Source organism: Neofelis nebulosa, chromosome 8 (assembly GCF_028018385.1).
Source record: "Neofelis nebulosa isolate mNeoNeb1 chromosome 8, mNeoNeb1.pri, whole genome shotgun sequence".
Classification (NCBI taxonomy): Eukaryota; Metazoa; Chordata; class Mammalia; order Carnivora; family Felidae; genus Neofelis; species Neofelis nebulosa.
Window position 1 is genome coordinate 126,226,076 of NC_080789.1, and position 126,207 is coordinate 126,352,282.

The 126,207-nt window shown below is 41.4% G+C and overlaps 1 protein-coding gene across 5 annotated transcripts; it reads right to left on the reverse strand.

Moving 5' to 3' along the window:
• Positions 1-32,795: 32,795 nt before the first annotated feature.
• On the reverse strand, positions 32,796-119,770 carry SLC39A12 (solute carrier family 39 member 12). Of its 5 annotated transcripts, none has more exons than XM_058681781.1 (13): positions 119,458-119,770; positions 117,988-118,334; positions 109,938-110,219; positions 105,863-106,070; positions 93,834-94,006; positions 87,882-88,053; positions 82,237-82,409; positions 79,223-79,375; positions 77,020-77,130; positions 73,363-73,429; positions 69,149-69,244; positions 66,928-67,115; positions 32,796-33,385 (listed from the first exon to the last, which is right to left on the reverse strand). In XM_058681781.1, the coding sequence occupies exons 2-13, from the start codon at positions 118,246-118,248 to the stop codon at positions 33,257-33,259; spliced, it is 2,013 nt and encodes a 670-aa protein (XP_058537764.1). In that variant the 5' UTR covers positions 118,249-118,334; positions 119,458-119,770; the 3' UTR covers positions 32,796-33,256. The 5 variants fall into 5 exon arrangements, with proteins under 5 accessions (XP_058537764.1, XP_058537761.1, XP_058537763.1 ...); XM_058681778.1 differs by having other exon boundaries at positions 69,149-69,307; XM_058681780.1 differs by having other exon boundaries at positions 69,149-69,307; positions 117,988-118,551.
• Positions 119,771-126,207: the final 6,437 nt, after the last annotated feature.

Here is a 126,207-nt window from a genome sequence, read left to right on the forward strand (position 1 = left end):
TGGCTCAGTCAGTAGAGCATGCGACTCTGGATCTCGAGATTGTGAGTTCGAGCCCCACATTGGGTGTAGAGATTACTTAAAAATAAAATCTTAAAAAAAAACAACAACGTAATAATCAAAGAAGGAACTGGTAAGACATGAAGGCTATTTCAGAGAGATTAAAGAGAGCGCCCCAGTGTCACAGTCATAAAGCATCTGATTTCGGCTCAGGTCATGATCTCACGGTTTGTGGGTTTGAGTCCCACATGGGGTGAACAGGAGCCTCGCTTGGGATGGGCCCCGCTTCTCTCACTCTCTCTGCCCCTCCTGGGATTCTCTCTCTCTCTCTCTCTCTCTCTCTCAGCCCTTTGCTCACTTGTGCCCTCTCTCTTTCTCTCAAAACAAAAAGAGAGAGAGAAAGAAAGAAAGAGACTGAAGAACAGAGAGATACAGAATCAATTACGAATGCTGAAATAAATTTGTTAACAGAGGTAAGATGTGTAAATATCTAATGGAAAATCAGATGTAAAGCTTGAAATTATCTTTTATACCAGCGGGAAATGAACTGTTTCTCTAGTGGAACAATATTCATTTGCATCATTGCGGACAAGAATCATTTGTACGGCTATCAGTTTTCCATAAGCTAACTTCTTCCCTTACATAGACGTACAATTGCCTAGATAATAAGTCAAAGCTTATACATCGCTACAGAATCAGATAATCTCCAAAGGGACTGCCAACTCTTTGTTGAAAGGACACTTGGCAAGCTCTTTCACCCACTTCAAAGTCTTGGACAATCTCTCCTGACATCCTTTTGGAATTTAATTATCTTCCCTATTCCTCTTTCTTTCTCATTATTATTTCTTTCCTTCTTTTCTCCTCAGGTATATACTGATCACTTACTGTGTTCTAGAGCAGCACTGAAGAACAGAACTCTCCATGATAACGGAATTACTTTCTGTCCATGCTCTCAAGTATGCCAGCCACTAACCACACATGGCTATTGAACAGTTGCAATGTGGCTAGTAGGACTAATACATTTTAATTTGGCTTAAACTTGACTAATTTAAATCTAGATAGCCACACGTGGCCTGGGTCCTTTAAGGGAAGGCACAATTGCAGCTACTGTGTGGGATTCATCAGCGTGTAAGGTATTGTACCCCCGATTCCCACCCTTTTTCCCTATAAGCTTGTGTGTTCATAGAGAAGTTCAGGCAGTAGGAAAACCACCCTTTTGGAAGGCAGCAGGTAAGCACGATGGTGGTGTGTGAATGCAGAGGGGAGACTACTTCTAGCTGGGTAGATCAGCAAACACTTGAGACAGTGTTGGATAAAACTTGCCAAGATGCTAGAGAAAGACATTCCAGAAAAGGGAAGAGCATGGCACAAATACCGAGGTAAGTAGGTGCAATGGGTGTATTTAGGGATGCAGGAGTTACCCTGGTAGGCCAGGGCACAGAGCTCAAGTAGGCAAGCGGTGAGAGCTGAAGTTTTCTAGAAACGAAAAGGCCTTAAAAACAGACTACGAAGTCCTTTTGAAAATCACTGATGAGCTTAGGAGTTTGTCCTGTAAAAGTTATGGGAAGTCACTGAATGCCCTACACGGAGGACGACGTGACCAGATATTTACTTTTTTTTTAAGAATCTCCATAAAGGCACCACGGAAGACAGACTGGAAGGCAGGAGCCAGCAGTGTTTAGGATACCCATCGGAAGGCTGTCAAAACCATTGACGTGAGAGGTGATGGGGTCTGCGCTAACATCATGGTAACCAATAACATCGGGGGCATTCATTCGACACGGCTATAGCCCAAGATTTAGTTTAGTTTTTGATAGAATATGTATATATGCATGTATGTGTATATATGTGTATGTGTATATATGTGTATGTGTATACAGCTCTGTAGGCATATATACATATGTACGTGTATACAGGTACATACGTGTATACAGGTACGTATTTGTATACAGGTACGTAGGTGTATATAGTTACGTATGTGTATATGTATACACACACACACTTTCCAGGCAAAATGACTGTTAGGGGTGAACTTAAACATGGCAACTCTGACAAGAGGAAAAACTATTTTCATTTCTGCACCCAGCTCTGTGAATCTCTATGTGATTTAGGAACAGGCCTTCAATGACTTATACAGGGTCAACCTTGGACAAAATTGTAAAAGGTTTTAGAAGCATTCAGCCCCCCACTTTCCTTATTTAGCCTGCATAGCTAACATGTATTTATTGATCACTTATTATGTACCTGGACCTTCATTAGGATCTTAAATTATTAATTTCCTATGTCCGCTATAACAAAGTACACCAGTTTAGTGGCTTGAAATACCACACATGTATTACCCCCCACTTCTGAAGGTTAGAAATGTGACATTCTCACAGGGATACAATCAGGATGTCAGCAAGACTATGTTTCTTGCTGGAGGCTCTCGGGTAGGATCCGTTTCCTTGCCTTTTCCAGCTTCTGGAGGCTGTCTGTGTTCCTTGGCTCAGGGTCACTTCCTCTACTTAAAAGACAGTAATGGTGGGTCAAGTTCTTTACAGCCCTTTGACCTTCTCTTCTGTCTCCCTCTCCCACTTTTAAGAGTCCTTCTGATGACACTTGGACCCACACAGATAATTCAGGATAAATCCCTAGGTTGAGTCCATTGATGCATACCCTTAATTCCACTTGTAACCTTAATTCCCCTTTGCCATTTTCCCATCCCAAGTTCCTTAACTATAATCAACCACGAAGTCCCTTCTGACATATAAGGTAACATATTCACAGATTCCTGGGATTAGCATGGACATCTGGAAGGGGGTAATATTCTACCTACCACAAATACATTATTTCATCCAATTCCCACCACATAATTACTATGATTATTTCCATTTTAAGGGGGCTTAGGACTCTAGCACTAGGTTGTAGATAATGAAACTAAAACTTAGGGAAGTTGAATTCAATGACCCAGTGGGATATTTTGAGCTTGAGGCTCTCACCGCACTTCAGGGGCATAGACAGTTATCTACTTTGCTTACTGTAGGGAGAGCCTGGATCCCAGGCAAGGCTTTGAGGACAGGAGGGACAGGATTCGGAGAGTGTTGTTATCTCAGAGTCAAGTCAGATGGCGCCTCACTGCCTTTCTTGTCCTGGGAGCCATCCACTTGAGGGATCAAAAGACAAATGGGCCACGTACATTCAAAATTAGCTCTCCCTAAATAAAACATTAAGTTTATTTTTTAAATGAGAGAAAAGCTAAAATGTTACTATAAATTGTATACCAAATACGTGCACGGAGATCACATGTGGTCATTTCAGAAATCCAGAAATATCAGGCACATTCGGTGGAAGCTAGTCTTTGAAAAGATACGGTCTGGTTTTAAAGCTAAAAAAATGTGTAATTCTATGGTCCCTTTGTTCGTTCTCTCGCCCCGGTCTCCTTCATCAGCTAAAAGTGCAACAAATCCAGCTGCGGGTCTCCTAGGCAGGGCTGGATTTCTTTGTTTGAAGCTGGTTATACACTTGTGTTCAGCCTGTGCAAATTCACGGAGCCGTGCACTTATGATTTGTGTCCTTTCAGGACGTACGCAACGCTAATAAATTTAAGAAGACACTAATACCAGAGAGTGAGTGCAAGGGGATGGTCTCAATGGAGGAAGCAGGACTGCTGGGTGGCCGAGGGCAATTTACCCTGGAGTTTATGCTCCAAGGCCCTCCCCGCTCTGGGTTCCCATGAGCATGAGACATGCTGCTAAGGAGCAGCTGGGTGTTCTAGGTGGAGAAGGGAAGCCAGACTCCCATGAGATATCACCTCCAGAAAAAAAGGAAAGAAGGAACAGATTTCTGAGGATTCAGTGATTCCTTTTCTTTTTTAAAATACATATGCACTTTTTGATTTTAAAAAGCAAACAAAAACGAACAGAGTACTCACTCTCGTAGAGGTCATAGTGCCATGGAAAAGCATGCTGCACGGGGGAGCAGGAAAGACCACACCCAAATCCGTGGCAAGCAGGAAAGACAAATGCTTCAAACTGCTGCTGTATTGACTCCCAAACAGTCAAGTTTCAAAACGTGTGGTCTGGTGCATCTTAATGTCTTTTGAATCCCTGCCTTCATGGAACTTACTTGCTGAAGTGGGGGTGGAGACAGACTGACCAAAAACAAAGCAAGTGCAACATAGAGTAATTGACAGGGGACAAGTGCTATGGAAAAAAAAAAAATAAACCAGGGAACAGGAAAGGGAGGGCCATGGCGGTGGTGATGAAGATAAGGCGTGATTTTTAAAGAAGGTAAAGAAGGACGTCCTCGTGGAAATATGGCATTTAAGCAGATACCTGAAAAATCAGCATCCTGTGGGCATCTGTGGACACGCATCAATGTAAGGGGAGCAGTAAGTGCAAAGGCCCAGAGGTGGGAGGCTACAAGGAGTCAGTGTGGTTGGGGCAGAGCTGAGTGCGGGGTGAGCAGTGAGCAGCAGGAAAAGTGTTCACAGCGGGGGGGTGGTGGGGGGGGTGGGGGGGGTGCAGACCTGGCAGGTGTCTTGAGCCACAGCAGGGAGTCTGGCTTTTACTCTGAGTGGATTTGAGGAGGAATTGATCACAGGAGTGATATAATCTGAGTTAGACTATAACTGGATCATTCTGAAACTATACTAAGACAATCTGAGGGTTGTTGTAGAAGCAGGGAAAAGAGCTCGGAGCCTAAGCAATGATCCAGGTAAAGACAGGAACGCTGATGGAAGGAAGAGAGGAAGATAAGGAGAAAAGGGATCCGACTTTGTTTATCCTTAAAGTCAGACCAATATGACTTCCCGACAGACTGGATGTAGGTTAAGGGAGAAGAAGAGTCAAGAATGATTCTAAACTTTTTGGACTGAACAATGAAAACATACAGCAGCCTCTCACAGTCATGGGAAAACTTGGGAAGTTTGGGAAAGTCCATGGGAAGGACTCAAAGAAAGCGAAAATACAGACCACAGAATGGAAGAGAATATTTACAACTTATATCTAATAATGGTCTAGGTCCCAGAATATATAAAGAACACTTATAACTCATCAATAAAAAGACAAGTAACACAGTTAAAAATGGACAAAGGATTTGAATGGATATTTTTGCAGGGAAATTGTACAAATGGCCAACAAGTACATGAAAAGATGCTCAACATCATTAGTCATCAGAAACATAGTAATCAGGGGGCGCCTGGGGAGCTCAGTCAGTTAAGCGTCTGACTTGTCATTTCAGCTCGGGTCATGATCTCATGCTTTGAGGGATTGAGCCTGTGTGGGACTCTGCTGACAGTGCGGAGCCTGCTTGGGGTTCTCTCTCTCCCACTCTCTCTGCTCCTTCCCTGCTCATACACACACACTCTCTTTCCCTCTCTCTCAAAATAAATAAATAAGCATTAAAAATTTAAAAAAGAAAGAAACATGGAAATCAAAACCAAATGAGGCAAATCTCATACTTAGTAGAATGGCTGTATTCCAAAAGATTGACAGTAAAACAAGCATGTGGAGAAATCGGAATCCCCATACATTGCTGGTGGGAATGGAAAACTGTGCAGTCACTTTGGAAAACAGTTTGGGAGTCCCTCAAAAACTTAAATGTAAAGTTGCCATATGGCCACCAATTTGACTCTTGGTATATACCCAAGAGACCTGAGAACTATGTTCACTCAAAAACAGGTACACGAATGTTCATAGCAGCATGATTTATGATAGTAAAAAATAAGAACAAATATCCATTAACTGATGAATGGATAAACAAAATGTGGTATATCCACACAGTGGAATATTATTCAACAATAAAAATATTCAATACTACTGATACATACTAACAGACAAAACTTGAAAATGTTCTGCAAAGTGAGAGAAGCTAGTCACGAAAGATCATGTATTGTATTGTATGATTCCATTTAATTAATTTATTTTTGAGAGAGAGAGAGAGAGAGAGAGAGAAAACAAGTGGGGGAGGGGCAGAGAGAGAGGAAGAGAGAGAATCCCAAGCAGCCTCCGTAACGTCAGCATGGAGACTGACATGGGATCGAACTCATGAACCGTGAGATCGTGACCTGAGCTGAAATCAAAAGCCAGATGCTTAACCAACCGAGCCACCCAGGTGCTCCAGTATGATTCCATTTAAGTAAAATGTTCAGAATAGGTAAATCCACAGAGATCGAAAGTAGGTTAGAAGTTGCCAGGGGCTTGGGGAAGGCAAATGGGGAGTCATCACTAGTGGGTATAAAGTTTCTTTTTAGGGGCACCTGGGCAGCTCAGTCGGCTGAGCATCCGACTTCAGCTCAGGTCATGATCTCACAGCTTGTGAGTTGGAGCCCCATGTCAGGCTCTGTGCTGACAGCTCGGAGCCCAGAGCCTGCTTCGGATTCTGGGTCTCCCTCTCTCTTGGCCCCTCTCCCATTAGTACTCGTGCTCTGTCTTTCTCTCTCTCAAAAATAAATAAACACCAAAAAAATATATATTTTTTTAAGTTTCTTTTTAGGGTAAGAAAAAGGTTCTGATCAGAGTATAGAGATGGTTACAATCACACTAAAAACCATGGGATTATACACCATTAAAGGGAACATTTTACGATAGGGTGAATTATATCTCAAATTAAAAAAAAAAAGAATGAACGTTTTTGACAGTTATTCTTAAAAGAATATCTATGAGCAGGACATGTATCAATTATTCAGACTTAGCATAATAACAGTAATAAAACCAGTACAGTCTGGCATCAAAGTAGACTAATAAAACAGAAACTAAAAGTCAGAGGCAGGTCCATGTGTATAGGGAAATTTAATATATAGTCAACTGGTACCACAAATCAATGGAGAAAGAATAAATTGTTGTATAGCTATGGTTAGCAAAGCGGACCTACTATCAGAAGCAAATAAATCTGAATTACTAGCTAACACCAGACAGATGGAGTCCACATGGATTAAAGACCTGAAGTTATTGGAAAATGGGATGTTTCTTGTGACTTTCGATGGGGAAACCTCTTTTTTTTTAAATTTATTTATTCTTTGAGAGAAAGAGAGCGAGCGAGAGAGTCAGTGGGGGAGGGGCAGAGGGAGAAGGAGACAGAGGATCCCAGGCAAGCTCTGTGCTGACAGTGTGGTGCCCCATGCGGGGCTTGAACCCACAAACTGTGAGATCATGACCTGAGCCAAAGTCGGATGCTCAACTGACTGAGCCACCCAGGCGCCCCACAATGGGGAGAATTCTTCAAATGAATCTTCAAACAATAAATCTCAAACTTAATGAGTTCGATTACACTGAAGTTAAAAATGTCTGTTTAGCAAAGCACATCGTGGACAAAATTAAGACAGGTACAGAATGGAAAAATGATCTGCAATGGTTAAAATCAACAAAAGGTTAATATCTGAGCAAACAAGAGATATTCTCATATCAACAAGGAAAAAGTAACAATTCCAATATAAAGTCAACAAAGGATACTACAAGGCGATTTATAGCGGAGGAAAGTCACATGACTAAGGAGCATAAGAAACAATGATGTGATAGTGAACCGAGACAGGACACATCCCCTAATAAACAGGCAAAATTAGAAAGATGGAAAATGACAACTGTTGACAGGGATGTAGGGATATCTGAATCCTCATGCACTGCTGGAGGAAATGGAGACTGATGTTGTCAGCTGTCAGACTGATGTTGTCCTGTTCGGGGTATACGTTCAAAGAAATCCTCACGCGGATCCGTAGGGAGAAGAATTTGAGTATAATTATTGCAACATTCATATTGGTTTTGGTATCGGGAAGCTATAGACAGTCTTGCAATGTACCACTTGAGAGAGGGGATAAATAAAATATATATACTTTCTAAAATTCACCCACCCCTATGTGTGCACACGTACATGCGTGCCAGATATAAATGCTCAATGGCCTTAAGAATAACTAAATCTTTATTTCTGCAAATCTGATTTGCCTGGGCCTGTTCCTAATTCTAACCACAGAGAACCTCATGTTTTTCTTGGGTCTCAGCTCACCTACTCACACAGAGCTTACCATCCCAGGTTGGAATAACACGACTTCTAAAACCCACACTCTCTTAACCCTCAGGCCGAAAGAACGATGCTTTTGCATTTTTTCCATGTTCTGAATTCCCAGTGCAGGCACAAACTGGTTCTTCTGCTTATCCTGTGAGCCCTGAAGCTACACTTGATCCATCTCTGTTTTCCTGCCAAGAGACTAGATCTTCTTTTAAAACTAAACCTAAGCAGGAGCTCTGGGTCCACTGTCAGATTCAGACCTCTTGCCAGCTCTTGACCTTGATCAGGAAATGAGCTTGTGGAGTTGTCTTAGACCTTGAATTTGCCCTAGTACAATGAAGGATTACTAGCACCTGGGCACATTCTTCCATACCTTGCCGTAGGGGCTCCCCTGTTCGTAGGTCCTGGCCACCCCCATCTGCCTTTCATTCACACTGGAAGTGTAGACCATGCCCAATGCAGTAGGCTGAATAACGGTCCCTGAGTTGAGTCCTCTTCCTATTCCTGGGACCTGTGAATCTTGCCTTGTAGGGCAAAAGGGACTTGGCAGATGTGATTAATTTCAAGAGCTTTAGAAGAGGGAGATTTTCCGGGATTACCCAAAGGGCCCAATGCAATCACAGCAATCCTTAAAAGAGGGATGATGAAGGAGTTAGAGTAAGAGGAGAAGGTGACCCAAAATGGAAAGAGACTGGAGTGACTGGCTTTGATCATCAGGAAGGGGCCACAAGCCAAGGAACAGAGGTGGCCACCAGAAGCTGAAAGTACAGAGAACATCAGGAACCCTCGTGCTGGCACTTTGACTTTAACCCAGTGACACTGATTCGGGAGTTCTGAGCTCCGGAACTTTGAGAGAATAAACTTGCGTTAATTTAAGCCATTACATTTGTAGTGACTTGTTACGACAGAAATAGGAAATCATTACACACCAGAAACACTCTCAACGTGTTATACTGAACACCTCCTAATCCTACAACTGAGGGCTCTTTTCCTTTTCCTCTTCCTTCTGAGCCCTCTTGGGAGGCTGCCAGATGTAGCAGCAGCAAAAATACGGGTTTTAAGGGGGAAAAATCCAGATCTGGTTCTAAGTAGTGTTTCCAAGCAAGAATTCTTTCTTGTCCTTTCTCAAAAAATTTGTACGTGTTTCTATATCCTGGGGAAGATCAGCTGAGAAATTGGGGAAAGGAGAAAATATAATTCTCCAGCAAAAACGAAAGCTTAGCCATCAACATAGAAGGGGAATATTTATGATCTAACCAGCCAGTCTTACTTGTAGCTGTTGCTATACATGCGTGCTTCTGACTTTACCTGCTGCTAAGAGTGAGTCATTCTGGCCCATAAAATAACTATTAGTAGGTTTATACACATCGTATGCTTTATTTAAGTCCTATAGATGATGTTCTAGGAAACAACAACTTTAGAAGCAAATAAATCCTTAAATTGGCAATTTCTACACATGAATTTTATCGTTATGTTCACCTTTTTGGGAGATCCAAATATTACATTATTTGAATACTAGCCAGTGCTGTTTTCTGGCATTTCCCAACATTTGAACATTTGCTGTGGTTTAGAGATACTACTCAACTTAATATTTCTTACTCATCAAACACAAAATTTTAGATACCCAGACTAGTGAGTGAAGTGCATAAAGAATGCTGGAAGTATTTTAAGCATAACTTATAGTTTGGGGAAATTCCTGAGAAATCAGATAAATTATTATATCTCATTCTTGAACCCCCCACATTAGTATCTATTAGGAATTTGGATGCCCCAGTTCAAATTCCCACTCTATCATTCTACTAGTGGCACAATCTTGGGAAAATTACTATTTTAAGCTTCAGTGTTTTCATCAATCAAAAGGAGATAATAATACCACATAGGTTTGCTGCAAGGATTAAATAAGATTATATATGGGAGGTGCCAGAGACATAATAAGTCTTCAAAAAAGTTCAAAAACAACATGGGGTAAATTTTTGTAAGGTTGGATTTGGCTATGGATACTGAGATAGACAACAACAACAACAACAACAACAACAAACAAGCAGCTAAAGGTAATGTAGAGGGGCATCTGGGTGGCTGTCAGTTAAGTGTCTGACCCTTGGTATTGGCTCAGATCATGATCTTGCGGTGGTGAGAATGAGCCCCGTGTCAGGCTTGGTGCAGAGCCTGCTTAAGATTCTCTCTCTCTCTCTCTCTCTCTCTCTCTGCCTCTCCCCCTGCTTCTTCTCTCTGTTTGTCTGTCTGTCTCTCTCTCTCAAAAAAAAAATAGAACTTAAAAAAGATTTTAAAGGTGAAGTCGATTCGTTGGACATCAGCAAAATTAAAAACTTGCGTGCATCCACGCATATTATCAAGAAAGTGAGAAGATGACCAACAGAATGGGAGAAAATGTTTCCAAAATATGTATCTGGTATATACGTGATCATATTTCCAGAATATATGAAGAGATCCTAAGTCTCAACAACAAAGACACAAACTTGACTTCAAAAAGGCAAAGGACTTGAGTAGATACTTCTACGGTGAAGATACCCAAATAACCCATAAGTACACGAAAGGGTGCTGAGCGCCCTTAGTCATTAGGGACATACAAAGGAAGAGCACAATGAGATACCATTTGGCACCCTCTAAGATGGTAATAAGAATAATAATAACAATAATAATGGAAAATAGTAAGTGTTGGGGAGGATGTGAAGAAATTGAAACCCTCACATTGCTGGTGGGAATGTAAAAGGATACAATTGCTGTGGACAACAGTTTGGTGGCTCTTCAAACAAACGGTAAACACAGAATTGCCAAATAATCCAGCAATTCCGCTCCTACAGGTATACCCGAAACAAGTGAAAGTAGGGACTTGAGCAGACACTTGTATGATAATATTCATTGCAGCATTATGGACAATTGGTAACATGTGGAAGCAATCCAAGTGTCCACCAGGGGGTGAGTGGATAAACACAGAACAGTATATGCATACAATAGAATATTATTCAGTCATTAAAAGAAATAGATGAAGGGGATGAACAAGATACAAGAGATTAAGAGTACACTTATCTTTTTTAAAAATATTTAGTTATTTAAATTGTTTTTTAATGTTTGAGAAAGAGAGACAGGAAGAAAGAGAGAGAGAGAGAGAGAGAGAGAGAGAGAGAGAATGAGCAGGGTAGGGGCAGAGAGAGAAGGAGACATAGAATCTGAAGCAAGCTCCAGGCTCTGAGCCTTACATGGGTCTTGAACCCACGAATCACGAGATCATGACCTGAGCCAAAGTCGGATGCCCAACCAACTGAGTCACCCAGGGGCTCCAATGTTTATTTATTTTTTGAGAGACGGAGGGAGGGGCAGAGAGAGAGAGAGAGAGAGAGAGAGAGAGAGATAGAGAGAGAGAGAGGATCCCAAGCAGGCTCTGCACTGACAGTGCAGAGCCCAATGTGGAGCTCAAACTCACAAACTGTGAGATCATGACCTGAGCCAAAGTCAGAGGCTTAATTGACTGAGCCACCCAGGTGCCCGAGAATACACTTAACTTGATGAACACTGAGTAATGTATAGAATCGGTGAATCCCTAAAACTAATAATACACCGCGTGTTAATTATATTTAAATTTAAAAAAAAGATAGTGAAGTTCTGACACCTGCTACAACATGGATGAATCTTAAAAACATCATGCTGAATGAAATAAGCCAGACATAAAATGACAAATGCTGCATAATTACATGAAATACCTAGAATAGGCCAATTCAAAGAGACGTAAAGTAGACTCGGGTCTACCCAGGCTGTCGCGGGCATGGGGAGTTACTGCTTGATGGCCACAGAGTGTCTGGTGGGGCGGTGGACCAAGTGGGACATGTAAGTGAGGCCAGTAGCACATCCTGGGAATGCCATTACGCCTCCGCACTGTACCTCTAAAAATGATTAAAATGCTAATTTTATATGAAATTTGTTTTACCCTCACCCCCACCCCATTCCCATTCTAATGGGGCTTCCTCATGAGATTGTGCTTGAGGAAAGGTTTCAGTGGCTGGGAGAATGAGAAGCCACTTTCCCACTGGGTGCTGTCTCTGGGGTACTAACGTGTCCCTTGTCTTCTAAAAATTTTTTAAGTAGGCTCCACACCCAGCACGGAGCCCAATGTGGGGCTCAAACCCAAGACCCTGAGATCAAGACCTGAGATGAGATCAAGAGTCAGATGCTCAACTGACCGAGCCACTCAAGCACCCCCGAGTGTCCCCCGTCTTAACAGACATTTTATTCCTTTGCCAGATAGTCTCCTTCATTGTCTGATTTTTCTCATAACTAAAGACCTGTAAAAAGAGAGATGCCTGGGTGGCTCGGTTGGTTAAGTGTCCAACTTCAGCTCAGAGCATGATCTCGCGGTTTGTGAGTTTGAGCCCTGCGTCGGGCTCTGTGCTGACAGCTCAGGGCCTGGAGCCTGCTTTGGATTCTGTGTCTCCCTCTCCCTCTGCCCCTCCCCTGCTCACGCTCGCTCTCGCTCTTTCTCTCTCAACAATAAACATAAAAAAAAAAAAAAAATTAAACACTGTATGAGGCAAGAACATGACTCTGTCTGACCTGAAGTATGGCAGTTAAGCTCGGTGAAGTAAGAAGATGCCAGAAAGTAAAGAGGCTACCACTCTCTTAGTCTCTCCATGTTCACAAATTACTCAGGACACCCTGGTTAGGGGCAGGAGTGGTAGGGAGTGGGGTGGTTTTGAGGTGGGCCTCACCAGGCAAAGACCACAAGCCCCAAACGCAGAGCGAAGCGAGGTGACGTGTGGCCCCCCTGAAAGTTGACTGTCCTGTTGGCTTCTCCTGACACCGGACCCACTGCGCCAAGAGACCCTGAGCCAGCATATCTGTCACCATAAAACACTACCACGAGGCAAGGCCTACTGCAGAGTTAACCTTATCTGAGAGGCATTATGCGATCAAGGAAGATTTGGCAAGCTTCACGCGCTCTGCTCCGCAGAAAAGGCTGAAGTGCTGATTTTCGCTTCTCCAGCTCATTTCCACTCAGCTAAATGAAGGAACAGCAAACACAGCGTCAGTGCGATGACTGGAAGGACACAAACCAGACACAGGCTTGCTAAGTTAAGTACATTCAAAGAAGAAATATTTATATTTTACATTTTAAATAGTCCCCGAGGGAAGCGCGGTATGGTTTTCATCTCGCTTGTGTTTAAGAACTTACCGTCCTTAAAAAAAAGCAAAGCAGGCCCCGCGAGCTACGGATTGAAATGACAGTGATTTTCTTATCGTACAGATCAAAATAACAGGCTTAGAATCCAAAGGAGGCTTTCTGTGGAAATGCATGAAATATGGGCTACACAGAAGAAAAGGTAAAAATGATTGTATTAACAATGAGCGAACGTTCCGACCGTCACACCACTGGCTGCCCGGACACAGGCCCCTAGGAGGTAATGTGTCCCAAACTTCTCCTGTATGATTATGTAACACAAATGCACATTTTTAGGAGTGTGTCTTCTGAGATTTGGGGCAAAGAATATAGAGATTTGTGCAAAAGGGGACTTAGGAACATTCTAGAAAAACTCAGGGAAGAGGGCATGTAGATTTCTGATCTGGGTTGCCCTGCGAGATACAGTGTGGATGGAAAAGGTGTGGTCTCTTGAGGGAATGGAGACTTTTCAAGGTCCCTATGTGAGCGGAAAGAGCAAAGGCAGCTCAACCAGTTTACGGAAGGTAACCCTCAGTTCGGTCATGGGGTACAAACGTCTACTCTGTGGGAAATGATAGTACCACTTGCTGTGACACTTCAGGGTGACGAATGAAGGAATTAGCTTGCTAGGCTTTGGGTCCCAGCTTCACCTCTTACTAGCCAGGTGACTTGGGCGGAGTCACAGTCTCTGGGAGTCAACATCTCTATCTGATAAATGAGGAAAATAATAGTATTTATCTTCTTAACTTTGATAAACTCTTAGAGCACTTACTCTACACCAGTTCCTGGGCTAACTGCTTACTCGTATTTACTCCTTGATTCTCATCATGAATTTTAGGTAGTAAAGGTGGTTGTAAGGATTAAATGAGATAATACAAGCAATTAGTTATAAAACAGTGCCCAAGATATAGAAAGTGCTTGGCGAATGTCGCTAATGTTAATATCATTATTGCTTTTGAATGAACTCAGTTTAGTCTGCAGCCATTTTCTTATATCTGGGCTGATAAAAAAATATTATTAACAAAAGCAACAATATAATGGCAGCTATCATATATGGACCGCTTATTATATTCTAGGGACTATGTTATGTTTCTTCCATATACCATATCAACCTTGCAAGGCAGAAAGTGTTACATCTGCCTCACATGGGAACTAAGGTTCAAAGCGGTTAAGGAATTTGTTCAAGTTACCACCACAAACAAGTGTCAGAGGCAGGCGTTGGAGCCCATGCTCTTTCAATATGCCAGGCTATGGAAGCCAGAACTAATAAACAAATTTCATTATTACTGAACAGACGACATGAAGAAGCAAATTCATTTGAAAGGTTGAATGATACCCATATGTGGCTATATATGTTCTCTAAACAACAGTGGACTCATGTAAGAATAACTTCCTCCAAGAAGTAGATCCCCTCCCCCCCACCCCACCACAGTGCCTGGTACACATGGGTACATCACAAATGAAGGTGGTGGTCCCAGGGCTGGCAGGGGCATGGGGGTTAGCTGTTCCCTTTATGTGATATGATGTAGACGTAGAATGATTCCCCCAAACCTCTCATGCTTTCAGTTATAGAGTTACATAAATAGTATCATTAGTCCTTCCGCAAGGAAAGCTCTGGCTGAAGAAAGAGACAACGAAGGTCCCAGAAAGAAGACCATACCAGAACATACACTCAAAATAGACAGGCAGCGTGGATGAGAGACGATGAGTCAGGAGAGCTGGGCTCTGGGCTCAGCCCTGCAACTCACCAAGTGCAGCACCCTGGCCAGGGTCAGGGTGATGCCCCAATCTCCATTTCCTGGATTCCCAAATCTTCTGATGAGCCAACAGTAGAGTGAGACTTGGGGGTGATGTTGAAATTCAGACACACTGGTCTAATTCTGAGATGCAGTGATCCAGCCATCAACCTGATCAGAGCCTCAAACCCCAGCCCGTCTGACTCTGGATCCTTTAATGCTAATTGGAAAGAAAACGCCTGGAATTAGGATGGAGGCTGTGGTACCCCTTCCAACATTGTGCCTGGACAGCTTTCTCTCGTTCTTCCAGCTCCTTTCCCCCCAAAGCCGAGTCAGTTTCTCCAAACCTCTTTCTGTAGCTCTCTTTCCCTTGCTGCCAACACTTTGTTTCCCCCAAACATACTTCTGATCACACCACATTATACTAGCCTCCTGGTATTTTAAGTTCTACCTTTGTAAAATAACAGATTGAGCTGGAAGCTATCAAAGTTTCCTTGTAGGCCAAGCATTCTCGGATTCTGTACGTGGAGTTGTATATAATCACATTTCATGTCTATTTCAGAGAGCTCTGTTTAACTTTTTTTTTTTTTAAACGTTTTTTATTTATTTTTGGGACAGAGAGAGACAGAGCATGAACGGGGGAGGGGCAGAGAGAGAGGGAGACACAGAATCGGAAACAGGCTCCAGGCTCCGAGCCATCAGCCCAGAGCCTGACGCGGGGCTCGAACTCACGGACCGCGAGATCGTGACCTGGCTGAAGTCGGACGCTTAACCGACTGCGCCACCCAGGCGCCCCTCTGTTTAACTTTTAAGGCTTTGACATCAGATCAACAATAGCCCTGATGTAGGATGTAATTAGACAATCAGACAAATATTATTAAATGAGCTCAAATGTGAGTGTGTCTCCTCTTTAAATAAATTGTCCAGAATGAAATAATCTACTGTTTGTATAGATATTTACTGTTTGCAGACACTCTCAACTGCACTGTCTCATGTGCTTCTTACGTGAACCCTAAAAGATAGGTGTGAACCCCTCACCATACCTAAACCGTGATCTTGTCACGTCTCACCTATCTTTTTCCGTGTTAGTCATGAAGGAAACTCTGAACAGTGGCACACCAACAGTTGAGTTCTGCAGCTAGATGTAGCCTGGGCGGTTGGCAAAAGAATCTCTCAGTGGCTCACTAGCGTTACCTTTCCTGAAAACCAAGGTGTCTTTGTCTGTTTGGGCTGCTAAAATAAAATATTTGCAACTGGGTAGCCCATCAATACCAGAATTTTATTTCTCACAGTTCTGGAAGCTCGGAAATCCTAGATCAAGTTATAGGAGGATTTAGTGTCTGGTGAAGGCCCGCTTCCCGGTCAACAGATAGTTGTCTTCTTACTCTGTACTGCCATGGTGGAGGTGAGGTGAGCTCTCTGGGGTCCTTTTTTAAGGACACTAATTCCATTCCTGAGGGCTCCACCCTCATGACCTAATCACCTCCCAAAGGCCACACCTACAAATACCATCCTTGGGGGTTAGAATTTCAACATATGAATTTGGGGGGGGGGCAGGGGGGACACACACAGCATTTAGTCCATAGCACAAGGCTAACCATTTTATCCATCTAGTGACACTATAAGAATAATAACGAGGGGCGCCTGGGTGGCTCAGTCGGTTAAGCGTCCGACTTCGGCTCAGGTCATGATCTCGCGGTCCGTGAGTTCGAGCCCTGCGTCGGGCTCTGGGCTGATGGCTTGGAGCCTGGAGCCTGCTTCCGATTCTGTGTCTCCCTCTCTTTCTGCCCCTCCCCCGTTCATGCTCTGTCTCTCTCTGTCTCAAAAATAAATAAATGTTAAAAAAAAAATTAAAAAAAAAAGAATAATAACGAAAAGACTTTCTAAGTAATTTACAAAAACCCAAGGCTAATACTTGTACAACTATAGGTAAGTACTTTGAATATCTTACTTGTGATCCCGTCCAAAAGATTAGGCTGGGGTTTCATTAGACTGGTCTCTTCTACTCAACAGGTTTCCGATATGAAGGGTGATTTATAAATTTTATGCCAGGAGAGAAATTTAAGAGGTGATACTAATCTCTTGATAATCGAAGCTTCCTCAAAGTCTTGCATTAAAACAACACTGAACACAGAATTATATGCCATTAAAACACACACGCACAAGAAAAACTCATACGAAGTAATTCTTTGGAGCCTAAAGATTTGCAGATCTCCACCAAGGATTAACAGTGGTCACCATAAATAGCTGTTTAAAACAAAGTGAAGCCATATTTCTAGACACACCTCAGCTAACTTAGGAATCTATAAGGTAACCAGATAATCAGCTTGTGAGAAGCAAATGGGGATGGTTCCTTCCTTTCACTGCCATTTAGGCAAATTAGATCTGTTTCTTATTTGTGAAGACAAAGCAATATGGCATCTCTGTGAGGTTTTCTGTTGTTTTTCAAATAGACTTTGAAAACATTAAAAAAAGAAACAACTGTGAAATATTGGTTGAATTTTCAATTCAGTTGCCAAAGCACTTTAATTGATTTATGTGCTTATTCACCAAAGAGTTACTAAATGCCTTCTAAGGGCCAAGTAAAGATCACGGCTCTGTAGATATAAAGATGATCAAAGTGTAGTATCTGTCCTCAAGAAGATCGCTGTCTGGTGGGAAGGAGCACTGTCTAAACAGTGATATATAATATGAGTCATGGGTACCGTGATAGAGATTCAATGGAAGGAGAAAAGATGGTGATAGGATCCCACTGGATTTGGGGAGACTTAGGCGGAAAAACAAGGGAAGAGCTTCTCAAGGAAGTCATGCCCAAGGCTTGCCAGATAGAGGGAACCACCTTGCAAACACATGGAGGTGAGACACAGCAACAGTACAAGGAAAATACACAAGCAGTCTGATTTGGTTGGAATGTAAAACACAAACAAAGAGGGAATGCAAATGCAACGGGAGAAGTCAAAACAGAACAAATCACACATTTATTAAGTTATTCTGTGTTAAGTAACTTGGACGTTTTCCTGAAGGCAATAGGGAGAAACAAAATATTTCAAATAGGGGAATGACGTCCTCTGATTTGTTTTTTAGACGGTTCATTTTAACAAATTTTTAAATGCTAGGTTCTAAGAGTATAAACATGAGTGAGAGAGAGCGTTTTACCCTGGAAGAACTAAAAGTCTGGCGGAAAACACAGACAAGGAAAGTGTCGACTTCAACATTTTTGCTGAGGGCTATGACAGTAACTGGATATTTGAAAAGACAACACACAGGTAGAGTTGGCAAAGCTAAAAGAGCTCCAGAAACAGATGGGAAAGTGCTTCTCTTCCTGGAGTTGTATGTAGTATGAAGTTTGAGTCTTTGCAACACAAATAGGTTGTCGGCCTCCATTCCCTCCAACAAAATGCCTCTGAACGGCTGTCAGCTCCCAGTCTTGGGTGGGGGGCGCTTAGAGGTCACCTAGCTCCATATCTCCTAATAACAGCCTTGCCCAACTGGGGAATCACCTCATGCCCAAGCAGCTTGTTCCATTGCTGGAGGTAGACGTGTCAAAAAGGGGATTCCTGCAGAGCACATCACTTCTAGTGACGCCTTTTGAGCTCTTGTCATTCTTGTCTGAGGCAATGTGTGTGATGGGAAAGACCCAAGGCCATGGGATCACAGTGGCTCTGCATTTAGGTGCTGTGTCCTCGTTAAGCTACTTAAACTTTCTGCCTCAAGTCCCTCATCTCCAAAATGGTCTCATACGGAACTTAAATGACAAGAGAAGCATTACAGGAAAGGCGGTAAGTGCCTTGTATAAAGAAATTCAATTAAGTCATAGCTATCACCATTATTATTAAAGCATAATTCTCGATATGTCCTCTTTCCTCACTTCATTTTTTTTTTAAAGAAAGCAAAACTTCCTTCCATGAACTCTCTCCGAATGTTGGTTTCAGTGCTGTACTTGTTACCTGGCTTCATCACACATAATACTATCATAGAATACTATCTCTCTTGGACACAAAAAAGATTTAGGCAATTTTGGACATCTATTCCCACCTATTCTTGTATTGTGACTGTTGATCCGGGTGACTTAGCATCCACAAGAGCATCTATATTTTCCAGGTTGGCCTGATAGCCTGGTATTTCCCTCTGCATTTTTAAAAAGGGAAATGCATTTAAAATTCCAAATGAGACCAGTTTTTTAATGCATAATAAACGCATTACGTGACCTTGTACATCTAACATTTTGCAATTGTTTGCTATATTCCCCAAATCGCAAGATAAAGAAACAGCTTCTGGTTCAAGATGGCGATGTAGAAGGATCTGGAACTTATCTCTTCCCACAGATAAATCTATAGATACTAAGGAGTAATTTCCTCTGGGGGGGCCCCCCACATGATCTGAGGTGATATGAGCTTCCATATCAGGTGCAAGAGAAAAAACCCACATCGAGGTGGGATGGAGAGGGTGAGACACAATTTGACCATAAAACCTCACCCCCAGCGTGACAACCCACAATCGAGAGGGAACTCAAAATCCTGAGCTTTTTCCTGAAGCTTTATTTCCTGAAGAATAAAGCATTTGAAGCCCACATCCCGCATCCCAACTTTAAGACCTCTACCTGAGAGATGAGCCCCCCAAAACATCTATTTTTGAAAGTCAACACGGTTTGCCCCCCCTAGACCCACCAGGCTACAGTGAGCTAAGAAACAGTTCTTAAATCGCTTACACAGAGCCTCATCCATGCCAGGGCCCAGCGCAGAGTGCTGGATGAAAAGTGCCCAGACTTTTCGTCAAAGAGACCTCTTTGCTTTTTTTTTTAAAAGCCCCAGCCTGAGAGACAGGCATCCAATTTAACACACAGCTAGGGGCCTAGTGAAATACTCTTCAAAGACAGAGGCTGGCAGGCACCGCCTTAGTATTCTCCCTGTCTCACTCTAGCACCAGTGTCTCCCAGAAAGGAGCTTCTATATTTATCTGGCGCCCTGACTTTTGCAGCTGCTGCCCAGGGCAAACCTCTAGATTGCCTGGCTCTGGTGCCCAGTGAGTCTTATGCCGGTAGGTCCCACAGGACGGTCGCAAACAGAGAAAGACTTCTTAACCAGCTCCAGTGCACGGAGCACAGCAGAGAGGCGACAGGCTGAGGCAACCGGTCTTGCTGTGTAAGTTGTCTTGAATTAGGTTGTCTTTAGAGCTGTGGTCAGAGGGGCAGCCATCTAACTTAACACACGTACACACATAAGGGTTGACAGGAATCTTCTTCAGAGACCTTGGAGGCTGGGTGTCATCTTTGTGTTCTCCCTCTGCTGCGTTCCGGAACACTGGGATATCCCGGAGAGAAGCTTGTGTACAAATCTGGAGCTCCAGTTTTTACATCTGGCAGCCCCGCTTTTGTGTCTGCCACCCAGAGGACAGACCCTTCAATGGCCTAACTGTGATCGGGGCGCCTGGGTGGCACAGTTGGCTAAGCGTCCAACTTTGGCTTAGGTCATGATCTCCCAGTCTGTGAGTTCGAGCCCCGCATTGGGGCTGCTTTGGATTCTGTCTCCCTCTGTCTCTGCCCCTCCCCTGCTCACACTCTGTCTCTCTCTCTCTCAAAAATAAATAAACATTAAAAAATTTTTTTTAAATAGCCTAACTGTGATGGCCAGCGTGGCTTGTGTTCAAGGTTCAATGGGATGGCGACCAAAAAAAAAAAAAAAAAAACAAAACGGTTCTCATATCGGGGCTCAGTGCCGAGGGAGCAGAAACACCTGCCTTCCACTCTTCCTTTGAAAGATGTAAACTCACACATTTAAAAAGTTACTACCTGAGGATCTAGCTTCTAATCAGCCTGAATCTAGGTGTTGATTGACATCCTTCCCTTTGGGACAGTGACAGATGACGGCACACCCTCAACTGCTAGAAGTCGCTGAAGTGCAAAGAAGGCTCCTTGGACAATCACAAAAGTTTGAGAGACAACCAAGAGCTACAGCAGGACTGAACAACCTATTTCATCTCTCGCACAAGTCCACTCCTTCAAGACTGGGAGAGAGGACTGTTTCATCGAATGCATAGAAACCAACATGGCAAGTCAAGGAAAAATGAAGAAATAGAGGAATATGTTCCAAATGAAAGAATGAAATAAAACCTCAGAAAAAGGCCTTAAGGCAACAGAGATAAGTGATCTACCTGAAAAAGGGTGAAAAATCACGGCCATAAATATGCTCGCTGAGCTCAGGAGAAGAGTAGATTAACAAACTGAGAATTTCAACAAAAAATGTACCTATAAGAAAGTACCAAATAGAAGTCACAGAGCTGAAGAATATAGTACTTGAACTGAAAGATACACTAAAGTTTCAACAGCACATTGGATGAAACAGAAGAAAGGATCAGTGAACTCAAGATACAGGACAACGGACTAATCCAATCAAAGCATCAGAAAGAAAAAAGAATGAACACAGCTGAACAGACTTATAGGACACCATCAAACAAACCAACACACCAGCATCTGCATTATAGGGGTTCAAGAAGGAGAAGGGTAAAATGGACAATTTATTTGAAGAGATAGTGGCTGAAAATTTCCCTAAAGTGGGGAGGGACACATAAATACAGATTCAGGAATTCCAGAGAAACCAAAAGAAACCCATGTGAAGACACATTATAATTAAAGTGTCAAATTCAAAGACAAGGAGAAGATCTTCCAAGCAGCAAGGGAAAAATAAGTTTTTGTGTACAAGGGAATCCCTACCATATTATCAGCAGATTTTTCCAGCAGAAATTTTGTAAGTCAGAAGGGAGTGACATGATATATTCAAAGTGCTGAAAGAAAAAAAATTGACAAGCATATTCTATCCGGCAAAATAGTTATTCAGAATTGAAGGACAGATAAAGAGTTGTAGACAAATAAAAACTAAAGAAACTTGTCACCACCTGACAGGCCTTATAAAATCTGTTCAAGGGACTTCTTTAAGCTGAAACAAAATGGTGCTAAGTAGTGAAAGGAAAACATGTGAAAGTATAAATTTCTCTGTTAAAGGTAAATATATAGTAAAATTAGAATAATCTAATGTAAAGGTGATGGATTAATCATTTGTAAAGGCATATGAAGGTCAAAGACAAACGTAGTAAAAATGACTAAAACTGCAATAATTTGTTAATGGATGCATGAGATAAAAAGAGGTAAGCTCTGTCTCTCTCTGTCCCAAAAATAAATAAAAAACGTTGAAAAAAAAAATTAAAAAAAAAAAAAAAAAAAGAGGTAAGTTGTGATATCAAAAATAAAATGTGGGGGAGGGGTATCTGAGTGGCTCATCAGTTAAGTGCCAGCTTCGGCTCAGGTCATGATCTCGTGGTTCATGTATTTGAGCCCCGCGTCAGGCTCTGTGCTGACAGCTCAGAGCCTGGAGCCTGTTTCGGATTCTGTGTCTCCCTCTCTCTCCCTCTCTCTTTGCTCCTCCTCCACTCATGCTTGCTCTGTCTCTCTCTCTCTCTGTCTCTCAAAAATACAATATTTAAAAAATTTAAAAAAACTAACATGTGGGGAGGGGATGTAAAAATGTAGAGGTTCAGATACATTCACACTTAAGTTATTAGCAACATAAAACATATTGTTATAAATGTAAGGGTTTCTTTTTTTAATGTAAGCCTCATAGTAATAGAAAGTAAAAACCTATAGTAGCTACAAAAAAGAGAAAGAATAAGAAATCCAAGATACCTACAGAAAATCATCAGGTCTCAAAGAGAAGAAGAGAAGAAAGAAAAAAAGGAATTACAAAACAGCCAGAAAAGAATTAAGAAAATGGAAATAAGTACATACTTACAATATTTATTCATTCATTCATTCATTCATTCATTCATTCATTTAAAGAGTGGGAAGGCCAGACAGAGAAGGAGAGAGACAGAGAGAGAATCCCAATGCAGAGCAGAACTCATGAACTGTGAGATCATGACCTGAGGTGAAACCAAGAGTTGGATGCTTAACTCACTGAGCTACTCAGACACCCCAAAAATTATTTTAAATGTAAATGGACTAAATGCTCCAATCAAATGACAGAGGACGGCTGAATGAGCAAAAACAAGAACTCCCATTTATATGTTGCGAACAAGAGACTCACTTCAGAAGGAAGGACACACACAGACTGAAAGTGAAGTAATGGAAAAAGAGATTCTGTGCAGATGGAAACCAAAAGAAAACTGGGATAGCTATACTTAGAACAGATAAAACAGACTTTAAGGACTGTGACAAGAGACAAAGAAGGTCATTTTATAATGAAAAAGGGGTCAGTCCAACAAGAGGACATAACATTATAAATATTTACGCACACAACATAGCAGCTCGTAATTATAAAAAGCAAGTATTAATAGACCTGAATAGGGAAATATATAGTAACACAATATATTGTGTTGTGGAAAAAGATTGGTGCATTTTTATACACTATAACAAACTATCAGAAAGACAAACTAAGAAAATAATCCATTTACAATTGCATTAAAAAGAATAAAATACTTGGGAATAAATGTAACTAAGGGAGTGAAAGGCCTGTACACTGAAAACTATAAGACACTGAGGAAAGAAACTGAAGACACAAATAAGTTGAAAGATATTCCATGTTCATGGATTGAAAGAATTAATATTATTAAAATGTCCATGTTACTCAAAGCAATCCTCAGGTTCAGTGATTTCCCCATGAAAATTCCCAATGGCACTTTTCACAGAAATAGAGCAAATAATCCTAAAATTTTTATGAAACCACAAAGACCCCAAATAGCCAAAGCCATTATGAGGAAGAGGAACGAAGCTGGAGGCATCATGCTCCTTGATTTCAAACTGTATTATAAAGCTAGAGTAATCAAAACAGTATAGTGCTGGCAGACTTAAACATGAGACAGCAACTATCAAAATCCTAGAGGAGAACACAGGCAACAACCTCTCTGACCTTGGCTGTAGCAACTTCTTACTAGACACGTCTCAAGAGGCAAGGGAAACGAAAGCAAAAATGAACTATTGGTATTTCATCAAGATAAAAAGCTTTGGTACAGTGAAAGAAACAATCAACAAAACTAAAATGCATCTTATGAAATGGGAGAAGATATTTGCAAACAACATATCAGATAAAGGGCTAGTATCCAAAATCCATAGGGAACTTATCACACTCAACACCCAAAAAACAAATAATCCAGTGAAGAAATGGGCAGAAGACATGAACAGGCATTTCTCCAAAGAAGACATATAGCTGCCTGATGGACATATGAAAAAATGCTCAACATCACTCATCAGGGAAATAAAAATCAAAACCACACTGAGATATTGTGACACCTCACACCTGTCAGAATGGCTAAAATTAACAACTCAGGAAACAACAGATATTGGAGAGGATGTAGAGACAGGAGAACCCTCTTACCTAACTGTTGGTCAAAATGCAAACTGGTGCAGTTACTCTGGAAAACAGTATGGAGGTTCCCCCAAAAAGTGAAAAATAGAACTACCCTCTGATCCAGCAATGGCACCACTAGGTTAATTATCCAAAGGATACAAAAATGCTGATTCAAAAGGGCACATGCACCCCAAAGTCTATAGCAGCACTATCAACAATAGCCAAATTATGAAAAGAGCCCAAATATTCATCAACTGATGAATGGATAAAAAAGATGTGATGTATGTATGTACACACACACACACACACACACACACACACACTGCAATATTACTCAGCCATCAAAAAGAATGAAATCTTTCCATTTGCTACGATGTGGGTGGAGCTAGAATGTATTATGCTAAGCGAAATAAAACAGTCAGAGAAAGACAAATACCATATGATTTCACTCATATGTGGAATTTAAGAAACAAAACAGGGGCACCTGGGTGACTCAGTCGGTTGAGTGTCCAACTTCGGCTCAGGTCATGATCTTGCGGTCTGTGAGTTCAAGCCCTGCATCAGGCTCTGTGCTGACGGCTCAGAGCCTGGAGCCTGCTTCAGATTCTCTGTCTCCCTCTCTCTCTGCCCCTTCCCCGCTCATGCTCTGTCTCTCTCTCTCTCAGTCAAAACTAAATAAAACATTAAAAAATTAAAAAAAAAAAAGAAAACAGATGAACATAGGGGAAGGGAAGGAAAAATAAAATAAGACAAAAACAGAGGGAGGCAAACCATAATAGACTCTTCTTTAAACATTTTTTAAGGCTTATTTATTTTTAACAGAGAGACCGAGTATCAGTAGGGGAGGGGTAGAGAGAGAGAGGGAGACAAAGAATCTGAAGCAGGCTCCAGGCTCTGAGCTGTCAGCACAGAGCCCGAGGCGGGGCTCGAACCCACAAACCGTGAAATCATGACCTGAGCTGCAGTCGGTTGCTCAACCGACTGAGCCACCCAGGTGCCCCTACAAGAGACTCTTAAATACAGAGAACAAACTGAAGATTGCAGAAGGGGAAGTGGTGGGGGGGCAGAATGGACTAAATGGGTGATGGGCATTAAGGAGGGCACTTGCTGGGATGGGCACTGGGTGTTATATGTAAGTGACAAATCACTAAATTCTACTCCTGAAATCATTACACTATACATTAACTAACTTGAATTTAGCTAAAATCTTGGAAGAAAAAGAAGCAGTATAGTACTGGCATAAAAACAGATACATAGATCAGAAGAACAAAACAGAAGGCCAGAAATACACCCGTACATGTATGATCAATTAACTTATGACACAGAAGACAAGAATACACAATGGGGAAAAGAGTCTCTTCAATCAATAAGGTTGAGAAGAGTGGATGGCTACATGTAGGAGAATGAAACCAGACCACTGTCTTATACCATACACAAAAATCAACTTCAAATGGATTAACGACTTGAACTTAAGACCCGAAATCATCAAACCCTTAGATGAAAACATAGGTGGTAAGCTCCTTGACACCAGTCTTGGTGATACCTTTTAGATTAGACACCCAAAGCACAGGTAAAAAAGCTCTGCACGGCGACGGAAACCATCGGCAAAACGAAAAAGGAGCCTCCCAAATGGGAGAAGACACTTGCAAATTAGATATCTGATTTAACACCCCAAATATATTGAGAATTCATACAACTCAATGGCAAAACAAACGAACAAACAAAATCCACAAGAAGTCCAATTAAATAGTGGGCAGAAGACCTGAATAGACATTGTTCCAAATAAGACATCCAAATGGCCAATATGTATATGAAAAGGCGCTCAGGATCATTCACAGTCAAGGAAATACAAATCGAAACTACAATGACCTATCATTTGCGTTACAATGGCTGGTATCAGAAAGACAAAAAAATAACAAGTGTTGGTGAGGATGTGGAGAAGAAAGAAACCTCGGGCACTGTTGGTGGGAATGCAAATTGGTGCAGTCACTATGGGAGAGTATGGAGGCTTAAAAAATTAAACATAGAACTATTATGATGCAGCAATTCCACTAAACACTAACTCAAAAAGATATCTCCACCCCGATTTTGTTATAGCATTATTTATAATAGTCAAGATCTGGAAACTAAGTGTCCATCGGTGGATGAAAGGATAAAGAAAATCTAAGACTTGTACTTTTACATATATATGGTAATATATATACTTTACCACCATTATATATATATATATATATATGTATACACACACACACGCACACACATATATATATATATGTGTGTGCGTGTGTGTGTGTATGTGTGTGTGTGATGGAATATTATACAGCCATAAATAGGAGGAAATCCTGCCATTTGTGACAACATGGATGGATCTTAAAGACATTAAGCTAAGGGAAATAAGTCAGACGGAAAAACGTAAATACTGTATGATCTCACAGATAACTGGAATCTTGAAAAAAACAAAACAAAACAAAACCCAAACCAAACATATAGACCCAGAGAACAGATTGGTGGTTGCCAGAAGCAGGGGATGGGGGTGGGAGAAATGCAGGGAGGTAGTCAAAAGATACAAACTTCTGGTTATAAAATAAATAAGTCATGGGATGTAAAGCACAGCATGGTGACAGTAGTCAACAATACTGTGTTGTGTAGGGGTGCCTGGGTGGCTCAGTTAACTGTCCAACTTTGGCTGACTCAGGTCATGATCTCACAGTTCGTGAGTTCGAGCCCCCCATTGGGTTCTGTGCTGACAGCTCAGAGCCTGGAGCCTGCTTCAGATTCTGTGTCTTCCTCTCTCTGTCTCTCTCTCTCTCTCTCTCTCAAAAATAAATAAAAACATTAAAAAAAATTTAAATACTGTGTTGTGTATTTGAAAGTTTTTGAGAATAGATCTTAAAAGTTCTCATCACAAGAAAAGAAATGTGTTACTCTTTGTGGTGACAAATGTTAACTAGATTTATTGTGGTAAACATTTCACAATACATACAAACATCGAGACATGATATTGCATATCTGAAATATAATGTTGTTATATTCAGTTATATCTCAATTAAAAAAACAAACAACTTGCTTAGACTCCAAATCCTCACGGATTTCAACATGACTTGGGTAGTAAAAGCAACCTCAAAGGACTGAGATATTGATTGGGCAGGACCAGGGGTGAATGGAGATATTTGTTAAGATGGCTGGACTACAGTCAGAGATCTAAATTAAGTCCTACGTCAACACCTTCACAGGGATGAGAATTCAAGTGATCATTCAGACTCTCCAAACTTCAGTTTCCCCTCTACAGACGCTGTGTGATATAGGGATTAAGATCACTGATTCTGGAGCCAGCCTGCCTTAGCTCTCTAACGTTGGGCAAGTTTAACTGACCTCTCTGGGCCTCAGTTTCTTCATCTGTAAAAGGGCGCGTGAAAATAGTATTAGGCCTACATTCTCAGGCTCCTTAAGAGAATTAAATGACTCTCATAAAGCACTTGTCATAGCATCTGGCACACCGTAAATGCTATAAAAATGTTCGCTATTATGACACTACGCTAAGATCAGAGTTAAGTGTCTGACTGGGGTTCCAGCACTAGCCTTATGCGATGCAGGAGGCTGAGTATTGTTATTTAAGGGAATTACTTGTTACTTAAGGGAATTACTTGTTATTTAAGTAATAAATAACTTGTTATTTAAGGGAATTACTGAGACCATGAGACAACCTAACCCAGAAAATACAAGTCCTAGGTACTTGCCAAAATTTGGAGGGAATGGGAATCGGTGGGAGCCCAGGTGGGTTATGGCTGGACCAAGCATCCCTCTCTGTGGGCGGGGGAAGAGCAAGATCATTGTTTAGAAATTTTTTAAAGTTTAGTTATTTATTTTGCAAGAGACAGAGATAGTACGAGTGGGGGCGGGACAGCGAGAGAGGGAGCGAGAGAGAAGTGCGGAGCTCAAACTCGCAAAACCTTGAGATCATGACCTGAACCTAAACCAAGAGTCAGATGCTCAACTGACTGAGCCAAACCAGCCTCCCTGAGGAAGACCTTTTCGATGTTGTTCAGTATGACTAGGGAGGTGGAGGGAGTTAGTTATATGATGAAAGGAAAGCTTCTGACAAACAAAAGTCTTTGCGAAAAGGGTTAAGGGGTGTGTGCATTGGGGGTGGGGTGTCACGGAATGTGCAGGGGGAAGGTCCACGGGACAAATATCTGCCGCTGAGATTTGGACATGGAGGCAGGGGCAGGGCGGGGTGGGTACAGTCAGTTGAGCAAACGCATTTCATAGGTAGGCCCTTCAAAGAAGCAATGGGTGTGGGGTAAGATCACTCTGGATTTGGGAAAGCCTCGTTAGCTTCTCAAACTCCCTACAATTTCTGTTGGGTTTTGAGAGTTGCCTCCGGAAGTAAAAGTGTGAGCATGTGGGGCTCATCGCGCCACAGTGAGGGGAGCTACGGCCTAGGGGGAGGTGCAGAGCCTGGGTGAGGTAGAGTGCCACCATCCACGGTGACCTCGGGGCCCAGCGCGGGCTGTGTGTGCTGCCAGTCAGGGGGCATCTGGCTGTTTAGACAGGCCAGGCCTCCAGCAGGCAGAGGCTCCGCTCACCCTGATGGGGCTGGACTCTTTTCAGACCTGGTTTCGGTTCCCTCAGCAGGTGCATGGTAACAGGGGCAATTGGTGGAACTACTTTTTGTCTCCCCGAGTTGAAATCAAGTTGCGACAATAGCCGTGGCCTCAGGTTTCTCTCCGTCAGGCTCCATCATTGAACCTCCACAGCCTTAGAAGTGTGAGTGGAGTAGAACGTAATAGGTTTTCATTTATTATGAGAGAGAAAGAGAAGGGGGGGGGGCGGCGGGGCTCACACTGAGGGCAATCATGATGGTTGAAGGCTTCCCAGGGAGATGGGCAGAGTAGGGTCCACCAGAGGGGACCCCCATCTCTCTGGCTCCAGAAGTGAGTAAAGGTGAAAGGCAGCTTTGAAGGACCGGTGGGGGCTGGCTTGGAGGTGTCACAAGAGGATTACATAAAAAGCCTTGCTCTCCACTCTCCACCAAGACAAAACATTTCCTTGACCCAAAGCACAGCCCTGGGAGGTAAACCACAGAACCGACGACCAAGCGGGTACCGATGATGAATTCCTCTTTATGGATCCATTTCCATTCTGCAGGCACTGAGCTAAGGGCCTCATGAGCAGTAAGAGTCTCCTAAGGACCTCACCACAATCCTAGGAGTGAGGTTCCCTTTTTAGCCTTATTTTACATGAGAAGAAAATAGCTGTTTAAACAAGTTGCAAGACTATTGAGTGGCAGCATTGGTCTCTGAACCAAGATTCCAGTTTCAAAAAAGCCTGATTTTTTTAATGATCACACAAAACCCCCCATCTGATTAATCCCGTGTACCCTAGCGATTAGCAGCCAAATGGTAGGACCCTTCCCCTCAGCTCTGAAGGAGAAAGGAAGTGTAAACATGCAGCGTCCTGACGGGTACGTCTTTCAGCAAGAGGCACAGTCTCACCTCCAGAGTCTGGGTTCTGGGCAGAGTGGTATTGGCCATAACGCATGAGCACACACGCAGAACCCTCTCGCCCTGAAGCACGCAGTACGGGAACCGTCTCCCCAGGCCCAGCACTTGGCATCACAGCGACATGGTGACGTCTTCCATAAAGATGTCCGTTCACATAAGATTTCTGTGTGATTTGCTCTTTTATTTTTCTCTCGGACCATTTCTAGCTCAGTGACGACAAAAGAAATCAATCACCAAGTAGAAATACAGCGGAATCCTAAATTTAGGCCTAGTAAACAGAAAGACTCTACGGTTATTGAGAAATCTGGCCTCAGGAAAAACGCCATTTACCCCGAATTTCAGGAACACGTGAATTTAGATAACTTCACGGGATGATGATGTGCAGCCATCCCAAATTGAGACTCTGCCCATATTTAGAAGGCGAAGAGTTGTCCTAATATTTTTATCATTACCCCTCAGTTTTGAGGAAAAGAGAATTGCCGGCAATTCTAAGATTGCTTGTGGCTGGAGGTCCCGCGCGGGCTACGGGGTTGCTCAGTAGATTAGCAAAGAGCCAGCTCAGGGAGAAGGAAGGAGTGCTGAGCCCAGAAAGGTGCCCCTTAGAAGTCATTACCCCCGTATCCTTAGGGTGACATCCTACAGATGACCTCTGATGGCCAGGACTGTGTTTACCATCAGGGCACTAGGTACAAGCTTGCAAAACGTTCACCGAGAACGTCCTTCCAATCACTCCAGCCCCTCTGCACCGTACCCACAAACTCATCCTGGAGGTCAAATTCGATTCACTCTCCCTGGAACGTTACGCTGTGAGTCGCTCACCCCCCAAATGGTAATTGAGCTAGCCCCAAACTGCGCTAGACTTGAGCTTGAAATCATTTACCCAGCAGAACTTTCCCAATTAAATTGGCACAAACTCAGGCTCCATGTCAAAAATCAGAACTTGGGTCATAGAGACCAAAACGCAAATGGCACCAGGTGCTTCTAGCACACAGCCTCCACACCGTGTTGACCGCAAAGGTGGTTTTGTTCGGCTACAAACGAGTGTCTTTTTTAACAAAAGAAGGGCAAAGCTCTAGGTGTCGCGGCTGCTTACCTTTAAGGCGACTATGAGTGCAAGTGCAGGTCTGTGGACTCCTCATCCAGTAACTCCTGTAACTGATCCTCTGCTCCGAGACCAGGAGGCAAAGGGAACGGAGTTTCAACCTAGGAACGCTGGCCTAGTGTGAGGTTTACAGAGTGGTTAATCAACTTAACGGGAATCACACAGCCCTTGGGCAGCGGGGCTGTGTGCCTGCTCTTTCTCGATCTCGAAGCCAGCTGTGGCTGACTTCTACCGAGCCGGCGGAGCTCCAGGAGTGCCTCAACGAGCAGCATCACGATCACCTGGAAGCCGTTCAAAATCAAAGTCTCAAACCCTACCCAGACTCACAGAATCAGAAACTCTCGGGATGGGGAGGAACAGTCTGTGTTTTAAGAAGTCCCCCGGTTGATCCTGATGAGGCTTTTTGGGGTGACAGTGGGGTTCACGGGGTCCGGAGCCGACGGCCAGAAAAGAATTCTTGAAGTCGTCTTTGGTGCAAAAAGGTGATTTTATTAAAGCACGGGGACAGGACCCGTGGGCAGGAAGAGCTGCCCCAAGTCCATGAAGAGACGCTGGTTATATACTATGGAGTCGGGGGCGGGCGGAATCCAGGGGAAGTTTCCAGCGAGATTTTCATATGCTAAGGAAGACTCAAGGGATACTGGAGGCCTAGCTATTGTCAAGCTAGGGTTGTTTTTCCCTTCAGCAAAGCATTAGCATTAAGACACAGAGGGTTCCTGGAGGAACACCAAGTATTTGTCAATGGGCTGCAGGTTAGAAGGCAATTTAGTTCTATCTGCCATTTCCTTCTGCCTTTGTTCCCCACATCACTATGGAGGGGGTGATGGAGGCTTAGATCCTGCAGGACAATGATCTCTATCAGTTAACCATTTGTTTTTCCCCCTTTCCTTTGTTCTTGGGCAGCCAGGAGTGCCCAAGGAATATCACACATCCCACCTGCTTGGGGAGGGGGGGTGTGGATGTTTGCGGCCTATCAGCTTGCCTTATGTTCCCTCCTCACTCTTACTGGATGCCACCATTTGTGAACTGCTGTACTTTGTCATGAGGCCCCCTGAAATCAGGCTCTAGGGACAACTGAAGAAGAAACCCGCCTCACTTTGAAGTCAAATAAAGGTGGTAGAAAAAGATCGAGTTTGGGTGGGACAAGGCAGAATATCTATTTACCGGTAAGAAAGGCAGGAGAGACGGATTGGATTGGTTGCTACGAGTCTTTTTGACAGTCAAATGGGCCTTTTCCCTTGTCAAGATATATCATTAAAAAAATAAGAAAAATATTAGGCCTCTATTTTCCAAGAAAAATAACTAAAGCCAGGGTTATTTTCTATTTTAATAAATTGGCTAGGTTGTCAGTAACGTTGTTTGCACATTTCATGAACTTACCTACTGGAATCGTGTTTAGATTTCCTCCCAAAAATATAAACTATATCACATTGTCAGTAATATTATATCCATAAGCACACTCTGTTAAAACTGTGACAGTGTAGGGGCGCCTGGGTGGCTCAGTCAGTTGAGCGTCCGACTTCGGCTCAGGTCATGATCTCAGGGTTTGTGGGTTTGAGCCCTGCGTCGGGCTCTGTGCTGACAGCTCGGAGCCTGGAGCCTACTTCTGATTCTGTGTCTGCTTCTCTCTCTGCGCCTCCCCTGCTCATGCTCTGTTTCTCAAAAATAAATAAATGTAAAAAAACAAAACAAAACTGTGACAGTTTATGCATTGATCTACGGCCTGACTTAAGCTTTTGTTATTTAAAACATTTTTTTGAACTTCCCTTTTTGTTTCCAGTTCTCCTTACCTAAAACAGGTTTCATTTAGTGATTAGATAGAATGTTCATGTATTATCCTCTAGGCTTCCTGAGTTTGCTGATGTAACATCACTTATGAGCCAGTGGGCAAGGTTTCTAGAACTATACTATATTGGTTTTGCAAGAGTTGGTTCAGAATCTGACACTCAGAAACAGAAGGTAATACAAATCACCACATTAGCACTAGGCTTTATTACATTTGTCTGTCATTTAGTTTCCTTGGGGTTTGTCATCTTACAAGCAGAAAAATATTATTGACATCACAGAAGCTGCAGCCAATTTATCCCAACAGGCGTCTGTCCACTTCAAATACTACAAACAAACGTTCTTTATTAGCAAAACAATATTGTTTGAAAGTTTCCCAGAATTAATTTAGAATTTCCTAATTACTAAAAAAGATACGAGTTCCATCATGGTGCTGGGGACTAAAACCAGAATTTCAATTGAGGGCAACGTGATCTTTGTATCCTAAAACAAAAGTGCCTTATAAAATTAATAACTTAATGAACTAAAAGACACATACTTTGTCTAAGATAACAATAATTAATTTACAATCACTATATAGAGTACGACAAAAGAAACAAAAGGAGGCCATATAAATTCGTTTTTTGAAGAAGTGTGAGACTCTTAACTTATATTTTAATATTTTGTTCATATATAGCCAACAGTAAGAGAGAAAGCCAACCTAGGGTCAATCCAAAGTTCTGCAGGAGAAACATCAACCAGGGTCGCCGTGTTTGAACATGAGTCATTTCAGGAAGCTAAAAAAAGAATAAAAAACCAGAATAAGATCCAGATATATTCACTGCTGGGAAAAGTTTGGTGGGAAAACATGAGACTGTTATTCAGAACCTAATAACCTTTCAAATTCCCAAAGCAGTTACAAAATGCTTAATACCTACTCCCAACCAAAATTTGAAAATGTAAGATAAATTAAGTCATTTGATTGCGGTTAGAAGAATCCTAGTGTTGCCAGAAGTCTTAAAATGACAGAGTTATCAACTGAAACCAAGCGCAATCCTTCTTATTTTTGTTTACTGTAAAGTAGACAATAGATGAAAAGTATTACTTTTGACTGTTCTGTTAGGTTTATGGAGCCATTAAACTTACTGGTTGTTACAAAGCACATATTTGTTTCCTTTCAAAGAGATCTTCAAGGTCTTTCTGACCTTCAGAACAATAAAGGAATCAGGCCCTAAAGCTACATTTTACTCTCCTAGAGACGAGTGACAAGGGTTTTGTTTGTGAAATGGCTTTAACACCATTGAGAGCAAAATGTTCCTGTGAGCATCTAGGAACAGCACCTCAAGGTAGTATTTTTTCTTTCTTGCTTTTTTTTTTTTTCACTTGGCCTTTATTATTTTTTTTTAATATGAAACATTGTCGAATTGGTTTCCATACAACACCCAGTGCTCATCCCAACAGGTGCCCTCCTCGATGCCCATCACCCACCCTCCCCGCCCTCCCCGCCCTCCCCCCCCCCCCATCAACCCTCAGTTTGTTCTCAGTTTTGAAGGGTCTCTTCTGGTTTCTTTTTTTTTTAATTGAAGTACAGTTGACACACAACGTTACATTAGTTTTGAGCGTACCACCTAGTGACTTACCACCTCTATACCAGATGCTATGCTGGCCACAAGTGCAGCTGTCATCTGTCACCTTACAACGCTCTTACACCGTGGACTATATTCCCTGTGCCGTATCTGTCCTCCCTGTGATGTGTTTTTGTCTCACATTCTTTCAAATCCCTCACCCCGGGAAGGTGAGCGGAGATCTCTCGTATGACATAGTCATTTCTATTAGAAAACAGGTCAGCCTGGAGGGGAGACTTAACTCACCCATGCCATTGTTGACATTTTGGGTTGGACAATTCTTTGTTACGGGGGTTGTAGGACGCTTAACAGCATCCCTGACTTCTGCCTGACATATGTCAGCTGTACCTCTGACCCCAGTTGGGACAACCAAAAATGTCTCCAGATGTTGTCAAATTTCCCTGAGGAGTAAAAATCACATCTGGTCGAAAACTGGGTTATTTACAGCAAGAAAAAGATAAAACATATAAAATGTGCAAGGGTTTTAGATTTACGGCAAGAGAAAACAGGTTGATATACTTTTTTTTTTTTTTTTACCTTGACATGTTTTTTTCAGGCCTGTACAAGAGCATCTGGAATGTTCTATTTGGGTATGCTTGAGATGGATATTTCTTCCTTTTAAAATTAGATTAATGGACAGAATGAAGATTAGGATTATTGTGTCCTGCTATCTTACACCCTAACATGGAGCAGTGGACTAGAAGGCAAAGTAGGATCCAGAAATGCTGTCCTGGGTGGATGACCTTAAAGAAATTATGTGTCCTATTGGTTTGTCTCTGCCATGGTTAAACATCTGGTTAATCATACTACTTGAGAGTAATACTATTTGGTTCATTATCTATTATAAACTCAAAATGAAATTTGAAAATCCATAGAATATTCCCAAAGAGCCAACAATTTATGGTAATCTGGAGGGATTAACAAGATACATGCATCAGAGTCACCCCATACATCTGATTCTCAATAGTTTGTAAGCAATTTCCAAGAGTTGACTCCAAGGCCAGACAACATGGGCCACCAGTTCCCTTCTGTCTCAATAATTTATGTTACAGACCATCTTGGTGACACAATTAATTATGCCATCTCTGGTAACATAAAGGCTGAAGCTCTGACCGGCCTTATTTCCAAATACGCTAAGGTATTGAGATGTTGTGTAGTTCCCTCTCCTCCCTTTTTTTCAAGCAAGGTAATTAATGTTCATTTACAAGACGTGGATGAATTTACAGCTCATCTTACGTCCACTGTGTCCAGCACTACCTGATTGTTCATCTCTGATGAAGTAGAAGTGACTTCTAAAAAGATTTTCTTGGTAAATGCCCATAAAACGTGACTGATTTGCTGAACAATCATGCTGTTTTCAATGACTTGTTGAGAAAACTACTTCAGGCAAGACAGAAAGCAAGGTGACGAGAATGATTCTGGTTCAAAAGATAGAACTTGAGATTTATTTTCAAACCACCAGTGTCTTAACCTACAATTGAGAAAGCTCATTTTCTAATTTTCATCTCTGCCTCAAACTTCTAGTCAGGATCTTTCGTTGGAAAGAAGTAGGTCTTGATTAGGTAGATTTAATAGCCAAAAACTTGTAGATACAAAAACACAGAAATTAAATGAGGGTCCTGGGACTTCCCGCAAAATCTCAATCAGTTTCTGTCATGACTCAATCCAAAGAAACGCCACAATTTTCAAAAACAATCGTTTGATCTATTGTTTTCCTCACTAGCCTGTTTGTAGACCGGCTGTTTGCTTGTAGTGTGTGACACACGATAGAATTGAATAAATGTGTTTATAAGAGCTTCCAGACTCTGTCAGTGGCCCCATTCTCAGGAAGAAAACCAAGAATCCTTTATTCTGAGTATGCACATGACATTGTCCACAAGAAAACATCATGAGGATTTTACAGCTCCAGGAGCCACCGTTCACATGAACTCAATGTCTTCTGGGAAGTTTTGCAACTTAAGATGACAGTTTGAAAATCCATAGAGTATGCCTAAAGAACATTCCCCTGTGCATTCAGAAAGGGGAGTGAGCATGTTATCTCTAACCGATTCATGGGAAGCCAAAGCAAGCTTCCCGCCATCCCGACCTTGGTGGACATTTCTGAGGCACGTATATTGATCTCCAAGGGGCCTGGAACACATAGCCCCAAGAGAGTACACGGGGCAAACACAAACAAGACGGAGGGCCAAAGATGGAGTTGTTACAGTGTACAATCCTCTGTCTACTACGGTAATCAGATGAGCGGGCTTCCCGTCCTAGTTCTGACATCACATTCATGCGATTTTGAGTAAGTCATTATCCTCCTCGAGCCATGGTTTCCTCAGAACCAAAAGGAGTTAATAATTTAGCTCTCGCAGGATTATGGAGGAGGAGTAAATGGAGGTGCAGGAGGTGCAGGAGTAAATGGAGGAGTAAATGGGGTGCAGGATATAAGAAAGGGCATGATAAAATGGATGTAAATGAAAGTGAGTGCTGCATGAGACCTGTAGCCAGAGCATCCTGAAAGACTTCAAGGGAACAATGAGCTGCTAGAAGGCACAACCAGATGGATGGCAAGATATCATAGAGTCGGGGCACCTGGGTGGCTCAGTCAGTTAAGCGTCTGACTTCGGCTCAGGTCATGATCTCCCAGTTCCCGAGTTCCAGCCCTACATCAAGATCTGTGTTGACAACTCAGAGCCTGGGGCCTACTTCAGAATTTGTGTCTCCCTCTCTCTCTGCCCTTCTCTTGCTCTAGCTCTGTCTCTGTCTCTCTCTCTCAAAAATAAATAAACATTAAAAAAAAAAAAAAGACTAACCTTGTAAGCCTATAGAAATGGACAAACAATGAATATCAACATTTAAAAAAAGTTTAAGGAGATTCTCATCTTGATACGGATCATCTTGATTTGGATGATCTATCTGAACTTTGCACGTTCGCATGTAAGTGGATTTTGGTAAGAAAATCAAGCTAAGCTTGCTTTTGAGAAAATACTTGGCTTTTTTTGGGATGATTATGGATGAATATATAAATTGTAATATCTCTTGGATATGCACCAAAATACCAGAGAGTCTCACAAAAAGTCTTTCCAAAAGACACAAATGTAACATGCCAAATCCCAACCGTGTCTGATTACAACATTTCACTTTCTTTGAACTTACCCACATTTTTGTTATCATTTCAGTCAGTAAATTTTGAAGGGACATAAAGATATATATGCATTCATTTTTAAGAGTATATATTTTGTTTTTTCTTTTTAAAAAATTCCTGACATGAGTTTTAGTGCTACCCATTTTCCCCTGGATTTCAAGAGAGAAAAGTCCCTTTTTCCTCTAGGGCAATTAGATTCCCTTATTGAATAATTTTACAGATCCTGATTATATCCTAAGACTAGAGGGGGTGAAATGATGGATAGAGTATGTTAACAAAGAAGTAAAAGGTCAGGAAAAAAGAGAAATGTTAGCAAAACACTTTTGCCCGGAGATAGAGCTAAGAGATATGTTTTTTAGATTGCTGCCAGAAATTTGGAAATCTTGAAGCAGAAAGCAACTTTCTTTTTTACCTCCATGTTTAGCAAATTCCCCAACTCAAATCAGTGGATGCCAAAATATGACAGCCAAGGAATTGTAATGTTCTGGCAAAAAAGAAAAAGAAAAAGAAAAAGAAAAAGAAAAAGAAAAAGAAAAAGAAAAAGAAAAAGAAAAAGAAAAAGAAAAAGAAAAAGAAAAAGAAAAAGAAAATCTTTACCTAAAAGCCTTTTAACATGCTTTTTTTTTTTTTTTTTTCAAATTTGAATCAGACACTGGAGACCAATTCCCTAGATGGACCAAGTCTACATGGTGACTGACCTATCTGTAGATAATGGTCCCTATATTTCTATTAACTAACTGAGATGTAGGTATGTTGACCAAACCTCTGATTAGAATTTCTGGACATTTAGAAAGTGATATGAAGCACATGATTTATACTTGAGTCAGTCTCCATAACTGTATTCATAGTCTTAACTTTTTAAAGGGAATGCTCACGGAGAATGTTAGAACACGTGAGGAAAGAAAGTGGATAAATTCTAATGTCATGTGCCTTGTAATAATTACATACTAGGGAGGACTTATCACAAAGGAGGATGATCTATAAAACATTCTCTAGAACTAAGATTTTTTGTCTCTCCTTACACATCTAAGCTGCAGAATCTTGCTGTGCAAAGCCTTCTCTGTCTACTTCTATCTGTAATCTGAAACTGGTTTCTTGTGGGTATTAAAGATCTATCGCTACATATTTCAACATTTACTTTCAGTACAGATCACAAATGTGTGTACCGAAAAAGAAAGTTCAGCATCCAATGCTTCTACAAAACACCAAAAAATCAAAGTCCTTTCATTATTAAAAATTTGTAATTTAAATATAAATATTCAACATTCACTTATTTAAAAAAAATTTTTTTAATGTTTATTCATTTTTGAGAGAGAAAGAGACAGAGCACGAATGGGGGAGGGTCAGAGAGAGGGAGATCCAGAATCCAAAGCAGGCTCCATCCAGGCTCTGAGCTGTCAACACAGAGCCCGACGGGGGGCTCAAACTCACAAACCATGAGATCATGATCTGAGGCAAAGTCAGACGTTTAACCAACTGAGCCATTCAGGTGCCCCTCACTTATTTTTTTAAAAGTTTATTTATTTATTTATTTGTTTATTTTGAGAGTGAGACTGAGAGATAGGGGGAAGGAATCCCAAGTAGGCTCTGCAGTGTCACTACAGAGCCCGACATGGGGCTCGAACCCACAAACCATGAGCTCATGACCTGAGCTGAAATCAAAAGTCAGATGCTTACCTGACTGAGCCACCCAGGCGCCCCTCAACATTCACTGAATTGAAGACATTTGGTGATGTTTCTTATGAAGGTAAAATTGTAATTTAAATGTTTTTCCTCTCTCAGGAATACATAGCTTTTGACATTATTAACTTTCAAGAGAAATAATTTGCTTCTCCATTCATGAGGCTCTCTTGATAACTGACTTACACCATCTTCTTTTCAGAAGGACCCTAAAACCCGTTCATTATGCACATGGAGTTAGGTATGCATTTGCATTTGCTAAAAGGAGCCACTCTCGTTCCTAAGAAATATGATGAGAGACAAAACCTCAGAAACGTATTTTGTAGGCTATCCTAGTAATACTTACTCTCACTAGGGGCACACACTCCGTAGGTTGTTCTAATTGTCACATTTTTATTATTTTTATTTTTTTAAGTTTATTTATTTTGACACAGGGAGACAGCAAGTGAGTGTGAACGGGGGAGGGGCAGAGAGAGAGGGAAAGAGAGAGAATCCCAAGCAGGCTCTGCGCTGTCTGCACAGAACCCAACATGGGGCTGGATCCCAGGAACTGTGAGATCATGACCTGGGTTGAAATCAAGAGTCAGACACTTAACCAACTGAGCCACCCAGGAGCCCTTGTCACATTTTTAAAGAACTTAATTGTGTCTTTGCAGGAGACCCACATCTGAGAACAAGATGGAAGTTTGTTAGTGAAAGTCATGTTTTGGCCTTTTTTTTTTTTTTTTTTTTTTTTTTTTTTTTGTTTTTTGGTAAAAAAGATGAACAAACTGAAAATCAACAACTGTTCTCAGATATGACAGAAAAGTGAGGTCCAACGACTGACCCAAACATTGGAAAGAAAGTCAAGTGAATATACAGAATCACAACTTACCTGAGCAGAAACCTACAGGAAGAAACTTTTGTGGGACCCAATAAGCCAAGGTAGGGAAAAAGAAATGCACAAACCTGTAACTGACAAAGTATTACAGGCTTAGTGTAGACAAGCCTAAAAATTAAAAAATTTAGGGGGACCCTAAGTCTCAGAGGGTCCCCACACTTTTGTTGATTTTACTGCCAGGAGCTCTGCCAAATTCTCAAGTGAATATTGGGGGGGGGGGGGGGGATCCCTTTGTGCTTTTATCAGGAGGAAGATAAAGAAGCCATTTTGAAATCCTTTAGAGATTCTGATCTTAACAAGGATTTCCCTTATGAGAAACTATTTTATCAAAGTCTAACCTGCTGGAGTTTTATCAGAGCCTAGGGAAGGGAAGTCCTCAACTGCACCCCACTCTAGCCATTTTCTTCCACCTAAGGGGGGAGGAGGCAAGAAGTTCACAGTCTGGAAGCACAGGCTCCCCACAAGACCAAGACCTAATCAAAGAACTATGGAAGGCTCCCCTTCTCTCCATGCCTTACCACGATATTACTACAGGACTCTTGACCACACAATTCCTTTTACCCAGTACAACAGGTCGTGCTTTCAACCAAAATAACGTGAATTACTAGAAGGCAAAAAACACAGTTTGAAGAGACTGAACAAACTTCGGAATCAGAGTCAGATACAGCAGGAAAGTTGGCATAATCAGGCCAGGAATTAAAAAAACAAACAAACTGTGACTCATACGGTAAGGGCTTTAATGGGAAAAGTAGACAACGGAAATGATAAAAGATAGATAATATAAGCAGAGAGATTCTTCTAAAAAAGAATCAAAAAGAAAAGTTAGAGATGAAAAACACTGCAAGAGAAAAGAACAATGATGGGCTCATTAGTGTACGGGACATAGCTGAGGAAAAACTCTGAGTTTGAAGCTATGACAATAGAAACTTCCAAAACCGAAAAGCAGAGAGAAAAAAGACCCCCAAAACCCAAAACATAATATCGAAACCATGAGAGAAAACGTGTAATATAGGTGTATTGGTAATATCAGGAAAAAAAAAAAAAAGAGAGAGAGAGAGAAAATGGAAGCAATATTAGAAGCAATAATGGCTGTGAATTTCCCCCAAAAAATATCAGGTACCAAATCCCAGCTCCAAAGAAGCTCAGAGAATAGCAAGCGGAAATGTGCCAACAAAACAAAACAAAACCAACCAACCAACAACAAGCAAACAAAAACAAAACACCCTTCACGTAGGCATATCATTTTCAGACTTTAGAAAAACAAAGGTAAGAAAAAAACCTTAAAAGATGGCAGAGTAAAAAACAAAAACAAACACAAACCACCAACCAAAACCCAAACCAAAACCCAAACCAAAAACTTATATAGGGAGGAGCAAGGACAGAATTATATCTGAATTCTCCTCTGAAACTATGCAAGAAAAAAAAAAAAAAAAAGAGTGAGAGAAAATGTTTGAAGTGTTGAGAGAGAAAATCACCAAGTTAGAATTCTGCACCTCCAAACTTTTCCAAGAGTTGAAAGGAGGGAGGGCCTGGGTGGCTCCGTCAGTTAAATATCCAACTCCTCATCTCGGCTCAGGTCATGATTATACAGTTCATGAGTTTTAGCCCCGCGTTGGGCCCTGTGCTGACAGTACAGAGCCTGCTTGGAATTTTCTCTCCCTCTCTACCCCCACCCCACTCATGCTCTTTCTCTCTCTCTCTCTCAAAATAAGTAAACTTAGAAAACAAAAAGAGAGAAAGGAAAATAAGACTTTATCAGACAAAACTTGAGTAAATCTGTTGCCAGTAAAAAATGTTAATTGAAGTTCTTTGGAGATAGGAAAATGATAAAGGTCAGAAACAGGGATCTACACAAGAAAGGAAGAGTATCAGAAAGTGAATAAGTGAAAGCAAAATGAAAACTTTTAGGTTTTAAAGTCCTAATTGATCCAACAGATAACGGTTTCTTCAAAATAATAGCAACAATGTATTCCATTCCGTATGCCTGTGTGTGCCTATGTATGTATGCTTATGTAATATTGAAATAATTGACAGAAATGATGCAACGGATGGGAAGGATGGATTAGGAATATTTTCTTATTACAAGCTACTTTTATTATCCATGGAGCAGGGTTATTTGAAAGAGGAGTTGGATGACTTGTAAATGTATACTGAAAACTCTAGAGTAACCACTTAAAATACTCAAAAAAGAAGTATAATTCATGTGCTAACAAATGAGTCAAGTGGAATTATATAAAACGCTCAATTAAAATCACAAGACAGAAAAGGTGTGGAAGGCAAAAAAAGGTAGCCATAAAGAACAAAAGGCAACAATTAGAAAACAGTAACAAATACGGTAGATTTTAATCCAACTATATCAATATTCACTCTAAATGTCAATAGACTAAATACACCAAAAAAAAAAAAAAAAGAGGGATTTTCAGAACGGATCAAAACACGAGACCCAACTATATGCGTTCTACAAGAAGTCCATTTTAAATATAAAGGCACATATCAATTAGAAGTAAAGACATGGATGAAGATATATCATGCTAACACTGAGTAAAAGAAAGCAAGACTACCTATGTTAATTTCAAACAGAGCAGACTTCAGAGCGAGAAATGCTATCAAGGATAAAGATGGGCATTAAATAAAAACTAAAGACTCAATACTCCAAAAAGACATAACAATTCCTAATATGTGTGTACCTAACAACAGAGAGTTAAAAAATGTGAGGGGCGTCTGGGTGGCTTAGTCGGTTGAGCATCCGACTCCAGCCCAGGTCATGAACTCACAGCTCGTGAGGTCGAGCCCCGCATCAGGCTCTGTGCTGACAACTCAGAGACTGGAGCCTGCTTCGGATTCTGGGTCTCCCTCTCTCTCTGCCCCTAACCCACTTGCATTCTGTTTCTGTCTCTCTCAAAAATAAATAAACATTAAAAAAAGATGTGAGACAAAAATTGATAGAACAGCAAAGAGAAAGAGACTGATCCACTATTATGGTTGGAGACCTTAACATGCTTCTATCAGAAATGGACAGATGCAGCAGAAGTTGATTCTATGAAAACATCAATAAAATCTGTAAGCCTCTATCCAGTTAAGAGAAACAGAAAACATAAATTACTGATATCAGAAATGAAAGGGGTATCACTACAAATACCAAGGACAATAAAAGCATAATAAATGGATGTTATGAACAACTCTATACCCACAAATTCGATAATCTGGATGAAACACAAAAATTCTTTTAACAGACAACTGCTAAAACTCATACAAGAAAAAATATACAATCCGAATAGGCCTATATCTATTTTTTATATTGAATCAATAATCAATAACCTTCCAAAACAAAAGTACCATGCCCAGATGAGTTCACCATTGAATTCAACGAAACATTTAAGGAAGAAATTATACCAATTCTCTACAATCTTTTCCAGAAGACAGGGGCAGAGGGAATACTTCCTAACTCATTCTAAAAGGCCAGCAATATCTTAATACCAAAACTAAAGACATTGCAAGAAAACTATAGAGCAATATCTCTTATGAACAGATATGAAAACTTCTCAACAAAATATTAGCAAATTGAATCCAACAATATGTAAGAGAACTACACACCACAACCACATGGGATTTATCTAAATACCTAAGACTGGTCCAACATTCAACAATTAATACAGTCTATGTGCAACATTGATAGTCAAAAGAAGATATTAATAGATGCACAAAAAGCACTGGAAAAATTCCACACTCGTTTATGATAAAAACTCCCAGCAAACTAGGATTATGAAGAAACTTCCTTAAATTCTTCATGAACATCTATAATTAAAAAAAAACAAAAAAACCCTACAGGTAACATCATGCTTGGTGAGAAACTAGACTTATTGCCAAGATCAGGCACAAGGCAAGGATGTCCCATCCCACTGATGCTTTTTCAACATCAAGTTGAAAGTCTTACTGAATTCAATAAGAGGAGAAAAGGAATTTAAAGGAATATAGAAAAAGATCATTTATGTATAAAATCCAAAAGAATCATCAAAAAGACTCCTAGAACCAATAAGTGCTTATAGCAAAGTTGCAAGATACAGTAATAGACAGTAATATACAAAAGTTGAGTAATTTTTTACATGTGAGGAATGAACAACTGGAATTTGAATTAAAAACACATTAGCATTTATGTTAGCATCAAAAAATGAAATACGTAGGGATAAATCTAAAAATGATGTGCACAATCTGTGTGAGAAAAAGCGTAAAGTTCCAAAAAAAGATATCAAGGAAAAAATAAAGAAGCATAGAGATACTCCATGTCCATGGATAGGAAAAATCAATATTGTCAAGATGTCAGTTCTTCTACAGATTCAACACAGTCCCATCCAAAATCTCAGTAAGTTATCTCATGGCTGTTGACAAACTGATTCCAGGATTTATATGAAGAGGCAAGAGACCGAGAAAGGCCACCATATAATTGAAGAAGAACGAAGTGGGAGAGCTGACACTGTCAGTCTTCAAGACTTAATATAAAACTGCAGTAATCACAACAGTATGGAACTGGTGAAAGGACAGAAAGACAGATTACAGGAACAGAACAAAGAGGCCAGAAATAGACCTATATAAATATAGCCAACCGGTCTTTGACAAAGGAGCAAAAGTAATAAAATGGAACAAAGATAGTCTTTTTAAAAAAAAACCTGCAATGAATCTATACACAGACCTTACATCCTCCACGAAAATTAAGTCAAAATGAATCATAGCTCTAAATGGAAAACACAAAAGTGTGAAACTCCTAGAAGATAACAGAGGAGAAAACCTACATGATCTTGGGTACAGTGATGCCTTTTTTAGATATAATACCAGAGACATGATTCATGAAAGAAATCATTGATAAGCTGAATTTCATTAAAATTAAATTTTCTTCTTTGCAAAAGACATATCAAGAAAATGAAAAGACAAGCCAGAGATTTGGAAAATTTTTTGGCAGAAGGCACATCTGATAAGAGACTGCCATCCAAAACATACAAAGAACTCTTGAAATGCATAAATAGGAAACAACCCAGTTTCAAATAATGGTTAAAAGGCCTGGACAGACACCTCCCCCAAAGAAGGTACACAGATGGCAAGCAAGCATATTCAGAGGTGTTTAACATCATATTTCACTAGGAAATGTCAAACGAAAACAGCAACGAGATATCACTACACAACTATGACCACGGCCAAAATCCAAACATCGATGACACTGAATTCTGACAAGGACCTTGAGCAAGAGGGACTCTCATTTAATGCTGGTGGGAATGCAAAATGCAAAATCACTTTGGAAGACATTTGGAAATCTTTCCTGGAACTATACATATTCTTATCATATGATCCGGGGATGACACTCCTTGATATTTCCCCAAATATATAGAAAATTTATGTTCACTCAAAACCCTGCACATGGGTATTTATAGCAGCTTTGTTTGTAACTGCCCAAACCTGAAAGTGACCAAGATGTTCTTCAGTGGGCAAAAGGATAAATGCACTGTGGTATATCCAGATATGACATAGTGCCAAAAAGAAATGAGCTATCGAGCCACGAAAAGACTGGGAGAGACCTTAAAACCATATCCCTAAGTGAAAGAGGCCAGTTTCAAAAGGTACATACTGAATGATTCCAACTACACTGCATTCTGGAGAAGGCAAAACTACAGAGATTAAAAAATATTCGTGGTTTCTAGGGGCTAATGGAAAGGGAAGAGGCAGGACACAGAGGATTTTTAGGGCAGGGGAACTATTCTACACAGTACAAGGGTGGGTATGTGTCATTTGTCAAGACCCATAGAGCATACAACACCACATATGCAATAAATGTGAACTCTGGACTTTGGGTGATAATAATGTGTCAACAGAGTTTCTTAATTATAACAAATGTACCTCTGTGGTGCAGGATGTTGAGAGTGGGGAAAAGCATGCACGTGGAGGACAGATGTTATTTGGAAATTCTCTGGACTTTCTACTCAGTTTTGTCATGAACCTCAAACTGCTCTCAAAAATAAAGTTTTTTAACTAAAAAAAATCCATTTCCCAGTTACACTAACCATATTTCAAGTGCTTGATAAGACAGCCACACATAAAAAAAAAAAAAAGTCACTAGATAAATTAAAGAAACAGTTTGCGGGAAGTATAGGCCCACTGGGAGAAGAATTATAATGGTTATGGATCATTCTGTATTTCTTCTGCCCACACATTCCTATTGCTCTAAAAATAGGAGAAAAAAGGAGAAGAAGGAAAGGCTAAAGTATATTTTAAGTTACTGGACTGTTTAGTGGCTTAGGTCAAACTAGAGAGTGCCATTTCAAAGTCTTCTGTTTATACTCAGAAGGATCTGTTTTTTCCCTAGTATTTTCCACTATCTTATACCTGTATAACATCTGCATATTATCAAATGCATGAAAAAAAAATGGAATTTGGAATATTCACTCATCTGGGTATTTACAACAATGTTAATAAAGCATTCAGTTAATTTTTTCTTTTGATCTTTTGAAGGGTCATTTGATAATTACTCATTGATAACATGTTATCTAGAAAATGATTAAAAAGAAACATTGGTCACTCTGGAGAATTTTTTAAATTAAATAGATAGGTAAGTAGATAGTTTACTATGGTTCTTTTTTTTTTTTTTAATATGAAATGTATTGTCAGATTGGTTTCCATACAACACCCAGTGCTCATCCCAACAGGTGTCCTCCTCAATGCCCATCACCCACCCTCCCCTCCCTCCCAACCCCATCAACCCTCAGTTTATTCTCGGTTTTTAAGAGTCTCTTCTGGTTTGGCTCTCTCCCTCTCCAACTTTATTTTTCCTTTCTCTCCCCCACAGTCTTCTGTTAAGTTTCTCAGGATCCACATAAGAGTGAAAACATATGGTATCTGTCTTTCTCTGCCTGACTTATTTCACTTAGCATCACACTCTCCAGTTCCATCCACATTGCTACAAAAGGCCATATTTCATTCTTTCTCATTGCCAAGTAGTATTCCATTGTATATATAAGCCACAACTTCTTTATCCATTTATCAATTGATGGACATTTAGGCTCTTTCCATAATTTGGCCATTGTTGAGAGTGCTACTATAAACATTGGGGTACAAGTTCCCCTATGCATCAGTACTCCTGTATCCCTTGGGTAAATTCCTAGCAGTGCTATTGCTGGGTCAGAGGGTAGATCTATTTTTAATTTTTTGAGGAACCTCCACACTGTTTCCCAGAGCAGCTGCACCAATTTGCATTCCCACCAACAGTACAAGAGGGTTCCCATTTCTCCATATCCTCGCCAGCATCTATAGTCTCCTGATTGGTTCATTTTGGCCACTCTGACTGGCGTGAGGTGGTATCTGAGTGTGGTTTTGATTTGTGTTTCCCTGATGAGGAGCGACGTTGACCATCTTTTCATGTGCCTGTTGGCCATCCGGATGTCTTCTTTAGAGAAGTGTCTATTCATGTCTTCTGCCCATTTCTTCACTGGATTATGTGTTTTTTTGGGTATGGAGTTTGGTGAGTTCTTTAGAGATTTTTGGATACTAGCCCTTTGTCCGATATGTCATTTGCAAATATCTTTTCCCATTCTGTCGGTTGCCTTTTAGTTTTGTTGATCGTTTCCTTTGCAGTGCAGAAGCTTTTTACCTTGATGAGGTCCCAATAGTTCATTTTCGCTTTTAATTCCCTTGCCTTTGGAGATGTGTCAAGTAAGAAATTGCTGCAGCTGAGGTCAGAGAGGTTTTTTCCTGCTTTTTCCTCTAGGGTTTTGATGGTTTCCTGTCTCACATTCAGATCTTTCATCCATTTTGAGTTTATTTTTGTGAATGGTGTAAGAAAGTGGTCTAGTTTCATTCTTCTGCATGTTGCTGTCCAGTTCTCCCAGCACCATTTGTTAAAGAGACTGTCTTTTTTGGGGGCGCCTGGGTGGCGCAGTCGGTTAAGCGTCCGACTTCAGCCAGGTTACGATCTCGCGGTCCGTGAGTTTGAGCCCCGCGTCAGGCTCTGGGCCGATGGCTCGGAGCCTGGAGCCTGTTTCCGATTCTGTGTCTCCCTCTCTCTCTGCCCCTCCCCCGTTCATGCTCTGTCTCTCTCTGTCCCAAAAATAAATTAAAAACGTTGAAAAAAAAATTAAAAAAAAAAAAGAGACTGTCTTTTTTCCATTGGATATTCTTTCCTGCTTTGTCAAAGATTAGTTGGCCATACTTTTGTGGGTCCAAGTCTGGAGTCTCTATCCTATTCCATTGGTCTATGTGTCTGTTTTTGTGCCAATACCATGCTGTCTTGATGATTACAGCTTTGTAGTAGAGGCTAAAGTCTGGGATTGTGATGCCTCCTGCTTTGGTCTTCTTCCTCAAAATTACTTTGGCTATTCGGGGTCTTTTGTAGTTTCATACAAATTTTAGGATTGCTTGTTCTAGCTTTGAGAAGAATGCTCATGAAATATTGATTGGGATTGCATTGAGTGTGTAGATAGCTTTGGGTAGTATTGACATTTTGACACTATTTATTCTTCCAACCCATAAGCATGGAATGTTTTTCCATTTCTTTATATCTTTTTCAATTTCCTTAATAAGCTTTCTATAGTTTTCAGCATACAGATCTTTTACATCTTTGGTTAGGTTTATTCCTAGGTATTTTATGATTCTTGGTGCAATTGTGAATGGGATCAGTTTCTTTATTTGTCTTTCTGTTGCTTCATTGTTAGTGTATAAGAATGCAACTGATTTCTGTACATTGATTTTGTATCCTGTGACTTTGCTGAATTCATGTATCATTTCTATCAGAGTATTGGTGGAGTCTATTGGGTTTTTCTTGTATAGTATTGTGTCATCTGCCAAAAGTGAAAGCTTAACTTCATCTTTGCCAATTTTTTCTAAAATTTTTTTTTTCAACGTTTTTAATTTATTTTTGGGACAGAGAGAGACAGAGCATGAACGGGGGAGGGGCAGAGAGAGAGGGAGACACAGAATCGGAAACAGGCTCCAGGCTCCGAGCCATCAGCCCAGAGCCTGACGCGGGGCTCGAACTCACGGACCGCGAGATCGTGACCTGGCTGAAGTCGGACGCTTAACGGACTGCGCCACCCAGGCGCCCCGACATCTTTGCCAATTTTGATGCCTTTGATTTCCTTTTGTTGTCTGATTGCTAGAACTTCCAACACTATGTTAAACAACAGCGGTGAGAGTGGACATCCCTCTCGTGTTCCTGATCTCAGGGGGAAAGCTCTCAGTTTTTCCCCATTGAGGGTGATATTAGCTGTGGGCTTTTCATAAATGGCTTTTATGACGTTTAAATATGTTCCTTTTATCCCAACTTTCTCAAGGGTTTTTATTAAGAAATGGTGCTGGATTTTGTCAAATGCTTTTTCCGCATCGATTGACAGGATCATATGGTACTTATCTTTTCTTTTATTAATCTGATGTATCACATTGATTGATTTGTGAATGTTGAACCAGCCCTGCATCCCAGGAATGAATCCCACTTGATCATGGTGAATAATTCTTTTTATATGCTGTTGAGTTCGATTTGCTAGTATCTTTTGAAAATTTTTGCATCCATATTCATCAGGGATATTAGCCTATAGTTCTCTTTTTTTGCTGGATCTCTGTCTGGTTTGGAAATCAAAGTAATGCTGGCTTCATAGAATGAGTCTGGAAGTTTTCCTTCCCTTTCTATTTTTTGGAACATCTTTAGAAGGATAGGTGTTATCTCTGCTTTAAATGTTTGGTAGAATTCCCCAGGGAAGCCATCTGGTGCCGGACTCTTATTTGTCGGGAGATTTTTGATAACTGGTTCAATTTCTTCGCGGGTTATGGGTCTGTTCGAATTTTCTATTTCTTCCTGTTTGAGTTTTGGAAGTGTGTGGGTGCTTAGGAATTTGTCCATTTCTTCCAGGTTGTCCAGTTTGTTGGCATATAATTTTTCATAGTATTCCCTGATAATTGCTTTTATCTCTGAGGGATTGGTTGTAATAATTACATATTCATTCATGATTTTATCTATGTGGGTCATCTCCCTTTTCTTTTTGAGAAGCCTGGCTAGAGGTTTATCAGTTTTGTTTATTTTTTCAAAAAGCCAATTCTTGGTTTCATTGATCTGCTCTACTGTTTTTTTAGATTCTATGTTGTTTATTTCTGCTCTGATCTTATTATTTCTCTTCTTCTGCTGGGTTTTGGGTGTCTTTGCTGTTCTGCTTCTATTTCCTTTGGGTGTGCTGTTAGATTTTGTAGTTGGGATTTTTCTTGTTTCTTGAGATAGGCATGGATTGCAATGTATTTTCCTCTGAGGACTGCCTTCCCTGCATCCCAAAGTGTTTGGATTGTTGTATTTTCATCTTCATTTGTTTCCATATATTTTTAAATTTCTTCTCTAATTGCCTGGCTGACCCATTCATTCTTTAGTAGGGTATTCTTTAGTCTCCATGCTTTTGGAGATCTTCCAGACTTTTTCCTGTGGTTGATTTCAAGTTTCATAGCATTGTGGTCTGAAAGTGTGCATGGTATGATCTCAATTCTCTTATACTTATGAAGGGCTGTTTCGTGACCCACTATGTGATCTATCTTGGAGAATGTTCCATGTGCACTCGAGAAGAAAGTACATTCTGTTGCTTTGGGATGCAGAGTTCTAAATATATCTGTCAAGTCCATCTGATCCAATGTATCATTCAGGGCCCTTGTTTCTTTATTGATCCTGTATCTAGATGATCTATCCATTGTTGTAGGTGGGGTGTTAAAGTCCCCTGCAATTACCACATTCTTATCAATAAGGTTGCTTATGTTTATGCTTATTGTTTTATATATTTGGGGCTCCTGTATTCAGTGCATAGACATTTATAATTGTTAGCTCTTCCTGATGGAAAGACCCTGTAATTATTATATAATGCCCTTCTTCATCTCTTGTTACAGCCTTTAATTTAAAGTCTAGTTGGTCTGATATAAGTATGGCTACTCCAGCTTTCTTTTGGCTTCCAGTAGCATGATAGATAGTTCTCCATCCCCTCACTTTCAATCTGAAGGTGTCCTCAGGTCTAAAATGCGTCTCTTGTAGACAGCAAATAGATGGGTCTTTTTTTCCTACCCATTCTGATACCCTATGTCTTTTGGTTGGAGCATTTAGTCCATTTACATTCAGTGTTATTATAGAAAGATATGGGTTTAGAGTCATTGTGATGTCTGTATGTTTCATGCTTGTAGTGATGTCTCTGGTACTTTGTCTCACAGGATCCCCCTTAGGATCTCTTGTAGGGCTGGTTTAGTGGTGATGAATTCCTTCAGTTTTTGTTTGTTTGGGAAGACCTTTATCTCTCCTTCTATTCTGAATGACAGGCTTGCAGGATAAGGATTCTTGGCTGCATATTTTTTTCTGTTCATCACATTGAAGATTTCCTGCCATTCCTTTCTGGTCTGCCAAGTTTCAGTAGATAGGTCTGCGACTACCCTTATGTGTCTACCTTTGTATGTTAGGGCCATTTATCCCTAGCTGCTTTCAGAATTCTCTCTTTATCCTTGTATTCTGCCAGTTTCACTATGCTACGTCTTGCAGAAGATCGATTCAAGTTATGTCTGAAAGGAGTTCTCTATGCCTCTTGGATGTCAATGCCTGTTCCCTTCCCCAGATCAGGGAAGTTCTCAGCTATGATTTGTTCAAGTCCACCTTCAGCCCCTTTCTCTCTCTCTTCTTCTGGAATTCCTATGATACCAATAATGTTCTGTTTGATTGCATCACTTAGTTCTCTAATTCTCCCCTCATACTCCTGGAATTTTTTCTCGCTCTTTTTCTCAGCTTCCTCTTTTTCCATAATTTTATCTTCTAATTCACATATTTTCTCCTCTGCCTCTTCAATCTGTGCTATGGCTGCCTCCATTTTATTTTGCACCTCATTAATAGCATTTTTTAATCATCATGACTAATTTTTAGCTCCTTGATCTCTGTAGCAATAGATTCTCTGCTGTCCTCTATGCTTTTTTCAAGCCTAGCCATTAATTTTATGACTATTATTCTAAATTCTTGTTCAATTATATTGCTCAAATTGGTTTTGATCAATTCGTTAGCTGTTGCTACTCCCTGGAGTTTCTTTGAGGAGAATTCTTCTGTTTTGTCATTTTGGGTAGTGCCTGTGGTAACTTCAAACTGCAGGGCACTTCCTCTGTGCTATCCAGAGAAACTTGTGTTGGTGGGCAGGGTTGCAGTCAGACCCAATATCTGCCCCCAGATATCGCTGGGCTCACAGTCAGACTGGTGTGTACCTTCTCTTCTCCTCTCCCAGGGGCAGGACTCACTGTGGAGTGGTGTGGCCCCTGTCTGGGGTGCTTGCACACAGCCAGGCTTGTGGTGCCGTGTCGATGGGATCTGGCCAAGGGCGTATTAGATGGGGTCAATCCGCAAGGTGCACAGGGTCAGGAGGGGCAGGCTTAGGTAGCTTTTTTGCTCTGAAGCACCAGGAGGGAGGCAGACCCGTCAGAGGGACGGATCCACAGAAGCACAGCGTTGGGCGTTTGCACGGTGCCAGCAAGTTTGGTGACGGGAACTGGTTCCCTTTGGAATTTTGGCTAGGGGGTGGGAGAGGGAGATGGCGCTTGCCAGGGCCTTTGTTCCCCTGCCGAGCTCTGTCCTTCCAGTGCTCAATAACCCTCCCTTCTGGCGTCCTCTCGGCCTCCCCGCTCTCCGAGAGGAGAGATGTCGACTTTTAAAATTCCAGATGTTAAGTCCTGCTGGCTGTCAGAACTCACGCAGTCTGGCCCCTCCGCTTTTGCAAGCCAGACCTCGGGGGGCTCTGCCTTGCCGGGCGGGCTGCCCCTCCACCGCCCCGGCTCCCTCCCACTAGTCTGTGGAGCGCACACCGCCTCTCCGCCCTTCCTACGCTCTTCCGTGGGCCTCTCGTCTGCGCTTGGCTCCGGAGAGTCCATTCTGCTAGTCTTCCGGTGGTTCTCTGGGTTATTTAGGCCAATGTGGGTGGAACCTCAGCGATCCGCAGGACAAGATGAGCCAGCCTCCTCCTATGCCACCAGCTTCCCCTGCACCCTCAGTTTACTATGGTTCTTAATGACACCCGAAAGTCCGGCCAGTGTTTGTAAAACCTAGCACGCAGTCTAATGATCCTTTATCCATGAGCTGTCTCCGAGACAATTTTCTGAAGAAGTCATCCACGAGATCACAACTTGCTGAAAAATTGATACATTAGAAACACTGTTGGTCTTTATAAACCCAATACGTAGGTGGACTAAGTTTTGTCTTTCTTCTCTCATCTGTTGAGTGACCAATATACTTGTTTTAGTAAGTATTCAACCACAGAAACAGTCACATGACCTTTTTGGTTTTCTTCTGGACTGGTGACAATATGAAGCCACTCATAGGCTGGGTCTTCACAGCAGTGATTTTTTCACACATTCAATTAACTTTAGATGAACTGAATTGTAAACAACCTATGTTAGTCTTAATAAGTAAACAAGACTGTATCTTGCACTCACTGTCACAGACTACATAAATCTACCAGGGAAGTTGGTCTAGTAAATGAAAGATCACAAAAGGATCAAATTTGTCATACATTGTTCATTAAGGATTTAAGAAAACATCATCCCTTCTAACTTTAAGGAAATACAGAGATTTCTTTTATTTACTTGTTCTCATGAATGCATGTTTATCCATTCGTATAACTTAAAATTAAAGAAGAAGAGGAAAAAAGTGGATAAAATTGAGTCAGATTTCTGTTTTGAGTGAGTTAAAAAAACAAAAGAAGAGAAATGACCTCATGTGATTAATGATGGAATCCTTTTGACTTGTAAATGTCTTTAACCTAAACAATTATATTCACTAAAGCGCTACATTTTTTTTAAAAATACTGCTTACAAAACATGTCCTGATAAATAAAAATTTGTTACCCAGTACCAATATCTTTTTTTTACTTTTGAGATGTTAAAATATATTTAAAATTTAGCAATTGTATGATACAAAATCAACACAAAAATCTGCTGTGTTTCTGTACACAAATAATGAACACTCTGAAAAGGAAGGATATTAAGAAAACAATTCCAGGAGCGCCTGGGTGGCTCAGTCAGTTACGTTTCTGACTTCAGCTCAGGTCATGATCTCATGGTCCTTGGGTTCGAGCCCTGCATCGGGCTCCGTGCTGACAGCTCAGAGCCTGGAGCCTACTTTGGATTCTATGTCTCCCTCTCTCTGCCCCTCTCCTGCTTGGGTTCTGTCTCTCATGCTCTCAAAAATGAGTAAACATAAAAAAAATATTTTTTTAAATAAAACAATTCCACCCGCAATATATCATCAAAAATAATAAAATACTTTGGAATAAACTTCACCAAGAAGACACAAATAAAGGGAAAGATGTCCTATGTTCATGGATTGGAAGACTTAATATTGCTTAGATATCAATACCAGGTAAAGTGATCTACAGATTTAATGCAATTCCTATCAAAATCTTTATGATTTTTTTATAGAAATAGAAAACTCTATCTTAAAACTCATGTAAAATCTCAAGAGACCCTGAATAGTCAAAACAATCTTGAAAAAGAACAAAGTTGGAGGTCTCACACTTTCTGATGTCAAAATTAACTACAAAGCAACAATAATCAAGAGTCTGGTCCTGGCATAAAGACATACTATAGACCAATGGAATACAATAGAGAAACCAGAAATAAATTCTTGCATACATAGGCAATTTTGACAAGAGTGCCAAATCTATTCTTTCAGAACAGTCCTTTCAACATAAGGTATTGGGAAAATTGTGTATCCACATGCAAAAGAATGAAGTTGGACTCTAACCTTATACCCTATACCAAATGAACTCCAAACGGATAAAAGACCTAAATGTAAGACTGTAAATGTAAATGAATGTAAATTATGTATTAATGTATAATGTAAATGTAAATTACCTAAATGTAAAACTGTAAAACATTTAGGAGAAAACATAGTGAGAAATCTTCATGACAGTGGATTTGGCAATGATTTCTTGGGTATGTCTTTAAAAGCTCAGGCAAGAAAACAAAAGAAAACAACAGATTAAATTTGGGTTTACCAACATGTAAAACTTTTATGCATCAAAGGACATTATAAACAGAGTGAAAAGGTAATCCACGGAATGGGAGGAAACATCTGTAAGTCATTTATCTGATAAGGGATTGATATACAGAATATATAAAGAACTCCTACAACTCACACTCACACAAAAATCTAAACAGAATGATCCAAGGACTTTAATATGCATCTCTCCAAAGAAAATATACCAATGCTCAATAAGCACACGAAAAGATGGTAAAGAACATCACTAAACATTCAGGAAATACAAACAAAAACAACAATGAGATACCACTTCACATCCATTAGGATTGTTATTTTCAAAATGACAGGCTATAACAAGTGTTGGTGATGATGCAGAGAAACAGGGTGGGTAAAATGATGCAGCCACTATGGAAAACAAGTAATTGAAAATAGACACTCTATGATTCCGCAACTCTATTTTGGGATATATACATAAAAGAATTGAAAGCAGGGACTTCAAGATGTATTTGTATACCCATGTTCACAGCAGCATTATTCACAATAGCCAAAAGGTGAAAGCCACTCAATGTCTACTGATGGATAACTGAATAAGCAAAGTGTTGTACAGACACAAATAGAATGTTATTCAGCATTAAAAAGGAAGGAAATTTTGACACATGCTGACACGGATCAACCTTGAAGACCTTATGCTAAGTAAAATCAAACAGTCACAAAAAGACAAATACTGTGTGATTCCACTTATATAAGGTACCTAGGGTAGTCAAATTCAGAGAGACAGAAGGTAAAAAGGTGATTGCCAGAGAGTAGGGGCCGGGACAGTGGGGAGTTAGTGCTTCATGAGTATGGAGCTTCAGTTTGGGAAGATGAAAAAAGTTCTATAAATGGATAGTGGTGATGGACGCACAAGAATGTGAATATTCTTAATGTCATTAAGCTCTACACCTCAAATGGTTAAAAGAGTAAATTTCTTGTTTTGTATCTTTTACCATAATAAACCCACACATGCACAAACACACATACACATACTCCAAGCTCTGTTTTGATTAACTCTAGCTTATTATAATAACACAATAAGCAGCATTTAATTACATCCAAGAACGTAGGTGATAGGAAGAGGGTCATTCACCACCTGGTAAGGATTCATTATCATCACTTTGCAGTGAGAAGCATGTATTATGTTTAGATCTCAAAGTCCTGGAGCATAGATGTTATGGATTGAATGTTTTCTTCCCCTCAAAATTTGTATGTTGAAACCCTATGCCCCAGTGTGATGGTATTAGGAGCTGGCGCCTTAGATGAGGTCATGGGAACAAAGCCATTTGGGATGAGTGCCCTTATTAGAGTCCTTTTTTTAGAGTCTGAAGTGTGGCTTACTTTGAATTTCTTTGGGATTGTCAGCTATGACATGATGGAGGGAAGTCTAAGTTTCTTTTCCTTAAAGCAACCTGGCTGTTTCCTGGCTATAATTGGTTGGGGAAGATTGCCTATCCACAGAATGAGGTTTTCTCAACTACAAAATCTCAGGAGGGCTTGCTGGAGTTCTCCTTCTACAATGTTCTGGAGAATGAAAATTTTCTCTGGAGTATTTGCAGAAAAATCTCGTATCAATTCGTGCCTTTAACAGTCTCCTAAGACTTGATTCAGTAAAAGTTGGTGTGTGGTTTCAACCTAATCTATCCTTCTGTCTATTATATGTTTTCTCTTTTGTTGTTTTGAATTCATTTTCTTAGTCATTTCTTTGACAGCAATATAAAGGAGGAGGCTAGAAGTATGTTTTATTTTCTGGGCAGAAGACATGAACAGAGATTTTTCTAAAGAAGACATCAAGATGGCCAAGAGACACAGGAAAAGATCCTCAACATCACTGTCATCAGGGAAATGCAAATCAAAACCACAGTGAGGTATCACCTCACACCTGTCAGAATGGCCAAAATCAAAAACGCAAGAAACAACAAGTGTTGGTGATGGGAAGAAAAAGGAACCTTCATGCACTGTTGGTGGGAATGTAAACTGGCACAGTCCCTATGGCAAACAGTATGGAAGTTCCTCAAAAAACTAAAAATAGAATTACCATATGATCCAGTATCCCACTACTGGGTATTTATCCAAAGAACACCCCTGTGTTTATTGCAGCACGATAAACAAAAGCCAAACTATGGAAGCAACCCATCGATTGATAGATGAATGGGTAAAGAAGAGGTGGAATATCTCTGGATATCAATGGAATATCACTCAGCCGCAAAAAATAATGAAATCTTGCCGTTTGCAATAACATGGGTGGATCCTAGAGGGTATATGCTGGTAGAAATAAATCAGAGACAAATACCACAGGGTTTTACTCACATGTGGCATTTAAGACACAAAACAAATGAACGCAAAAAAGAGACAACCAAAAAACCAGACTCTTAAACAGAGAGAGCGAATGATGGTTCCCCGGGGGTAGGTGGGTGAGGGGATGGGGGAAATAGGTGGTGGGGATTAAGTGCACTTGTTGTGATGAATGCTGGGTGATGTATGGAATTGTTGAATCACCATATTGTACACCTGAAACTAATATAACACTGTGTGCTAACTGTACTGGAATTTTAAAAAAATTCCAGGGGGTAAAAGCAGTGGCCAGAATAACAATATTGTCTTGAAATAAAATCCCCAAGTTCTATAGGACAAAAATAAGAGAAGAGCATTCTATTTTAGCACCATATTTGATTATGAACAGTAACATCCTCAACACAGATTACTGCACTGACTCAACGATACCTTAACATTGGGAGATTTGTTCCCACTGACACAAATTCTGCTTTGAATGCAGGTCTTTTGAAATTAGCAGCTCTGTTCACAAAACAACTTAATACCGTAGTTGTAATTTTCCTCTGCAAGCAAGAAAGTAAGGACCACAGTCCTCCATGTATCTGGGATCACCAGAGTGAAGGTACCAGAGAGGAGGTCTATCCGAAGGTTATTATTTTTTAAATTCGGCATTAGATATTTTACTTAAATATTTAAATACAGGTATTATACGCTTCTAATTTCCCAATCTAATCGTCCCAAGGGAATTTATGAAGCAGTTTGCATTGGAAAACAAATGAAAATTTCCTCTTGAAAATTGAGCTGTAGAGCAAAGGCTTCATCGTTGTCACACATGATTGAGAGAGACAAAGATGTTACCTGTTTCTAACTTGTCTCTAACAATTCACTGCTTCATTTATTCCTTAGGGGGATGATTCAGTTAGACTAATTCTTAATTATATAGCCCAGGAAAGAGAGTCATTAGTCATCTTTAGTATTTTCCTAAGAAATGGATTACTTTGGAAGATGTGGGTGTGCACAGGTGCATGGTTTGAGAGACTAGCTGGAAGAAAAAAAAATACAAGGAGCAGAAAAAGGCCAACATTTCTGGTGGTCACAGTTTAAAAATTGCAGAGCTCAGCATTTATCAAAATTGGGTTTATTAATCATTTTCTCGGTAGAAAATACCCAAGTGCAGAGTTTGACTGATGTATAACGGAAGAGAATAAAAGTCTTTCAAAATTGTTGGCAAGAATGATTCATACTTCTTGTTTTGGGGAAGAAATAATTGTGAATGCTAAATTATATTAATTTTGCTAACTGACATGGTTTTTAAATGCTTGTCATTTTTCTCCCCCCAGAGAAAGAGTATTTTACATGTCAGTTGCATTCACTGATTTCAAGTGCAATATTTGTTGAAAGCAAGTATGTATACCAACGTTATTTTATATGTCTTTCAAACAAAATATCCCCTTTCTATGGATGGATTTTGTTTAAAGGGCATGACACGTAGGTATTCTCAACCTTCAAAGAAACGATAGCTTAATAGTTTTCTTGGAGGGAGCAAGGACTCTCTTATCAGAACCAACTTGGTGATTTTTGATTACTGACTGAAGTGCATTGGACATAACTAGATTTCTCTGAGAAAGCAAGACCCCATCAAAATCAATAAATTGGAGGATAAAGAATAATGAAGAGGAAATAGGATCGGTATCCTAAAAGGGTAGGTTCGTTTTGGTTTAATTTTGTAGTCATGTGATTAAGGAAAGATGAGAAGCCTTGCTAGAAAGGTGGCCATTTTGTCAGTCAACTTATGTTCTTTTCACCCTTTGTGAAAACTATTGTGAAGCTGTTAAATCTACTGAGCTAAAATAAACGTAGAGAAGCCAATGGATGCTCATCGTCTGATGATCTATAATCCTGTTTATTGACTGGGTTTAATACGTAGATTTTATTTTTGTGTGTTTGGGTATATATTATATATATGTATATATGTGTGTGTGTGTGTGTATGTGTGTGTGTGTATAGTTAAAAAAAATTTTTTTTTAATGTTTATCTATTTTTTTGAGAGAGAGAGAAACAGACTGTGAGCAGGGGAAGGGCAGAGAGAGAGGGAGACACAGAATCTGAAGCAGGGTCCAGGCTCTGAACTGTCAGCACAGAGCCCAATGCAGGGCCTGAACTCGTGATCTGTGAGATCATGATCTGAGCTGAAGTCGGATGCCTAACCGACTGAGCCACCCAGGTGCCACACATGTATGTATGTATGCATGTGTGTGTGTGTGCGTGTGTGTGTATACATACATACATATACACCATACATATACACATATATACGTATATATATACGTATATATACACGTATATATACATATACATACATATATATACATATATATATGTATATGTATGTATGTGTGTATGTGTGTGTGTATATATATATATATATATATTTAAAGTTTATTTATTTGTTTTGAGACAGACAGAGACAGTGTGAATGGGGGAGGGGCGGAGAGAGGGAGAGAGCAAAACCCAAGCAGGCTCTGTGCCCCCAACACAGGACCCAATATGGGGTTCAAACCCATGAAACCATGAGGTCGCGACCTGAATGGAAACCAAGTGTCCCACGCTTAATGGATTGAGCCACCCTGACGCCCCTTGGTATATTTTAAAAGCAAAGGATCTTGGGATAACTGACTGGCTCAGTCGGTAGAGCACGCGACTCTTAATTTGGGGATGGTGATTTTGAGGCCCACACTGGGCATAGAGCCTATTTTAAAAATTTTTCTTTTTTAAAGTAGATGATCTTAAGTTCAAAGGAGTCTTTGCCCTACCTTTCACATCTGGAAATTTGAAAATGTTCCAGGCAGGGGTGCCTGGGTGGCGCAGTCGGTCAAGCGTCCGACTTCAGCCAGGTCACGATCTCGCGGTCCGTGAGTTCGAGCCCCGCGTCAGGCTCTGGGCTGATGGCTCGGAGCCTGGAGCCTGTTTCCGATTCTGTGTCTCCCTCTCTCTCTGCCCCTCCCCCGTTCATGCTCTGTCTCTCTCTGTCCCAAAAATAAATAAAGAAAGAAAGAAAGAAAGAAAGAAAGAAAGAAAGAAAGAAAATGTTCCAGGCAAAATCTGGCAGCCATATTGCTTCAGGGAGACATTCACAGAAGTGGGTAGATACGCAAGGTGCTCTAAGTGACTGCTCTTCATTCCTGGTGTTTCCTCCCCCATGGTTACGTAAGTGAAATCAAGATTGAAGGAACATGAGTAATAATCTTGAACAGGAAGAGAAATTTGAAAAGAGCATCCCCTCTGGGCACCTAGGTGCCTTAGTCAGTCAAGCATCTGACTCTTGAATTCAGCTCCGGTCATGATCCCAGGGCCGTGGGATGGAGCCCCATCAGGCTCTGTGCTGAGTGTGTAGCCTGCTTAAGATACTCTCTCTCTCTCTCTCTCTCTCTCAAGAAAAATAAAGAGAAAGAAAAAAGAAAAGAAAAGAAAAAAAAAAGAGCAGCTGCTCAAACAAACAAGCAAAAAGTGCAGAGGGGAGGGAAAGAGATCCAGAGAACTGTGCAGTTAGGGAGATTTGTAGCCGAGAGGGCTAGAGATAAGGTCTACACTCGACTGGTTGGTTTTGATGCGCATGGAGGGGGCACCTGACTTTGGTTTCATTTTGTTTGGGCATGACCTGGTGAATTCAGGGCTACCTTCTCTACTATCTACCTCTAGGAGCTACAGCTTGGATGCTATTAACGTATCAGTTCCTGGGCAGTTGTCCAGTTCTGCCAGTTCCAGGGACATCTCTCGTGACATCTGTGGTGATAGCCCCTTGGGGTTTCCGTGGGTTTGTTGTTATGGAAACAGTTTTGCAGGATCTAAAACCTTAGGGGAAAAAAAATGCTTCAAGGTCTGAAACCGGTTTCATATCCCAAATAAACCTTTCCTTGCCATGGTGCCTTATGTTCTCTAAAATGAGCTAATTTATGATTTAAATAGTAAGTCCTATTTATTAAAAGAAAGTCTCTTTTATCCAAACGGCTAAAAAAAAAAAAGAATACTTCTGGGCTTGTCTTTTCCTTCTATTTGAGAAAATCTGTAAACTTTAGAGAAGGTGAATATGAGAAATCCTCTAGACCTTTTAGTTCTGAGAATTTTCTTAGAAGGAACTTTCAGTTCCCGAGCAGAACAAGAGAGTCCTACGTTGCTGCCTCTGTTCTCAAGAACATCTCAACCAAGGTTAGTGGCACAGGGATATATTAGTTTTCTCTGGCTGCTGTTAACAAATTACCACTAATCCGGTGGTAATGATACATGTTTATTATCTTACAGTTGTATAGGTCAGAAATCTGGCACAGGTCTCATGGGGCTAAAATCAAGGTGTTGGTTCCTTCTGGAGGCTCCAGGGGAGAATCTGTTACCTTGTCTTTTCCAACTTCTAGAGGCACCTGGTATTCCTTGTTCCTTGGCTCCTGGCCCCCCTCCTCCAACTCCATACCCGGCAGATCCAAATCTTTCTGACCCTCCTTCCGCCATCACATCTCTCTCTGACTATAGCTGGGGAAGGTTTCCTACTTTTAAGGACTCTTGTGATTAAAATGTGACCACCCAGATCATCCAGGATAATCTCCCTGTCTCAAAGTCCTAAACCTTAATCACATCTGCAAAGTCTCTTTTGACATGTAAGATAACATATTCACAGGTACCCTAGAATAGGACAAGTATATCTTAGGGAGGAGGGCATTATATGTATAGAGGACAAATCTCATGAAATCTTTGTAGCAAACATGGAAGTACCAAAAAAAAAAACCCTCTAAAAAACCAAAAAAACAAAACAAACAACAACAATAACAACACAAATCGGTAGATCTGGTTATAAATACAATTTGGATAAAGTGAATAAATAAGATAAATGGACACTAACCTATTAATCCCAGGGATTGCTGACTACATAAGACATTTCTCTTATGTGACACTTCAAATACTCTGTCAAGACCCCACCACTTACTTTCTATAGCCAGGAGAAGACAAAAGGATGAAAAGAAATATCCTGTGCAAACAGTAAGCAGAAAAGCAGATGTGACTTTATTAACATCAGACAAAGGAGGCTGCAAGACAAAGAGTTTTATCAGAGGTAAAGAGAGGGAACTTTCAGCCTGATAAAAATATCAATTCCATCAGGAAGACAGGACAAACCTAAATACACATGCATGTAATAACAGAGCTTCAAATGCGTAAAGCCAAACTGACAAAACCAAGAAAGAAATAGGCAAACCCCCATACCTAAGTCTATATTTTTAATGCCACTCCCTCATAATTAACACAAGTAGAGGAAAAGCAAATCAGTATGAATTTGAAAACATGAATAAAACCATCAACCAGCCTGACTTAACCGACATTCACAGAACTCTAATACCCAACAGCTGACATACTTGTGTACTTTCCAAATGCATGTGAGGGCATTTACCAGGATAGACCACTGGGCCATACAACAAACCTCAAAATATTTCAAAGAACTAAAATAATACAGAGTATATCTGACAATGAAGGAATTAAGTTAAAATCAATAACCAAAAGCTACTTTTACAAGTTACAGGTATTGAGAAATCAGGCACCATGCTTCTATATAACATGTGCCAAATAAGAAAAAAGTTATGTGAGAAATTGAAAGACATTTCAAGGTGGTCAGTATTGAAAACACCACATATGAAAATATATGGGATCCAGCAAAGCAGTGCTTAGAGGAAAATGCATAGCTTTAAATGCTTAGATCTTCTAATCTAAGAGAAGAAAAGATTTAAAATCAACGATACATCATCCCATCTCACAAAGGAAGAAAACAGAAAATTAATGCAAAGTGAATAGAAGGAAGGAAATTTTAGAGATAGCAGAGAGAAAATCAGGAGGCAATGGTAGACCATCACTGCTGGCTCTTCCATTGGTAGAATTTGTACTAGGGTTATGGCTACACAATGGAGGAACCCAGGCACATAGCCAGAAACTAGGAGTTTCCTGAAGCATCTCTTCATGCTTCCATGCCTGATGACGATGGTGAACAGGCAACCACAGGAAGCATGACCCAACTAGGATAAAGTAGACCCGTCAGTGAAGATCTGGGCTGCCCTACCAGGAAAGAAATCTGGATCAGCCCAAGCACTGCCTGAAGGCGAGGAGAACCAAGGTTGGGTGCTAGAAGACAGAGATGGTTGAATATCAAATAATTGCCACAAGACCAATGGGCGGGTGTCTGGGTGGTTCAGCCAGTTTAGCAACAAACTCTTGATTTTGGCTCAGGTCATGATCTCATGGTTCATGAGATTGAGCCCCACATGGGGCTGTGTGCTGACAGCGCAGAGCCTGCCTGGGAGTCTCTCTCTCCCTCTCTCTCCCTGCCTCCCAAACCACACCCCCTCCCCTGCCCCATTCACGTTCTGTCTCTCAAAATAAATACAAAAACATTAAAAAAAAAAAAAAAAAAAAAGACCAATAGGGTTTGAAGCTTATTCCGCTCTCTTGTATTAAGTCTCTATGGAGTTTTTGGCTGGCCTCCAACCCTGAAGGGACTTCTCATATTCTCTCATCTCTGGTGCTCAGCCACTGCTGCAGAGACCATTTCCAAGGAGGTGTTAGCAAGTTTTGCAGAGAAGCTTTGCTTTAGTCCACACTGCATTTCTCTTTCTCCTGCTCTGGGCTTCTCTAGTGTTTTGGCCTGAGACCATCGCGGGAACTTCCCAGGTGCTCAAGCATGCATAGCCTGAAAGGGGTGTGTGTTGGGGGGGGGATATATTTGTGGGTCTAGCTTTGAACAACGGGGACAGGAGTCCCCACAGAAGGTCCGTGGTGGTGGGTCCCCATAGTGGTGGTCACGTTAACAAAAACACATCAGTGTATTGACTTTTTGTCATTTTCTGCTTCACTCCACCTGCCCTTCATTCCTCTCCTGGGTTCACCTCCCAGGAGGTGAACTGCCATCACACACACATGCGTCTTTAGTCTCTGCTTGGGGCAAACCCAGCCTAGCACACTGATCTTTCTAAAGGAGCATGAATTTCCTCTGGCCGCCCAGGCCCGCATTCATTCTTAAATTTCTTTAGAAACCATTCAATGCCACCAAGAGTTAGTGTGCTTGGATGAGGCAATCCCACTTTGGAGAATTTAGGCTGGCAGATTTCCCTAGTGAAGAATTTCTGCTTTGCTGACTTCATTGCTAATGGCCCCATTTTTGCCCCTAGTTCTTTTTCTTCTGGGATTTGAAAGAACACGCCCAATTTCTTTGAAACAAACAAGCAAGGCAAAAATGTAGCTAATCTTTCCACATTAGCCCAACTGAGAAGGTGCCTGGTAAATTTCCAGCGTTTAGTAAATAACCAGTGTATGGAAGGATTCCTGCCCCCTTCCCCACCCCCCACCCCCCCGCCCTTACCCTTTACTTACTGTCGGTTTTTTTCTTTCCTGTTTTACACAGTCTTGAAAACTTGTTTTCTTCCCTTTAAATGACAAAAGACTATTTTCTCTGGCACAGCCCCAGCTCACAGAAACAGTTAAAGTTGCTGCTATGTGAAAGAGTCCTATTTGTTTAGAAGTTACTCAAAAGGCCGTGAGAGCAGGCGACCTGGATTATAGCAAGTCGCCCCAGGAAACTCCAGAGTATTTTCTTTGCTGTCTTTTTGCCAGGATGCCGGTTTTCCCTTGGCCGATAGTAATTTGCAACAAGGTCAAGATTCATTCTAGTTGGAATCTCATAGGATATCTGCCACATTTCTTACAAGCAATCGCCTAACCTTACAAGACCAGGAGGAGAAACCCTAAGGGGAAATGATGTACCTAGCTTAGGGTTCTACGGGACAAATGGTTCTTGATAATGTCCTCAGGTCCATTTTGGGAGATCAGACTCTCAAACAAAGAGAAAGCATTAACTAGATAGATAGATTAACTAGATACGTATCCATCAGAGTTGAAGTGAGGTACAGACTTGAAAAAAAAAAAAAAAGCAAACCGGAATAACTAAATAATACAGCAACTGCCCCCAACTCAGTCATAAAGAGAAAGGAAGTTAGAAGCAGAAAACTGACCGTCAGGAGATCCAAGAGTGAATTTCAGGACTGATATACAGGCATTTTACACAAAAAGTAGCTCACAACATTCAATGATGAGTGACAGTGTGCTTTTGAAGTCATCACTCAAGGCTAGCAACCCAGACTTCTCGAACTGGAAGGATCATAAGATTCTGTCATACTGACCACGGCTTGAGGATTGGGGTTTGGAAGAGGTGGGTTGAACTTGCCCCACAAGTCTGTCTTCATCATCAAGATTAGGAAATTCCCTGAGTATCATAAATTACATGTAAGAACGTTTCTAAACACGGAAGTAGCCTTTGGTGTTGACCTCATCTCTCTGAATCTCATAAGAATTAAGAAAAACAACCAAAAAGTCAAACGTATTTAGACTGGGGTTTAAAATGGCTGTGTTCACTTGAAGAGTCCCCTTATCGAATTCTTCAAGATCGTTCGTTTTACTTTTCTGCTCCAGGATACAGGCCATCACATAATTTTACTTCCATTTGGATTGGCTTTGTATTGGTTTTCACTCTTAAATATTTCTTTTACTCATGTATGTCATTTTTATTTGCATTATTCCAACACATAAGAAAGGATAGGTTCGTTTTTTTGTTTGGTATTGTTTTGTTTTTAAGTAGGCTTCATACTCGTTGCAAAGCCCAACGCGGGGCCTGAACTCACAACCCTGAGATCAAGACCTGAGCTGAGATCAAGAGTTGGATGCTCAACTGATTGAGCCACCCAGGTGCCCCAAGATGGGATAGTATTATCCACCTTAATACGTTTAAGTCATAAAAAGTCCAGTAGAGGGTGACCTTAAAAAGTCTGGTTTATTTTGCAGTTTCCAGAAGCAAAACAGGGTGAAATTTCCAGCTGTAATTCCTTTATCAGATTTCTGAGGATGAAAAGTGATGAGTGAGTCACCGTTAGCATTAGTTAGCAAGGCCCTCTCGAAGAAATGTATGTTGCAATGTTAGAGACTCAACACTATAACCTTTCTCATTTCACCAGTCTGATAGCCCTTCAGCAATTAAAACTTAAATCATTATTTTTAAAAGTTACCATTGGTTGGGCACCTGGGTGGTTCAGGTGGTTGAGCACCTACTCTTCATTTCAGTTCAGGTCATGATCTCAGGGTCATGGGATTGAGCCTCAAGTTGGACTTCAGCCTGGGCATGGAACCTGCTTAAGATTCTCTCCCTCTGTCTCCCCTCTCCCTCACTCACGTGCTCTCTCTCTCCCTCTAAAAAACAAAACAACCCAAACTATAGTTGGGTAATTAAACCAAACAGCTCATTAATTAATGACAAATTCGGACGAACTGTTTTCCAATGTATAAACAAAATAGCCGGCTGTTTCACAGAACTTTCCATTTATCAGCTAGAAGGACAGGCCTCATACAGAGATGCAAAGCTAGAGCAGGATGAACTGATGATCACTTTTTGGCAGTTTTAAAGGTTTTGTTCATTCCACTTAAATTCACTAAAAGGATGTCAATATTTTCTGTATCTCAAATTATGTTTCCTCTGCCTACAATTTACTTTCTTGGATTACACAGACTATTTCCTTAGCCTTTTATATTTTTAAACATATCCTTCTTCCCCTCTCCCCATCTATCCTTCCATTTAATGGCTTTGTCTCTGTTTTACATTTTCAGAGTTTAGACAAACAAAATAGAAAAGCCACAATTCTTACCATTTCCACCAAGGATAAATATAAGAACATCCCCGCAGTAACTGTTAAGATCCAGTTCTGCACACATGGATCAGCCGATACGGAGAGACCAACGTATAGTCCTATGAAGGCAGTTAGAGCGCTTATAAAATTCATAAGGATGGCAATCTTAATGGGAAGTCCAGAGCTTAAGAGCACAGCAAAGTCTCCTGAAATTTAAGGGCACAAGAAAATATAATCATTATTTCACTGAGGATGCCTTTGGTAGAGGAATGTGCTATTAGGTTGTTCCAAATTTCAGCAACTGGGACCGATTTTACAAGTCAAGTTGACTGACCAGTTTAACAAAGCCCTTGCCTATAGTTCTCTGGGATTCGTAGCCTTCTCATTATACTATTAGGAAGTTACGTTTCCAGAGCTGTCTTCCTTTTCTGTTCCTGAAGACAGCATATACCAAGAGAACTGTGACGTATTCTTCAGTTCCCAATGCCCTGTGACATTTTCAAGATAAATGCAGAATAAAGCACTTGCTGTTCCAGGGTTTTTAAACCTTTTTGCCTGGAAACTTGCCAGGCTAAATCACGTTGTGTCGGCTTTTCTTATTTGCTTATGTAAGAACTGCTATGGAGAGAAAACTACTTAATAGGAGATTTAAAAATCATTGCCAAAGTTGGTCAGGAAAACAAATTTTTCCTTTAGAAAATGTTTTACTGCCTTGATGACTATAGAAACATGACCTTATTCTCTCCACACCTTTCCTCCCAAAGAAGAATCACCTTTAAAAAAAAATTTTTTTTTAGCGTTTATTTATTATTGAGAGACACAGAGCATGAGCAGGGGAGGGGCTGAGAGATGGAGAGACCCAGAATCTGAAACAGGCTCCAGGCTCTGAGCTGTCAGCACAGAGCCAGACGCGGGGCTTGAACTCACAAACCGTGAGATCATGGCCTGAGCCAAAGTCGGACGCTTAACTGACTGAGCCACCCAGGTGCCCCAGAAGAATCACCTTTTAATCTGAGAGCCTCTAGTTCTTAGTTTGAGAGATAGGGAAGAGGCTGAAAATTCAATGAATCGTCTGGGGACTCAGTTTCTTAGTTCCACGGCATAACTGGTCCTATGAACGGGTCTTAAACCGTCGTTGCTGGCCTGCCACAGACTGTCTCGCTCCTCTGTGGTTTTATTATATAGTGAGTGGGGCACCTGGGTGGCTCAGTCGGTTAAGCATCTGACTTCAGCTCAGGTCATGATCTCCCGGTTCATAGGCTCGAGCCCCTGTTGCCTCTGTGCTGACAACTCAGAACCTCGAGCCTGCTTCAGATTCTGCGTCTCCCTCTCTCTCTGCCCCTCCCTCACTCGCACCCTGTCTCTCTCTCAAAAATAAACCACCACTAAAAAAATAACAGTGAAAAGGAGGACCATGCTATATGGCACCCAGGCCAGGGACATTTTAGTGGATTCAGGAAGGGCCTTGGATAAACTGCTCTAAGAAGGACCGGTGACAGAATTACGGGCAGTAGACACTGAACACCAGAGGTCCCAGTGGCCCAAGGGGACAATGTAGACTCGGAAATGGGGGCAGCGAGACAGGCAAGAGCCCCCTCTCTAGGGCACATGTGTGCCGGGGTCAGCCTCTGCTCTTTCTGGGCCTGTTTCCGAAACCTCTGTTCTGTCTCTTCTCGCTTCCTGGGAGGCAGAATTTGAATTACGGGGCTATTAAGATTATCCAGAAAAAGAGCCTCATGTGCCTCTGCCACCATACGCCTGTCATTTCAATTTTATGCTTGGCCTTAGACGTTTTATATAAATCAAGTTGATGAAACCACGGTTTGGCCTTAATTTAAATGTTATTTTATCTCATTGGCCTGTTTGCTGACATAATGGGTAAAGTTCCCCTCGTAATGTTTTTTCCCACATTTAATACGCAGATTTTAAAGCCTTTGCCAAGGCCTTTAACGGCGAGGTTTCTCTGAGTGACTTTCTCCCATATAGAACTCTCCAGAATCCAAAAAGAGTGACTTATGACCCTGGGAAACATCATAAAGAGTCTAGCTGAATTCTCTCCCAAGGTACAGCATTTTTTTTTTTTTCGAGTTGTGCTATTCTTACCGTTTAAATAGATTGTGAACGGAAAGTATTCATCTTTCAATGGCGTGCTGGAAAGAGACACCTCCAGGCCATAGCTAGAAATAACACTACGGCGTTCTCAACAAGCAGGAAACAGGGCCCCTACCATGTGACTTACCCATTTCATGTGGAATTTCATGACACAAGATGGCGAGTGTTGTGGTGGCTCCCGACTCAGCTGAAGATGAGAAGGCAGCTCCTATCACGAGGCCATCTGCAAAATTGTGCAGGCTGTCCCCAACCAGTATCATGATTGCTAACAAGCTAATGGTTTTGCCTAAAGGACCAGACAAAGGTGTGAGAAAGCATTCACAGGGCACTAGATATTTCATGGAACCCTTCACACACGACCACCTTTCCCTTCCATCCTGTCGTTCTCAGTACGTGTGCTGTCGAAGCGAGCACAACCCTTGACATTCTTAGATGGCCTCGAATTAAGCGGCCCCACTTTCTTTCCGCGTTCCAAGTAAGTCAGGACTGGAGATGCCAATCTGGTAAGGGACACATGTGGCTGCGCGGCTATTGTTTTTCTAACAGATCTGACTAGCCGTGAGATAGAGTAGGCCCTGGCATTCACGATTCTCTCACCTTGTTCAGCTAACCCCAAAGAAAAAGAAAAAGAAAAATGTCGCTATAACCTTCCCCCATCCCACCAATGACCTTTCCATGTGCGTCTTCTGCAAAGCACTTTAAAATAATTTAAGACCCTCCTTGCAGAATGTCATTAAAATGGAGGCTGTTTTCCAAAACTATCTCCTCTGGGTCAGACTGTTCCTGGCGCCTATCTGCTGGAGTGCACCTTTGCCATTTTCTGCTCCTTGCTCCCCTTTCTGGTTGGCGCTCACGGCCGTCCCAAGTTCTCTGGTTCACTTTCCAGCTCTGTGACCATGACAGAGCCACTATCGACTCGGCTGGCCCCCAAATTAGCTTTGGAACAATTAGCTAATGTTCTCGTCTTTCTGGAAAGTGACTCTCAGTACTCAACCAGCTGGACATTGAACAAAATAAAGAGAAGCTGCTTTCATGGGATTGTGTTACATAATACACATTATCTGATTAGTAGAGAGTCAATGAAATAATTAATGAAATATTTTGGATCATAATTGGATTCAAGTTTCTAACGGACAGAATTCTTTTTTTCAAAAACCTAAAATTGCATATTAGTACAGCCCCGTCATGAAATGGAACAACTAATAAATTGAAAAAATACTGGGGGAATAAGACTCACTCTGACGGTAAGCCAGGTAGGCATACCTTTTGAGAAGAAGGGCCGTTCAAATCAATTTCCATGGTCTAAAATTTCACTAATTACTCAGTGGCTCTCCACTGCATGCCTAGAGTAAGAAGTAGGTGTTGCTGCTGTTAGAACCAAACACGATATTCTAACAATTGTACCCTCAGTAAACAGAAAGAGGTTATGTCCTGGTTTCTGTGATGTGGTCTAAGACCACAGGGGCACCGTAGTATACTATGGTTTTCTATTTTGGTTGGGGAATACAGCTTGACTCACTCATTCCACATCCCACACCGTAAGATAAGTAACTTCAGTCAAGTAATCGGCAGATGTAGTCCAGACTATTGGGCAGGAAACGGACTATGGACTGCTGTGCAAAGATGTCGCGCGCATTTCACTTGCAAAAATCCTGCTTTATCTATAGCTATCACCGTTAGACTAACTTGTATCCTTCTTGTGGTTGACTGATCCATTCTATTCTCTGTTAAAAATGAGGAGGTTTCAGGCAACTGTCATGAAAGCAGAATAAATATCAAATTATTGAATTCAGGGAGTTCTTATTGGCATGGCCTAGAAGCTCTCAAAATGTAATAATCCTACCAGGTTTGTTGCTGTTCCTGCCAATTTTCAGAAATAAAGCTCTTCTTTGTGAAAATAAAATAATTCAAAGCAATACATTTGGCAACATCACAGCACGCAAATAAATTGTGATTTCCAAGTGCTTATATGTAGCTTTGATATGAGTGGCATATACTCAAATGGAAATTTTTTTACTCAGTTTATACTCTGCTAAGAAACAGTGTGGCCTATTTTTGTTGTCTATTATTTTATTTTCTCTGATTATGGGTTTCTAAATGTCAGATCATGGACATGTAATAAACCACAAGGCAAACAGACATATTTGCATGTAAGCCCCAAGGAACACAATGGTACACATTGTTTAAGGCAACTGAAATATTATTCAGAGGGAGATAAGACAAGCCTTCACTGGTAATCTAATGTACTTATTACAGAATTATCAATAATATTTTATCTTGGCTTATGTAGCTGGCAGTGCTATTCATTTCTACATTTCTAACTTATCAGAGGTTTTCCATGGTGAGACGTGGGCCGGACCTTGTATCATGTTGCTTTTTGTTTATTTAAATCAGACTGTGGGTAGGATTTTCACATCCTGTCTTTTGAAACACAAGCTGAGTCCCACCAATGAGGTAATGTGAAACAAGTAATCAAATATTTGAAGCTAATTCAATATGTCTCTGGCAAAAGGGCAGTGGAGTAATCAAATTTGGATTTGTTCACTGTTCATTCTGAAAGCCAAGCCTGATATCTGAAGTGGAAAGAGAGATATGAGGCCTCCAAAATACTCGAATCAGACCATCATTACTCCTTCATCTAGCATATGTCACCCCACTCCTAAGTTGCCTGGGCGTTTCCTTCTTTCCTCTTCCTTTCCTTCCAAAACAATAAATGAGGGGCACCTGGGTGGCTCAGTCGGTTAAGCACCCGACTTTGGCTTGGGTCACGATCTCACAGTTCGTGACTTGGAGCCCCCCGTCGGGCTCCGTGCTGACAGTTCGGAGCCTGGAGCCTGCAGCCTGCTTCCGATTCTGTGTCTCCCTCTGTCTCTGCCTCTGCTTGTGCTCTCTCTCCCTCTCAAAAATAAACATAAGAAAAATTTTAAAAAATAATAAATGAAGAAATGTCTATTGCATCCCTACTAGTTGCCTGGCATTCTAAAATCTCTCCTGGAACTAAAGATTTAGAAGCAAAAAGATTAGTAGCAATGTTCTGAAAGCAGAATTGGCCAGACCACGTGATTATGCATTTTGAATCAAAGAAATACATTACCGAGGTTAATATATGTAACACGTTTAAAATAGTGATCGTCGCGATTGTGTTTGTTGTTTTAGTATTTATATCCCCAACCACATTGCAAACCAGGGATAAAGACCATTCTTATTTTATTCTCCAGTGTGTGCACAGTGCCTGAAACATGGTACATGTTCAAACATTTCTTGAATGAATGAAAGAGCGTGAGAAAAGACATCGAGGCATGCATGCACGAATGGCCATATAGAAACCGTCGGCCCGTCGGCATTCCTTAGTTCCTCAGTACTGAAGCTTCCTAGTTATGTAATCCTGGGCAGGAACTTACCCTCTCTAACAATTGGTTTCTCCGTTTGTTTAACTAGGCTAATAATTGTTCTTACTTCATTAAGTTGTATGAGTATTAAATAAAATAATCCATGATCCATTGAGCACTATGCCTGGCATATAATGTTAGCTATTTTTATTAGTAACTAATCTATTAGGGTAGAACGGGGGTAACTAATCATGACTGTGTAATATAAAAATATTGAGAAGTCTGTGCCACAAACGGGTAATATCAGTGAGAAAAGTGGGGCAAAGGTTTGGAAGCAACTGGCAAAAACCAGAAGAGACCAAAAAAATTTGGAAAAGTATTCAGAAACATAAATAAAAAGGAAGAAAGCTGTATACAAAATGGGTACATTAAATTCAGAAATAAAGAAACCACAGAAAAAAACCAGTTGGTTACAAATGTTATGAACAAGCCGTCTCAATGACAACATCACACGTGAGACAGACATTTGCGCTCAGTGTCAGTAGACTGTGATAGAAGTTTCCAGGCTTCATAGAGAAGTGAAAGGCTCAATTATCATGTAAGCATGGATTTTTTAAATTGACATTTAATTGACACACAACACTACATTAATTTCAGTGCACAACATTGTGATTCCACAAGTCTATACCTTATTAGTGCTATGCTCATGATTTTAAAGGAGCCTTGATATAACGACATATGAATCTACACTAATTGAAATTCTCAGAAGATCAGTTTCAAACCGTCATCTGAAACCATTGCTTTTAAAGTATAAAGTTGATGTTAATGTGCAGTGTGTGTGAAAGACGGATAGGAATGAGTATTAAACATATTCTCATAGAAGCTGTAATAATGCAAAACAAACCCAATGAGAAACCTACGTGATCTCGGCACATTGTTCCCAAACAGACATAACCTTTCTTCTACAGCACTTTCTTCATTTTAAGTTTAGCTCTTTAACATTGGTACTCACATTTTCTGTTGGAGGCTGTCATACTGCCTACAGGAATTTCAGCTGCCTGTGAATCTTCTGGGCCTTTCTATTTTAAACGAAAAAATAAGTGATGAAAGATTAGCCATGGCCACCATTTCATTGTAAAATGGAAATATCTGGACAGTTATGCTGGTTTTTAAACATTTTAATACTCCAGAGTAGAGCAGAACTTTTAAATTTCACAGGCAAGCATAGAACATAAAGCAGGAGGTCTGTGAACAAACTTCTGGCACTATGTGCCTTGGGGCGAAGATAGCACTTTACGTAGATCAGAATCTTCCATACAGAGCTAGAGGCTGCTGGGACAGTCTGTAATCCAGGCTCTTAAATTATGTAAACCTTAATGAAATCCAAAAGCCGTAGAAACAGTTCTTGATTCTTGACCTAATTTGACAATTGTCCTGTGTGGTGGACTGTGGATGTAGGATTCATTTCCTGATGTCTAAGTACATCGTGTATTGTGGATCGAGAACAAAGCCATGCAGACCCAACGCCTCACATTACTTGTGATGGAGTATTCTGTTTTGGGGGCTTTGCCAGCGAGTAAAAGAATCTTGTTGGTTCAGAAAGCAAGTCAACAGGGGTGCCTGGGTGGCTCAGTCGGTTAAGTGTCCGACTTCAGCTCAGGTCATTATCTCATGGTCCATGGGGTCAAGCCCTGCAGCAGGCTCTGTGCTCGGACCCGGGAGCCTGCTTCAGGTTCTGTGTCTCCCTCTGTCTGTCCTTCCCCCACTTGCACTCTGTTTCCCCCTCTCTTAAAAATAAATAAACGTTAAAAAAAGAAAGCAAATCAACAGACTTTACAAAAGATAAATACAACAAATTAAACTCTTTCTATCCTTTCATATGACGGGTCAGATTCTGAAATTGACTTCTGTGAGTTAATATGATGTGATTTCATTTCAGAGACTGACTCATGGATCAATTTCAGGAAACGTCATCTCCCGTCCCTGTGTCTCAGATTCTCATTCTGTTCTGTGAAAAGAAGACTTTTCACAGGTAGTCCTTGCTTTTCTTAAGTTCACGTCACGCCATGTCGCTTTTAGCAAAAACCTACATTAGTACCTGTTTTCACTAACTGAAAGAAATCCAAAGGGGATTTTCGCTTTTTATGAAAAAAAGCCAAAAGCACAAAATAGCACTCAGCATTCGTTTTGCAGCAAGCCTAAAGTGGTGCCATGTGCCCCAACACTGAGTGGCTCCCATAAGCTCGTTCCCAGCATCTCAGCATCAAGCCATCAGAGCTTGGCTCTGTATCTGGGAGCATCTGGGGTGTTTTGTTTTGTTTTGTTTTGTTTTTTTGTTTTTAAAGCAGGGTCCACACCCAGTGCGGAGCGCAACACAGGGTTTGAACTCACGACCCTGAGATCAAGACCTGAGCTGAGATCAAGAGTGGGATACTTAACCAGTGGAACCACCCAGGTGCCCCTGTGCTTTATTTTGATTTATTTTGTGCACCCCTTAGCAAAATGTGCCCACAAGGTATCAAAATGTCCTAAGAGAGGTTATTTTGGGGGACTGGGAATACTCACAAATTTTTCCACGTAAATGAAGGGTAATTTCTCCTTCACTTTATACCATTTTGGCTTACAAAAGGTTTCATAGAAATGCTCTATGCTTGGATAGTGAGGGAAAACTATCTTATTGAACATGTCCTTTTAAAAGCTTTTAAAAGCATATTTACCGGGGCGCCTGGCTGGCTCAGTTGGAAAAGCGTGTGACCGTTGACCTCAAGTTATATGTTCAAGCCCCACGTTGATTGTAGAAATTACTTAAATAAATAAATAGACTGAAAAAAACTAAAAGCATATTCACATCATTCTATCACCCAAAGTTGTGAAAATTTTGAGCCATATTTAATGTGAAGCCTAAGCACCTCTTTTTAAAAATGTAAAATGGAGAAAGTAAACGTATATCTCACATAGAACTGTAGCCACTACTCAAAAGATATGATGGGCAATTTTTGGATAAGGGGATGAGAAGTAAGGTAGGACCTGAAGGATATAGGATAAAAGTGAACAAGAAAACAATGTGATTTTTTTTTACACTATATCAAAGGCCTGGTTACCATAGAAAGGTTCCATAGATCTAGTAAAAGGCAGGAGTGCAAAAATTTACGCTAAGGTTTTCCCTCCAAAACCATATACTGTGTAAAGGGATTTAGAGGCAAGCATCCAAGACTCCTTGACGGGTGAGAATTATGAGTTTCCCTCCTTCCTGAAAAACCAGGAACTTGAACCAAACAATCCTAAAAGTTCATATTATTTCTATCACTTACAGTTGATCTTGCAGCTAAAACAACCAGAGGAATAGTGAGTATAGTATTAGTGAGCCGGCATATTCAAATAGTTCAAAACTCACAAGGTTAGTTAGCATCGGGCATTTACTTATATGGGTCTTGGGATTCTGAACCCTTCATTGAAACGGAATAAAATCGGCATTAAACTGATTTTAAAACTAACCTCAGCCTGAAATTATCTTCTTCCAAGCCATATGTGAAGCACCTAAGCCGTAAACATAATGAAGGCTTTGAAAGTCACTTTTTTAAAGGGATGGTTTTGTTCCTAATTGAGTTAGCTCTAGATCTGTGATCTACCAGCAGACTTCTATTTGCTGTGGCAATGTCCCAGGCACAGCTTACTTATTTCCACTCGGTCAGGAATCTATCCTTGAACTGTAAACCCTTCCCCCAATGGCCATGGTTAGAGGAGACAAGTGTTCTGTTACATGTCACTTTCAGATTCTTCCTGTCCCTTTACTTGCCACTTTAAGAATTAGAGTAGGAGCATTGTTTTCAACCTGGTGGGAGGCTGTGTTTTGCAAATCTGTGTGGAATATCTGTCCTGGAAAACTCAGTGTAACACAAGCCACTTATGAGACATCTAATGGGGCAGAATCAATTATCTTCTGCAGTACAAAATGACCACCCCCACTCCTAGAGTAGCAGGATTCTCGAACAGAGTCATGACACTGAGGTTTTTCTTTCTAGGAAGCAACTTTATTCCTGCTGGCACTGCTCAGTTGGGTTCATACCTGAAGAACTGAGCCCCGAAAGTCGTATGGCATAGCTTTTTATATATTTCCTACTTATTTGTCTCCCATATATGGTAACACACAGAAACATGTGGTCTGATTAAGTGGTCTCATGTTACAAGGTCATGAGGGATGTTGTCACGTACGCTCATAGCCGGTTACCTTGAGGTTTCTTTCTTTTTTTTTCTTCTTTTCTTTCCTTAGGGAGGGGACCCTACCACACTAGCTGCACTAATTCCTTGCTTACAATTTATTTGGCCCCATCTGGTCATGGCTAAGTATTCCTCAGAATGGAAAACCTGGAGGTCAACGGGTTTATGAAACCCTGTAAACAAAATGATCGAGATGTATTTTATGCCATCTAATCATATATGCTTCAAAGGGGTGCAGATACCAAGGATTTGAATCCGTGGGGAAAAAAGCTTTTTATTCTTGAAAACAGCTTTCAGGTGCTTGGCAAAGCTTCCCAAACTACTTACCATGGTTCAAAACAGGCAAATCACAAATAGATATTCATCTATCCTACTGATTTTCATCGGTTCATTAAGGAACAAAGGAAGGAGGGTAATCGGATCAGTAGAATACCTCAGATCGGTAACCTACCAACGGGATAGTGGAAGCAGATTTGCCTCTGCCTGACTCGTCACTTAATTCGGAGTTGAGCACAAGATGGTGGGAATGTTCCACACGCCCATTAACCAATGACATGCCCTGCTGGATGAGGATGGTTTAAAATTAGTGCTGAAGGGGCGCCTGGGTGGCTCAGTCGGTTGAGCGTCCGACTTCGGCTCAGGTCACGATCTCGCGGTCCGTGAGTTCAAGCCCCGCGTTGGGCTCTGGGCCGATGGCTCGGAGCCCGGAGCCTGCTTCCGATTCTGTGTCTCCCCCTCTCTCTGCCCCTCCCCTGTTCATGCTCTGTCTCTCTCTGTCTCAAAAATAAATAAACGTTAAAAAAAAAAATTTAAAATTAGTGCTGAAGCCAGAAGAACACAGGTGCAGCCTTTGTGAATTCCATGGTCCTATTTAACAAGCGGCCGGCTCATTGTGGCAAATACTAAAATGTCTCACCTTGGAGAAGCACCGGCCTGTTCTGAAACATTGTGCATATTCTGAATGCCCTGAGAATGAAACTTTAAATACGTCTAGTTGTGATTTTAAGAGACTTGAATAGTGGTTGTTTTGATATTGTCTTTTGTATTTACTGAAAAAGTATATTTACTATGAAATGAAATTTGGAATTCTTTCTGCTGGAGATACCAAGAGGATGATAATTGAAACTATATTACACCCTATAACAATGAAATTAATATCTTCAGAAACGTATTCATCAATTAAAGCACTTATACCTTCTAAAATATTCACATTCCCTTTATTTTACTCAATATAAGAAGTCTTGAAATATGTTCTTAAACCTTATTTTAAGTTCTCTGACAAGTCCAAGGACAGTCTGAATAAACTTTACATTTTTGGATGCCCAGAATTTATTTCACCCACTTCCACCCTGGCTAAACTTCTAATTGTCACGTACAAGTTGACAGGTTGGCTTTGTAATTTAGTTTTCCCAGGCTAAGAGCGCTAATCTATTGTGTACGAAGGGGGTCTGATATTTACTTTTGTGCTTCTTGAGATGAGAACCCCTCTTGAGGAGGTTAAGTTGTTGAACGTGCAGGGTGGGGACTGTGGTCAAAGATGCTTTGACCATCAATTACTATAGCCTCCTAGCGTGAGCTCCAGGACAAAGGAAAACTTTGCTTCATTAAAAAGAACACTTCTACAGCATTTTATTTACCGTGAAAAGTTTCCAATACACAGAAAAGCTGAAAGAAGTGTAAGGCGATCACTCAGATACTCATTCCCAAGATCCACCATTACCATTTACTAAAGCCATTTTACCACCTGTCTATCCATCTATCATCCCTCTGTCCATCCATAAAACCATCTTAATTTTTGACACACAGACTTTGAGCCTCAAATAAATTTAGGAATCATAATAAACAGGTGCTGATATTTTACACGACTGCTAACGTTTTCCCTGAGCACAGACATTATAAATCATGTGCACAAGGAGAAAGCCAGAAGATATGTGGAAAAACCATAGCAGACCGCAGAGCCTCAGGACTTTGTAAGGAAAATTTACTTTATTTTAGTCTCCCACAGTTGTTTGCAAGCATTTTACCTTTTTAACCATCCCACCAGACAGTTAATCTATTGTCTTATAGGATAACGTGTAAGAGCAACACAAATCCATGAAAAAAAACCATAATGCATTTTACATTTCATCACAGACACAGAAATTGATCAAACAAATACAGGTACAATGCAAGCAATTATTCAAGCCACAAAAAAAAAAAAAAATCTGCCACAAACCCCATTTCTGAGCTCCTTGTTCTTATAATTTTCAGTGGTTTTAAGATAGAAAATGATGGGTAATTTTGTGAATTTGCAAAGTTTTTGTCTCCATGTTTATTTGTCTTGGGTTATGAAAGACATCCAAAACACTCATTAGTACGTAGGCCTTTCAGCCCCTTCATTCCCAGACATGAAATGGTCTCCTATTTCTAAACTAGCCGTGAAGGTCAAATAGCAGGTTTTAACAAGTACCTTAACGGGCCAGCAACAGATGTTTAAAAAATTAAGAACCATACTTAGAGGGAAGCTGCCAGTCAGCGTGACTGGAAATCAGAGCCCCATCCCTCACATAGAGAACATCACGAAGACGTCAGTCACTTTTGAACAAGTACTTTTGAAATAAGGGAGGAATATTATGAAGCCCTAAAGCAAAAGATAAAGAAAATTTTAAATATACCTTGGTATTTGGTGATACAAGAAGACTAAAACATTTTTCGATCAAGAAAAATCCATGGATGCCTCCAATTAGTCCTAACAGTTTCCAAATATGACCTTTGCTCTCATGGAAATGTCCAAACTCTGAGCCTTCCTGCTTGTGTAAACCAAGAACCTTTAAAAACACAAAGGCAAACACAAAAAGGAGACACAAAGAAATGACTTATGATGGCTTAAATGTTAATTAATAGGCCCGGTATTAAATATATTCCCCTTTCATTCTGGGGAACCCCGTGACAACCGCTGGAATCATTGAAAGACACGTTTGCTTTCAGTTGTACGAATACTTCCACTAGATGATTTAATCAGGGTCAAATAAAATGTGCACAAGGGAAAAGAAAGGAGAACTTTAAACCTAAATTTTGAGATATTCTCAGTCCTTGTCTTTTCCTAGGAGTTCAATCCATACCTGTTTGCCCAGCAAGTCTTTAGTAACAGATGAATGTATTTTATATCCAGAAGAAATATAAAGATACATTTCATCCAGGGTTTACTCTCTCCACACCCCATTGCAATTAAAGAAAACTTTTAGGGGTGCCTGGGTGGCTCAGTCGGTTAAGCGGCCGACTTCGGCTCAGGTCATGATCTCGCGGGTTCGTGAGTTTGAGCCCCGTGTCGGGTTCTGTGCTGACAGCTCAGAGCCTGGAGCCTGCTCCGGATTCTGTGTCTCGCTGTCTCTCCCCCTCCCCTGCTCACGCTCTGCCTCTGCCTCTGTCTCAAAAATAAGTAAAACATTTTAAAAAAAATTTTTAAAAAGAAAACTTTTATTAAATATTCTGAGAAGTAAGAAATCCGCCTGAACAATATCTTCCACTGAGTGTATACTGTATACCCAGCAGTACTGTCCGCTTGGAGAAACAAAAGGATACATGAAATGCATTAGGAATTTTCCTCTAGTTGGCTCATCCCATTGGTTGACCTCATGATTTCTTGTGAGCTAGTAAATCATTATGTATCATATTCCCTCCCCAGGAGAAGGCAGTTTGGCAAACAGCTCAGTGGTTTCTACATTTAGGATGTTAGTGACCATCAAATTTAAAAAAACAAAAAAGGAAAAAGATTCTATGTATACGTACTGTATGTGCATGTGTTCATACGTCCACGCGTAGATTTAAGTGTGTATGTGCATGTGCACATAATGTACTCACATGTGTGAGTAAACGTGTGTATCTAAGTGTACACGATGAGTTTATGAACCTAACTAAAATCCAATATACAGCAGTCAACTTTTTTGACTATCTAATATTCGCAATTACCATTATTTCACAAAACAGGGGACGTGGTAAGGTCACAAAACAGAACAGAAGCAGACCCCACAATCTCAGAATCAAATGTAGACCTTTAAGTTGAATAAATTTTGCTAGTTAAAAAAAAAAGAAAAAAGAAATCCTGACAGTGGTATTTTTCTCATTTCCGTGTGGCCTTCTGAACCCTGGCCATGGATCTCATTCAGGAAGCACTGATTTCTCTAGCTTTCCACCACACTGGTACCGCATTGTTCTTCCTTCCCCCAGTAACGTTTGTCCGCATCTCTTCCCTCAAGTAAAACACTTGCCTTCCAATTTTCGTGAAACCTAGCTAATCTTTTAAGCTCCTCTCCGGAACGTGTCTCTGCAGAACCCGCTGACGGCCCCCCAGACCCCAAGCCCATGCCCTGCTGCTGGGAGATGTGAGCCCCCCATTGGGGGAGGCACGGGAAGCCTTAAGACCCTCTAGCTGTTTTGCAGTGAACAGCCCTGAAACCGCTAAAGGGGCCTAGAAAAAGGCCTCGGCCGCTTCCTCAAGCCAATAAGCCCTGAAATATTTCCAGAAAATTAGATTACAAGGGAAATTAAAACAAATAATGGTTTGTTTCATTTTCCAATGCTCACTTTGTGATTTTTCAAAACATCTAATAATCATTGAGCCTTTAAGCAACAAGAGTGACCCTGTAGGAAATTGCCAGAGGCTTGTGGAAATTTTTAACATCTCCGGCTTTGCAAGAAGAGGGCTCATTTGCCCGTCATTGTCCAGTCTCAAGAGATTTCAGAGGGAAGAAATAACCTCATCTGGAGACCCTTCTGTCTGAACTCTTGCATGTCAGGTCCTGGACCTTTCATTTTTGACAAATAAAGAGCCTCAGAAAACTTCAGCAAAGAGCCAGCTTCCTGAGGCTTACATTTTTCTTAAGGAAAATCTAGATGTTATTAGGACAAAAAAAAAATTCATTTTGATGGTTCAGATGAGGAGAGCTTAATGATGGTGTAATGGCAGAGGTGTAGGCAGAAAGGTAGGTACAAGGGGTAATGAGACACCCAGAAGCGAGTAACCCCAGAAAACCATTTCCACTCTTAGGGCAGAAAGGGCAAAGGTTGGAAATAATGTTTCTGCAGCTCAGTGGGAAGAGGTGTCGGGGAGAAGGGCTCCCAAAGGAGGAGCTGTAATATTGTAGGAAATCAGCTGCTTCTAGAGCAGGTGCAGAGCCAGGAGAGAGTGAGGAAGAGATATCTCTGCTACTCTCTCCTCCTACCCCGGTTTTTCTGTTGTGCCTTCCATTGGCTCAATCCAGACAACAACGCAGCCTGCAAGGGAGCTGCAGAGGCACAACCGTCTGGGGCGGAAAAACACAGCAGAGAGGGCAGAGACGGGATCTGATGAGAGTTGGGGGCAACTGGAGAAAACTCAACACAACATCTGGCAACCCATTCATTTTTATTGGCAGATAATTAGTGAAAACTTCCTGAAGTTTTCTTCATAGGAATCTGCATCTGATCACCTTTTTTTTGGTTTCTTTAAAAAATAAGAATAACCTATGGTAAACTTAAGGCTTGGCTATCTCTTTTCCTCTGTAAGTGCTTTGGGGAAATAACACTTATTTCCAAAGACAACACTGGCCACTGCATTGATTTATCCAAGTCCCTTTGAAATTTTGCATCAACACCTCCAGTGACTAAATGGAAATGAGAAACACACCATTGCAAACAGGAAAAGAGTTACCTGAGGGATAAGGTGGAGCAGAGCATCCCCGGAAAGCGTCCCGACGGCCAGACCCACAAACAGCTGTAAAATAAGCCTGTAGTTCTCCTCACAGTTGTGGAACAGAATCAGCGTTGTCCCAAGCATGGAGCCTAGTGTGAGCAGGGCCACGGCCACTGTGCTGTAGCCATATTCTAAGCCAAATGGAGATTGCAAAGCAGTCAGTGCTCCTCATTTGCTAGGAGTGCCCTGGCCAGTGAAAATGCCAGAAGAATCCATCTTATGATACAGGTGGTCGGGATACGGAATTGTTTTATGAGTGTTATAGCGTGTAAAAGGTCTTAAATTTTCTCTCTCTTTTTTTTTTTAATGTTCATTTATTTTTTTTTTTATTTTTTTTTTTAACATTTTTTATTTATTTTTGGGACAGAGAGAGACAGAGCATGAACGGGGGAGGGGCAGAGAGAGAGGGAGACACAGAATCGGAAACAGGCTCCAGGCTCCGAGCCATCAGCCCAGAGCCCGACGCGGGGCTTGAACTCACGGACCGCGAGATCGTGACCTGGCTGAAGTCGGACGCTTAACCGACTGCGCCACCCAGGCGCCCCTGATGTTCATTTATTTTGAGAGTGAGCTCTGAGAGAGAGCCGGGCAGGGACAGAGAGATGGGAGAGAGAGAGAATCGCAAGCGGCCTCCTCCACTGTCCGCACAAAGCCCGATGCGGGGCTCAGTGTCACAAATGGTGAAATCACAACATGGGCCCAAATCAAGAGTCGGATGCGTAACCGACTGAGCCATCCAGGCACCCCTAAAAGGTCTTGATTTTTAAGGAAAAGAATGAAAACACTTTCACCGTTAACCTTTTTGCTTTGAAGCTACCCTAACTACGTCCTACTAAAATCACTACAGCAAACAAGGACCTAGCTCATCTCCCACCCCCAAAGAAATTATTAATTTCCCCCACTTTATTTTTTATTTTTTTTTTTTACACTTTTTTTTTTTCAACGTTTTTTATTTATTTTTGGGACAGAGAGAGACAGAGCATGAACGGGGGAGGGGCAGAGAGAGAGGGAGACACAGAATCGGAAACAGGCTCCAGGCTCCGAGCCATCAGCCCAGAGCCTGACGCGGGGCTCGAACTCACGGACCGCGAGATCGTGACCTGGCTGAAGTCGGACGCTTAACCGACTGCGCCACCCAGGCGCCCCAATTTCCCCCACTTTAAACTACAACATATGCTGCCATAGACTGGTGATGATTTCCTTCTAATCCCATCTAAATCTTTTGACGCCAAGGAAGCAGAGTGGCAGAGGGAGCACGCAGTTTGGGGCCACCGGAGACCTAGATTTCTGTGCAAGGTGAGTACCCTCTTCCAAAAATTTTCAAAATTATTTGTAATGTCGAAAGTGTTTATTACTCTCCGTGCCTAAAATGAGTGATCATATCGGTAAAAACCGATTGATGAATGTGTGATGGTTGATAACATAAATTTGGACAGCCTAGGTTTTAAATTATTGCAATAATCTTCCAGAACCCCTAAGTTGATCCCATGTTGGCAGGTTTCTGAATTTTCAAAAAATGTTCAGGGGGTGCAATTTTTAAGATTATTCAAACAAGAGCAAATATGTGTGAGGGAAGAAGAGACAAGGAAGAAAATAAAAGATTAAGAGAAAGGAAAAAAGTGGCTTTCAGTGTCACGCAGAGTTGATCCTTGAAAAATGCAAGAGTTAAGCTACAGAGGGGCGCTTGGGTGGCTCAGTCAGTTAGGTGTCCGACTTCTGCTCAAGTCATGATCTCATGGTCCGTGAGTTTGAGCCCTGCGTCGGGCTCTGCGCTGACGGCTCGGAGCCTGGAGCCCGCTTCAGATTCTGTGTCTCCTTCTGTCTCTGCACCTCCCCTGCTCATGCTCTGTCCCTCTCTGTCTCAAAAATAAGTAAACATTATTAAAAATTTTTTAAAAGCTACAGAAAAGAAAATTTTATTAAGAAAATCATAAAAATAGGGCGCCTGAGTGGCTCAGTTGGTTGAGCTTCCCAACTCTTGATTTGGGCTCAGGTCATGATCCCAGGGTCATGAGATTGAGCCCCCCATGCTGGGCTCCACACTGAGCATGTAGTCTGCTTGAGATTCTTTCTCTCTCTCTTCCTCTGCCCCTCTCCCTGCCTTACTCTCTCTCTCTCTCTAAAAGAAAAAAGACAAAGAAAGAAAGAGAGAAAAAGAAAATCATGAGAGAAAATACATTTACAATACTCTATTATACATAAAAAAGCTGCATATAAGTGGACCCCTGCCATTCAAACCCATGATGTTCAAGAGTCAACTGTATAAATAAATGATTTGGGGATAAAGAGTTTTTCAGGCCACCATTTTCCTTTGGTTGCAGATACTCAGAGCAAATACTCGTCCTTCTACTTCTTTAGAAATTACTAACAAGCCATGGCAAACTGGTCTGTAAACAATGAAGGAAGTTAATTACAAAATTAAACTATCCTTACTGACTAGAGATAAGTTAAATCAAACAATTCAATTATCACACTACTTGAGGCCTATTGTAGATTTTAAGAAACGATCATCTTAAAATTTGTTGTAACAGAAAACATTCTATTCTTACCATTCTGGTTCTTTTTTGGAAGGTTCGCCCTCTACACTAATTTGTGTTAATGATGAAAGCTGGTAACATGATAATAGACTTGTGATTTTAAGAGCACTTTTATTGAATTATATGTTCTAAATTAGACAGGAGTCTAATATTAAAATAGAGTTGGTAGTGTACTCAAAAGAAGCAAAAACTTGCAATTTTTAAATTTTTCCATTCTTATCACTACCCCTTCACTTCTAGGGAACCTCTCCATAAAACAGTTGTTGTTCAAAGGATAGAGAGGACTTTATACTTAACAATGGTTAAATCTCATTTCAATTTCAGTTTGTTACCACAATTAAAAATTTTAAAAAATATGGGTACCTGGATGGCTTATCAGCTAGGCATCCGAGTCTTGATTTTTGACTCAGGTCATGATTTCAGTTTGTGGGGATCCCGTCCTGTGTCAGGCTCTGTGCTGACAGCACGGAGCCTGCTTGGGATTCTCTGTCTCCCTGTCTCTCTGCCCCTTCCTCCCTCTCTGTCTCTGTCTCTCTCTCTCGCCCCCCTCCAGATAAATAAGTAAACTTAAAAAAATTAAAAAATAATAAAAATCGTTTGGAATGGTCATATACCCACCTAGAGGTTTCATTTTGTTCTGTCATAATAAAAACACCTATGTTATAAAAACATCCCTGGAGATATTTAACCAAGGTTCATATCATACTCATCGACAAATAGACTGTATGGGGGAGTGTCATTCTTCTCATCAAATACATAAATTAAAGACAGCTGAAGTTTAACATGAGCACCTGGATGTCTAATAAGTTTCAAAGTTGCCACATTTTTATGAAAGCTACAAAAGGTCAGAAAATGTTGAGAATTCACAAGGATAAATTACGGTGTGGGATTTCCCAGGCAAAAGACAAAGTTTCCAGTCCTTTGATTCTTCTTCTACTCCTCTCCCCTTTGTCTTGAGGGCAAGGACAGCTGGTATTGGAGGGGAATAGACACTTCCTTTTCTAAAAAATTTTTTTTTATATTTTATTTATTTTTGATAGAGAGAGAGAGAGAGAGACAGAGCACAAGTGGGGGAGGGGCAGAAAGAGAACGAGACACAGAATCCGAAGCAGGCTCCAGGCTCCGAGCTGTCAGCACAGAGCCCGACGCAGGGCTCGAACTCACAAATTGCGAGATCATGACCTGAGCCGAAGTCGGACGCTCAACCGACCCAGCCACCCAGGAGCCCCTGGGATGGACACTTCCTAACTCTAGGGCTTAGAAACGTTCAGGTCCTCTGTGAACCAGATTTCACCTGCTCTCATGTGGCAAAGATCGCCTGAAAACCATAAAATCTGACGTTTGTGGCAATAGGACTCTGCTAATTACCCCAGGTCCTCATATAGGTGTCATGACATCTTGACTGGAGTCAGGCAACTTATAGAGTTTCTATTTAGATGTTTCGCATCATTATAATAGAACTTGACCTAATAATTAAACACCTAGCCATTCTTAGGCAGCTGCTTTGAACATATCTGAAACCTGATTTATACGTGGTCATAACACTGTTTCCCGGAAACTCAACCCAACCTGGAACTTTGGGGTCAGGTCCCAGCACACCAAACACCACTCTTAGTAACGTCTCCTATGCCTCCTTCTTACATTGTCTGATATTTAAGCCTTTCCCTTAAGTCATGTAATGCAACACTTTAAATCGAGCACAGTAATGTTTGTCTAGGTTCCATAGTGAGTGTGATTTCTCTGAATTTTTCTCAGCAAGACTAGTCCCTAGAAGTATTTAGGCGTTCATGAGAAAGAAAAACAATTCGCAGATCTGCAGTTCAGAAAGCTGCTTTGTAGCGGCCTGTTTGAAGCAGACACCATGGGAGGTGGTGGGAATGTAAATGTAAAACTTGCTCCTGGAGTCTCCCAGGTGCCATGCTTCTGTCCCTCTTACCCATTTCAGAACCACCACTGCTCACCAGGTGCTGAATTATGTAGTTGCTCACTTTTAATGAGAGCTCAGTTTTAATGAAATTCTGTTCCTTTCAGCGAATGTGGTAGATATTTAGGTCTGGCAAGGTTTCTCTTCACGTGAACTCTTCAAATGAGCCACTGAATGCAGCACAATTCCCTGTGAGTTAGGAGTGAGCAGCTGGACAATTCATCCTGGATGGGCATCATGAGGCTATCGCAAAGAGAAAGCAAAATGCTCTGAAAAAAGCATACACAAGGCCCTGGGATCACTGGTAATATTTGGAATGGTGCCTGCGTTCACGGTCACATTTTTGCGGTCCCTCACGAATGTTCTCAGGCCACTATTTCCTTTTCTTTTAAATACACAGTGCTTTAAATTCCACAACACAGTTTCGTACCCGTTATCCCATTTGAAACTTACAGCTACCCCAAGAAGGTAAAGAGCTCACCTACTACAGTAGTGCTACAGTGAGTAGCCCTGGGCAGGAAAAAAAAAGACAGGCTCAGGGAAATAAAGAGAAGGCTTAAGATCACAAGAGTGGGCTGGGGATAGAAGGCATGGCTCAACTTTGCATTTCTGACCCCATCGTTAAGGTTCTTGCTCTCATATCATGCCCCTTCTCAACTATGAACTAAGTTGGTCTATGACTCAGTCATATACATGGGACAAAAATCAATTTATATAACGTACATACAAACTATAAAATATTCAGTGAAGGGTACTGTAGCATAGTGGCTGACAACAATGACTCTGGGGCCAGGTTGCCCGGGTTTGAATCCCAACTCCATCACTTACCTGCGGTGTGCCCTTGGGAAGGTCACTTAACCTCTATGTGCCTGTTTCTCTATCTGTAAAAGGGGGACCTTGATAGTATCTAGCTCATGGCGTGCTTGTGAGGATTAAATGAGGTGAGACATGTAAAATGCTTTGAACAGCGTGTGGTATGTAGTAAGTATCCATCCATTCACTGGTATTAGTATGTACATTATGTGCACCAACTTTCTGTTCACTGTTACTATTACGGACATTATGTGCACCAACTTTCCATCAACTGTTATTATTATGTACGTTATAGGCACCAACTTTCTCAGGGAAGAACCACAACTTACTCTCCAGAGTGGTTGGTGGGAGCTTTGAGTGTTGGTCCTCTGGCAGCTGGCAAGAACAGCTGAGCAATTGCTGGATGATTCCCGGACTCATTTGTTGAAAGTCTTCCTTCGAAATGGGTGAAAGGCTATTCTGTAGAAATATCTCCACCAGCTGCCCGGCAGAGAAGCAAGTCTGTTTGGGGGAAAACGTCATTGTTACTAATCTCAGCAAACAAACTTACCACCATCAGTTGCCATTCCCAAGGAGTCAGAACTAAACAGAATGGCTAAAAAGGACACATGAAGCCATGACTTCATTTTTCTTCCCTGCAATCTTTGTGCATATATAATTTCCAAGGATTATTTTTCATCTCTGATCAAAGCCAGCTGTCTCTCACTTTTATTTTGAGTATTATCTAGTAAGAGTTTTGCACACTTTTTTCCTTCCTGAAAACATGCAACCGTGTTTTACAATGTGTGGCATGGTTTGCTAGCCAGCAGGCTAAGGAAGCCTCGATGCTTTTGTTGTTTTTTAGTGGGGATGGCTTTGTAGCAACGGAACGAAGACTTCAAATGAGAAACAGGTGCTCTGCGGTTATAAGATCATTGTCTTTAATATTCTCTGATTTAGTAAGCCTGTGTAGGCAACATGTCTTTTCAAAAGCAATCAAAGTAAATATTTTAACAACTGAATGCTGTGTCAACCAGCTCGTGTGTAAACACTAAATGATATGGCTACCTTTGTAAGGGACGTCCCTTCTCCACAAAAACAACCGAAATCATTACGATTGCCTACTGCTGCTCCTCTGTCTTTAAAGCCTTTCTACGTTGTATAGGCATATTTATAAGAGATCAGGATCATAGATAAAGAACAAATGCAAGACGTCTCTAAAAGCTGCCACAAGGAATTGGTGCATCTCAGAAGTGTTAAGGGCTGATTTTGTGTGTCAGAAGTTACACTTAAAGGTTTTAATGTGTATAGTTCCACCAGCACAAATGTATGACCCTCGTGCAGAATCTTTGGGGTCTGAAGTCAGACCCTCGTGCAATATCTTCGTGAGCTCCAGTCACAATCAATAAGGTATTTTAAGAAACTCATTGACTTGCGAGGCTTTCCTGATTTGCCACGCTTTAGAACGTAAGGATTTTTAAGAAGGCACATTGCTAATTAGGAAATAATGATGACATATTTGCTCGGTTTTCCCACATACAATTTTTGGGGGGAGAAGATCCCGTGAATAAAAAATGTCCTATCTTGATCTGGAAATGTTTGATGGCAGGGATGAGAAGCCACTTGAACCAGCAAGAACCAAGAGGAGATCGTATTGAAAGGACACTAAGGATCTCCAAGATTGAGAAGGTAGCCACACCTCAAAAGGAACTCAATCTGAAGCTAGAAAATCAGAACCTAAAGTTGTTTTTTTTCTCTCTCTCTCTCTTCGGGACCAAGTATTTTCTCCTTTCTCTTTCCCTCTGCATATATTTATTTCCTTTTACAGTCCGGTGTTTTCTCTTTCAGTAAACACATGGCCATATAAGCCCCAACTCTGAAGCGACCTCTCAGCCCACAAACCCAAGACTGAGTTGAGTCTGCAAGTCCTGACAGAGACCTGATTGCTACAGCAAAGCCACAGATGAACTCCCTTGGGTCAGACAACCCTCTGGTTCAATCAGTCTTGCCTGGAGATAGGAGGTGGGATCATTCCATTCAGACATGGCTGCCAGCCTCAGGCCTGTGGCTGAGGCAGGCATTTCTCAGAAAAAGGCTGGGCAAAACTCCAAAAGGCTTCTACTACAAAAAGCAGCAACAGAAAACTAAACTTGGGATTTTTTTTTCTCCTTTTGTCAAAATAATTTATGCCAAAGACAGTATTTTCTGTTGCACCATTTGTTACTAATGGGATACAATGACTTCATCCTTAAAGCTACTGACAACAGAAAGGGAAACGAACACTAAACTTTTGATGACAAATCCTTCGTAATAAATATTCTCATTAAGAAGTGCTCGACTGGTAAGTAAAGCAGGGGAGAGAGGAAATGAACAGAATGCCATGCGTCTTTCCCCAGTTCATTGCCAAGAAATCGAATAGTTCTGGTCTTAGACTACCTTCTCCTAGAGTACGGATATTCTATTATAAGCTTCTGTGCCCTTGATCTTTATTTGCTGTTCCTGTACTATTCAGGTCCTTTGTTGGTTTTAAATTTCTTTTTGAAATCACTAACATAAATGGCCTTAAAGGTCATTCATTATATTCTATAAAATTTTAAACCCCAATATTTTTAAATAGTTTTTTTTTAAGTTTATTTTTGAGACAGAAAGACAGAGAGAGACAGAAAGACAGAAAGACAAAGACAAAGACTGAGTGAGAGCAGCTCTCTCTGGAGGGGCAGAAAGAGAAAGGGAGACATAGAATCTGAAGCAGGCTCCAGGCTCCAAGCTGTCAGCACAGAGCCCGACGCAGGGCTCAAACTCACAGACTTTGAGATCATGACCTGAGCCGAAGTCAGATGCTTAACGGATTGAGTCACCTAGGTGCCCCGAACCCAAATATTTTTAATAAAGAATAATATAGAATGAAAATTTAGATTATCCAGCCATTAACTTTTAAACTATCTTTCTTTCCTGGGGCGCCTGGGTGGCTCAGTCGGTTGAGCATCTGACTTCAGCTCAGGTCATGATCTCACGGTTTGTGGGTTTGAGCCCAGCATTGGGCTCTGTGCTGACAGCTCGGAGCCTGGAGGCTGCGTCTGATTCTGTGTCTCCCTCTCTTCTGCCCCTCCCCTGTTCATGCTGTCTCTCTCTGTCTCTCAAAAATAAATAAATGTAAAAACAAAATTTTTTTTAACTAGCTTTATTCCCTTACATAAAATTTCAGTGTATGTGTATCCTTGTGTTGATGTCATCAGACTTCTATGGTAACTTTACAAGCATATTCTAAAGCAGTGGTTCCTGAACTTTAGTTTTGAGAATTGCTTGGATGGCTTCCTAACAGGCAGAGTGCTGGGCTCTACTTCTCAGAGTTTCTGATTCAAAGATGATGGGGTGGGACCTGAGAATTTGCATTTCCAAGAAGTTCCCAGACAATGCTGACACTTCTGGTCAAGAGACAAAACTTTGAGAACCACTGGTCTAAATAACATACACAGGTTCTTCAGATCTAGTCTATCTTAGTGTCCTATCAAGAGTCACAAGCAAAGTGACATGTTGGGACAGAGAAGAACCATTGAAAAGGTTGATTTTGTTTACTTGGCATTGGTAGCACAGCAAATGACTCTTACTGTTCTTAGAAGTCACATGCTTGGAGCGCCTGGGTGGCTCAGTCAGTTGAGCGTCCAACTTCCGTTCAGGTCATGATCTCGCGGTCTGTGAGTTCGAGCTCCATGTTGGGCTCTGTGCTGACGGCTCAGAGCCTGAAGCCTGCTTCAGATTCTGTGTCTCTCCCTGACTCTCTACCCCTCCCCTGCTCGCACTCTTTTTCTCTCTCAAAAATAAATAAAAACATTTTTAAAAAACTTTTTTTTTAAGCCACGTGCCTTAAGTAGGTAGTTCCTAAATTTTAGGAAACAATCTGCATTCATTATGAAGATAAGGTCTCCATTAGGCAATTTGCCCCCTTCCTCAGAGCCAGTCCTGAAGAAGCATCTAAAAAGACTTCGCAAACAAAGGCCAACACAGGCTTCAGCTCTCTTCACCTTGGGTTGAATACAATAAGCAGGAGTTTGAAAGAATCAACTTTAATAAATGTCATATATATCACACAAGTAACAAAAATTCACTTTTAAAAATATCTAATATTCTAATTAATAATCTGATTTTGTCTTAAAAAAAAAAACCTAGAGAACAAACAACAATAAAAAAGAAACAGACTCTTCGGTATGGAGAACTAACTAGTCGTTGCCAGAGTGGGGGGTGGGGAGGGTTGAAGGGGTTGGGCAAAACAGGTGAAGGGTATTAAGAGATACAAACTTCCAGGGGTAGGGACAGAATCTATGGTACTGTGCAATCATGTATTCATAACTCACAGGAGAAACGTTCCGAATTGTTAGCAATCTGTAGGGGATTTTGCTCTTTTAAGGTACAAATTGTACCTTGCTCATCTGAGATACAAATAACAAAACTAGTTTTATTTAAGTCAACACTTCCCCAAGCAATAGCACAGTTGTTAAGAGCACAGAATATGTTATCAACCTCTGTATATATCCTCAGTTTCTGTAAACATTAAGCAATTACTTAGCTCCATGCCTCAATTTCCTCATCTGTAGTATGGAAAAGTATCTATAGTATATAGATCCCAATCTCATATAGATTGGAATAATAGACCCCAATCTCATATAGTGGTTATAATAATTAAATGAGGCAATGCAGGTGAAATAGCGTTATGTCTAACACATCATACGTACTCAATAAGCATAAGCCACGCTCGTGGAACATCAGTTTCTCAGGATTTTAAATTTTTTTTTTTTTAACGTTTTTTATTTATTTTTGGGACAGAGAGAGACAGAGCATGAATGGGGGAGGGGCAGAGAGAGAGAGGGAGACACAGAATCGGAAACAGGCTCCAGGCTCCGAGCCATCAGCCCAGAGCCTGACGCGGGGCTCGAACTCACGGACCGCGAGATCGTGACCTGGCTGAAGTCGGACGCTTAACCGACTGCGCCACCCAGGCGCCCCAGTTTCTCAGGATTTTAAATGGTTAGGGCAGGGAAGGATCCTAGAGTCAAAATTTGAGAATTGCTGGATTCAATAAGATCAAAGAAGTTTATTTGCTGAGAGACCTCCCAGATACCCTAATATGCCACAGTGTAATATGTATTTCTAGTATTTCCCACACCAATTTATTAAAATTTTTTTTTTCAACGTTTTTTATTTTTATTTTTGGGACAGAGAGAGACAGAGCATGAACGGGGGAGGGGCAGAGAGAGAGGGAGACACAGAACCGGAAACAGGCTCCAGGCTCCGAGCCATCGGCCCAGAGCCTGACGCGGGGCTCGAACTCACGGACTGGACCGCGAGATCGTGACCTGGCTGAAGTCGGACGCTTAACCGACTGCGCCACCCAGGCGCCCCTCCCACACCAATTTAATCATAGGACCCATTTCAAGAAATACCAAGATAGACAAGTGAATGTACTTTGGGGCACAACTTTAGGAAATATGGGTATCAATATGTTCATAGGCTCATATATCACCTTTTCTCAAAAACCTTCCCAGTGCTACCTACTATAGAAATATTTCTCTGTTGCTCACAGCCCCAAGTAATCTCTTCATAACCTTATCTAAGTTTAAAGCATTCATTCATCATTTTAAGTATATATGCAATGTCTGTGTTCTATTCCTATCCTGTAGGTTCCAAAGGAGTTGTGCCTATTTTTTTTAATGTTTATTTATTTTAGAGGGGGGGGAGGGGCAGAGAGAGGGAGACACAGAATCTGAAACAGGCTCCAGGCTCTGAGCTGTCAGCACAGAGCCCGATGTGGGGCTCGAACTCACAGACTGCGAGATCATGACCTCAGCTGAAGTCAGATGCTCAACCGACTGAGTCACCTAGGTGCCCCGCGTTGTGCCTATTTTTTTCAACACTGTATACCCAATGACCGTAATGGTGACTGGCAGGTAATAAATGTTCAGTATGTTTGTTGAGTTAATTATTCATGCATTCGATATAGATACAAGGGAGGAAGTAGTAATATATATATATATATATATATATATATATATATATTTACTATCTGTATATCTATCTATGTCTATCTATCTATATCTATTGTCTTATTCTCCTGCATATCTTGGCCTCACATTCATGTCAGCAGAGACCCATTTGTAGAAGAAAAAAACCCATGACCACTCCGTACAAATAGAATATTTTCACACTGAAGGAAATACACATCATCCCTTAAGTTTTTCACAACTCTTATAGAACTTTCACCACTTTGACAGTAGCAATTGGTGGTATAAGAAGAAGAATAACGATACCTTATCCCAGGAAACTGAAATGTCTTCTGACTCTTGGTCCATGGATACAGATAGATTAGGGTATCCCCAGTCATAGATTGTTAGGTTGTTTTGTTTCCTTTCAAGGCGATGGATTTTATCTTTTCGGATACAGGTACTTTTGGTCCAGAGAGTGTTGAGGAGTTGGTCTAGTTCTAGAAATTTCATACAAAATCTGGTGTCACATAGAATAAAGACAGGTCAATCTCAGGATAATTACAATTTCTTATGGCCACAGCATAGATATTTTGCTAAATAAATGTGGTCCTAATGAAAAGTCAAGACGTTACTCTGAAAAGTAATAAAAGAAAACTTATACTTCACATGAATGTTAATCCCCTCACAAGATCTTGACTAAACTTTGGGGCTGAATCAATCTTACAAAGATGTTCCCACCACTTTTAACTCCTAGGGATGATACAGTGGGCAATTCCTCCAAAGAAATGCCTTCTCTTGAGCCAACTCTTTCTTTTTCTAGATGTTCCTCATAAAAATGCACACAAAGGACAGAACTGGCCTAATCCATAGGAAATTCATTTCCTTGAGGTACTATATACATCCTCCGTAGGTAAACTATGATATGTTTAAGTCAATCAAATTATTTTCCTTTTAAGGGTTTGTTTATGCAGAAACAAGAAAGGAAATGAAAGAGATCTGAGATTATAGAGACAACTGACTTTGTCTTCTAATACTATTGTAGTATGGTTTTCAGTTTATAGATTACAGTTTAGCTTCCCTTGGTACAGCTCGAGGCTCTTAAAAACTGACTGGTACAGGGCACCTGGGTGGCTCAGTTGGTTAAGGGTCCAACTCTTAATTTTGGCTCAGGTCATCATCTCATAATTCAGGAGGTCAAGCCCCACATCAGGCTGTGCACTGACAGCATGGAGCCTGCTTGGAATTCTCTCTCTCTCCCTCTCCCCCTCTGCCCCTCCCCACCTTTCAAAAATAAATCGATAAATAAAAATTTTAAAAAATTAATTGGTATGCAGAATAATTAAGTATAGTGGTGAATTTCTTTGGATTTATCCATCTGCTTGCTTGCGAATACAACGTCCCTGGTATTTTCCTGAATGTCATCATCAAGGACAAGAAAAATTACAAACTAGAGTTCCTACAATATCTTATTTTAAATGACTGGCTTTCAGCGAAAAGAAAATTATAAGACTTGCAAAAAAATGGGAACGTGTGACCCAGAATCAGGGAGGAAAGCAGTCAATAAATATGTCTTTGAGTATTCCCAGATGTTGGATTAAGCAGAAAAAGACTTCAAAGCAGCTATTATAAGTGCGCTGAAGGAACTAAAGGAAATCATATTTAAAGAATTAAAGTGTGACAATAATAAATCAGCAAACGGAAGAAATAAGAAAATCAAAATTATATAAAGGTTCAAATGGAAATTCTGGTGTTGCATATAGTGAGTGAAATGAAAAGTTCACAAAAGGAGCTCAGCAGCACGTGTGAAATGGTAAAAGGAAAAATTACCGAAGACGAAGAAAGAATAACAGAAATAATCCAGTCTGACAGTTCATGTGCTCACACTGATAGCATGCAGCCTGCTTGGGATTCTCCTCCTTCCTCTCTGTCTGCCCTCCCACTCTGCCACTTGTGTGCTCTCTCTCAAAGTAAAGAAATAAACTTAAAAAAAAAATAATTTATTCTTACTTTTCTTTACAAACCTCAATAAAATGAAATTGTGACGAGGGGCAGTTTTCCATTACAGAATTATTACACTAATAAATGAAGAAGAAAAGAGTCAGTTAGAAGGACACCATTTCGTAAGCTGCAAATAATCAATATCGACAAGTATCGTCAATACTTGATGACTTCTCAAAAGGAGAAAACTAGATGTTATGTACCTTCTGGCGGAAGGTACTAACTATAAGACAGCATCCTCCAAGTAAACAAACCACCTAAGCAAATCTCTACGACATCCAATGTACATGAAACACAGTGCATAGAAATGCATATTAGAGGGGCGCCTGGGTGGCGCAGTTGGTTGAGCGACCGACTTCAGCCAGGTCACGATCTCGCGGTCCGTGGGTTCGAGCCCCGCGTCAGGCTCTGGGCCGATGGCTCGGAGCCCGGAGCCTGTTTCCGATTCTGTGTCTCCCTCTCTCTCTGTCCCTCCCCCGTTCATGCTCTGTCTCTCTCTGTCCCAAAAATAAATAAAAAAACGTTAACAAAAAAAAAAAAAAAAAAAAGAAAGAAATGCATATTAGATGACTAGAAACGCAATCAGCAAAACCCAGATGTGATAAACAGTCCCCTTTTTTCTAACAAAAAAACCGCAGCGAAATAGAGAAGGTGGAGTCGGGGAGAGGCATGACATCTATAAAGGGAAATTGAAGAGATACCCCAACAATCTGCATTTTATGAACATTATTTAGATCCTGATGTGCTAAAAAATAAAACATCTTTTTTTAACAGTCAGGGCAATGTAAACATTAATGGGCTTTTTTTGTGATATTAAGGAATCAATATTAATTTTTTAGTTGTGATATTGGTAATAAGGGGCTTTTAAAAACGCTTGTCTATTAGAGATTCACGCCGAAATAGTTAATAATCATTTGCTTCAAAATAATCAAGTGATAGGAAAGGGTTTATATTTTTGTTTACACTACATTTTTATTAGATGTCTACTTTTAATATTCAGCATTCATATAACAACAACAACAGCAACAACAACAACAGAAAACACTTAAAACTGACTTCCGGGGAAGATGACACAGTAGGAGGACCTTAAGTTCACCTCGTCCCATTGATACAACTAGGTAACACATCAGTGTAAAAAACCCAGAGAACGACCTGAAGACTGGAAGAACAAATTCACCACAGCTAAATGTAGGGAAGAGGCAGCTTTGAAGAGGGTAAGAAGGGTGGAGACATGGTGAGGAGTGAAAAAGACTGCAGGAGAGTCTGGGGGAGGGTGGACCCACAATCCCAGAAAGGGGAGAGAAAGAGATTCTCACACCAAGGAGCCCACTCAGGAAAGACAAATCTCCGTAACAGTTGGCTTTGAAAACTAAACGGACGAAATTTCACAAGTTCTTACAATGAATGAGGCTTAAAATCTGGAAATTTAAAAATCAGTGGGGTTGGCTCTGAGAGAACTGGGAGGGTGAGAGGAAACTGACTCCCAGTCCTTAAAGAAACATTACAACGGACAGACCTGCTGTGATACAACGTAGAAACAGCAGTTTGAAAAATACCAGGAGCATACGGGGGAGAGATGTGTTTACTAATCTAAGAGCTCCAGCTAGAAGGGCAGGGATCAATGGGACATTTTTCCAGGAACAAAGATGATGGTGGGTGCCATTTTCCTTCCCTGTTCCCCCAGCCCAGACACACAGACATCGGTGGGGCCCAGTGCAGCACCTACACTCGCCGCATAACTTACAAAGAGCATGCCCTGCCCCTTCTTCCCCTGCAGACACATTCCCTCCAGCCAGGCCTCTGCTTCACGTCCCCTCTTGCAGCAGACCCAGGCAAACCTTGCTAATACCATTCCTCCGACCCCACACACTTCTGAGGATCTGCCCCCTCCAATACATTCTTGGGTTAGCTAATCCAAAGTGGCACCACAAGCCTGGCAATGTGCAAGCATCCCGAACAGGAGCCAGTATCACACCAAACTGACTCCTGCCCCAGGGAGAGGGAAAGAACCACACACAACCATCAGGGTAGAGGCTTAGCAGTGGGACAGACAGCTGGTCTTACTTTAGGTCCCACCCACCAATGAAGGCTTCTTAGGGTACAATACAGGGAAAGTGTCCTGCAGTTTGGTGTTACCCACTAACCCCACAGGGACCAAACCCTGTCCACAATAGGCAAAGAGAGCCATTGCAGATTACTGGACTGAAGGAAAAAGTGTTTCAGCCAAAATAGCAGGATGTATGCAAGAGACATAGAAGATTCTCCTGATGCACCAGGTTCTGCTGAACAGGAGACACTGAACTGCAGGGCACTACAGGACTTCTTCTTCATAAGGGCACTACTATCAAGAGCAGGAGACATAGCTGACTTTCCTAACACAAAGAAACAGACCCAGAGAGTTAGACAACCTGAAGAGACGGAGGAATATGTCCCAAATGAAAGAACAGGACAAAATCACAGCAAGCAGCCTAAACAAAATGGGGATAAGAAATATGCCTGCTAGATAATTTAAATCAGTGGTTATAAAGATACTCACAGGACTTGAAAAAAAGACTGAAGGACATCAATGAAACCCTTAACAAAGAGACAGAAAAAGAACCAATCAGAGTTGAAGAATGCAATAAATAAAATAAAAAATACACCAGATGGAGTAAATAGTAGACTAGAGGAAACAGAAGAATGGGCCACCAACCAAGAATACAGAATAATAGAAGGAAATCAAGCTGAACAGCTGAGAGGAAAAAAAAAATTCAAAATGAAAATAGACTTAGGGAACTCAGCAATATTCACACTATAAGGAACCCAGAAGGAAAGGAGAAAGAAAAGGGGTAGAAAATTTATTTGAAGAAATAATAGCTGAAAACTTCCCAAATCTGGGATAGGAAACAGAAATCCAGATCCAAGGGCACAGAGAGCCCCCCAAAATCAACCCAAGAAGGTCCACAACAAGACACACAGTAATTAAAATGGCAAAAAGAAGCAGTAAAGAAAGAATTTTAAAAGCACCATGAGAAAAGAAAATACTTACATACAAAGGAAACCCCATAAGGCTATCAGCTGATTTTTCAGTAGAAACTTTGCAGGCCAGAATGGAATGGCACTATATATTCAAAGTGCTGAAAGAAAACAACATGGAACCAAGAGTACTCTATCCAATAAGGTTAGCATTCAGAATAGAAGGAGAAATAAAGAGGTCCCCAGACAAACAAAAGTTAAGGGAATTTATGACCACTAAACCAGCCCTACAAGAAATGTTAAAGTGGATTCTGTGTGGCAAGGAAAGACTGTAAGTTAGAGTAAGAAAAGTAGGAACCATGAAAGCAATAAAAATAAGTATATCTATAAAAATCACTTAAAGGACCCACAAAATAAAATGATGTAAAGTATGACACCATGTATCTAAAACATGGAGGTGGGGAGAGGTTTAAAGAATGGGTTCAGCCGTGAGTGACTATCAATTTAATATACAAAATGAATGGAAACCACAAATCAAAAACTAGTCATAGATACACAAAGAATAAAAAGAAAGGAACCCAAGTATATCGCTAAAGAAAGCCAACTAATCATGAGAGAAGAGAACAAGAGAAGGGAGGAAGAGAGAACTACAAAAACAATCATAAGACAAGTAACAAAATTGTAATAAATACTTACCTATCAATAATTACTTTGAATTTAAATGGATTAAATGCTCCAATCAAAGACAAGATGACAGAATGAATACAAAAGCAAGACCCATCTATATGCTGCCTATAAGAGACCAATTTCAGGCCTAAAGACACATGCAGATTGAAAGTGAAGGAATGGAGAAGTATTTATTATGCAAATGGATTTGAAAACCAGGGTAACAATACTTATATTGGATAAAATGACTTTAAAACAAAAGATTGAAATAAGAGACAAAGAAGGACACTGTATAATCATTAATGGTGTGGGGCTCCTGGGTGGCTCAGTCAACTGAGCAGCTGACTGGCTCAGTTCATAATCTCATGGTTTGTGGGTTGGAAACCCACGTTGGGCTTTGCATTGACAGTGCAGAGCCTACGTCAGAGTCTCTGTCTCCCTCTCTCTCTCTGCCTCTCCCCCACTCATTGTGCATATGTTCTCTCTCTCTCAAAAATAAAAACATTACAAAAAAATGTTTTGATGGGGGCAATCCAACAAGATGATAGAACAATTGTAAATATTTATGCACCCAACATGGAAGCACCCAAATACATAAAAGAGTTAATACAAACAAAAAGGAAGTAATAAATAGTAATACAAAAATAGTAAGGGACTTTAATACCCCACTTACATCAATGGACAGATAATCCAAACAGAAAATCAACAAGGAAACAGTGGCTTTGAATGACACATTGAACCAAATGGATCTATATATTCAGAACATTCTATCCTAAAACAGCAGAATACATATTGTTTTTAAGTGCACATGGAAGATTCTCTGGAATAGATCACATATTAGAACAAAACACAAGTCTGAACAAATTCAAAAAGACTGAAGTCATACCATGCATCTTTACTGAACACAATGCTGTGAAACTAGAAATCAACCACAAGACAAAATCTGAACATAAATATTTGGAGGTTAAATAATGTACTATTAAACAATAAATAGGTCAACCAAAAAATCAAAGAGGAAATTAAAAGATAAATGGAGACAAATGAAAATGAAAACAGAACAGCCCAAAATCTTTGGGATGCAGGAAAAGCTGCTCTAAGAGGGAAATTTACAGCAACACAGGCCTACATCAAAAGCATGAAAAATCTCAAATTAACAAGCAAACCTTTCACCTAAAGGAGATAGAAAAAGGAGAACAAACAAAACCCCAAGCCAGTAAAAGAAAGGAAATAATAAATATTAGAGCAGAAATAAACAATATAGAAACAAACAAACAAAAAACAAGATCAATGAAACCAGGAGCTGGTTCTTTGAAAAGATCAACAAAATTGATAAAACCTTCAGCCAGAGAGAGGACCCAAATTTTAAAAACCAGAAATGAAAGAGAAGAAATAAAAATTGCAAAGAAATATAAAGGATTATAAAAGAAAACTGTGAAAAATCATATGCCAACCAATTGAACAGCCAAGAAGAAATGGATAGATTCCTAGAAACATGTGACCTAACAAAACAGAATCAGGAAGAAACAGAAAATTTGAACAGACTGATTATTAGTACTGAAATTGAATCAGTAATCTAAAACACTCCCAACAAACAAAAGTCCAGGACCAGAGAGCTTCATAAGGTGAAATATACTAAACATTTAAAGAAGAGTTATATCTATTCTTTTCAAGCTATTCCAGAAAAAAGAAGAGGAAGGAAACCTTCCAAATTCATTCTATGAGGCCAGCATTACCTGTACCAAAACAAGATAAAGACACCACAAAAAAGAGAGCCACAGGCCAATATCTCTGATGAACATAGGTGCAAATATCCTCAACAAAATATTAGCACGCTGAAACCAACAATACATTAAAAAAAGTCATTTACCACGATCAAGTGGGATTTGTTCCTAGGATGCAAGGGTGGTTCAATATTTGCAAATTAATCAGTGTGATACATCACATCAACAAAAGAAAAAATAAAAAAACATACGATCTTTGCAATAGTTGCAGCAAAAGAATTTGACAAAATACAACATCCATTCATAATAAAAACCTTCAAGAAAGTAGATTTTGAGGGAATATGCTTCAACATAATAAAGTCCATATAAGAAAAACCCACAGCCAATATCATCCTCAATGGAGAGAAAAACTGAGCTTTTCTTCTCAGGTCAGTTACAAGACAAGGATGTCCACTGTCACCACTTTTATTCAACATAGTACTGGAAGTCCTGGCCATAGCTATCAGATAAGAAAAAGAAATAGAAGACACACAAATTGGTAAGGAAGAGATAATACTACACATAGAAAACCCTAAAGATTTTACCAAAAACCTATTAGAACTAATAAATGAATTCAATAAGAGTGCAGGATACAAAATCAATGAACATGAATCTGTTACTTTTCTTTTTTTTTTTTTAAGTTTATTTGGGGGAGAGTGAGAATGTGTATGTGTGTGTGTGTGTGTGTGTGTGTGTGTGGGAGAGAGAGAGAGAGAGAGAGACAGAGACAGAGAGAGAGAGAGAAAAAGAGAAAGAGACCAGGGGAAGGGTTGAGAGGGAGGCAGATAGAGAATCCCAAGCAGGCTCTGTGCTGACAGCACAGATGTGGGGCTCGAACACAGAACTGTGAGATCATGACCTGAGTTGAAATCAAGAGTTGGATGCTTAACTGACTGAGCTACCTAGGTGCCCCTGTTGCATTTCCCTTCACTAATAATAAATAAGCAGAAAGAGAAATTAAGAAAACAGTCCCATTTCCAATTACACAAAAATAATAAAATATCTAGGAATAGACTTAACCAAGGAAGTGAAAGACCTATACTCTGAAAATAATAAAACATTGGTGAAAGAAATTGAAGAAGACACAAATAAATGGAAAAACATTCCATGCTCATGAATTAGAGAATAAATATTGTTAAAATGTCTATAATACCCAAAGCAATCTACAGAGGTAATGCAATCCCTATCAAAATACCAACAGCATTTTTCACAGATCTAGAACAAGCAATCCTAAAATGTGTATGGAACCACAAAAGGCCCCGAATAGCCAAAGCAATCTTGAAAACAAAAAACAAAACAGGAGGTATCATAATTCTGGACTTCAAGTTATACTACAAAGCTGTAGTAATCAAAACAGTATGGTACTGGCACAACAATAGACACACAGACCAATGGAACAGAATAGAAAGCCCAGAAATGAACCCATGATTATATGGTCAATTAATCTTTGACAAGCGACAAAGAATATACAATGGGAAAAAGACAGTCTCTTCAACAAATGGTGTTGGGGAAACTGGACAGCAACATGCAGAAGAAAGAAACTGGACTACTTTCTTATACCATACATAAAGATAAATTCAAAATGGATGAAAGACCTAAATGTGAAATGGGATACCATCAAAATCCTAGAGGAGAACCCAGGCAGCAATCTCTTTGACCTTGGCCAGAGCAACTTCTTACTAGACACATCGCCAGAGGCAAGGGAAACAAGAGCCAACATGAACTATGAACCTCATCAAGATAAAAAGCTTCTGCACAGCTGAAGAAAACAATCAAGAAAACTAAAACACACCCTACAGAATTAGAGAAGATATTTGTGAGTGAGATATCGGATAAAGGGTTAGTATCCAAAATCTATAAAGTACTCATCAAACTCAGCACCCCCAAAACAAACAATCTGATTAAGAAACGGGCTGAAGACATGAATAGACTTTTTCCAAAGGAGACATTCAGATGGCTAACAGACACATGAAAAGATGCTCAACATCACTCATCATCAGGGAAATACAAATCAAAAACATGATAAGATACCACCTTACACCTGTCAGAATGGCTAAAATCAACAACACAAGAAACAACAGATATTGTCAAGGTTGTGGAGAAAGGGGAAATCCCTTCCAATGTTCACGGGAATGAAAACTGGTGCAGCCTCTGTGGAAAACGGTATGGAGGTTCCTCAAAAAGTTAAAACTAGAATTATTCCATGACAAATAAATGCACTACTAGGTATTATTTACCCAAAGGATACAAAAATACTGATTTGGAGGGGCACATGCACCCCAGTGTTTACAGCAGCCTTATTAACAATAGCCAGATTATGGAGAGAACCCAAATGCCCATTGACTGATGAATGGATAAAGAAGATGGGGTGTGTATATACAGAATGGAACATTACTCAGCGATCAGAAAGAATGAAATCTTGCCATCTGCAATGATGTGAAATCTTGCCATTTGTAAGAGTATATTATGCTAAGCGAAATGAGTCAGAGAAAGACAAATGCCATAAGATTTCACTTATATGTGGAATTTAAGAAACAAAACAGATGAACATAGGGGAAGGAGAAAAAAAAAACAGAGAGGGAAGCAAACTGTAAGAGACTCTTAATTACAGAGAACAAACTGAGGGTTGATAGAGGGAAGTTGGGTAGGAGATGGGCTATTAAGGAGGGCATTTGTGTTGAGCACTGGGTGTTATATGTAAGTGATAAATCACTAAATTCTACTCCTGAAACCAATATCACACTATATGTTAACTGACTAGAATTTGAATGAAAATTTGAAAGAAAAAAAAAAATCCAGATGGCCAACAGACACATGAAAAGATGCTCCACATCACTCCCATCAGGAAAATGCAAATCAAAACCACAATGAGACATCACCTCACACCTTTCAGAATGACTAAAATCCAAAACACAAGAAATAACAAATGTTGGCAAGGACGTGGAGAAAAAGGAACCCTCGTGTACCATCGGTAAGAATGCAGACTGGTGCAGCCACTGCAGAAAACAGTATGTAGTGTCCTCAGAAAATTAAAAATAGAACTACCATATAAAGCAGCAATCGCACTACTAGGTATTTTCCCAAAGAATGCACAAATACCAATTCAGAAGGTTCTATACACCCCATGTTTATGCAGCATTCTTTACAATAGCCAAACTACGGAAGCAGCCCAAGTGTCCACCAACAGATGAGTGGGTAAAGAAGATGTTGTATATATACAACGGAATATTCTTCGGCCACACAAAACGCAACCTTGTCGTTTGTAAGAACGTGGGTGGAGCTAGAGAGTATAATGCTAAGCCAAATGAGTCAGAGAAAGACAAATACTGTATGATTTCACTCACACGTGGAATTTAAGAAACAACACAAACAAAGGAAAAAAGCAAAGACGGAGAGACAAACCAAAAAACAGACTCTTAACTGTAAAGAACAAACACATGGTTACCAGAGGGGAGGGGGGCAGGGGGAGATGGGGGAAGAGGTGAAAGGGATATAGAATACATTTGTCTTGATGAGCGATAAGTTATGTATAGTATTGAATCTTTATATGGTACATCTGAAACGAATATAACACTGTATGTTAACTCTACTAGTTTTAAATGAAAAAACAACACTTAAAATGAGCATACTGTCTTCCAGGATACCATCAATATCAGCAGAGTCCTAGCTCGGGGCAGCTGTGAGAGAAAATGTCTCATGGCTTCTGAAACAAACACCTAATTGTGCTGACACGAAATGGCACTTGGAAACGGAATTGTGACTTCTCAGATGCAAAAGTGACTGGTTTTTGCCCCAAGAGGCGATACTGTAGATCGCTCGTGAGCAGTTACTTGGGCATTTTAATGAAGGTCCACAGTGATCCATATCTACCCAGCTTGCCTCTAACTATATTCTGTATTGCAGTCTGATCATCTCCCATTTCTTGGGGGCGATAGAGCCTTCAGATGGCCTACATCTTTACATTATTTGGAAAAACGGGAATCGCACTGCTAAAATTTCCCAACCCCTGTTTCCCACGTCAAAATTGTTCTCGGCATAACATGCCTTTCCCTGGCTTGTTTCCTGTGTATGACAGCCAGGTAACATGATTTAATTACATGTCAACTTTTCACAGAAAAAGAAAATAAACTGCAGAAACCCGCATCTGTCCTTCAAATGGTTGTGCTAACAGGTCCAGGGAAAGTTCAACACTGAATGTATGGCCCCAGACCCCAATCCCTTCTTTCAGAGTTGGGAGGTTTACCCAGATCACGGGCGTTGTCGGTCCCTTGGTAAATTCACATCTCCCTTTTTCTTGTGACTTCCCAAGAGGAAGTGTGTTGGCAGCAGCAACAGCTATTATGCGACATTCCGAGAGCCCTTGGTGTGCAAAACAGGGCCTCCTGGTACAGATTTTTTAGACGTCATTTCATTTTTAATGCCTTGTCGAGTACAAAGAAATGTGCAAAACAAACATTCTGGCTCCATCCCTGGCATCCCATTTCTTCTCGGAGTTCCAAAAAGCTGGCAGTCACTAATATAACCAGGATGGAGAGCTCACACGACTTTTATTTAAAATTAAATAATAGATCTTTATGGCTACAAGCAAACACCACCAAGGCTCTTGCACCATTGGGCTTTCCATGTCTTCATTCTAGGCAATAGTTTGTGACCCCTCGCCCAGGACTACGTACCAAACAGACAAGCGTTCCTCAGCACTTACGGCAGGTCATAAAAATCTCTCCCTTGGCTCTACGTCCGTAATATCATCATCATGGCCGAAACGGACCGAGTCCCAATTTTTGCCTCATCGTCACAAAGATACGATAGCATGTTTGCCTTAAAAGGGCCACCTGAGCTGTCTTACCACAGGCTATGATAAAACTGTTTAGAACATACCTGAACAAATTTAGTCATCAAAAAGCATCACTCTTTTTGGCACAATTTGTTTAGTAGGCATGACTTGGTAGTTTCATTCATGAAAAGCATCCTTACCTGACAGGTGGAGAGTATTTGTACTATTCAAAAAACTGAAAATATATTCCGTAAAATAGTCTGGAGACGGCAAGTTTCTTTGCCCCAGACAAACACCTTGGAGGGACAAAGTGATGATCGTCGCTGCCAACCGAGGGAGTGTGTTTTCATCAGCGCCATCCCCGCTCAGTATTCCAGACTTTTTCTGCAGCATTTTGGTGTCCATACACTGAAATCAGATGCATAGTAAACAGAAAAAGCTTGCACCTCGAAAGCCATTTTGATTAAAATATCTCTAGGATTTCCCCAAAAGACAAAGAAGAGTTTTTCACCTTAAAGAGGTCTGAGCTGTTTGTAGAAACACAACTATCAACATTCTCTAGTCTCAGACAGAATTCTGTCTGGAAAATGCTTGTTTCTTTTATCTGACTGGACACTGTATTTTCTAACTCCTACCCTAGTGGTCCTCGGTTACCTAACCTTTCTCACTATTCCCTCAGAGATGTGTCTTCTCCAAAGAGATCTCTCGTTCTTCTTGTTCACAGGCTTCCAGGTGGTGACTTGTTTTTCTCCAGCTTCAAGTCCAGCCCACAGTGTAAGGACTTTCAAATCTCTACTCCCGACCTTGACTTCACACCGGCCCTGCGGCCTCGTGTCATCACAGAGCACTTCCTTTTTAACGCCTGCCTTTAGTCTCAGGCTCAATGCGTGCTAAGTGATGACCAAAGCTGGCATAGTCTCTGTGTTCTTTGAACTCCCATAGGACATGGGATCTTTTCCATGTGTACACTGAGTGGTCTTCAATTAAATATGAGCATCTGAAAGGCTAGACTCTAGCCTTACGTGCCCCTAGTACGCCCATTCATAAAAATCTCTCCCTTGGCTTTACATCCATAATATCATTATCATGGCTGAAACGGACCGAGTCCCTATTTTTGCCTCGTCGCCACACCAACATTTACTGAGTACCTACCGTGTGCCAGACGCCATGCTAGGTCCATTACACTATGTTCTCTTTTCATTGTCCCAGAGCTCTGTGCACAGGATACCCTTTTCCCAGACCACCTGGCCAGTGACAGGTAGAGTCCCAATGCACACTCAGATCTGACTCCATAGCCTATGCTCTTAAATGCCCTTCCTTTTGTGTAGAGAAATAAATGGAAATCCAAGCTGCTGATGGGCCTTTCCTATCATCAAAGTGAGTTCCGTAGCATCGTGCTTGGGACAGACAGATTAGGTTTTAAAATTATCTCTGCTGTTTGTAACCGAGCAAACTTGGGCCAAATGATTAACTTTGCTCACTCTCATATTCTTATCAGTAAAAAGGGACAATGCTGCCTACCACAAAGGTTATTAAGATTAGATCATGTGTGTAAAATACTTAATATGGTAGCTGGCGCATGGAACACAGCGAATCTTAGCTACTATTCTTGTTGGTCCCAGTGTCCAGTGGTGCCCCTGATAGACAGGGGGCTGGAGAAGGTAGCAAGAGCCATCATGAAAACTTTTCCCTAAAGCCTCCAGAGGAGCCACTAATGCTATAAACAAAAGAACAATACAATATGGTATGTTCCAGAAATATCACTCTGGTGGCAAAGTAGTGAAGACATTGCCAGGGATAGAAACTAAGGGCTTAATGTCTAGTTCGGGAGTTATTTATTAGTCCAAGTTACTTCTCGACCTAAGGTGGTAGCACCAGAGATGGAAAGAAATGGACGTATTTGAGGCACATTACAAAGGACTTGTAGGAAAATGTGAAGGAGTCCAAAGAGTTAAAAATGGCTCAGGTTTCTGGGTTTGTCAACTGTATAATGGTGATACCAACCCATTATTCCTCTACGTAAGAGTCAGGGCTAGCAGAGAAGTCTGTAGAGATCCCTGCTTATCTCCCATGGAAACAGCAAACAGCGGGGGGAAAAAACACGGAGAGGTGGGAGCAAGAGACTGAGCCAAGAAGATAAAATAGTAGTTGGATAAAAGAGAATGAAGGAATAGAGGGATGTTTATACTCTGGGCCATCAGGGAGGGTGGCTGCGTTAGCGTACTACGGGGTAAAGCTGTTTCTTGGTGAGCTGGTTAAGGCCCCCCTGGAATGGCTGTTAGTGGCTTCACCTGCAGAGGCTGAGTCCTATGCAGACCAAGACCTGGAGCTGCTGGTAATGGCGGGCCTGGTCTGGCAGCACCGTCTGTGGCCTCACGCTCTCTAGTCGGAGAGAGTGGCATCCTCCAGTGAGATGCCCACAGGACTCCTGTACAAGTCTGGATCGAGTGACTAAGGATTCCTAAGGGAATTCCAGCCCAAGCGAACAAAGGACCCTTCCCAGGAACTGGAGACAGTGCTCTCCTCCAGAAGATAACCGTCCGAGGCCCAGCAAGGGTTACGAGCTCTTAATTCTTCTTGACTGAAGAGGTGGAAAAAGTACGTCTACACATAACCTTGAATTCTTTTATTCTGTTCTCGGAATGTTGGCTCTCACATATGCTTGGAGGCCCAGGTATTTGCGGCCTGTGTTGGATAACCAGAAATCTGCGTCGAATATATACACACCGTCTGCTTCGAAGTGGCTAACCTGAACCGATCTTGTATCATATGGATGTTGCACTGAAGAAACTATATGTGGGCGTACTTCCTTATTGACGTGGAAACCGAATTCTAGAAAGGAACCCGTTTTCTCAGTTGGAAGTGGACACAAAAATATGGCCCTATTTGGAGAGTCATGAGATGAGAGTTACCAAAATGATGCCCACAAAGACCTCAGGAAACAGTCTCTCCATCTGTGTGCCAATCGCAAGAGAAATTAAACGTTTTTACAGTAAGTTGGAGGATATGTCAGCTGGTCGTTGAGCCACAACATGAATGCACAGCCACCTTTGGGCTCCTGGAAGCCGGAATTCGAGGCCAAAAACCAAATACGTCCACATACATCACTACGGACTGAATGACTGCGTTCCCCCAAATTTCAAATGTTGAAATCCTGCCACTTACTGTGATAGTGTTAGGAGGCGGGGCCTTTGGGAGGTGATTGGGTCATGAGGGTGAAGTCCTCAGGAATGGGATTAGCGCCCTGAGGAGAGAGACCTCAGAGAGCTCCTCTGCCCCTTCTGCCATCTGAGGACGCAGTGAGGGGATGGTCTCTGAGGAATCAGGATGGGGGCTTTCACCAGATATCAAATCTGCCCAGTACTTTGATCTCAGACTTCCAGCCTCCGGAACCATGAGAAATAAATTTCTGTTGTGTAGGAGCCACTCAGTCTGTGGTATTTTTGTTACAGCAGCTCAAAGACACACGTCAATGAAAAATTCAAGAGAGAAAAGTAGAACAGGTTTCATGGCACTCTTCAAAATGCACTGGTGACTGTTCAATCAATTCTTTAAGAAAATGTGGCTTTAAAATTTTTCCTACGTCCAGAGCGCTTTATCTGCTCAAACTCCCCACCGCAAGGCAGAAAACATGAAGGTAATTGAAAGGCCAGCTCTTGCTGGAACAGTAACGAAGGCCGGAAGGGACCAGGTGCCTGGTTCCTCACAGTGGGAGCCACGAGGAAAGCAAAGCACTTCGAGAGACCCCTGAACATGTGCGGCACAAATCAAAAGCTACAGAAGAGCTATTGTCTGTGCTGACTGTCATGAATAATGCTTTTTGCAAGCTGCTTCTTCGGTGAAGCAACGAATGATAAATTCACCTCTCTCACACCGGTTCTGTCTTCTTTTTCCCTGGCCGGAAGGCGAGGCAAAGACCATCGCGTCCTCCCCACCGTGGGTCAGTTCTTGGAGATCGATCGGAAGCCATGAATCACTCACTTTCACGTTCAGGAAAAGAGAGTTGTCCTGTCACCTGGCTTTCCTGCCCACCCAACCACCCACCTGCCTTCTGGCTAGAACTCCTTTTACAATCATTAGTCATCACCCTTCCCCCTTTTATACTCAGAATTTCAAATGATGTCACTTAACATCCCATCACTAAAACCCACAAATACCTCTCTTAGACGTCCTTGACGGTCATGGGGATAAACAAGTGACAGAAAACAGGGCTCCAAGTCTGTCTCTTAGCAGCACAGCCAGGCGCCCTTCTTACCTGACCTGTGCCCTTCTTACCTGACTTCGAGAGGTGTCAAAGTACTGCCTGGTGAACGCCAAGATATCTTCCGTCTCATTCTGTGAAAGGAAATAGGAGTCTTCATCCTGCCTGAGGCTGAGGAGGCTGTGCAGGTAAAATTTATACTCTTTATTACTCATGTTGAGCTTAGAAGAACAGATCTCTTCCTGATGAATAATGTAAAAGAGGAGGAGAAGAGACACTCTCTGGACCACTTCTTCTCTGAGCTGATCCTCAAAATCTCCTCCAGCTATTAGCAACAGGGCATCTGGTTCAAAGCACTGTGCCAAAAACAAAACATAAAACAACAAAAGTAGAAACAAAGTTTAGCAAAGAGTCCTAGAACACTAACGACTGCCCGCCAGATCTCCAGTGCTTATTATTGTACGAATAGGGGGGGAACACGGGTAGGTCTAGCAGCCAGCTTCAAATAAGGTAGTTGTGGCTGGACTTCTACACATTGATGTTGCCCTCCCGGGGAGCCCTTATTCCCTGAGAGTAATCTCTCTCTCTCTCCAGATGTCCATCTGCTGCCTTGAGTAAAACCCGTTGGCTCTTTGGCGTTTACGGTAAGGACCCCATTGCATTTCGAATGAAATCTAAGCTCCATACAATTTTCTCTTTGGTCTGGCTCTTGCCTGCCTACCTCTCTTGTCTTACCTTAGCCTTTCTCCACCTCGCTCACTAACCTTCCGCCCCTGTGATTTTCCATCAGTTCCACCAAGCTCTTCCCACCATCTTTCGGGTCTCCTTTCCCCTCAATTCTCCAATCTCGGCTTAAAGAGATACCCCGTTGGGGATCCACACCCTACCCAAAGTAGAAAGCCCCGACCCCCACCCCGTCCCACGTTCTCCAGCACAGCACTGTTCGATGGAAACACAACCCTCGCCACAGAGGCGAGTCACACATCACTTTAAATTTTCTGGTGGCCACATTTGAAAAAGCGAAATTAATTTTAATAATACATTTAGTAATGTGTCTTACTGAAACCTAGATATGCAAGAGATGATCACTTCAACTTGTAATCACAATTTTAAGAAGTTATTTGTGAGCCATTTGACATTCTTTTCGTCATGCCAAGTCTTCAAACTCTGGTGCTTACTTTACACTTACCAGCACGTGTCGATTCAGATGAGCCACGTTATCAAGTGGCCCACGGTCACACGTGGCTGGTGGCAGCTCTAACATATATCACGTTTATTTTCTCCATAGCACTAGTGTTCTAAACTTGCTTTCTCCCCGTGTTTATTTTCGCTCTTCCTTCGAGAACGAGTGGTCCATTAAGGCCAGGTTCTGTCCATGCACGGCTCTATCCTCAGCATCCGGCACAATGCCTGGCACTTACAAGGCGCGGAATGGAATGAACGAACGCCACCTGCCTCGCCTTTATCCTGCCTAAGAGAACGGCTAAAAAATATTTCCACGACGCTTTACTTGCTTTACACCCACAGCAAGATGTCTGGCTCATCTAACCTGGGAAGTCTGCATGGCAGAAGGTGTTTCGGGTGACGTAACGGGACAATGAGAAAAAGATACACACAGGGCTATGGAAGGGAAGCCCTCTCCGCAAGACAGGAGCTGCCTTCCTTCAGAGAGAGTGGGGAGCTCCTGACAACTCTCCTAGGATCCCAGAGGCACAGCCACAGAATGAAGGCATGGAGGGATGCCTGTCCTGAGCCCCAGAAGGGCCCTTCCCAATGTGGGACAATGTACGATGGTACCTTTTAATCTATTCTCTAAGGTGGAAATTTCAGGCGTCTTAATTCCATGTATGCTGTGTGTCCCACCAGATAACATCTGGGACATACCATCTGAGTCAGGAAGAAACATGTCATCTGTCTCCAAAGCAAAGCATTAATCACATTCTTCACAAGCCATACAGGTTCTGTTCTCTCCCCAACTCAACTGCGATGGGGTAAGAGTTCAGCAAAAAGAGAGACATCGGCTTCACATCAAGTCACTCAATGTGACTATTAAGCTCCACCATTGAAACCACCCCAGCACATTTCTGTTTCTTGAGTAGCAGACGAGAAAAGTCCATGGGTCGGTAGCTATTGGCGGGGCTGACACCAAGACTCAAGGAGGTTAGTCAACTGAAACACAGTGTCATCAAGCCTCTCTTTGTAACATACCGCCTCCTGAAACCAAACTATTGATAGCATTAGCTAGCCTTTACTGGAAGCCAGGTGCCCAGGATTGTGCTAAGCGCCTTCTGTATTTGGGCATTCCTCAATCTAATCGCTTCTGGACAAAGTCAGATAATGAGTTTTTTGATGGTAAGAACATGATTCCAAAATTTTAAATAGAAAACAAAATGGCCCCAGCTTATTTGATAAGTCACCAACTATTTCTGCAATGATGTAAAGAATTAGAGTACCAATTCCTCAATTATTTGGTGCCTCGTGAATTAAACAGTGGGTACATTTGTGTGCACAGGATCCAGCATGAGGTATGTCCTCCTTCTACAAGGAAGGTATACCTGTAGCATATGTGAAAAACAAGTCTACAAAAGGGTAGATAATGTACCTAAAATCACAAAGCTAATAGTGATTGCCCAATCTTAATTCCCACTATGCCAATGATTCTCTTTATTTGCTTATCTCTTTGTTTTGGGCCATGAAGAATTTGAGCTGTAGACCCACCTATGTACTGAAAGTGCAACCCCTTCAACCAGTAATTTTCTCTCCCTCCTGTTTGATAGAAAAAGGGTCAATTGGGACGCCTGGGTGGCTCAGTCGGTTAAGCATCCGACTTCGGCTCAGGTCACGATCTCACGGTCCGCGAGTTCGAGCCCCGCGTCGGGCTCTGGGCTGACGGCTCAGAGCCTGGAGTCTGCTTCCAATTCTGTGTCTCCCTCTCTCTCTGCCCCTCCCCCGTTCATGCTCTGTCTCTCTCTGTCTCCAAAATAAATAAACGTTAAAAAACATTTTTTTTTTAAATTAAAAAAAAAAAAAGAAAAAGAGGTCAATGGGGAGGCCAAGTAATTGGTAAGGCTCTAATATAAATCAATGAGAGAACATACTACCACTTGAAGATTGAATGAGTTTCTGTTGACAGACTTTCAAATGCTGTCTAGGCTGTTTGATGAGGTTGAGTAGGTAGGCAAAAGGGTATCAGTGACACGAGAAATGGGACCTCCGTGAAGCCACCAGACCAGATACATGTGGCCAGAGCTTGGTTGATAGCACACAGCAGAGTATATGGCTACACTTCACCCATCTGACGTGCCTCACACTCCTGTCCATTTGTGGTTCCTCTTCAATGTACCTTTCTAGGATTGGAATAGGAGGGATGTGGCCTGGGGCAGCAGAGGAGAGGGTAAGATCTGAAATCATACCAATGTTCACTCCAGAAGTGGTTTCTAAAAAGCATGTAACATGGAAGGTCAATTGCTTTTGACTGAAAATGTTTTAAATACCTGTGGAGCATCTCATTTTGTCTGACTAGAGATTTCAGTCATCTTGAATGAACAGAAGTTGCCCAAACTTTGCTTTAAGTTTCTGAGACCTGCTGGAATAAAGCTCAATTGCGAATCAAATGACCATGAATTGAAAACCTTCTGCCTTTTTATGATATTTGATTCTTCTCTTAAACGTGTTATTTTTGAGAGCACACAAGTGGGGGAGGAGCAGAGAGAGAAGGGGATAGAGGACCTGAAGCGGGCTCCGTGCTAACAGCAGCGAGCCTGATGTGGGGCTTGAACTCACAAACCATGAGATCATGACCGGAGCCGAAGTCGGTTGCTCAACCGCCTGAGTCACTAAGGTGCCCCCGAGACATCTGATTCTTAAAGAAGTTACCTTTGTACGGAAGACAGTGGCTTGAGGAAAGAACACGGTAGGAAACACCAGAAAATCGAACAGACATTGACATGACAAAAAGTACCATGGGGGTTGGTGGTGGACTGGACTTTCTGGTTCATCATCACAAGATTTGTTTCAGTTGTTAGAGCTGTTAGCAGTGGCTGGGTTGTTTTGGGGGGAGGACGTTTAGTCCAGTTTTGCAAATACTTACACCTCATAGGCATCAAGACCCATCCAAAGCACTGACCCTGGTGAAGTGATTCTTTGTTAAAGAAGAATGGACTCATTCAGGAATAATCCATCGATTTTCCTTTTAATCTTGTCATGTGGGGGCCTAAGTTTTTTGGGGAGAAAAGCACAGATTCTGGATTCCAATAGCCAAATCAGATCACCTCCCCCAGCTGCTGCATTCAGCTTTGTTCATTGCTTATGCGAGGAGGGAGTCTCGGTAACAAAAAGCAACAGGAAATCTTTCTTCTATGTTAATAGGAGTTGTCAGACTTGATAAACTTTAAAATTTTTAGATCCAAAGATGCTTAAAGTTGATTTGGGGTTCTGGATAAGCCCACTGGCCTTTTTCAAGTTCTTAGGCTTTTACAAGGTCTTCTGGGGGGAGAGGGTTGTCTTAGAAGTGATCATAAAAAGGAAATTATATTTCTTCCTTTTCCTGCCAAAGAGTTGGAGGGGTGTTTGCTGATGGCAGGCACTGGCTTTTTGTGGACCCGTCACCAGATTTTGTGGCATTTCTGACCGACAAGGAGATAAGTCTTACTGAGAAGGGTTAAGAAACCTGTTAGATCAACAAGTTAAGATAAAGCTCGATGCTGTCCACTCTTCAACGCACGGCAGGTTAAGACAAACGCGGGAGGGAGGTTGAATTAAATGCAGGACCTTAAAGCAGTGGTTCTCTACCCTGGATGTGTCTGAGAATCTCCTGGAGGTCTTGAATAAACACCCCAAGCCCTGAACAGTTGGTGGGGGTGGGGGTGGGGGGGGTAGGGGACAGGAGGGAGTGCTGAGGAGGATCTTATTTTCCAGAAGCGCTGCGTTGGACATGTCCATAACATGCAGGAAATGTGAGGGCACAGAGACAGCTGGCGTTCTCGTGCCCCAGCTAGTTCACGTGTGGCCCTGTGGTCCTCACAGAGAGCTCCCCGAGGAGAGGACCGGCACTTTGGTCTTACAGATGAGCAAGCTGAGGTTCCGCGTGACCTAACAGCTGGAAAGTGCCAGAACAAGGATTTGGGCCCAGGGCTGGCTGACTCCAGATACCAGGTTCTTATCCCTTTACCGCTTCTGGAACTCGTGTAGGGTTACGGTTCTCATCATTACTGAAGTGGAATTTGTTCTCTTAGAGTTACTTAATCCCTCATTAAATTCATTAAAACTGCAGTCTAACCCTTCTCGTTGAAAAGAAACCAGGCCACGATCAGGCAAGACTGTCCATTTTCAAAGGCTGAAGTTTGAATGGATTTAAGTGCACAGTGCTTTCAAATAGTTCAGATTGATTTACACACACACACACACACACACACGCACACACACGCACCCATTCAGTTTTTACCTAAGCCTGAAATAAAACTGGAAACTTTTTGTCTCCCCCCAAATTTAAGACACTCACTTCCCTCTTTTTTTCAGACATTTAGGGATATGAACTCATCCCCTTGCCCTCTTTTTACCACAGAATTTCTAATCTAAACCCTGCCTCTAACTGGACGAAGTTCCTAAAAAGACACAAAAGATCCAACAACAAGCTAAGCCCTGTGGCTTGTGCCAGAATGCAGATGCTTGTGAAATCAATAGGACACTGTTTCTCCCCGGCTTTTTATGAATGACGCGGAGAGATTTCATGGAGTCCTTGCCTGTGGGTGATTCAGGTGAATTGTAGCCCTCTGAACAGGTAAAGCTGAAATTTGCATTTTTTTAAAGGTTTATTATTTATTTTGAAAGGGGGGCCAGAGAGAGAGAGGAGAGAGAGCATCCCAAGCAGGCTCAGCACTGCCAGCACAGAGCCCGAGGCGGGGCTCAAACGCGTGAACCGTGAGATCATGACCTGAACCGAAATCAAGTCAGACACTTAACTGACTGAGCCACCCAGGCCACCCCATGACTTTTTTTTTTTTTACCTCAGTCTTTTACACAAAGAAATAGCAGCAGCAAGAGGGCGAAGCTATTAAAGACTGTGTTTCACTTCGTAGGAATAAAAATAGCTGAAACAGAAGCGAAATTGGCCAAAGTCTCGATAATGTCACAGAAAACAAAAAGTGCAAAACAGTGTCTCCCTCTGAAAAACAAAACAAAACAGAACATAGAACAATTTTGCATGTTTACATTCCCCCTAGCTTGACTAATATTCAAACAGCCTTAATAAGGCACTTTATGTCATTAGAGGAGAACATTTCCCCACAGCAAATTCTCAGAGGACATTAATAAGACATGACTCCCACTTATTTCCATGGGGAAGTCTTATGTTGCTATATATATAAATTAATGTCATCACAGATGGGTTGCCTATTATGACACATGTTTGCTCTGGGGACCCTTGGGAATTTCACTAATTATTGAATTATTCACTGTTTGCACAGAGCAGAGACAAATTCTATTAGCAGACCCTTCTGTCATGAAAGAAAGAAAAGCCAAAAAAAACAAAAAAATAAAAAAACAAAAAACACGAAAAACAAAAACACTTGGCCAGGAAATGTTTTCCCTAAAACTAGGCACGATTGAGAAAGTCTGCCAAAATTTTTTTTGCTGGAGGCAGTTACTAGATTTATTTATTTATTTATTTATTCATTCATTCATTCATTCATTCACTCATGTCTTCATTTATTTATTTGTAGGTTCATTCCGGGAAAAAAAAAAATCTCGCCAGTCAGGAAAGGGATGGTGAAGAGTGTTTTTGTCTATTTTTGGGTATAATTAAGACATGGGCTCCTACCTCTGGTGAGGCTCCTCTGTCAATTCCCCTGCCCGGACAGAGACATTCTGATTCTACCTTAAATGCTGAATTTACATTAATGTGGATGTTACATTCATGTGACCTGCAGCGAATTTTTTTTTTTTAATTCCATCCCAGGCAAGTTAATTCAACCTCATCTATGGAGGAAGATGTCTCCACACAGTATTTGGGGAGAGCTGCCCAGACAATGCTGAGGTGCAGCCAGGGCATAAGAGTCGCCTGGCAAACCGGGGGTAGGCTGTGGGCCCAGGCCACAGGAGCCACAGACCTCATTTTAGCCCAGATACCTCATTTTTAAGAGGGTGATCACCCAATTCATTAACTGCCCACCATGCAAAATACTAGAAAACACCAATCAACGATCAGGCTAAAGTACTTAAAAATCCGACATTAAGGGCGCTTGGGTGGCACAGTTGGTTGAACATCTGACTCTTGACTATGGCTCAGGTCATAACCTTACGGTGGTGGGATCGAGTCCCCAGATGGACTCAGTGTGGAGCGTGGAGCCTGCTTGGGATTCTCTCCCCCGCCCCCATCTCCCTACGCCCCTCCCCTGCTCATACATATGCATGCTTTCTCTCTTAAAATAAATCAATAAACTTAAAAAATTCAACATTAGACAAATATAATAGTACTATCATTATGCCATCAAAAACAAATCGTATCTAACCAGTGACGCACAAGTTCACGGCAACCACAAAAGAAAAGGGCAGGGGGGGCGGAGATTAGTGAATCAGAAAGAAGAAAGAACTGAAAGTTCATGCTTGTGGGGCACCTGGGTGGCTCTGTCGGTCAAGTGTCCAACTCTTGATTTTGGCTCAGGTCATGATCCCAGGGTTGTGGGATCAAGCCCCACATTGGGCTCTGCACTAAGCATGGAGCCTGCTTAAGATTCTTCCTTGCTCTCTTTCCCTCTCTCTCCCTCTCCCCCCTCCTCGGGCATCCCCCCCTCCCCCCAGTTTGTGCATGCATGCACTCTTCCTCTCTCTCTCTTAAAAATAAAAAGTTCACACTTACAACTAAATACCTCTGAACATGCAGAAGGGTCATAGAAAGGCTTCTACAAACATTACCATTTTACTACAACAAGATCCTCCCTGTTTTCAAGTATTATTTATAGAACGCTAAATGACTTTCCGTATCCTCAATATGGGAGACATGATATCACAAGGCACGGCCCACTTGGGTACTGCATTTGAGTTTGCCTTACTGAAGCAAATGGCTAGAGAAGCCATTGCTCTTTCTTGAACGTTCCCTGGTACCTGATCCCATTCTGTTACACTAACCAGATGGCAATCTCCTTGCATTCCGTTTGTCCTCCGTGGGCAGCCAGTTTTCTCCATCAGTGTTTTGAGGAGGCTTCCAGAATGGTTCAGGGGTGGGGGATCGCCAGCAGAGAGAGCTCGTAGCACTTCCGTCAGGTGGCCTGGACTCCAAGTGCTGCCGCTGTCCTGGGTTGAGGGTCTTTCTGTCTCAGTAGAGGGAAGAAGGCTGAGGAGAAGGAACAATGGCACCCAAAATACCGGAAGCTTTGTCCAGAAGCACATTTCCACTCTTCCTTTACCTCAAGTCAGTGTCTAATGGAGTTGGGTGGCTTGCCGTTCACGGTGTAAACTTGTAATGGGAGGAATTTCTGTGGTAAAGGGGGGAAATAAAGGCCTTAATTACTGTGGCTGCAACGTGTTTGAAAGGATTCATTAATTGGGTGGCTAAGCTGATTTGCAATGGCAAGCTGTTTCTGAACAGTAGGGGGTCTGTAGGTCATTTATAACTGCGAACAGCAGGAAACTATCATGGCTGGAGACTTTTGAACTGTAGAACATCCAAGAAGTTTGTCACACTGCCTCCTTCTAAAATAAAAAAAGAGTAAAAAAGTCAGGAAGAGTAAGTATCTCTGTTTATCTTGCACGGGGTACAAGTCATAGGAACCAGACAGGAAATACCCTCATTTTATCCCATCTTAATGTAGAACTCTGTGAGGTGTGGTTCTCATCACTCAAGTAAACAAATAAAAATAAAGAGAAAATCAATTTCTTTTTATTATTACCATTTTTTAAGTTTTTTAAATGTTTACTTTTGAGAGACAGAGAGAGACAGAGTGCGAACTAGGAAGGGGCAGAGAGAGAGAGAGAGAGACAGAATCTGAAGCAGGCTCCAGGCTCTGAGCTGTCAGCACAGAGCCCAACCGGGGTTTGAACCCACGAACCACAAGATCATGACCTGAGCCGAAGGCGGATGCTTCACCGACTGAGCCACCCAGATGTGCCTGAGAAAATACATTTCAACAAATTACATACATCATGCTGAGTGAGAAGGTTTTAGGTAAGAAGGGTACTATGGAAGAAAATTGTCACGTCCAGAAAACACTGGTCATTTTCCAGTTTTTAATTTATTAAAAGTACGAGCTAGCAGAAAAACAAGAGTGTTTCAAGACCGCAAGAGCCACAATAAATCCACAGACTCAGTGGTCACTAAAGGCATAAAGACAATGTTAGAGCCAATCAGCTTTCTGAAAAAAAAAAAAAAAAAAATTAATCTCTTCAATCTGTTGCTTAAGGAACACAAATTGTTAACAGCATCTCATGTCAGATCTTGGCCCAGAAATGACCTAATAATGACTGTGAGGTAGTAACAAAGATACTGGGATTACTTTCAGGATTCAAAAAAAAAAAAAGAGAGAGAGAGAGTTTAAGTTTCTTATGTTAGCATTAAAAAATGACAGAGATGCTACAAACATTTCTAAACGCAGTGCTTACCGTTAGAAGAAAGATAAATGGCTATTCCTCTGGAGCTCTGTGGCCTTCTAAATCTCGGAGAGTATTTTGTGATTACAAAGTCCTCTGGTTTTAAAATTCCTTGACTGTGCATTGGAAGCAGGAGAGGATTATTTCAACCCAGAGACGTTTTCGGTTGCTGTGGAGAAAACTGCTCCGGGGATACCAATGAAGGCGGGTAAAAGTGAGAACTTTCTGTCTGGCAGATTTTCAGGAAAATCAAATAAAAGTGGCTAATGAACCTAACGTTTTAGATCAATATTTACCAGTTCTCTTAGAAGTCTAAGAAAAACCTAGGATTTCTTACAGTCACGTGCCTTTTACTCTTAAAAGATCTAGGTCAAAGGATTCCACCTTGCAGGACGGAAAGGCTTTAGTGTTAGATCGAGATTTCTTTTTTCTTTTCAGTTGCTTCTCTGTTTTATCAACCCTCAAACCAAAGATTTATTGAAAAAGTAAGCTCTTTAAAGCCTTAATTTTATCAGGTGCAGAGGTTTAAAAGGTTGAAGGCATTCGAAAATCTGTAAAAAGCTGTCTTTAAACAGGAGGAAAAGTCTTTATCGGAGGCATAAAGTTCTTACCCGGGAAGTGGATGGGAGCGGGGAACTGTAATTAGCGTGTATATTCTGACCCCAGCGTCTGTGATACAAGCGCCCTGTGAAACAGGCTCTCAGCAAATTCTTACGAAGGAGTGACTGAGAGAACAAAGTGGCAAACTGTATAGGAGGTAAGAAGTTACAACCCACGATTTCAAAATGCACACAGTGCATGTAAATGGTACATGAAAAACAAAGAGAAGCTGAAGGATGAAGGGAAGGGACGGAGTTCCCTGTTCGGTCCCTGGGGCAGGAGTGGGGAGGGGAGGGGGCTTCTGGAAGGAGGCGGAGGAAATGAAAAGAGAAAGCAGTTGGGAGGATTAGCAGGGTGAGGCCATCCTAAGAGAACGCTGGTAATACTCACAGAAACGTGGAAGGCAAATGCTCCCAGAAATGCATGGCTTCTCTTTAATTGCACATCACGGAGCCCTTGGATTTGCCTAAACTGCCAAGGGCAGAGACCTGGCCTGTTTCTCCTGAGCTCTCTGGTGAGATGAGCTGCAGTTAGTGTCCAGAATCATCAGGCCAGCAGAGGCGAGAGGAGCTGGTCAGGACCCCCCCAGTTGTGACCCCAGTCGGGGCGGAGAAGGGCCTGGGCTCAGGACAGAGGGACGTGGCCAGAGCCCCCTCCATCTCCACAGGGGAGACCATCTCAGCCCCGGGGGTCTCGGGGGTCGTCTGGGAGGTGACTAGAGCAAAGTAGTCCAAAACCTACTGAGCACAGTATCACGTCCTCCTATCGCGTGCTTTCAGTCCCTCGGCTTGACCTTGTTTCCGGAATTAAGCCCTGGCTTCCCGGCCCCGCCCCAAACGAGCAGGTGCCGCATCTGTCTTCCCTGCCCAGGTCTCATTGCATAACCTGCCGGGTTGCAGCGGAACCGGATCCTGATTCGCTCTAACCGCTGGTGCCAGGACAGTGCCCCCCTTCTGAGACTTGGGGAGCTTTTTCCCGATTCCCCTATGCCGGTGTCCACCCCAGAAGTCCTATTTCCCAGCCTCGGCTTCCCCGTGGCTAAGGGATTCGCTCCCGATAGGACCCCAGCACGTGACCTCCTGCAGGAATTCTCCGCTGCTCCCACCGCCTGCAGCCACCCCACCCACAGCCGCTCGACACCCCACGAGGTCGACTGCCTCCCCCTGTCACGTGCCCAAGCCTGCGCTGTTTGCCCCCAAGGCTGGCTGCGCCCCCACAGTCAGCCACCGACCACGTCCCTGTCCCTGTCCCCGTTGAGATGACGTTCAGGTGGGTTGGGGGGAAGCCCTGGATGTGGCCCCAAGTCCAGCCAAACCGCGGAGGGCCGGCAGGCGGATCGGAAGAAAGTGGGAATAATAAAGGGTGAGGAGACACTTGGCGGAACACGGCTGGTGTCACCTTCTCCTGACTCTGGGTCGTAGCCGTCTGCTTCCCCCACAAGCCTGAAACCAACCTTTCTCAAACATGGTTGTATCTGCAATCACAACCAACGTCGAGGGGTAGTACGTTTCAGATGTTAGCTAAGCAAATGCATAAAGAAGGAGCTAATTTCCTCCTGGCTGATAGTTACAAGGCATTTAGCCCCCTTGGGACCACTCATCTGCTGCAGTATGTCTTGATGTACAGATACTTTGTGCCATCACAGGAAGATGCAGGGGACCGGAAGTGGGAGGGAAGACAGGGACTGACCAGTCCTTGCTTCAGCGTGGATTCTGTGCCTTTTGGTATATCCTACCTTTCAACTTCTTCAGGTCTTATAATGTATTGACATGGATTCCCTGCCTTGACCTAGAAAGAATTTAAAGGGGCCCACCGGGAAACGTAAAATACAACACATCAGCAATTTAAGAGAGTAAAACGAGGAGAAAGCCATCTTGTGGGTATAGTTCTGGCATGCCCAGTACAGTTTTGCAGGTTGTGCACTGTACAACTTCAGGGATCATCATTCACTTCCGTAGTCATCACAGATTTATATATCCATTTCAACAATTTCCCAGCAAATTTCCTCAGGAAAGGAGGCTTTGAGCTGGTGACAGGGTTTTATGCGTGCCTCTTCAGGATTCAGCCTTGGGTAGGTGGGGGGGGGGGGGGGTTCTCGGGCAGTAATAGGAGGTCCTACAACTCTGAGCTACCTCTGGGCCCAGTTTCTCCCCAGGTGCTCCTTTACGTGGTCTTCTTCCCTCTTTTTCCAAGACACTAACCTCTCTAAATAATAATGTTTATTATCATTTTTTGAGTGTCTTTTATGCCTAGGCACGGTGCTAAGCAACTTCATGTGTATTTTCTCATGTGATATCGATGGAACCTAATGAACTCATTGTACATCTCAGAAATACTCAGTGTCACACGGATGGTAGGTGCCGCAAGAAATCCAGGCCCGTCCGCATTGAAACTGGTGTTTACACCACGGAGCAACCTTGGGTTGTGATGAGGTCCCTTGATTCTACTTGTAAGTGCAAGCTTCTCTTACAGCACGGCATGGGTGGGGGGCAGGGGGGACACACAGAGGAATCAGAGGAGAGCCCATCATCAAGGAAATGATCTGCTACATTCTGATTTTCGAATTCTTCCCCAAACCTTTCAGCCCAAAAATTCTCAGAGGAAAAAAAAAAATGTAAGCAAAAAATAGAACTTTGAAACCAATAGAATCTCAGGTTCTACTTTTCAATACTACCTAACAGGGCAACGTAGCAGGCGTGTGAGACAAATGCTACCTGTTCACAAAACGATGTCTCAGAGGAAAAGCAGGATATTCCACTGAGAAGACAGCCCCTACAGGGTAGGGACTACCTTACACAACTTCTGATTCTGCGACACAGAAGTAACAATTAGAAAATGTCAATTTGTTTTGACTTTAGACCTTTCAGCCATCTTCGATTCGGAAGCTGATAGTAAAAATGATTCTTAAAAGAAACCTACATTTCATGTGCAGCTTTCAAGCAACATTCTTCTCCTTACGAAAGCCATATATATTCACTAATTAAAAAACCATAGGGGCGCCTGGGTGGCTCACTTAAGCGTCTGACTTTGGCTCAGGTCATGATCTCACAGATCACAAGTTCCAGCCCCGCATCGGGCTCTGTGCTGTCAGCTCAGAGCCTGGATCCTGCTTCGGATTCTTTGTCTCCCCCTGCCCTCTCTCTCTCTGCCCCTCTCCCACTGGGGCTCTGTCTCTGTCCCTCAAAAAATGAATGAATGTTAAAAAAATTTTTTTTTAATTTTTAAAAATAAAAAATAAAAGAAACTATAGAAAACACCTAAGAGTATAAAAAAAAGTGGCCTCTGTATTATGTGTATCTTTTTTAGTTTATGTCTTTTAGTTTATCTCTTTCGATTATTTTAACAGAATTTGAATTATGTTATATGCATGATTTTGAAGCTCGTTGTTATTCATCTCAGGTCAGTCTCGCCGTAAATGGATCCATTTTAGATGTCATTTCAAAAATTCACCTTCCCATTGGGCTTTGATGAATCCTCGTTTATAGCTTGCTTTCCATGTCATTGGTGTCTTTCCATGATTCTCTCTGTGGGAACAAAGCTTTGAGGGGCAGACTTTGCTGGGCTCCCAGCCTCTATCCATCCGCCTCACTTTTCCAGGCTCCCGAGAAGTGAGGCACGTGACATAGCTGATGTCCGCTGGGGACAGCAAAGGGAGCGTCCGGAAGGCAGAAACGACACTGCATGTGGCCCCAGGGACTTAAGGAGCCGGAGGCCAAGGGCTGGAGCCAGAAGACCGAAGAAGGAGCCTAAACAGGAAAGTGATCAGCCGAGTCACGAGTCACGGTGGGAGCCCCTGGTGCCCTGTCCCTGCAGTTTGGATTGAGTGAAACCGATAAGCCCCTACATCTGGATGTCTGTGAGGTCCCTTTTGCCAAGTCTTCCGTTCGTCTGTGCCAGATGCAAACACGGGTGCCCCTGGAGACAACAATGATCCGCGTTGTCATCCTTTTCTGCTTCTCAAAGTGACTTTTTCAGACATGGAAAAAGCTAACAGAAGCGGAGAGTGGCTTTGACGAGGTCCAGTGACCACTTCGTTTCACAACTCCTTTCTGACTCACTCTGGGTGAATCACTGTGTCAGTAGGTGTATTAGTCATCTACTTCTGCATAACAGATTGACACAGATTTAGACCATAAACAGGACACATTTGTTACCTCACCATTTCTGTGGGGCGGGAGCCCCGACATGGCTGACGTGTGGTCTCTGTTTTCAAGCCTCGTCAGGCCGCAACCCAGGCGTCGGGCAGGGCTGGGGTTTCTCTTGAAGACTTGCCCTGGAAGGATGGCCTGTCAAATGCGTGTGACTGTTGGCAATCTTACGAATTCTAATCACAGAGGGACATTTCCTATTTCACTGGTCAGAAGGGAATCACATATCCCACCCACAGGGGGGCAGGGGAGACGGGTACCGTAAGGAGGTGAACACCGAGAAGTGGGGGTCATCGTGGAGCATGAGTTGTCGAAGGGAAGGGCACAGGCAATTATGTAAGTAATTATGGCCACTTAACATTCCGAAAGGCTGTATTTTTCATCCATGTTCTTTGCTGGGGAAGTGGAGACACTGGAACTTCTTACAACATCTTTCTCGATCTTCTGGCCACACCCCAACTTTACTTGTTTCCAAGCCCTCCCGGGGTTAGCCACAAATATTACGAAGGATATATTCAACATTTAATATTTACTCAGAATCTTGAGCGCCAGTCTAAAACACGGAATTTTTTCCTTTTTAATTTCTTATTTGCTTGTTCCTAAAACGAAGCTCTAATCCTTTGTAATTTGAGATGAAAGGGTATTAAGGTACACAACCGTCGAATATATTTTTTATTCCACAAACCCAAACCATTGCGGTTTCTAGAATATTTTTAGAAAAATAGCAGAATCCTTATTTAACATTTTATCCTGCTTTTTTTTTTTTTTTTTTTTTTTAGTTTATTTACTTGAGAGAAAGCATAAGAGAGAGCAGGGGAGGGGCAGAGACAGAATCCCAAGCGTAGAGCCTGACATGGGGTTCAGTCTCACAAACTGTGAGATCATGACCTGAGTGGAGATCAAGAATCATCTGGGGGCGCCTGGGTGGCTCAGTCGGCTGAGCGTCCGACTTTGGCTCAGGCCATGATCTCCCGGTCTGTGAGTTCGAGCCCCACTTCGGGCTCTGTGCTGACAGCTCAGAGCCTGGAGCCTGCTTCGGATTCTGTATCTCCCTCTCTCTCTGCCCCAACCCACTCGCATTCTGTCTCCACCTCTCTCAAAAATAAACAAACATTAAAAAATTAAAAAAAAAAAAAAAGAGTCATCTGACTGAGCCACCCAGGGGCCCCTTTAACCCGCTCTCAAGATTAAGATGTTGGTGTTAACAGATAGATATCAGAATTATGTGATGTGCTGAAATTTCTGTCTGTTGAATATCCTTTAAGTTAAAGACAATTTTAAAAAGTTTTTAACTCAAATATTGCCAGAAAGGATGGTTCAACATTTATGTTGATTTAACTAATGGCATTCACAAGAATTCTACAAAATAAATTGTTCAGTGCTTCTTACTTGGTGGATTTCCTTCTCAGTATGGAAAGAGAGCTTTCCAATATTTATCCCATTCCTAGGCACATTGTATAACAAGAAAACTTAGCTTTAAACATTTGTGTATAATGTTACATAGATCATAACTATGTCATATGTCTATGGTAAGAATATTACTATAAATTAAGTATTAATAGTTCCCCACTGGTGGTAGGAATATATAGGTGATTTTTCCTTCTTTTTTCTAGATTTTCCACATTTTTATAGTAAATATGTGTCATTTTGCACAGGAGGGAAAAAATAGTCATTTTTAAAAGAGGATTGGAATAAATCAATAATTTTCCTTTTCTAAATCATGTATTTGTTTCAGCGTCAAAGCTCTCTTGTAAAAAATTTTTGGGGGGCGCCCGGGTGGCTCAATCAGTTGAATGTCTGACTCTCGATTTCGGGTCAGGTCATGATCTCACGTTCGTGAGATCGAGCCCGACGTCAAGCTCTGCGGTGACAGCACAGAGCCTGCTTGGGTTTCTCTCCCTCCCTCTCTTTCTGCTGCCCCCCTCCCAAAATAAATCAATAAACTTTTAAAACTTTTCATTTAAAGGAGGGCATCCTAATACATAAATGCAAGAAGAGTAATAATTGTGTTTTG

What these genes read in the sequence shown, in the direction of transcription:
- SLC39A12 (XM_058681778.1), bottom strand. Translation starts at nt 118,248, where the DNA reads ATGTGCTTCTGGACAAAGCTTCCGGTATTTTGGGTGCCATTGTTCCTT. An exon ending in TGCAAGGAGATTGCCATCTG is followed by an intron (nt 110,220 to 117,987) that starts GTTAGTGTAACA and finishes TTTTTGGCACAG; the next exon opens with TGCTTTGAACCAGATGCCCT. An exon ending in CTGCTTCCACTATCCCGTTG is followed by an intron (nt 73,430 to 77,019) that starts GTAGGTTACCGA and finishes CGTTTAAAATAG; the next exon opens with AAAGGCCCAGAAGATTCACA.